The sequence below is a fragment of the Neolamprologus brichardi genome, chromosome 1 (assembly GCF_056152115.1).
Source record: "Neolamprologus brichardi isolate AB-2024 chromosome 1, ASM5615211v1, whole genome shotgun sequence".
Classification (NCBI taxonomy): Eukaryota; Metazoa; Chordata; class Actinopteri; order Cichliformes; family Cichlidae; genus Neolamprologus; species Neolamprologus brichardi.
The window spans coordinates 24,523,957-24,668,135 of NC_142104.1; the positions used below are offsets into that span (position 1 = coordinate 24,523,957).

Here is a 144,179-nt window from a genome sequence, read left to right on the forward strand (position 1 = left end):
AGGTTTATAAAAGTGTAGAGAATATGTTCCTTCTTTTCAGTCTAAAGAGTTTCGGATGTATGCACGTGTCACCAAAAATTGTTGGTGTACAAGGTCTCTTTTCAAACATTTACACTTTTAAACTGAGAAGCAAATAATGGATCATTCGCTTTGTGGAATTTATAAACATAACGTTTGTGTGCTGTCTGCTCTTGGGTTTTTCAACAATACAAACATACAAACATATAAAACCAACAATTTCACATTATTTGGTCTGGTTCTTAACTATCCAACATTTTGTTTAGTTTTCTTAAATTATATTATTATGATTATATTGGACAGCACCTTGTAGAGTCTGTAGGTTCTCCCCGTGTCTATGTGGGTTCTATGGTTACTCCGCCTTCCTCCCACAGTCCAAAGACATGCAATTAGTGGGGTTAAGCCAATTAATGATTCTAAATTGCCCACAGGTGTGAACCATCTGTCCAGGGTGTCTCGCCCTATGGCATCCTGGATTGGCTCCAGCCCTCCCACAACTCTTGAATTGGGTCAGTAGAAGAGGATGGATGAATAGTATTCCAGGAACTCGTCTTTATCAAAGCGTTGAGAGTAGGGACACACTGCTGGCGCCAGTAGCAGTTTTTGATACGGGCGACATGGGCAGTTGCCCGGGGCGGCATCGTGGTGGGGGGCGGCATAACGGGCATCAGCAAAAAAATATATATAAATTGTTCGTACTCGTGCTGCCCCGACATCATGCCAACGCATATTGGGAATGGCATAGGCACCAATCGGTTTTCTAACGCCCATTTGCTGGGAGTAAGGGCGCCCTCCGTTTGCGAGGTGCGCCTGTTGCTTGCAGCACAGGGAGGAGAGGGCGGGGCGGCGGGGGATTCACTGGCTGGCTGGAGCAGCATCTAATAACCAACTCGCAAAATAAAACAAAATAAAAACAAACCAACAAACACGAAAACACCAGACATCATTATACAGACTTATAATTTGCACCGATGTTTTTTCGAAATTCTATACGCGAAAGTGAGCGCGAGAGCCCTCGGTGCGCCTGCTTGCTGCTGAAGTCAAAGTAAACTTTATTGTTATCTCCGCTACATACAGTCCAGTATATAGAGAGACGAAATGGCGGGGCTGCAATTACAGCAGTGCAAGTAAACAAACAATATATATAAGAAGAGTAAGAAAATATACACTTTAGGACCAGGGGTAAAGGGATCAATAACAATTTAAAATTTATAATTTACAGTTTGATGATTCAAAGTCTCACACACAACCCGTCGAAAGGGGAGGGGGGCCGGCTGCTTCCAAATAGAGCACATTTCAATCATAATGTTGTAAATCCAAGCCCATTATGTATTCATGATTTGAATCCTGGGTTGTTCGAAATCCCAGAAATACACCTTAGACAAAGTGAATCTGTAAACTAAGGGTCTAGGTTCATTAGGTTATGTTGTGGTGATCCTCAGGTTGGGGGATTTGTGTTCATACTGGAGTGCAAAATTAAAACCAATGGAAGATGGACAAGAAAAGTTCAAAGCCATCAGGTGCTCAGTTTAGAATAAAATAGAAAAGAAGAGGAGGAGAAACGAGCAAAAGAGGAAGTGTTTGCCCAGGGCACCAAACAGGCTAGGACCGCCACCGGCTGGCGCTCTGACATGATGGAAAATATCTCAGATCCTCAAGACCCATTTGGACATTACAACTGAATGCACAGTGCATAAACGTTCATGCTGCTGTTTGAGGTCATGATGTAATGCATAAACAATGGAAACTCCAGAAGATAATCACTTAAGTTTGGTGTGTGTTGAGGTTGCTATGCCTTCTGCTAAGTTACTAGCACACTGTTCCAATAATTTCTTCCCTTTTATTCAGTTGAATCTACAACAAAAAAGCCAACAATAAAACAGTTTGAAATAAAATAGTATTTTTGCACCAAAAAGGTGATCCGAAAAGATCTATTAGCAGAAAACCTGGCATTTTTCAGCATGATCCACAATATGTCCTTAAGAAATTGAGGAAAATAGACAAGAGGAGGACAAAAGAAGAAGTGGAAGAAAAAAAGAAAGAAAACATCTACAGGAGATGAACAGTATCTGAAAGAAATGAAAAGTCCTTAAAAAATTGGAAATCATCCAGCAAAAACCTGACACGGGACCTGAGAGATGCAATTGGCCCTTCACTTGATCCATCTACTATTCACTAAAGCCTCATCAGAAATGAGCTCAGTGGAAGAGTGGCTGTCATTCTTAAGGAAGGGAAACAGGAAGAAAAGGCTGAGCTATGCCAACAAAAAAAGAAGAGTGGCAACAGGTGATGAATCCAAATCTGAAATTCCTCACAGAGAACAGAGCCAACATCCAAAGAAGAGCTTTGAATGTCCTCCAAGAAGGAGAACTATTGCTGATATCTACTTAACAAAATTAGAAGAAAGCTTTAAAAACAGAGTTTAGGGTGCATTGAAAAACAAAGGTGGTCAGACCAAATACAGCTCCTTAGAGCTGTGTTTCTTTTTAGCCTTATATAATGTATTTCTATTCATACTTGCACGTGTTTCAATAAGTTGCCGCTCGTTGCTTTTCCTGGCAAATCTAAAGAAATGAGAGTTGGATGAAGATTTTATGAGCAGCCACTTACCTCAGATGAACTGCTTGGTAGTAAACATGTGAAAAGATGTTCATTTAGGGCAGCTCAGATAAAATTATTACACAATATAGTACAAGTGAAAAGGTGTTACTTTATTAAAAGCCCTTCTTTCAGATCAGGCCTGCTAACTATAGTGCCAGAATATTACAACATATTAACATTCTCATTTAAGCCGTGTCCAATTTAATTAGATCAGAGCAAAGAACCTGAGAAGTGAAGTCCATAAATTAGACTCAAAACTCAAAACCATTTAAAAGCATTTCTTTTCCACCAAAGCAAGAAAAAGGAGTTGGCGAGCTGATCCTGTGCCTTAAACCATTTTACAGCAGCCATGTCACAAAGCTCCCTTGGCACACGGTGATTTGTAATTTGTAATTACAAGAATTGATTAAAATGACCTCACTGGGTTACAATTTTTTTTTTTTTAAATCCAATTATTTAGACCGCTGAGGCCTTCAGTTGACAGATTGCAAATCTGCATTGCATATCTGGGAGAAGGGACACGCACACAGCCATCTCTTTGCAGGGGTCAAATGCTACAGAAATACTGTCTCCCTTGTAGAAAACTGTCTCATCTCCATGCATGTCTGAAACCTGCTTTGCCTTCCTCATATTCACTCATGATACCTGCCAAATAAGGTATCGCCGTCCCTCTCCAAAGCCTCTCTTTAATATTCTATTCCTATCAAACAAAAAAGAGACCGGATAAAAAATTGATTCAGGCTGAACACAAAAGCAGAGGTGAGGGAGCTGTATCCATCACTGGCAGCCATTACATTTGTCACCAATTACTAATAGCTCTCAAAATGTCACTCTCCTTTGGTTTTAATCACATCCTGGAGTAACACTACTCAATTTGTTTCTTAGTTTGTTGCCACAGACTCTCAGTTTGTCGACAGGCTGGCACGCTGTGAGTTATGTGACCCCATTTCAGAGCTGCGATAACTAATAGACTTGCATCAAAATTCATATCTCTTCTAAGGGCCTAAATTATTTGTGTAGCTTTTACCACGCAAATTAAATCTTACAAAGATGTGTGTTTTGCTGCGTGGCTCCATTTATCTTAGTCCGCGGCAGTAATTAGATTATCACTCAGTTGATGAGCTTCTATCACACGGCCACCCATTTAGTCAACTACAGTATACACACACACACACACACACACAGTTATAAACACAAACACAAACAAAAATCCCACTCAGGCCCGTGTTTAGATGATGAATAGTGAATCATATACATGTATGTGCCCAAGTTTTGTCTCCAAAAAGAAACAATTGAGATGTTGATTTGTTGCTATGTAGCTTATGTTCTTTAATTAATTTGATCATTACCCAAAACCTAACTCAGGAAAGCCCTGAGCTGTGCACACAGTGCGACATGCACGGTATAATATGCATGAATTGAACTGTGCCCAGCGGTCGAGAGGGAAAAGAGAAAAGCAGATTGCAAGGGCGAGAGAAAAGTAAATGACAGAAATGAAGAGGAGCTGGCATAGTTAGAGAAGTTATTGATGAATGTGGCTATTGATGAGTCACTCTGTTTCCAACCAGTCCGGCCATCCTTCAGACCGACTTTAATCACACTAAGCTTAATTGATAATCAAAACAGCAGCAAAGAGTAAGAGACCGTTTAAGTCCGGGCTGTGTCATATTTTCAGGAACGCGGAATAATTGGGTAAAATTAAAGTTTAGGCAGCTCATTATAACTATTGCAATTCTTCAGCACCATGAAAAAAAAAAGAAAATCCTACTTCTGTGAATTCAAAAGCCTGTTTGGAAGGGAAATTGTGTTCGCAAATGTCAGTTTCCCTTTTATTTGATTGTATCAGAAGATTATCTAAAGCTTCCATAAGCAAAAGGAATATTCAGCAAAGACTTCACATTTGTGCCACACTAATATCTGAAAACACTCTGAAGACACAGTGTAGGTCAACACCGGGGATAATGAATAACAGAAATGTAACAAGGAAAAGAAAAAAAGATCTGCAGTTGAAAGGTTAGCGCTTGCAGATAAAACTTTAAAGTAAGATTTTATTCAGAGCAAAAGAAAGTAAAGAGCACTCAATGCCCCCCACCCCCCAAAAAACCCTCCTCTAATCTAATCTACTTGGAAGCAAAAGAAGACGAAGACTTGGATCACATCTTTCATACAAGCACTGGGGTCTGATCTGAGTATGTAACTTATTCACGGCGTCATCCCTGTTTCACAGCTGGCTTACAAAACAATCTATCTTCAAACACTGGACAATCTGCCTCGCCTTTTCATGCTGTTCTCTACACACGAGCGAAGAGAAATGCAGGGATGGGGATGGAGGGGGTGGAGGGGGTGACACATTAGAGGAAGAGATTAGAATGATGTTATCTACATCTGTGCATAGCCCTATCCAAACTATTAATCAAAGATTCATTTTCCTCCTTCATCATGAGGACTGTTAAATCCTTTAGGAGATGAGAGAATTACTACATCTTTACCTCTGTAAGCTCTTCAATTCTGCAGATTTAAAACAGCATAGTGTCAAAGCTTGCAACCGACCAACAGCCTCACTTTGTTCTAAAAGCATTAGTCTCTTAATCTCTCCCTTCTTTTTGTGTGTGTGGCAACAGGAGTGTTGAAACTAAGCCACGACTACTCGCAAAGTTAAGATCGTGAATAAATCACATCCACTCAAGCAGCTTATAGCCACTGCAAGATTGCAGCGAGCGCCATATGCAAAAGAGTCCACTTCATCTTGTTTATCAAATGTATGAAAGGATCCGGTTTTATGGATATTTTGCATGATGTTGTGAATAGCCAAAACACCTGTCTATGTTTACTGATCGCCAGGTTGTTAGAGTGATGGTAAAGCTTCCTATACACAAGACAAACAAGTGCTGCTGCCTTCCTGATTCCTGTGAGGCTGTTTTTATAGCAATTGTTGAACCAGTCTTAGCTGGAATAAATCCATAAATGTAGCTGCGCTGTTTCTACAATGCAGCAGTTTGTTAATAATGTTTGCAACAGTCTGTGTAGCCGAACCAATAATTGCCAATTGGAATATGTTGGTTGGGAGCACCTTGAAAGTGATTGTTTTAGTCACAAACTGTGATATGACTCTGTTAACATGTCAGCGCTACACACAAGGACAATTATTTCTATTGGCCATGCACATATGGGGTAGTTAGTCAGCCAATTACGAGCGGGCGCCTCTGTCCTAGATCTTGAAGGATAATAGAGGCAGTAATTATGATGTGTTCATTTTAATGTGGTTTTATTGACAAGCATGGTAGCAGCGCTGCCTTCGCCCCCCAATTGCAGCTGCTTGTGAAAACAGCTTTGAGTCAAATACAATGTCATATCTAATTGAGTTGCAAACAGACACAGGTGTAAAAAAAAGTGCAGAGGTATGCCGAAATGCAATTCAGCTGTATCAAGAAAACTGTAATGGAGACGTTAAACAAATCAAATATCACACGCGTACATTAGAAAAACACTTTTTTTATGAACCTGGCAGACGCGAAAGAAAGAAGATGAAGGATCAAAGCTTCTTAGAGGAGAATTCACCCATTTGGGTTTTTTTTAAAAGCTGGTTTTCAAACGGTGTCCGTTATTTTGCTTTTTGATTTATTCACTTGTTTAAAATATTCAGTAGAAAGGGCCTTTAAGGTCAAATGGTCATATTCTGGTTATGTTCGTTTCAAAACAATGGAAGTAAACCAAAAAAGAAATGAAAGATGCGCTCTCAACTGTCTTTTCAGTCACCGTTTTCCCTCTCCTTCCTTATGCTTCCTATTAACATCTTTATAGACACTATGATCAGTCTGACACTCTCTTTATCACTGCACTTCACTCTGGACAGTACGCCTTTAACATCCTTTTATATCACACGTCTTCATTTCCGTCCTTTTCTTGTCCCTTAAATCTTTTTATATCCATTCCTCAAGCTTCCTGACCCCCCCTCTCCACTTCCTCCTTTTGTTTTTCCCCTCCCTTCCCCCCCGAGACATTAAGGTCACGGTCAACCATTTATAACCATGTGCTTTAAATGCTGCTAAGTCTTATCTCTGAATGCTTTATGGACGCTTCATGACTGACGGCATAAAGCCACAGTTCTCTACTACCAGAGCTACAGCTCTTTATATCTCTCCTTCTCTGTCGTCCTTTCTGTCTGTCTGTCTGTGCTACTGAGTCTTTCATTCTCTCTCTGGATGGTACTTGTGGTACGCAGTGCATCATGCATCAACCCCACTTCTCAGCACACAGGTAGGCGCGTTACAGCCGAGGCTCTGACAAATAGAGATAGGGATGGCTGATCACATGATTCGGCCAGCCCACATCCCGTGTGCTCCCTTTCGAAGGACACTGACGTCATGGGCAGAGTCAGAGCTGGTGCAATGGCTGTGTCAATGTCACCTTATGTTCTGCTTAGCTGTTAGCGTAGTGTGGTGGGAGCCGCCGTTGCTGTCGTTACTGGCCTGGCAGCCTTGAATGTAGCGCGGTGGAAGCAGCAGAGTGAGTGACAAGTCATCCTAAACTGCCACTTTAAAACCTGCTGTGGCTAATGATGTGTATCTACAAGTGACACGTGTGCGTGAGTCTGTGTGTGTGTGTGTTTGCACATGTTAAGTGCTTGTGCACCATTACGTCTATGGGTATCACTTTTAATGTGTTTTCATTTAGTTTAGCAATAAAGACATTGTCCATTAACCTCCTAATATAAATTTAATCTATTTTAACCCTTTGGTAAAGGTCAAACCACAAGAATAATCTAAATAATGACCACATAATGTTGTTTTGCCTGCAATTTTTCTTCCATTTCATGAGGATGCCATCCATTTATAATATATATTATAGTAGAGTACATGGTCATGCTGAACAAATATGTTTTTTAGCCTCAAGGAGTGAGTGTTTAGTTACCCATAAAAACTCGATCGTCTGATTGCGAACTGACGAAAGTAGTAAGAAAAAGAAATAAGTGATCTCCATCCTGTGTGTTTTGAATTACAGGTACTGTTTTTTCTTATAAAGTGTAACACTCTTTCTATATAGTATGTATTCATTCTTTTTTTTTTCTTGTATCTCTTGTATAGTAATGTGGAAGCATGTGTGTTTTAAAAACAAAAACAAAGGGTATCGTGTGAAGCCTAATTGCATCATTATCATTAGCAGTAGTACTAGTAGTAGCAGTATTATTACTATTATTAATAATGCTATTGTCAGGGACTCAACATCAAAAAGAAAGCAATCGATAGACGAGTACAGCATCTCTTTATGTTTCTCATTATGCATACGTGCACATGTGTTGGTAAGATGTGAAGATATATGGGCAGCACATGCACATTCATATACGCCTGTGCGTCTGTGTGGTGGGAATACTAAATAACTGTAGTGAAAAGCCCTCGAGCCACTGTCAAAATTATCTTCTGTAGCAAGTCCCTGTAGCGCTGCTTGGCTCTATCAAGGGCCTGTGGGTTGGACTCACAGTTGTGCCTCTGCTTGAAACTTGGACAATCTCACCCATAAACTTACCGCACCCATTGCAGGCAAAACAAATAAGTAGATCAACAGTCCTGAAGTCAAATTTAACAAATCAGTTATGGCAGCTTGTATGGGCCTGTTTCTCCCTGTCTCTTTCTATTTCTGCTTCGCCATACCCAGTTGCCAGGATACCACTGTGTAATGCACAGTCCTAATTGTTTTGACTGAATAACAAGCTGTTTAATAAAGGCACCTTGTACAATGTTGTGATTCACGTCATGCACAAGCTCAGTGGATTAATTTGAGGAAGGAGTGTAGGTGCTAGTTGGTGGAGTCTCTATATGTTCCTCTAAGTCAAAACAGCTATACGCAAGAGACCATCTTACGATAGGCTTACAGCAGCAGCAATGCCAATGAGCTGTCGGACCACGCTCATCATCATGCACACACTTGTAAAGTTGTGTGACTGTGTAACCCTTCCCACACACACACACACACACACACGTACACAATGCAACCTTGAACTTTTCACAATGCTACATGAGAATGCAAATGTCCAAATCAGGGGGGACATCTTATAGATTTTACCCTACGAGTTCCCTTAAACAAAGTCAGCACAATGTCAGATCATTCCCAGGTGAAAGTAGCACAGGTAACTGTCCCATGAATTCACAGTGAGCAGTGGGCATCATGTGGGCTGTCTCGTGTAAACTCTTCAAACACACACAGCTCTCTTGTCTAAAGTAAGCACACTATCCTCAGTAGTGAGAATATATCTAAGGTGGAGAATCCTCTGCTGTGTGCTACGTGTGGGAAAGGGCAAATGCTGACAATGTCCTGACTTGATTCTCCTGACATTGTCCCAAGATCGTGTTTGAAAGCAGTATTTTCTTTTTGCTGCTGTGTTGCTATTGTCTGTGTGTGTCCATGGACAGACAGACAGACCTATGACCACCTGCTAAAGTAATATTTCTGGGATATCTCCTTTGTGGTTCTTCTCACAGCAGACACACTGTTTTTTCACTCACAAGGTGAAAATAATGCCAGTCTCACTGCTGTGGCTGTTAATAAAAAGGCACGTCTGTTATGTTAGTCATCTCAAACCCAACATGAGTGCAGAACACTCCTAATGTGCACACATGCACTCTCTCATCTGTTCCACTTTTTGACTCGTCCTTTGTAAAGACATTGTCTCAAGCATTGTCTTATCTCATCTTATCCTATCTTATGCAAAAACAGTCACCTCGCGGCACTTTATGTTGTAAGGTAAAGACTCGGCGACAGTGGGGAGGAAAAATTCCCTTTTAACAGGAAGAAACCTCCAGGGAATCAGACTCAGGGAGGAGCAGCCATCTGCTCCTTAAAGCATTTTCCAATTAAAAAACAACATTACATTTCTAGGAAACAAAAGTCCATATGTTTAGTCCATATGTCGATATTTTACATAGGTTTACTACAAAATTTCTACATGAAATTGAAGTAAAAAAAATCAATTTTTAGACATTGGACTTCATAAGTTATACCTTGCTAGTACCAGGTTAGACCCCTTTTTTCAGATGGCAGTATTACCAGGCCCTAAACTAGGTAAACTAGCCTAAATATTAAAGTACCACAGGCTGGAAGTAAATAAGGCCAGCCCACTTATAGCCCAGGGAGGAAAGTGGCGAGCTGTCCTATGAAGGACAGGTCCCTTCTATCATTAAGATGTCATTAGCAGATGATAGCAGACCTTGGCTGCCAGTTGAAGTTCCCCAGAGAGACCACCATAACGTCACTGGGTCCAGATCATGTTCTAGTACATGGTCATCATTATGGCAGAGCTGACTGTTCATCTAATAAATATTTCATTCAAATAAAATATTATTTGTACCTTATATATTTAAAAATGCAAAGATGAGAAACTTTATTCTTGTTTATAATTAAAACCTGCTGTTACTGTTGTCCTAGAAGATAATGCGGTTCTATTGTTTCTATGCAGTAATAAAAATTCTTAGGATTAATTACAATTGCTTTCCTTTTTGTGGTGAATTGGGTCTCAGTGGGCTAAACATGCAAATACAACTTGTGTATCATATGAAATCAAAGGGCATGAGGAAAGGCACTACTAGCCTTTCTTATTTTGTTGATGAAGAGCCAGCTACCACAAGACAATGTGCATCCCGGTGTATTTATAAAACATTAACCGTTTTCACATAAAGGATTACACAGGTTAATTGTTAAGTTTCTCAATTTTACCAAATTATTGTGGCAGCAGGATAAAAGCATCTACAAAAAAGTTCCTTTTTTCTTCAATTTTTGTCAAAAATAAATAAATAAATCACAGATGCTGACATATTTTACTGAATCATTCATTTATTGTTACTCTTTCCAATTGCTAATGGAAATATTAGTCTTTGGTGTAATTTTTAATCACTGTCTTCTTAGAGAAAAAGTTTAATTTTTTTTAGAAGAGCAACATAAACAATGTGCATATTTATGTCTCTAATAAATAATGTAACCTTGTATTTAGAACACCATATGATTAAATTATAAAGTAAGTGTACTTGATTCACCCACTAGCAATTAACAGTGTGAAGTGACAAGAGCAGAAGCATTAACCGTTGTCACTGCACTCATAGTATGTCATCATTTTATAAAAAGCCTGATTAATTTGTCACATGAAAATTAAAACAAGGTTACATGGCAACACTGAAATGTGACATGTTTGTATAAGCACATGCTATGTCACAACATTATTACTCAATAATAAGTAATACTTTAACCCTTCTAACCCTGTAACATTGTTTGTGAAAACAAAAACAATAAACAAATATGCGAATTAACAGTAACCTAACAAATAAGTCACACTGAAATTTCAGCCTAAAGCTACTGAACATAGCACCGGCATTTTGAGCAGCAGCGAGCAGCAGTGTAATCCAGAGCAACAGGATCGAAATCTACAAACAGTTGATTACATCTACACAAAATGCACAACAATTAATAAGTTCAACAAATCTAAATGATATACCATTATAGACTCACACAGACAAAATTAAGGACATCTGCCCTACAGTGAGTCTTTATATTTCAAAGACCCTATTAAGAATTAAATGGGTGTACAGGATAACCTTACTCGTGAGAAAATACAGAACTGAGGCTGTTGAGAGAATCACCATCCATACATCCATCCAGCCATTCATTCATTCTTTGTCTTGTGGTTCTTTGAAGTTTATTAATAGTGGCAGCAGGTTAAACAGGGAATTCCAGATGTCCTTCTACCAAGCAGCATTACAAAGTCCTCTTGGAACTTTGTAATGCTGCTTTCTGATGTGTTCCAGTTCCAAATAAGATATAAAATCTCTCCCAAGGTCTCCCCCTTGTTGGGCGTGCCTGGAAAACCTCCAAGTGGGCCTGGAGGCTTTCTGAGATTCAAACCACCTCGCGGCTCTACTCCTAGCTCCCTCTGTATGTCTGGGCTCACCCTGTCTCTAAACTCAAATGAAAGGGAATCACCAACTGTGATGTGTAAGAACTTTTGTCATGTTCATTCATACATAAAGATGGAAAAGGGGATGGAGGGTAGAATTTATTACCAATACCAAGGATTATGATGTCACTATTTTATATGAATCATCCCTAAAAGCACATGTCTGAATAAGCAAGGATCCAAATTTCTGGTACCAGAAATGTCCTGGTTTCTTTTTTGCATTGTTATTACAATTGACCAATGAGAAGGAGTCATCTGACTGAAGAAAAATGGTGTATATGGAGTGCAAAAAAGGGAGCACATTTGATAAAATGATATTGTAAAATTATCCCACTTTACTTGAGTAGTTAACCCTTAATTATACTTCATAAATGTGTTTTTATGATGTGGGATTGAGGATACTGTATGAGGCATTACCTTGCTGGGCATTTACACCAATAAAAGTACAATGCTTTAAATATTTAATGTGCTACATAAAGTAGTGCATTAAACTGCACTTGCTAATGGTGCTCAGTGTAGTGTGCTACTTAAAGACAGAGCCACTGAAGAGATTGAAGTAAATCTGTATAGTGTTGCGCCAATGGAAAATTACTTCCTGTTTATATATGTCAGTAAGTTTGAGGCTGCAGATGCAAGTGTAAGTGCTGCATGCAAATGACCAGGGTGCCTCTGCTTGGGCTCCATGAGGGATGCTAATGTGAGCATCAAGCTTTCTTTAGAATGCAAGTCAGACTCAATTGACGTGCACGCAAACATGAACTTATACCTGAAGAGGGTAAAGCTGTTATTCAGATGAATCTGAACCAATCAGCATGTGACAGGATTGCAGACTTTGCCCTTGCAGAGTCAGGTGCTTCCTACGGCAGCTTTAGAAAAAACAGCAATTTTCTAACTTGTCACTTTAAAGTCAGCTTCTTTGTATTTATTATGTTGCACAAGAGCAGTTTTTGTTCATTAGAGCCGTGAGCAATATATTCTTAAACCCCCTTACACTGGCATCAATTTGAAAGTGTATATATATATATAGCGAGATAGATAGATAGATAGATAGATATGAAACTCGAGAAGAATTATCAATGTGATTCTCTTGTTAAACAGACTAGAGTCTTCTTTATATATAATGAAATAGTGGCAATGTAAAGTTCATGACAGATAGTTCTGCAGCCATAGTTAATGTAGCCTTGGTGCTTTGACAGAATGTGTTTCTATTAGATACTCCAGGGATTTTCAGTATCCTCTCTTTCTAATGAAATGTCTTGAAATGTTGAAGTCATAGTTTGTGAATCACTCCTCCACTCACAGTCGCACACTCACATTACATGGACTGTGGGACTCTACTGGAAGTAGCTACTGAGGCACTGCAGCACATTTTCTTCTTCTTTTTTTTTTGTCTGTGTGTTTTTTTGTTACGATGCCATAAGGAAAGTGACTGAAATTATTTCACGTTTTGCATTTTGTTGTTGCATTCACATTCACAGCAACAATTCTAGGATCTAAAAGCAAAAAAAAAAAAAAAAAAACACTTCTTGTGGAGATTTTATGATTTTTTTGCAAGAATGGGAAAAATAGATGCAAGCTTAAATAACTCTCCATCATTGTTTGGAATGCTAAAACGGACTTTCATTCTACCTCAGGTACACACAGACACAGAAACATGCACATCTGTGTAGCCACACCAGAACTAGAGCCACTGTTTCACTGCTCTACTAAAATAGTTAAAACTGTTTCTGTAACCTTACTGATGCAGAATTCTTTACATCTTTGGTTTATTAAATTGTAACTAATAAAGTTTTTGCTGAGTGTAATTTTCACACTGCTATATTTTTAAGATATATTTAAAAACTAGGAATATAAATTAATTATTAAATCAGGGATGCATCTGCTTTTACAATGTTAGAAATTTTGTTTTTACTAATAAAAACAATATTTATGATTTAAAGTCTGGGATCAAGGTGTGTTCTTTTGTGCTACAGTCACCAAAGGGAGAGCAGTGGTTGGGAACCAGGTCTGCATTCACTCATGATCAGGAGCTGTGTTTATAGCAACTTGGTGCATTGTGACAGGGATGGAATAGCAATAAGATGGGGTCTGTCTGCCATCAATCTGCTACATTCATTAACTATGTTTAACTGTAATAAAACTGTAAAAACTGTGAAACTGCTGCTTCACATTTAACAGAAATTCACATGAATTTAAGTCCAACTAGACTCTCATGGATTTGAAACAGAAATGTCTTCATAAAAAGCAAAAAGCTGCTATTATAAGTATTTCCAATTGGTCTGTTGGGGTCTGACAGCAGAAGGACTGGTGGCCACTGATATGACCAAAGAACCAATTCTGATGTACATGATACATTTTAAAATGTTTTTATGATCAAAAAGGTTTGGGGTAAGTTGTAGCCTTTTGGGTAAAGTATTGTTTTTTTTCCTAAACAGCTTTGGCACATTTATTTACCGAGAATAACTAAATATTATTACGTATCACAGTGAATAGTGTTTATCTCAGTTGCTTTGGCATATTTATTTGAACATTTTTGAAGTTCTGAAGATACATTTCCCAAAACAGCTCATTCATGCAGCGAAACACTAGACATAATCTGTAAAAGACTGTAAAACCTTAAACTTCAAATCCATTTGTCAAAAAGACATTTTTGCATCAGCAAATGCTTTTACTAACAAAATGACAAATTCCTTGAACGCTGTGTAAACTATAGTGGTCAAAATGTTTATGCATTCTGACAGAAAGAGTCGACTCCAGAAATGTCCTCATCTTATTAAAATTTTCCAAATATCTTGTCCTGCATATTTTCTCTAACACTTTTTCCTCCAGCAAAACTATAATTACTGATATTGCATATCAAAGTGATTACTTTGAAGGGTAGAAGGTTTTAAATTCTACTTTGATTCTTGCTCATTTCTTTTGTCTTTCTCTTGCTGCACTGCCACACATCCTTACTCCTCTTGCTCTTCGTGGGCAGACGTTTGGCCACATAAAATGTTCATGTCAGCAGGCTGCTCTATGTTCCAATTTGTTAGAACTCTGTTGCACTCAAGTTCAATAAATATGTTTTACTATTATGGCTTATACTTTTTACTTTACTTCATGATTTTAATGATTACATGGGCTATTGATATGTTGATATTGGCATATGATAACTGATTTGCACATGATAAATATAAATTAATGAACTGAAGGCATAGAAACTAACATTTGATCAATATGTAGACGGTTGTTCTTAGTCATTTGCCCAAATGGAACAACATAAAGAATAAACAGAGAAAACTTTTGGGGGTTTCTTTAATGCAAGTTTGAGCTGTTCGGGGGAATCTGTTTAGAACATTAAGCATGTTGCATCAAAGCAAGTGAAAGAAACTTTGTGCAAATGAGGCTTAATCTCTGACCTTTAAACATTTAACGGAGGAACCACTTCACATCTATGTGTGCATTACACAAGAATGATGATGATGCACTGTGCATTATGCATCGCTGTGTGTAACACAGCACTTTGAAAGCGAAAATAGTCTAAGCTGAAGCGCATTCCTCTAATGTGCATATAAAAATATCTCTGCAACACTGCAGGATGGATTTAGTGGCCCATTATAGTGCAGTGGATCCACAAAAGTCAAAATATCAAAACAGTGGGGGAAAAAACTCACAAAATACACATGAATCAAGTCTTAACTAAGATCAAACTCTTTTAGGGCTTCAATTCCATAACAGGAAAAAAAATATATAACAACTTATTTCCTAGAGATTCTTTTTCCTACATAACAATAGCCAAACGAGCTAATCTAAGAGCAGCAAAGCCAATATTGTCACAGTCATGGATAACCTATATTGAAGTTCTCAATAAGTCCTCTATTGATTTTTATTCTGTTCTCTGAAGATCTCAGAGTATCATGTGTCAGCCTGCACACTGAAAAGACAGCGAGACAATTTCTGTTCAGTTATTGCAGAGACGAAGGATAAAACCAAAGTTACCACAAGTACAAACAATGAATCACAACCCAACATGTACAAAATACCTGACAATGGCAGTAATTCTGTTTAAAAGCACAGGTAATCCAATAAGGGCCCAGGTGGGCTAAAAGGCATTTTTGCAGGAGTGTGCCTTTGCTTTGACAGAGAGACAAGGATTACAGCAGTCCAAACACCTGGCCTTTCAGTCCTAGAAGAGAAGCTATAAATCAAGTGAGGTCACCATTTACTCTGCTCCCTTGTTTTCATCCCTGTCATATATACCCATTCACTTTAGATTGGTGTACTGAGTTTGCACTTGTACTGAACCTGTTAAGTACGTTCTGGGACTAAGGAGGGTATGCTTTTGTGATCTATCTATCTATCTATCTATCTATCTATCTATCTATCTATCTATCTATCTATCTATCTATCTATATATATATATATCTGTTGCATGATAGATAGATAGAGGTGTGGCCTTCTGCTGCTGTAACGCATCAGCTTCAGGGTTTGAAATATTATGCATCCATAGATGCTCTTAAGTTTGTTGTAACAAATGTTTTTTTGAGTTATTGCTATCTTCCTATCAAGCAGTCTGTCCATTCTATGCTCTTTGTATCAACAAAGCATTTTCACCCAGAGAACTGCTACTCACAGGATATTTTCTCTTTTTTTGAATCATTCTCTGTAAACCCTAGTGGTGGTTGTGTGGGAAAACCACAGCAGATCAGCAGTTTCAGAAATATTGAGACTAGTGCATCTGGCACTGACCACCACATCATGTTCAAAGTCTCTTAAATCATCTTTCGAATTCTTGGTTTGAACAGCTGCTTGATGACATCTGAGATATTTGCATTAAGGAGAAATTGATCAGGTGTATCTAATTAAGTGGTTGGTGAGTGGGTTTGCTTAAATGTTTGTTTGTTTGTTTGTTTTTTCCTTTTTCTGTTGGTTGAATCTATTAAAATTTGATAAGTCTTAATTTAGTTTACAAAGGTGAACTATTTTTGTTTATCTCAGTCACTTTGCAAATGTACACACTATGATAACAATAATAGCTATCTGTGCAGAGTGCACCTGAATATGTGTTCAAAAGCATCTTTGGTGTCTCTCTTGTAACCAGCAGGAAACCTTTAAACAACAAATTGCATCTTATTTGCTTTTTAAAGTCATTTTTGAATAAATTATTGCTGGATTTGTATAAAGTAGATAAATTCTTCCACATAAATATTTTGTGCTTTACCTTACTGATTATAGAAGCTGCTTTTTTAATTTTCTATTTTGTTTGGACTTGTATGTTAGAAGTTAGAAATGTTAATTTTGAATAAAAGGATGATTGGAGAAGACTCATGAGTGTGGGAATAAAATTACACAAGCTTTGCAGACAGGGATTCTGAAAGACTGACTCACTCTAATGGAAGGCGGCCTTTAATGAGAAGTACTAGTATTGTAGGTGGTAATATAAGGAAAGACAAAGGAGGATTGAAAAGTCAAGGGTCACACGTGCACACCTCTTTGGCTTCTATTTTTTATTAATACGGTGGTGTGCTGTGCTCTGGGAGCTATTTGCATTATGCTCCTGCATCAGAGAAGAGACTCATTTTCTGCCTCTTTTACGCAAGACCTGGGGAAACAGATGCTGAAGGGCTGCATCATGCGCATGTATTTTTGAGGACCGGGTTGGGAGTGTAAAGGATGATGCTGTCGAGGGATAATGTGTGTTTTCGGTTGCTAAGGAACTGTCTGGCAGACCGTCAGAATAAGAGAGAAAGATCAATATTTTTAAAAACAAAACATTTTTAGGATTTAAAAAGAGAAAGAAAAAATTCAGTAAAATCGATGATGATGACTCATTAGACTCCTCACAAAAGAATCTCAAATGAAAGACGGAAGTGAGACTGCGTTCTCTGATTTTGAATTTTCTGGCTTAAATGCCTTTTCATCAGTGTTCTTGTAAAAACAATGCTGTTATTTCTAGTTTGAGTAGAGCTGGAGAACTGTACACATCATACATTAGTGATTACAAATTCTACCTGTTACAGACGTCCTGTATTCTCAGTTTCTTTCTTTACACTTATTTGTTTTCTTAAGTTTTTTGTTGTTTTGATGTTGAGGCTTAGTGCTCCAGTGTCCATTTAAAACACTGGACATAATGTATGCACACTGCAAAAGTAAGAAAGAGCTATATGAAGAAAGGGCTCTTCTACTTTAAATGTTTTGATGACATTTTAAAAAAGCTGTCTGTAATGTAACAGACAAAAGCACATAAACATTGCTCCTACAGATTGTGACAACTGAATGAATAAATGAATGAATGAGCTTTGTTATTATTATTATACATAGATTATACATAGTACAATGAAACTTGGTTTGGCTTCTCCCAGGATAAAAAACAGTAAATAAATAAAATGAATAAATAAAGAGAATAATTAAAAAAATAGGTAAGTAATTAGAGGTAAAAGTAAACTTAAACTTGGCAGCAAATCTAAAAGAAAGAAGAGACTTAAGCAGCAAACTTAACAAGCATCAACAACAGAGGAGAAAAACAGCGTCACTGTATATGATTTGGATGATGTAAAGTGGCACATCAAAAGAAAGAAAAGAAAGACAGCGGGAGAAGAAGGTGCAATTAAAAAATAACACAAAATAACACTGCATTGGGTAAGTATGTTTTTATTATTCTAATCCTTATTAAACAGCACTTAACTGCACAATGTAGGTGGCTGTAGAATTATCGCTTAGACGGTTTACCTACAAGAATACAACGCAAACACAAACAAAACAGGAAGAAGATGTGTTTGTTCTCCACATGTAGCTTAAACAGTGACAAGAAAAAGTCCCACTGTCAAAAGAGGGAAAGAAGGCAAAAAGAGAAAGTGACAGAAACCTTGAGTAAAACAAAAGAAAACTGTGGGGGGTATTCACCCAGTAGACAAGATTTGAGATAGCTCAAAGTTCAGCATTATTTCCATGTGATGGATAAATAACAAAACCTGCCCACTTATTAGTCTAATATACAAAAAAACAACAACCCTGAAATCAAGCCAATCTTTGCAGTTGCACGGGTAAGGGTGTGCAGGTGAAGCTGTGAGTTACCAAAATCAGCACACTAAACCATCAGTATTTAGGAGGGGAAGTCCTTTTACTTTCACTGTTGTGTATCAAAATGCATATCATGCACCTTTAAGGGTAAAAAAAACATCATTTCCTAACAGAATGACAAACCCGGTGCATCTCAATAAGAGAAAGGGAGTTTGACACCCACTGTTCGGTAATCACATGTAAATTATCTTTTAACAACACATCAGAAATATAACAAAACACTGCCAAAATGTCCTATAGGAGATCTGAATTGTCTCAGTGGTTCTGTTAATGAGTTTCTGTGCCATTCAACATTACTGATCATTTCCACCATCTTTTTAGCTAAATAACAAGGCTATAACTGGCTCAGTTAAGCAAATAAAATACATAAGGTTAAAGTAAATGTGCTAAAAAAAAAAAAAAAGTGGCTATGATCAAAAACAAAATCACATGGTCTCATATTTTTACACTAATTCTGCCCATTGAACTATTCTGACCACCTTTTTATGAGCATGTGGGAGGCTCTAATAAGGAGGTCACTGGTGTCTTTAGTTTAGTTTTTTTTTAACCAAGAGATGTGGTTTGTCACTAAAATGTAAAAGCAGGTAGTTTAAAATGTTTGATTCCTTAGTTTTTAAAAAAGAGAGAGAAAGTTAATAGCGTCATCCTGACATAGACGCAAGGACAAGACAGGAGGCTGAATACCTGAATCCTGGCAAACGGAAACCACAACAACTAACGAGGCTGTGCTGAAAACAGCAGAACTGAGAGGGGTAATTTCTGGCAGAGGGAGGCGTGAAAAGTGAACTAAAGACTCAGCAAACAGGAAACACTAACAGTCTGGCAACAAGTGAAGTCAGTGATTAGACATGATAAGTTATTGGCTGGAACCTCTAGCTGACGGCAGCCTTCACGCTGGCTTGGGCAAAGGAGAAAGAGAGAGAGCGCGCACAGCAAGAGTCGCCTGTGAGCAAGATCAGCACCATGGAGAGAGCTAGAGTGCAACGTGTTGACATGAGGTCTCTGTCTAAACTGGCTATGAAACTTCAAAGCGAAGACACACAGCAGCATATCACAGTAGCTCTTAAAGTTTGAAAAATAAAAACTGATAAAGACCTATACAGTTTGGTGTTTCATGTTTAGGTGTCATTCAATTTTATGGGAAGTCTCCTTATCAAAAGCATCTGTCCTGATTCATAATATACATATAGGAAAAATAAACTACTCTGGAGTATTCTGTGTCGGTGTTGGCTGAAAATGCAGCGTTTCAAACTGCAGAGATTAAAACAAAACCTTGTCTGTGAACAGAAACCAGAATGCCCATTAGGTTTGCCATACTTTCCTAAATTAATTTCTCGGAGTTACGGCTGTGTTTTTGACAAATAAGCTACCTAGGCCTCCAAAAATTTGCAAATTCATTTTTTTTTCAGTCTACATGTTTCCCTGCTTTCTCTCTTTGCCTTTTATCTCCTACTCTCTCCATGTGTGTGTCCATAATAAGACCCCAAAAAATATCACGCTGTGATTTCATGCCTCCTTCTTCCTTTTGTACTAGCAGAAGACTACAATTACATGCAGTGTCCTTAAATTGCTATGTTTACTCATGCTTCTAGCGTGGCCCTCATCAGAGGTCTTAGAGGACTAGAGATGAAAAAAAAAATGGCAGACTGAAAGAGAGAAATGAAAGAGGCACAGAAAAAGTAGTCAGTTCATCCAAATACATGTTGTGAATTAGAACCACTTATACTTGTTGCTTTCTTATTCATCTTCTATGTTTTACAACACAGACACTCTTTCATATAGGATCTTTTTTCCAGTTTTTGTAGCCATGTTTGCTTGTTAATAATTTTTTGTAGTAATTAATTAATTAAATAATTAGTAGTAGTAATATTATATTATATTTCTTATTAATTTAACCCAACAATATACATACTTTAAAAACTGACTGCACCAACATAGAGCAGTCAGATTCTTATATCAAGGAACTGTAATGCAAAAATCTGAAAAGTATTTGAATAAGAAGTAATTGCTGTTACTCAAATGTCAAATTGTTTTTACAGTGTTGAGTTTTTAACATTTGGCAGTGAAAATGGACTTAAACGTGACAACTACCGAAGAGAAACGGCAGTGAGGCGCTGGTTTTACAAGATCCAAGACAGATTCAATATTTAATCTGCTGAAGTTCAGTCTTGTGCTACCAATCCTGCGCTCAAAGAAACACAACCAGTCGGACCTTCCAAAGATGGAATTAGTTCTAAACAAACATCCCCATCTTCATGAGCAACACAAACCAGAACATTTCTGCTAATCATGGAAGGAGAGTGCCGTGGCATGTGCGCAGAAAAGCTGGTTATGTGTCTTTGATGGTCTGGAGATGGGTTCGTGACTTTTAGAAGAAAGGCTTATTAGCAGTCTCTAAATACCCCGGCAAATGGGTTCATCTATTATATAAACATGGAGTACTGGCAATTTCTAACAGGTAAAGGGGGATTTAAAAAGGACACATTTGAAGATAAATGCCTGAACACACTGGAAGTGAATTCATAATTTACTTGACATTCAGAATTCTTTATTATCTGGCTAATTAGCTCTAGTTTTTTCTTAATCACAGCACTTATCTGCAAGGCATGACGGTAGTGTACCAGAATAGACAATTTAATTCATTTTCTGAGATCCTGTTTTATCTCTGCTGATATACATTATGGTAGCACAGCTCATAATAACATACACTCACGTGAAACGTAAAGCAAAGTACAGCAACAGTCTTTTCGTGGCAGTTTTGCTTGATGGGTGATATTAAGTCTGGAGTGCTTTATGTTTTATTGAGGTCAAATTCTCTGCAGTGTTGGGTGAAACTGTTCCTAATATTTTGACCAAAGGCAAAATAGAGAATGTGGTTGTGTTATTAAAGGTCTTCTAAATAAAGTGGCTGTCAGTGAAGCAGCGCAACACTCATGTGTATTCATGCAGTGGGACACAAGAGGCTCAGAAAGGCTCTTCTAGGCTTACCACTAGATGGTGTTAATGTGTTTGCCTTTCCGCTCCTCTCGGCAGATGGATGTTCCATCTCTAATACTTGGGCCGTTAATGTTAAAGATGCAGATGAAACAGAATCGTTTAAAGTAGTGAATGTGATGAAGGACGGAGAGAAAAGACATGACGGGGCTGTGTGAGCTGTGTGCATCTTCTGCATCCACAAAAGGAGGTAAAAGGGTAATGTGCGGTTGCCATAGACAACCAGATATTAAAGTAAAGGTGCAAAGTATAGAGTGCTTTGTTTTGTTTTTTTCGGCTGATGAGGACTGTGTGGATGCTGAAAACACGGGAATGGATAATGCAAACAGCATAAATGTAATCATTGTAAATAAGCTATTATTACTCAGTCCATTCATCTTAGGCGAGTGCAAGCAGCTCTGGATCAGTAAATCACTAAGATGCTTGTGGGGAATGCACTGAATGTAAGCACCGCAGTTGATGCTAGTTTGTGTGTGAAACATCACATTTAAGTAGCACCTGTAGGCTCTTTATGAAGTCAAAAGGTTGTCTCCTGCTGTTGTTTACAGTTACTGATGATGAACACAACCCATATGCATACTTCAAGGCCTTGAGAGTGTACAAAGACTTGCAGCAGTTCAGAGGGAATCGGGTGGTGCACTTTAACTTGAGCGTGATGCACATCTAAGCGCGAGCGCCGCGCTGCTCCATCAGGGATGGGCAGCAATCTTTGTTTTGCTTTCAGGCCCTTTGATATCTCCTGGTGGGAAGGTGGAGGGGCAGGCGTTTGCAAGTAGAAGACAGAGGGGGAAAAAACACACACACACAAGTGAGAGATGGGAAGGGAGACAAGGCGGTGGGGGCTGGTATCACATCTTGCTTAACACGAAGCAAAAAAAAAAAAAAGCCTCCTGTTTTGCCTTTACTGTCCAGGATCATAGCACAGAGCCACAGTGGATTACTCAGTACAAGTGTTAGCTTGCTGTTATTTATATACTGTGGAGAGTGAGATGATGAATGTAAAAAAGATGGAGTCTTGTAAACTCGGGTACTGTACGTATAAAACATTTGACTCTGATACCAGTGAAGCCACGTTATGAGCCTTAATGCAACTTTGCTTATCCTCTGTTTATGGAACATTTCAACATATTTCAATCCTAAACTGCATAGAAAACACGGGTAACACCACCCATGGGTTTATGTGGTTCCATACTGAAGCCATCATTCTAGGATTATGACATTTTTTGGCCTGGTGCATGGATGACTAAGTTAGCAATCAGCGAGGAGCATCCATAACCTTTACGGTTGAAGCACACTTTGACTCACCGAAACTGGAAAACAGACTCCTAAAAAATGGCGTGAAAGCCACCGCTGTCACCAACACGGTCGAGAAGTCACAATCAGTGACTTGCTTTAGAAGACAGACGGCAGCTACACCTTCAATCACTACCTGTGCAGTTGTACCAGGCTGTCAACTGTTGTTCTGTAACATTGGACCTTTTAACATGGGACTCTATAGGGACTGACTCTCCACTGAAGCCTACCCCAAGTGGCCAGTTCAGGAACTGTCTTATCTCTCACTTTATTTACTTTTTCAGGATCATTTTTAACAACTATGACCCTTAAGACAAAATCAAAAAATATTTAAAAATTGAAATGAATGATAACACTGCTTTGGATTTGTGGGGTATCCTATTAAGCAGATGGTTGCTAAACCAGCTGGCCTTTTGTATTTGAAATGGGAGAAAACATAAGTCTTCCTCTTTTTACTGCTGTCCCACATCCCCTACAATGCTCCAGGTTATATTTGAAATCAGTAAAACTGCCTCAATGATGTATTAAAAAAAATCTAATCAAACCACAAAAACAAAACAAAAAATGCCAAAAAAAATTATTTTGTAGCTTCTATTTGATAAACATAAAGCTTTACCTATTTAAATTGTAAAAATGGTGAATACCTTTTCAGAGTGACTTGAGAATTCATTCTTTCAGCTGCTGTATATGCAATGAACCCCCTCCTGATTCCTCTTGAGAGCAAGGCAGCTTGATGTGTTGAAGGAACCAAGCTGAGTCACTCTGCATTAATCTCCATACAAGTTCACTGACAATAAAAAAAGAGGTTCCAGAAACATTTCAAAGGTCTGCAGAGCTTATCACTGACTCCACACTGCACTGTCACCCCCACCTTTAATGGTTGAGGGGGAGGTTACGCTATATGGGTGTTTGTCTGTGTGTCAAGCCACTGACATGCAAGCTGACCGAAGTGACTGCGGACCAGATGGACCCTGATGTGGATGGCTTGATCAAGTGGAGCATTATCAGACCACCCACTCCGGCTGACATAAGCTGTGAGGGATAAGCGTATTAGGAGGCAGGGGGTCCACGGGGACTATGGAGACACTTCAGAGTAATAAACTCATCAGGAGAGAGACAGATACACCTGTTCACTACAGGGTGACTGAGACAGAGGTCGCAGAGAGGGAAGCAGAGGTAGGAGTGGTCGCTGTAGTGCGCAGACAGGGGGGGGAAAAGGAAGAAGCAAGAAGTTGCAGTTGAGACAGCGATAAAAAGGAAGAGACAGACATTCTTAGCTACAGAGGGTGATACTGTGAACATCCCTAGAGTCAAAATCGCCTTAGACAAGACAAATTGAGCTGGCCCAGTTGAGTCCAAGTCAAGCCAAACACCAAAGAGGAAATCTCAAATCCTGCCTGCAAATCCCCAATGTGTTAAAATCAAAATGACAGCGCTACCCAGAAGTGGTGTTGAGTAAAATAGCACAATTAAGATATCTGGGCTTAATTCTAAGATCAGTCATTTGATATCCAGCATGATTAATAGTCACTGCACCTGAAACTGCTTGGTTGACACCAAAACCGTGAGCCATTAAAATGTGCTTCTTTTTCTTAAATGAAAAGTTACGGCAGTAATGCAGCAGTTCTGCTTTGACAGACATGGGCAGCTACACATACTGGCAGGCATGTAACAGCGAGAGAGAACAAAGATGATCAGGTCCAGATATGGTGAGATGAAACGTGAAATAGAGGGAGAGACAAATCCTCTCCCTCACGCCAATACAGTAAACCCTATTCACGACAAATATAGACGCTCTACTGGGTCACCTATATAAAATTGGTTGGTAATTTTCAACAATCCTACAACACTTGTTCTGTCTGAATTTCCAGAAATAATGCAGTGACCCACATGATTCTATCTCGGCAGTAGAAAATCACTTTGACCTATTTTGATGTAAAGTAGTCCATGTTCTTATTTCTGTCCTTTACAATATAAATTAGATTAAGCGGATGAAACGGAGGAACAAGTCTGGGTATATTCTTGAACAGTATAGACATTATTCAGTGTCACTGAGAAACACATCTGCCTGAGAGCAAGAATCTAAGGAAACAACACCATCTGAAATTAGTATTATCTTAGACTGAGATAAGATGGTAAGATTGAGCATTAAACATATAAAGCTGTACTGGCAAGTTTTTTTTTTAACACTGGCAGAAGTATCAGCATCAGTATATCAAATGATCTAGTTTATTGTTTCAGCACAGTGTATGAGTCAAGTGATAAAAAACAGTCCATTTGTGCTGTGTGTATATATATTCCTGAAATACTTATGGTTCTTGAATGCACTCAAAGTCAGACTGAGAAAGTATAGTAACAGTCATTTTTCAACAGTGCTTGACATGATATGTGATACTAAGCTTGACGTTTTTAAACTTTTTTTTGACTGATAGAGTCCTTTTAATGGCTCTATGGACTAAAATACAAAACTAAAACATGCATATTTTTGACTTTTTTAATGTGTTACATTTAAGAGCAAGAAAGATAATAGGTTGGAAAAATAGTCAGGAATTTCAGATCTGTATCCAACATCAATGTGTGCCTTTAAACAGCTTTAATTATAGACTACACACATTTTATGCATTATTTGCCAGAAGCATCATTAGTGCGAACATTCGAATTGCTATCATTTGAATATCACCATCTTTATTGTGATGTCCTTGCTGTTGTAAAACAAACATGTGGGAATGATGGTTTATTAGAGTGAGCAGTTTTAAATTGTCAGCATTCCAGAAAAGAAAAGGAAAAAAAACTCTAAACTCTAAACTCTAAACTCTGTCTAACTCACTAATAAGTGTTGATGAAACGCTTTTGCCTGTGACTTGTTTCTCATGGGGCTACTCTGTCACATCGGTAAGCCCTTTATGCCGTCTAATAAACACACGATTGTTGCTTTAATTAATCTCTGCTAATATTAATAAGCAAAACCACAGCTTCCCAAGGTTGGAAGCTGTAGGTGGTTGTATCGGTTGTTTTGTTATGTATTCCACAGATTTTCTTTTCACTTTGAAGTGAATAAAAGTCATTGTGTAGGCGTGTGTATATAGGATCAAAGGTATATAGATATGCTGCGAGTAAATAGCTACATGTAGCATATACAAGCAAAATAAACTGTAATTGGTTGAAAACATATTAATTTGGGTTAGTAGTCCAAATACTCTTTGTTTGAAACTGGTTAATATGACTGTAACAGGGTCATAAATCACATCTTGTTATAATTACACAAACCGTTCCTTTTATACCCGACTTTTAGGACCTCCAAGCCTGTAGTTATGTTCATTATCAATTAGAGCCCCTCCTCATTCTTTTCTTCTTCTTCTTTGGTGCAACCCTATAAATACAGTGTACCCCTTTGGCCTCTCCCCTTTTCTACAATTCCCCTGTGGGAGAGGTGGGTGTCATTTCTTCCCAACACTTTAAAACACACATATAATTCATATTTAGCCACCCTGATGTTTCTGATTGCGATTTTAGTTCAATTATTGTCATTATTAAGCCTGTTTTTGTTAGATGTTATAAGTGTGTAGTATGTGTGTATCATAAATGTGTTTTAGGTGCCATAAATGCTAGCATGAATATATACTCCATATATACTCCTTGCTAGCTTGGAAGCTGTGGTGGGTTGAGCTTACCCTCTTCCCCACTGTTTGTATTTGGTCGTAGGAGCTGGAGAGGGCAAATGATTTACTTGGAGGCTTTTTCTTTTACCTTTTTTATCAGGTATGTCGGATTCCATGTTGTTGTTTTTGTTTTATCTTATGTCAAACATGTTGCGTGTAAATGCATACTTTATGTTTAATGTAAAAATAAATGCCAGCCCTTTTCTACAATTCCCCTGTGGGAGAGGAGCTGAGTGGGCAAATGATTTACTTGGAGGCTTTTCTTTCTTTTACCTTTTTTATCAGACACAACGCAGAATCACACCGGTTACATGAGCATCCACCACTGTAACAATATACACTGTAACAGTCCATTTGAATGTCTGTGTTTGCAAATTTTGCCTTTGTGATCTTTAGCTTTTTTGTATGTTTGCCTCTACAGGCATGATATTTGAGCGAGAAAGGAGCTCGGCAAGAAAAACATGTTACGAGAATCATTTCTTCCACACATCTTGCTGCTAACCAGAAGCTTTCTCTGCGTCTACACAGGCCCATTCACTGCCGGAGATTGCATCTTTTGTTAAACTTGACTCGACTTTTCTCGGATAGTCAAATTTTTTTTCTTCTGTACAGGGCTCCTACATTACTGCCCGATTAAAGCCCGCCTGGCAAAACAGAAATGCTCAAAATTGAACTTGAGGAAAGGTCAACAGGAGGAGGACATTTTGACTTTCTTACCCACATCCAAACACTTGTTAGACAAAATTAGGAAAATGAATCAAATGTACCCAGTTATTTGATGAATTCATTGAAATAGTTGCAATGAAGATTACTCATTAGAGTAACCACGTTCAAATTCATAATAAGCACACCAAGGTCTAAAACTGTGGCCATTATTTTCATTAAGTCCTGTCCAAACAATGAGCGTTTATTTTTAGGAATCTATATTTTTAAAAAATCACATGTTCTGACAAACATTATTCCAGTAAAACAGTGGTTATAGCTAATGTAAAATTACAGAGCATCCGTGTTATTTTCCTATCAGAAAAAAACTAACAAAAAACCGCCTGAGAACTCGTTGTTTTTCAAGCTGCTTCACAAGTGAAAATCTCAAAACAAACAAAAAAGCTTCTTCACTGATAAGGCAGAATCATTTACGAGCATTGATCAGGAAATATTTCGTACACGTACAAACACTGAACATTTGGTCGACAAACACTTTGAACCAAAGAGAAAACAGGCACACAAACAGATTCAGATTGTGCTCAACCACAGTAAAAGAAGCGTTTGTTACACACGGCCCATCTACTGATGAATTAGAAATCAGTAATTAGAAATTCACTATTTTTGTCTATGATCTCGTTTGCATAAATCACTGCTTTGCTTCAGGTTTGATGATACTCCAGGTCAGGGAGCTGCTCTTGCAAGGTGAACACACAGAAACAGTGTTTCCTATGGCCCAAGCATTACAGAAGTGAGTTAAGCCCACATTGTCCATCTTGCTGAATGGATCAATGGTATCTGACACTGCCGTCCCGCTCTCCTCATGACACGGTTGTAGAACTTGGGTTCTACAGCTTTGATATCTAAAATGAACTTCTTACATCAGGGCTGAGCTTTAAATTACATTTATTAAGACTCAGTGACTCACTATGAATTTAAAAATGTTATCTCCTTTTCAAAATTCACGGTGTCCTTTTCTTTGACTTTTTCACCCTGTTTTTCAATACGGCCAGAATTTACCTTAAAAATAACAACGTGTTTCATTTGAAGCATACACACACTTTACCTTTAGATACCAATGTATTGAGAAAGAACTGCCTGTAGACAGAGAATAAACTGACAAAAACAAATGAAGCTGAAAGGGTATTATTTTATGTTGCACATTTTTTTAATAGTTTTTTTGCTGTTCAATTTGAGGATATGTTGTGCCGTTAAAGTGCAGAGAGCTACCACTTCAACAGCCTCTTTTAGACACTCAGGGATTAACTTGTAAAATATACAGTATTTGGGGTCAAATGCAGGTTGAACTAACTTTCAGTAAAGCGGATCTCATGCAAGCGACCTGTTGGAAAGAGATTAATATTTATAGAGCAGCAAGACTGGGTGGGTGCTGTAGCTAATGTACAGTGCCGAAGGCTTATCTCTTTGAAAAACAAAAGAGACATATTTCCTTAAAAAACATCATCAGTGTGAAGCTCTAAGCTTTCATACAGTCATGTGAGTAAAAACAAAGCCTTACTGATACATCATTCACCCAATATGGCCATACGGTGGGCTGATAGATACACAGGAAACCAGCTTTTCTCTCCTGCTGAACCCCAGCAAAGTCATGTAAACACCCCCTCTCCTTATATGTGGCGAACCAGATGAACAGCATAAAGAAGAAAAAGAAGAAGAGAGACATAGATACAGATGGCAACATGGCAAGAATTTATGTGGGAGACAAACAACAGCCGAGTAAAAAGTAGCGGTGACAGAGGTGACAGTTTGCTGCTGGAAAAAACTCTCCATGTGTAAAAGTCAGCTCTGATTTTTTTTTCTCCATTCTTCTTCTGACAGAGGTAGCAAAGAAAAAGAACAAACTCTGGCTTCATGCGCTCCATTTTCATGGTTTAAATTTCTTTCTAGTGGTAGGAGTGTTAAACTTGGGGGGTGGAGGGGGGGAAGATAGGTGAATCCGACTATAGGAAAAGGAGGAAAAGGGAATTTAAAAAATGGGTTAAACAGTGTGGCAGGAAGAGGCCTTCTTCCTCTTATTATCACCTGAAGAAAGGCTATTGCCATTAGATTGAAATTTAATTTACAAAATAGGGTTTTAATGCAGCTGTTCACCAGCAGCCCATTCCAAATACGGTTTCTGTCAGTGCATTTCCTGAGGGCCATTTAATTGGGCTAATGAAGAAAGCTGCTAATGGCTGGGTTTATCTCTGGCAGCACTGGCGACATTTCATCAAGGCAGGTGATTTTCCAGACATTGTTCGAGCTCACTACGTAGCATTTCATAGCTGAAAAGCAAAATAAAGCAATCATTTTATTTAGGAAAATTATGAAAAACCCAACGGTGAAGACAATGCGGTCTTGAGGAAAACAACTAATTCGACTTCAGTTCAAGAGCAGGCTGAATTATGTAGAAATTATTTCAGAGAATGCTGCTAATCAATCGACTTTAAAGAAGAAGAAGAAGAAGAAAACTGGCTTGGTACAAGTCCACCACATCAACTTTTAATTCTGTGAACACCCACACGAGAAAGTTTAAAGAAGGCCACAGTGAGGGAGTGAAAATATGCACCACAGATCCACACACACACAAACACACACAGTGCACAGATAGAGACAATGATGTGACATTTACCTTCATCAGTTATCAACATCTTGACATTAGTACATCAAACCTGCTGTTTAATAATGAGCTTTGGTCGCCATCTGACTGAACGTATCTGACACTTTTGTCATTCCCCCTGTCAGGGAGAAAGGTCAGCGGGAAAGTCAAAGAGGTTGAGACCCATGTATATACATGATTATATTGAGCAAAGCTGACGTGTTGAAATAGCAACACCAAATGAGAGGTTTAGTAAAGCCCTGGCGAAGCAGAAGCTCTGCTGGCGCTGAAGTGATGATGAAGCGATAGTTGAGCCAAAAGTACCACTGAAAATTCTTGACCTGTAATCTGCCGTTTTTGCAGATACACACCAGTTACTAACCGTGGGACGGATGATGACGAGCAACAGTGTGACACAGTGGGTTGATTGGAAAACTTTTTATTACTTTTTTCTAATCAGTTTTTCTGAATGCATGTCCTGACCCAGCTAAGGTGGAAGTGTCTCGGAGTTAGCCTGCAGTTAAAAACTAATTGTATTATTAATATTGTTGAATCTGAATATTGCCTGAGTTAGTTGTCTGGGATGCTGCTAGGGAGAAAGGCTTTAAAAAAAATAATAATGCACATCACATTTTCCTAAAGTCTGAAATGATTTATTTAAGTTCCTTATTTTGTCTAGCACACATTTAAAAGCACAGATAGTCAACATACTCTTACTTATGACTGAACAGCTTAGCCCTTGTTCCACTGCTTAGGGGACATTTACTGTTAATTGTTCTCGTTTGAAACAACCATGACAGTTCACTGTCACTATCGAATAGGCTGCCTGCTGCAGTCCTTAATTCAAAATGTATCATAAATTCCCATCATACAGTTGCCTAGACATTTAGCAGCTTTAATTACATAGGAAATGATTAACGCAATCTCTGCTGCTTCTCAGGTGGCACGGCAAATAAAGCCTCTAGCTAGAACTTTAAATAAAAACCGCGAAAGTAGACCGGTAATTGCAAAGTGTAATAAGTAGCTCCTAAAACGTGCACTTCCCAAACACTCACAATCCCTCTTAAGAAAACTAAGACAGTTGTGCACCAAAGAATTAAACTGGCGCTTTTACGTCGGGAGGGAGGTCTCTGCTCTCTGTACCAGAGAAATTTACTTCCACTGGATTCAAATCTGTCGTCTTGTTATTTTTTGATGCTCTAACGGACACTTCCAACCACTTCATCCTGGCCCCAGTGCATATGTCAGCGAGCCTGCCCGCCTCCCCCCAACTCACCGTTTCCTTTATTGTAAACAACAATGAAGTGCGGTTTGAAAAAAAACCCATCCGCCACCGGTGAACTGCAAGCCACCAATCATTTGTAGTCAGTACCCACAGCGGCTTTTGAATCCCCTCCTTCTCTTCCCACCTCTTCAAATTCATTGGCTGCCAGAGGAGTAGCGACAATGTTTAATGCACCATGCGGTGTCCGGAGTTCAGTCAGTGAGAGGAAGCGCTCCGTGGGCTTAGGGCTGTGCTGCGTGCGCGAAATAGTAAATAACGACTGTGCGTGCGTGGTGAAGGAAATCACACATTTTCTGACAGATATAGGGGAGACTTGTGCCGGAATGCGGCGTTGTTGCTGACCACCTCCTCAGCAGCTGTCTCTCTGTGTATCTGTGTGTATATATATATATGTGTGTGTGTGCATGTGTGTGTGCGTGGACTTTGACGGGGACGACGGGCAAGGACAAAAATGCCACTACGGGAATCAGTAACTCTGTGCTGTCTCGAACGGCGGAAAAAACACTGACTGCCTTTCAAATATTCACTTTGGATCTACCTTACCACACATCTGGATTTTTCCCCTCCTTTCTTTTTCTTCGTAGAGTATTTCTCAGTTTTCCTTCCTGAAGAACGGTGACTCACTGCAGGCAGAAGGCGAGCCGCTGCATCCTAATCAGACAGCGGAGAGGACTTCAGCTCATTGACATTACAGTCATACTTTTCTGGAGCACTTTTTTTTTTATTTCCACTGCGCTGCACTGTAGCCTGCGTGTGCATTGGAGGCTTGTGGCTTTCCCCCCCTCTCTCCCTCTTCACAAAGAGGAGAAGGAGGATACGGGTGGCACCTACCGAAGTGGGCTAAGGAGACGAAACTCTCCCTAAACCCTGCTGGAACTGACTGTTTTTAATTTTTGCCTTTCTCCTTTTGTTGTTATCATCTTTTTTTCTTTTTTTGTACAGTTCTATCCTTGGACTATTTGCGCAGTTTCTTTTGGTAAGTTATATATTTGACATCTCTTCTCTTATTTTTCCGCTGTCTGTTGCTCGTTTCCAAACCTTATCTCGCAACCATCCCCATGCATGCGGATGCAACAGCTTCTTCTTCGTCTTCTTCCAAAGAGCGATGAATCTCTCTCACAGAAAGAGGGAGAAAGAGAGGCAGAGAGCACGAGTGGAGAGAATTACACGGCTGTGCTGAGATGTTGGCAGCTCATTTCTGAATTTTTATAAGGCTCATTTTAAATATCCGGATTATGCGGATTTGTTAATGCGTGTAAGAGGCTCATTTTATACACACTTATTCAAATAGCCGCCACAATAGGCCGTGTTCAGTTGTACGCCTGCAGTGACACCACATTATTGAAGTTGCCCTATTGCAGTTTGAGTTCTCCTAATGTGTGAATGGGCCATTATCGCGCTCGGGTCAGGTAGTCCAATGTACATTAGAGATAGATTGAAAAAAATGCACTGAGGATGTGGTATTTATGGAGTAAATAAGCTACAAGGAGAATCATTATTTGCCCATGTATTTTATGCTGCGTGGAGTGTCTTCCCAAGGTTAACTAATTGACAAGCTTCCTCCGTAAATGTGGAGATGAATTACACATGAGCTTTGTTTCATTTTTGGCTCAGAGGTGGATCTGATTTCTTACTGGCAGAATGGCCAGTGCGGCTCAGTGTCTTTTCATTTGAGTGGCTAATTGATTCATGTATATTATAACATCTATATCTTGTTTCTGTTTTCCTTCTTAGGTGGTTTTGAACACTTTGCAGTCACTATTCTGTTTGGAGACTGGATCCCGATTATTGCTCAGATGAGTCTGGATGCTCAGCTGAATATAAATTAGGTGCTCAGCGCCACAGATTGCTCGCAGAGGAAGAGAGCGACAGAGCAAAAACAATCCACAAAGACAAATGTCAAGGCCTTGCATGATGAACAGAACTCTTTATTTTGTCCTGGATAACAGAAATACCACATTTGAGCAAAATATCAACAGTTAAAAGGAGGGGCTAATCTCAACACAGATCATAGCAGCTTTTAACTGAGTGGAGATGTATCTTTCTATTTTCTTTTTCCTGCTCTTGTGGGCTCAAGCCCTGACATTGAAAAACTTGAATTACTCTGTCCCAGAGGAGCAGGGTCCGGGTACAGTGATTGGGAACATTGCCAAAGATGCCAGAATTGGAATTGAACAGACTGGGCAGGGAGGACAGGGTAAGAAAGCCAACTTCAGAGTGCTGGAGAACTCAGCCCCGCATCTCATCGACGTGGACCCACAAAGCGGATTGCTGTATACAAAACAGCGCATCGACAGGGAAACATTGTGTAAGAGAAACCCCAAGTGCCAGCTCTCAATGGAAGTGTTTGCCAACGACAAGGAGATATGCATGATCAAGATAGATATTCAGGACATCAATGACAACTCACCTATGTTTCCTTCGGATCAGATTGATATTGACATTTCTGAAAATGCAGTCCCAGGGACACGCTTTCCCCTGACCAGCGCACATGACCCAGATGCAGGGGAAAACGGCCTGAAAACCTATCAAATAACACGCGATGACTACAATCTCTTTTCTTTGGAGGTAAAATCCCGTGGTGACGGGACTAAATTCCCAGAATTAGTTATTCAACGACCACTGGACCGAGAAGAAAGAAGCCATCACACCCTTATATTGTCAGCCACAGATGGGGGCGAATATCCTAGGTCAGGCACCATGCAGATAAATGTTAAAGTTATTGATTCCAATGATAACAGCCCTGTGTTTGATCAGCCCTCGTATGTTGTGGAAATTCCTGAAAATTCACCTCCTGGAAAAGTCTTGATTGATCTAAATGCCACCGATCCTGATGAGGGGAACAATGGACAAGTAGTCTATTCCTTTAGTGGCTATGCTCCCGAGAGAATCCGAGAGCTTTTCTCCATAGATTCAAGAACAGGAGTCATAAAGATTCAGGGTGAAATTGACTATGAAGAAAGCCCAGTTATTGAGATTGACGTCCAGGCAAAGGATCTAGGTCCCAATCCAATCCCAGGCCATTGTAAAGTGACCGTTAAAGTGCTTGACAGGAATGATAACTGGCCATCTATAGGCTTTGTGTCTGTGAGACAGGGGGCCATCAGTGAGGCAGCTCCTCCAGGCACTGTCATTGCTCTGGTCCGTGTCACAGACAAGGACTCGGGCAGGAATGGGCAGCTTCAATGCAGAGTCCTAGGTAATGTACCTTTTAAACTCGAAGAGAACTATGACAACTTTTACACAGTGGTGACAGACAGGCCCTTGGATAGAGAGATGCAGGACGAGTACAATGTCACCATTGTGGCCAAAGACAACGGCATACCTCCTCTGAACTCCACAAAATCCTTCACAGTAAAGATCCTGGATGAGAATGACAATACCCCTCGCTTTACCAAGTCAGTCTACCTTCTTCAGATTCCTGAGAACAACATACCTGGGGAATACCTGGGGTCAGTTCTGGCACATGACCCAGACCTTGGGCAAAATGGCACAGTGTACTACAGCATAATTAACTCCAATGTTAGTGGGGGTGATGTCAACACCTATGTTAATGTGAATGCTGCTAATGGAGCCATCTATGCTGTCCGATCTTTTAACTATGAGCAAATAAAATATTTTGACTTCAAGGTTCTGGCTAAGGATGCAGGATCTCCGCACTTGGAGAGCAATGCTACAGTGCGCATCAGTGTTCTGGACGTCAATGACAACATCCCTGTCATAGTTTTGCCGCTTCTTCAGAATGATACCGCTGAAATCCACGTGCCACGTAATGTTGGCGTTGGCTACATTGTCACCACAGTGAGGGCGGTAGACAATGACTACGGTGAAAGTGGGCGGCTTACCTATGAGATATCAGATGGCAATGAGGAGCATCTCTTTGAGATTGATCCAGTGACCGGCGAGGTACGAACGGCCCACCCATTCTGGGACGACGTGAGCCCCATTGTTGAGCTGATCATTCGAGTATCGGACCACGGCAAGCCGACTCTGACCGCTGCCGCCAGGCTCATCATCAAGGCCTCCAATGGACGACCTCCTGATGGACTGCCGCACATGAAGGACAATCAGAACTGGGACATGTCTTTGCCTCTTATTGTAACTCTTAGCATCATATCTATCATGCTTTTGGCTGCCATGGTGACCATAGCTATCAAGTGCAAGCGGGAAAACAAGGAGATTCGCACTTACAATTGTCGCATTGCAGAGTACTCGCACCCGCAGCTGGGGAAAGGGAAGAAGAAGAAGATTAACAAGAACGACATCATGCTGGTGCAGAGCGAGGTGGAGGAGCGGGATGCCATGAATGTGATGAATGTGGTAAGCAGCCCTTCCTTGGCCACCTCTCCCATGTACTTTGACTACCAGACACGTCTGCCACTCAGCTCACCAAGGTCAGAGGTCATGTACCTCAAACCCACTGCCAATAACCTCAGCGTGCCCCAAGGCCACGTGGGATGCCACACCAGCTTCACAGGCCCAGTCACCAGCACCACAGACACACCTACTAACCGCATGTCCATCATACAGGTAAGAGAAATTGCACTCCTTCACTGTTGTGCCACCATTTTTACGTCACAGGACTCACAAAGGTCCCACTTCCTGTATCAACCCCCCACCCCTTGTTTCATAAAATGAAAAAAAAAAAGACAAGGACAGGCAGAGAGGCCCAGAAGCACTGAGACAAAGACAAGAAAGGAAGAGGGGGGGGGTGAGCATTAGAAGGATTAAACAGTCATTCTGGTGCTCTCATAGAACAGAGCCAGTGACATCAACACAAATCGGTTGTGCTTGGAATATGTCACGGCAGGCTTTTGAAATCAGTTTTCAGTTGCTGTCATCTCATTGCTGTGGAGTCAAGAGCTTAGCGTGTGTTATAAGCAGGTATATATCCTATTTTGGACCATTGTCATAATTCGAAAGAAATGTTCTTGCTTTAATCCAAAAAATTACATCTAGATCAGTTTTGTTTAAATGATTTTTATCTGAATATTTTCTAAATTTAAACATATACAGAGTGACAGCAACAGATGTCTTAAAGTGATAGCAAAGCTCCTCCAAGCAGTGACTGATGCTTTTTCTTTTTTTCTTTTCTCCCTTTTCTTTTGGTGAGACATGACATTCTATAGCTATATGAGGTTTATTCTAGTGGGTTTTAATTCCTAGAGATTAGGAGATTGTACCTATTTTCACAGCTACTTTATAAGTCTTTGAGTGGAGTACTGGGTGTATAAGCCTCTAATGTGATAACTTCTCTGTGTCTTTGGCCTTAAGCCCATTAAAAGTCTGTCGTGTCAGACAAGGATTAGAGCCTGCTTAAGACATTGGTATGTAATGCTGGGGATAATGGGCAGTCGTGGCACAGTTTACCCTTATTACGATATTTACCCGTTATTCTGGCCAAAGCGGCCGCCCACCCTGATTCTGGTTCTGTAAGTTTCTTCGTGCTAAAAGAACCTCCATCTTCTTCCCCACTCTCTCCAAGTGCTTGTTGGTTTTTCAGCTGACAATGCTATGAGAGAACATATACCTTGAGAGAACATATTAGCTATGATTTGGCACTGAATTTTATATCGTGGTCTTGTACTGCTTGACACTGTTAGGGCATGACATTTTTGCCAGTTGCAATTGATTAATTTTTAGCTTTTTTCTTTCTTTTTTTTTCTGTTTTACATTTTTTGCTTCCCCACTGCTTTCAGTGGACGAGGACTTGATCGTGACGGTGATCAGATGTGACATATTCCCACCAGGGAGGAAGACCACTGTCTGTTGTTCTCACTCTCAGCCTCATCCCTGCTTCTATTATGAACCAGCTGCACAGGGCAAGGGTCAGCAAAAAGATCGTTAAGGCTTCCTAATCAGAGAGAGAGAATAATTGCTGGGCCTTTCTGCAGGCTGTTTCTCTGTTAATGTAGTGATGATGAATTGGACAACACGAGGCTGTCTCACACACAGCCACACACATACAGTTTGAGAGCTTCCTTTTCGCTCTTTATTCAGACTGTCAAAGGGGAAACTAGCAGGAAAGGCAACAACACATTCCTTGGTGTCTTGTTTACAGACGGTCCCCTTCGACGCATCAGGCGTTCAGTATTGCGTATTGTATTATTCAACAGAAACCTGTGTAGAGGGAGATGGCCTGAGGCATTAAGTTTCTTCAGAGGCTTTACAGAAGCGTATCTCATTCCTCCCTCCTCCCCACTCCATCCTCGCTTCTCCCTGCGCGTGGACAGTAAGTAACCTGAGTCGGCTAACGTGGCTATGGGAAAAATGTCAGGAAACAAAGACAGAATTCCCCTTCTATCGATCCCAAGGCCTCTCAGCCCATCTGTCACTACAGTTGTCACAAAGGAGAGGCTATATGGGAAAAAAATAAATAAGGAGATGGATAAACTTGGTGAGCACATCGCATGGTCAATCACTTTCACAAGGGCACCTCAGTGCCGCTGTCTTCATCTGTACATACAGGTTTACCAAACTTGTTCCAAGTAGAGCCGCTGTAGTTGTCTTCAACTTCCAGTCTTTCTCCATACTCCGGCCTCTAATGATGTTTTATAGCAGTGAGCTGGCAGGAAGGCTAGGGTTGGTTTTTAGCTGGGAGAAGGGAATAATATGAACACATCAGCAGAGCTCTGCTGCCCTTATCATTGTCACCACAGTGCCAGATTTATTTGTAGAGAGAATTCCTGGAATAAGAAGATGGATGATAAGTAATAATGCCTAATTTTGCTTAAGGCGTTGAAGGGAATTACTTAGCGTGGAATCAAGGTTAAGACCAGTCTGCAGCAAATTGTCTCAGTGTTCGGGAAGAAGGAATTACTTTTCATCACTTCACACTTAAGTCCAATCTGTCACGAGCATGCTTTAGGCAGCCATGTGCACCTAGTATGCACGTTCCTCTTTTTTTTCATTTCTTTTACTTTTGTGAACAGCTGACATCATCACTGTAACCAAACAGTTAGAGACACATTGTGTCATGGCATTCAAACAGCCCATATTTTATCATATTGATTCGTTTTGAGTGTTTCTAATTAGATTCACCACAAAACTCTAATTAAACAGATTCTCGTCTTAGTGGGAGACCGTACGCGTTAATAAGGTGCAAGTAATGCAAAGGCAAAAAAAAAAGAAAAGAAAAGAAAAGGGGGTGTCAGGAAGGCTATACGAGCTGCCTTTAGGTGGCGGCATTCTGCCTTGTGTGGGGTGACGGGGAGGAACGGGGCTCCAGTCTCTGCTGACTTGACACTGTCACTTGTCATTTGCAAAGAAGACTCCCTGCTGCTCTAATGAGAAATGCCAGACATTCATACACATGAAATATAGCATTTTTTTTTCTTGCGGATTTGCCAGGCGAGCAGCCGCACTTCTTTGAGTGACAATATCTGAATTTATGGAATTTTGGGATTGAGTTCACACACAATAAAAAGATCCAAAATCCTATTCGGTGAATTAAATATTCCTGGAATAAAAACAAACGTCAAGTGTGGTGACTGTGATCATTTGAAAAGCGTACTTACTAAGAAGAAGAAGCAAACAAAATAAAAAATCACTGTTTTCATCTGTTTAGACTGAGCACATACCTGCCAGCAATGTAGCCGGAGCAGATGTTGAAAATTGATGCTTCGAGGAATGGTCTTACTCTGCATAATTTAGGGAGATTGTGTGAGTGTGTGTGGATGTGTGTGGGTTTAACATCATTGTGTATTCCAGGCGTGTGATTTAAGCCTTTAGCTGGCAGGCTCCGTGACAGAGCCCCTACTCTTTTATGAGCGTGACAATCTTGTATTTGTCCGAACGTTGAAACGCCCTTCCTCCAAGAAACGCACGCGCTCGTGCACCCAAACACACAGATGCACGTGTGAGGACTGTTTTTGAGGATTCCGCTGAAAAGTCTTATCAAAGCCTCCGCTGTGCATTGTATTGAAATTGCTCCCACACCTCAGTGGCCACTGAGGCAGTGAATAGAAAAGCACTCTTTATTTCATTTCTCTCCCTTCATCTTTAGATAACTACTTTCCTCCGGAGCTTTCTGTTGGAACAAGTTTGGTAAACCTGTACGCACTGAAACCTTGATCGACAGCATAGCAACTGGATGCGCAGGCAGTCATTTCAGGAATGGGTTAAAAAAAAAAACTTTTTGCAATTTGTGTGCATTTGTCCCCCAGTTGAGCCTCTGAGTCACTGGGCAAGATTAGTTTTATTTGAGCTTGCCAGTCCTTAAAAAATATCAGCTTACCTCAGGGTATATCTTCATATTTCCTCAAATAAACCTGCTGCTACTGTACATAACGCTACACACTAAAAATCTGAATTATTAATTAGCGCTTTTATTTTTTTCTTCATCTCCCCAAAGCTCATATGATAGATACCAGTAGAGCGTTGCCTGAGGGAAGTGCTGTAAATTAGGACATCTCTCTTAAGCCAAAACACAGAGACGCTTTTGTTTATTAGTTGCCATTATTGGCATTTTCATCTGTGGTGCTCGCAAAGGTGCGCACTTCAACAGCGTTGCTGTAGCAGCTCTTGTAATGCACAGAACAGCAGCTATGTTTGCATCCTCTTTCATTAATAAATTATTTAACAAATCAGAGGAAAGCGGAAGATGTCACGATAAGCATCGACGGTCTCTGGCTACGTATTTGTGGAAATGGGCGGAAGACGGTGGGCAAGAACGCCGGCCAAGATGGAAACAGAAGACGCAGACTCTCTGACAGAAGCAGAATTTGAGCGTTCGTTCGCTTCGTTCCTGTCCTTACGGTGCGTTTCGTTTTCCCCTCTGCTTGTGGGGTTTTTAGATTTTTAGAAAAGTTACCTGAAAGACTTTAGAAAAGTTCAGTGTGGTAGCAACACACATCTGTTGTCTTTGTCTTCCTTGCTCACTGTTAATGTTTTCTTTAGACTCAGAAAACATCACACAGGCTCACAGGCATAAAACTTCCATTCGTGCAATTAACAGTTCATTGCAAATACAGATGCTACAAGTATCCGGTGAATTTGCTTGAGATTTCACTGCAGCTGTAGAAGTCAATGTTTTATTTATTGCAAGTTTTCAAAAATCCAAGTAACCCTGCTGAATAATTGAAATGTTGGCCCCTGACTATATGCTCACCGCTACACACACGCACTCCTTCTCTGTAACTTAAACTCAAGTCAAATCAAACTGAAATGGATATAGAAGAGACAAAGACAATGTGCTGTATGTAAAGAGTGCCATGTTGGTTAGTGTTATTTAGATGTCCTTTTAGCCAGCTGCCGTGCCTGTGCGCTGCGTAATTTCATTATTTTTAACAGACCCACCGGGGTGACAGTGCAAGGCAATGGAAGAATTGTATTCTCTTTTTTTGCGAGGGTAGAGAAAGAGACAGGATATGAAAACACAAGTTGAGCTCTGTGATAGCCAAATTGGCCGGACACATTAAACCAATTTGCTTGGTTCAGTAGGAAGCAGCCTATTGGAGATGACATGGGCATGATAATAAGACTGTGGCCTGTCAGTAGACATCCACTCCTGAGTTATTGTGTGTTTGTGTGTGCCTCTATGTGTGTTTGTGTGTAATAGAGGTGGAGTGGATGAGCAGCACTCTTCTGCCTAATTCCCTGACACCACAGCTTCATCTTATCATGTCATTCCATTGAGCAGCAAGTGCCGTTGATTAGCTTGGTTTACTTTTCATATGCGGGCTGGCGAGTCCTTTGCGACTTATTAATTACTCTGCTGTTCTGTAATTACAAGGCTGCTGAGACCACGAGCTGATGTTGGCTGCCGTTGTGTCTTATTTTCCTGACCACGCTGACACTGGCAGGTGCACGCCTACACCGTCGATGCTGTCACTTTACAACCATTCTACTGTAAGGTGTTCTTTTTTAAAGAGAATACCCTCCGATGTGTCATATTTCATAAAAGGAGGGGGAGAAAAAAAAAGGAAGACGGAAGATTGCGATAAATAAACATTTGTGCATGTCCCTAGTTACGTTGTTGCTGCTGGCATTGTGCTCAAACAAGTCAGGCACAAGGAGCCAACCAGGCATTAACAGAGCTCCTAAACAAACGAGAACACAACATAAAGCATAACCTTCACAGTGGAGGAATCTAGCATTCAGCTACCATGTGTCTACCTGTGTTTGTGGGGGGGTTTGTGTGCGTGCACACACATACCCTCAGAGCTACCACCAGCTGTGCTCTGAAGCACCGGTCTTGCTGGTTCCCTCAGATTGGAATGGGCTTCCCTGTAGTGGCCGCCTGCCCCCTGAAGACTCTTAGATCCCTCCTGGGGTCTTTAGACTTAACGTTTTAGGCAGCGGGGAGTCGCAGCTGCAGCAATAGATGGGTATAGATAAAAGTGACCACACAGTAATGCGCGCTAACATACACAAGCACACCGACGGCTGCGTGCTGCACACGGCATGGCAATGCATTCTTTGAGCTGCCGGCAGCTGGGTCTCCTTGCTGTAAATCAAACACTTTCAAAGTCAAACAAAGTAGAACTCGCTCGCTCCGCTGTGTCTTGGCGCCGGTCCAACCGGAGAGAGCTTTTATTTCTGCCACATCTTCCTTCACCGTGCCCCCTAGGCATGTGCTGCAGAAACAACACGCAGCCGAAAGAATGAGTTATGCGAATCTGTTCTCACCTTCTATCTCATTAGTATTAGAGGAGTGATTTATCCCGCCCGCCTCTCTCCTTCTCTCTCACTCTCTCCCCATGTCCTTGCCTTTTACAGTTCAGCACTTCCACAGCTACATTAGTAATGAGATTAATTGATTGGAGGGATACACAATGAGTACCGTTTTATTTCCTCTAAATTCACCTAACTGCGTGTCAAAAACAATCTGTTTCCAAACAACTTCTTTCCCTTTACGCAATCACTACTGATTGGGAGAGTACATTACACTCTTCCCAATCAGGAAATTACAATTTGCTGCAATATGAGGAGCATCTTTTTTGTTTTTTGTTTCCTCACTCTGCCAAGTCTCTGTTTTTTGCGTGCACGTGCTGTGAATGTCTCTGCGAACGTCTGACGCTCTAATAAGAGCGATCCAGAGATCCCACTGTCTCTTCTGTTCCAGCTTATCTGTAGCGCAGTTTGAAATCTGACTCCCATGTCTAAAGCCCTGCGCGCGTCTGAAGGGAATTGACAGCCGCTGTGTTTTGCAGTGGCTGTTATGTGTTTGTGGCAACAGAGGTGAATGAGTCGGCGCTCTCAGATGTTATTGTCTAAACAAAAGGCCCTTTAAGTGGTGGGCACACAAGATTTGTTGTCAGACGTCGCCTCTGGCTGCTCTTCGGGTAGCGACGGCGATGCAGAGTGCTAATGGTGTATTGAAAATGGGATATTTGGCCGGTCTCATCTTTTTCTATTGTACTACACAGATGTACTCAATTGGACCCCCTCTCTGGGTTTATGTCTTAGAGAGAAATCTTTTTGGGGCCTTTAGCATACAGATCAATTGCTGGTTTGCTCCATTTCTTATTGATTTTTGCTCTGTTTGGTACTGAAATACTGTTTTTCATTATCTATCGCTCTGAGCATTGTTTAGTAAAAGAAGAACTCGCGCTCGCTCGCTCTTCCCTGGCTTTCCCGTGCTTTCTTTCTCTCCCCATTTTAGGGTTCCCTTTCTTTCTGCTCTTGTCATCTCTGATAAGCGTCGCGATTGCTCATGTTACTGACGACCCAAGCCAAATTCATAATGATGAGATTATCTTGTCAACAGTACAGGGTGTATATGTCTGGCGTATTGATCTGCGCACTGTCCTAATAAATGAAGTACCACGATGGAAGCGTTGGCTCAGTGATGACTCTGAATGCGTCTTGCTTTTTATACACTCTCAACGCTGCTGAGATGATGAATGGAACTTTGTCTCCTTTTCTCCTGTTTCCTCTCTTCTCCTTCTCCCTCTCCCCTCGTCTCTACTCCCTGGATTGATGGGGTAAAACGTCTTTCTTCACACACACACACACACACATGCACAAACACACTGTCTAAAAATGCGTCCTCTTCTGAGGTCACGTTGACACGCTGAGTCTATGTACTCCCAGGTGGAGAGACATGGGTGCAGCCGTGGGAGAAACCAATCAGGTAGTCTGCAAGGGAGGGTGAGAGCGGGGAGGAAACAAATTACCAGCGCTGGTGCCAGGGCCTGTGAGAGTGTGTGTGCGTGTGTGTGTGTGCTTGCCTCTGCGTGTGTCTTTAAATGACTGTGGTTTGAAGGGGAGTTCATCTATGCATTTGAAGAGAAGGTCAGCGGGGTTTAGAGCGCGAGATTATGTGCGATTGTTTCTTCTGTGGGCTAGCTGATTAATACTAAAGCTGCTCTGACAGATTCTTAATGCACCATAGACACACTTAAAAGAGAGCGAGAGAAACCAGCGTCCGGAACTTTGACAACGGAGCATTATCCTAAAGCCTTTTCTGTCAGCCTTTACCCAGGTGCACGGACAGTATCCTTTCTGTCTTCCACTCCTTCCTTGGCTAAGCTGCCTCACCCCCGCTGACCCGATACATGTACAGTAGATAGGTGACCTTGAAGTGAAACATAGTCCATCTGCAGCAGACAGGGAGAACCCAGGTGTGTGTATGTGCACTTGTGCATGTATTGATATTAGACATATGCACGCGTTCTGTGTCTTTTTTTCTGTGTGTGTGTATTTATGTATCTGCGTCTGGCCTTGGTTTGGTGCTTTGGGGAAATATCTAAAATCCTTTCATCCACAGAATGGCTCTTCCTCCATCAATTCAAACGGAATAATTTGCTCTTTAATGATTTTGTTCACAAGCGCTCAGCTTCTGTCTTGTTAACCCACAAACAAGACCACAATTTGTGATGGCTTGTTTTAGCACTAAATTACAAAAAAAGCTTTTTCTTTCTTTCTTTTTTTTTCCTAAATAAAAATAGAATACATGTTGGATAAGTACAAGATGAGAGGGTTTAATAATTAGTTGGAAAATGTGAACATAAGCTGAAGTCAAACACTAGCTTATTACAAATGACTCCAAAAGCTGAAGGATACAGACTTGGTGAGTTTATTTTATGAATGTCTTTTATGTATTCTTGAGTGTTTGCCCTACTCTGCAGATATTTCTAGTTACTTGTGTAAATCCCCATTATTTAATTATATTAAAGATGTTAAAGAAGAATTATTTTCTTCCCCCTTTAGAATGAATTTTGCATAATAATTGCAGCAGTTCCTGACAATATTACCAAAATATTAGCTTGAGCCTCATTTTGACTGTGTGCCATATACACGTATTTTAACTAGGTCTAAGTGATATGCCTAAAAAAACTGCTTTTCTCATTGTCGTATGAAACATGTGGGTGAGGGTGGGGCTATTCTGGGGCAGTTTACAGTTTCAATGTAGTCACTTTAAACATAAACACATGGAGATGGTAACTTACATAGCCTTTGTCTCTGGCTGTTGCTATTTGCTAACTATTTCTTGCTATAGCAAATAGACTGTTTGCTTAACTTAGCTTAACAACTGTGCTTGGCTGGACTGGCTCTGTGCATCCCTCTCAATGTCATCACCCCTTTAATAGTTATTATCAGTAATCATACACTCACCAGCAAACCTTTTAGGCACACTTTGGTAGTACCGGGTTGGGGACAATTTTGCCTTCAGGCCTGCCTTAAATTCATTATGGCGCAGATTCAAAAAAGTGCTAGAAGCACACCTCAGAGAGATTTCTGTTCGTATTGACGTGCTGCAGATTTGTCAGCTGCACATCCATGATATCAATCTCCTGTTCCACCACATCCCAAAGGTGCTCTATTGGATTGGGATCTGATGACTATGGAGGCAATTTGAGTGCAGTGAACTCATTGTCATGTTCAGGAAACCAGTTTGAGATGATTTGAGCTTTGTGATATTTTGTGTTATGCTGTTTGAAGCATCCATCTGAAGACTGGTCCACTGTGGTTATGGTGGGATGGACTAAACCACCAACAATGCTCATTTGGTACTAAGGGACCCAAAGTGTAGCAAAAAAACAACAAAAACAAAACAATCCCTGCAAACATTGCACAACCAACACCAATCTGAACGACTGCAGGTTAGATCCATGCTTTCATGCTCTTTACACCAAATCCACCCGTCTGTTGTCTAATTTTGGTGAGCCGGTGTGGTCTTTTGCTGCCGATACTCATTTGCTTCAAGTTTCAACATGTTGTGTTTTCAGAGATGCTTTTCTGCACATCTTGGTTATATCAAGTGGATTTTGGAGTTAATGTTGCCTTCCTATCACCTCCAAGCAGCCTGGCTATTCTCCTCCAATCTCTGGCATCAACAAGGCGTTTTCAACCAGAGAAGAGTCGCTCACTGGATATTTTCTCTTTTCACAACCTTTTTCTTCAAACCCAAGAGATGGTGGTGTGGAGAAAGTCTCAGTAGATCAGCAGTTTCTGAGATACTCAGACCAGCCATATCCAGAATTGCTTAAATCACCTTTCTTCCCCATTCTGATGCTCAAGACCAGGCTGCAGGCCTAAATGCACTGAATTGCCGTGATTGGTTGATTCGATAGCTGAACATTCAAGTCATGTTGTCACCATAAAGTTCATATTTAGTAAACAGACATTAGGGGGCTGTCAGTCTTCTGAACCAAAACAAACAAGCATATTTATCAAGCTGTCAGACTTTTTACTTCAAATTGAAAAGTGCTTAGTGCTCAAATACTATATTCCTGCTCTTTCCTACACTTAGATATGAACAGTGTGTTAGCTCTGCTTTAGATTTTCGGGCTGACGTGGCGTTGGAATAATGAGTTAAGGAAGGTCGAAGCTGACTCATGACTTCAGTTAACTGCAGAGCTTTTGTAACTATTGATGAGCAAGTACTGAATGATTAGTATCTAGTGCATCAAGATCATCATACACTACACACCTTTTCTTTTTTTCATGCTTTCCCCTCAGTTTCAAAGGTGTATAAATAATGTAGCTTTAGCTAAAGTCCTCTATCTCCCAAGCCTCATTCACTTTTCTTTTACCCCAAGTTCACATATTTTCTTTTATCAATAATACTAAGACTGATCCCAGCTGTAAGCTTCCCAGACCAGCTGGTTAGTCTACATAAAATGTCTCAAGCATTAAGGGAAAACAACACTGCTATTTTAGAAAGCTGGCAAACTGCTGCGTTAAGGGTTTTTGTGTGTTGGAATAAATATGTATGCCAAAAGCCACATTTATCATTTACTCCTGAGGCTAAACTGCCACAGATGTGGATTGTGTTGATAGAAGAACAAACATGCCGTGTTGTGACGCCCCTCCTCTTCAGAAAAGTTTTCTGCGAGCTGGCTGCAGACATGGCAGCTGAGACTGACTTGCCTGCTGAATTGTTGCTATTGTTGTTGTATTTATAAACGGCAGTGCTGGTAGGAACTCCATCCATACAGTAATACTGCAGAAGATGACTGCAAATTTAACAAGGCCTTTAATTTTTGAGTAAGAGTAGAACAAGGCGTACTTTTTGGAAAATAGAGATATGGTCACAACATGTTCCAGTCTGCCTCTTTTTTTTTAAGGAGGCTGTAATTTAGGGCACTTTTATTTAATTTCCAGGTCCTATATAATTATTTTTGGCTTGGTATTTGAGTGCCAACTACCAAACGGGCTGCCTCATTATACTGCTCTGCACATAACTGCGACTGCACTTCATTATTCTGGCTCCAGAATAGTATATGAATACACACTCGTCTCAGTCACCACTACATTCACATACGGTCACTGCACACTTTATTAGGGGGACCTGTTGAGCTGCTCGTTAATGCAAATATCTAATCAGCCAATCACATTATAGCAACTGAGCATCAGAATGGGGAAGAAAGGTGATTTAAGAGACTCCGAACCTGCCTGGTATTAACAGATGTGCTGGTCTGAGTATTTCACAAACTGCTGATCTACTGGGATTTTCCTGCACAGCCATCTCTAGGTTTTACAGAGGATGGTCTAAAAAAATAAAACGATAAAATATTACAGAGCTGATACAAATGCAGCATTAACTCAAATAACCACTCAATACAACCATGGTGTGCAGAAGAGCATCTCGATACAGAAGACCGCACTTAGTGCCACTCGTGTCAGCTAAGGCCGGGAAAACTGAGGCTACAGGTCATAGTGGCTCGCCAAAAACGTCCTATTATTTTATCTTTTCCACAGCAAAATACAGTAAAGACTATAAAAACTGAGATGAGAAAACAATTTAATCTCAAACCTCCTCCAGCCTACCCTTAGAATACCAGATCAAGGATATAAACATACTTAGAAATGACTGATATATTTTCTCAGTAATATATAAAAATAAGCAGTCATTTTATCTAACACATCGAGTACACTAATAACTTTGGGGTTATGTGTTAATAAGCTGCCATACTTTTAACAAAGGATATAAATGGTTGCTAGGTAGCATAGCATAAAATTTCCCAACAGATCCTCTAATGGTGTATCTGATCTTTTGAAAGATCTTTTGAAATGACACATTATTTATCTGATCAGATGAATGAACTATTGTTGGTGCTGAGTCTCAGTTTCTGCAGTTTTCTACATTTGGATGGCACATTTTAGAATTTGGTGTGAGCTCAATCACTCTGTGTACCCATCTTCTTATGGGCTCACATCAGGCAATGACGACAATTAAATCAGGAGGAATCGTGGCAGTTCAGAAGAAAAAAATTGGGTATATCCCAGTATGAGCAAGATGTGCCTAATTCCTAAGTGTTTATGATATGATATGATAGTGCAATTAAATAAACATGTTGAAAATTGGTGAGTTTGGTTTTGGAATGACATCACTAAAGGCACACTTACTGGTTAATAAATATATTCCTTGACTGGATCCACACACACACACACACACAGACACATTTTCCCACGGTGGGACATTTATACTGACTTAGATTCATTTTTGGCAGACCTACCCTACTCGCCTAATCATAACTTCTGTGGCCCTTTGAGACACAGTGTGCCAGCAACACCACTGAGCTCTGAAACCAATAATTTTAAATGGCTTAAGCTACACCTCAACAGTTTGTTGCTGTGTTGACCAAAGCACACCTGCAGTAAGCGCTGTCATGAGTTTGTGGACTCACAGTGGTCAAAGCTCAAATTGCTTGAACTTTGACCTCTGTTCATGGTGTCCAATTCTTCAGGGCCATTTAAAACAATAGCATAAATGGAGTAAAGGCTGATATGAAATCCTTCAGTCATGAGTTTGTGTTTTTATCAAAACACTGGCAGGAAAATCCAAGTTTCAGTCCATGTGGGCATATCAAGCAAACACAATCTATTGGCTAGTAACAGCTTGGATTATTATATAGTTACAATGGTCTACCTATATAGGTCTGAGTTTCTCAACTTGAGTTAAATATATGCAGTTTTCATATGGACTATGTTATTGAATTTGTTACTTAGGTGCCCTAGAACTTTGTAAAGTATAGCCTTAAACTGAGTTTTGCCCTTTAAACATGAATTCATTTAAGTTAAGTTTATGCTAACCTGCTTTTGTCCCCAAAAGATCTGTAGGTACTCATAATGTGGCTGTGTAAACAGTCTTATGTCCTCACAACATGAATAATACAATGACACACAAATGTACAGATGGACACATACACTGATACCCTGACACATGTAGAGACCAATTCCCCAGTCTGGTACAAGAGGATTATGGCAGACTTCTCACTCAATTCCAAAACCCCACGGTCAGTCATAGGAATTCACTCAATTTGAATTTAGTTTGCAGCTTGTTAGGATGTGAATTGTGCCAATGCCACCCTTATGAAACTGGAATTAATTTTACTGCTTGAATATCCCACTTGCATGGCATTTCAGCAATCCCACATTTGGTTTGCCTAAAGACAAATGTACAGCAGCTGGTGAGCAGGCAGTGCAATTTTACAATATTGCATTCTTAGGGTTTCTTTTTTGTTTCTTATGTTTGAAAAATATGTCTAGAATGATTCTGTTTTGGGGGATGTTATAGGTAAACAAAAAAAAAAGATTTAAAAAATGACAAAACTGTCATACCTCTGATTGGCAGTATTCGCTAATGCCCAATAGAGTAACTACCCCACATGGTATTATAGTACTACTAGTATCGCACTACTGGCTTTTAAGGTATGCACCTGTATACACAAAACCTCCAGTGTCTGGATTTCAAGATTTCTAACATGTATAGGAAGAGGATGCTTTTATTAAACATTAAATATTTATTAAGAGTCATTTGCATTTCCCTCATTGATGATCTGATCAGATCAATCTTCTTTATGAATGGAGCATTTTCATAGCACACATGCATCATAAAATGGGTCACATTCATTTCGTTTACTTTCATTTAGGAAAGGAATGAAAAAAAGGAGACACTGACAGTTTGCCATAGTACAGAGCATCTGTCGTGTGTTGCCAGTGTGGCAGATAATTGTAATCTTTCCCCAAGGGGATGTTGGTCAGCATTATTGTTGTTTATGAGAAATGTTGTTCCTTTTAGTTAGATAAGGATGATTCGCTCAGTAAGGGCTTAATCAGCCAATTAATAAAACAATTACTTGCAAAGGAGTTAAAAACTGGTAATTATATTTATATATATGTATTAGAATTTTGCGGTAAACAGATTGTTCTCTATCACTGCGTATTAAGACACAAGCCGTCTGTAGCGTTTTGTTTATGCAGGATGTAGTTTACCCCATCGTTTGATTTTTCATGCATTATAAAACAGGCTAGGTTGTCAGATCTCCTGTACCTGTGAGAGTGTGTGTGTGAAGTTTGTGTGTAAGTGCGAGCCAGGGAAACAAGTTCAAGGATATGCACTCTCCCCAGAGGTTTGCATTTTCTTATTGTGCGTGAGTTGATTCTCAAGATGATAATGACAGGCTTAAGAATAAGATTTTAACAATGCTTTGTTGACCATCTCTTAGACTGGGGCTGCGTTTATCCCCGAGAGTGTTCTTTTCATGCTCTTCAAGTAATTTAGTCTGGAAAATTAAACGACAAACATTATTACAAATAGATGAATGTGCTTTACAAAAGCAGCTCTTAGAACTGATAGACTCTTTCATAGCTGTTACTCTTAAAGGCAGATGCAGCAATCCCAGTTGCACATAAAGATCCTACCTTAGAAATGCTACCAAAGTAGTCATTTGTAGACAGAAGAGAAAATTATATATATTATGCACTTGCTGAGGCTCTTCTTCAAATGGAATGATATATCATCAGTAATCACACAGGCTGGCTTTCTATTTTTCTTCTCACCTATCGTTGATTTTAGTCTTTTATACTATGGTGTGGTTTGAATAACAATTCATCTCTTTCTGTTCTGTTTTCTGATTTCTTTTCAGTGCAGCGTTTCTTAAATAAAGACTAAGAATAATAATTTTAAAAAAGCCCTTGTGCCAGTTGGGCGACTCCGTGCACTCTGCTGGGCCCCTAATAGTTTCTCTAATGCTGCTGTATGGTCAACCAAAAATAATAGACAATCAATCAGAGTGGTTGCATACAAATTATGAATATTGTGTGTTTGCTGGCGAGGAATGAATATGCAATGGAGAGGTCACGCTGTTTATGCGACTATACATAAAAGCCTCTAAAGTGCTACTTAGCCCTATTTAATGAAGAAAAGCCCCCACTCCCACTAAATGAATATAAAACATGTGAAACAACACAATAAATATAAAAATATATAAATGATAAGAATAAAAAGAAGTGCATTTGTTATGAATAATGAATTGCGGCAAACCATGATTAACAAGATGAGACTATTGAGTTGGATTAGAGCTGTCTGAGTCACCAGCTACATAATAAACCAGCAATTTTACAAAAAGCCCTGTAGTAGTTTTAATAAAACACAGTATTTCAAGGCAGTGGCACCTTTAACACGGTGGCCAAGTTTATTCAGCCCGAGTTTATTAGATTCATGGTACCGAAGTGGAGTTCAGTACAAGAGATTGGAAGGCTGTCGGTAAAGATGCTTTAAATGACAAATCACTACAAGTGGGACAAATAATCAATATATTCTGAGATAAGCCCCACTGATATGTTTTTGTTGTGCTGCCACTGATTTCACAAGATGTACTCTGCTTTCTTCTCTTCCTTTAGAATTTCTGAAAAAACAAATCAAATAAAATGAAACCTCTTTCATAATGCATGGCCAAAAAGGATGCAGCATCGTGAATGCAGGAAATACTTATGGTAATGTTCAAAATTCTTCAGTCAACCTTCATTTCTTTATGATTTGATAGAAAAATTGGAAATAGCTGCTGTGATTTATTGAAATACACGCAAATATAGATGTTAATACAGCATATAAGACAAAAACAGAGCTTAACAGTCAATATTTGGTATGACCACATTTATTCTTCAACACAGCCTGAACTCTCTTAGGTATGCTTTCTTGTAATTTCTATAAGTAGTCTTCAGGAATAGTTAGTAGTAGTAGTACTTTTCTGCATTCATATTTGTCAATCCAGCCATCCAGTGGTCCAACACCACTGGTTGAAATGCAGCCCCAAACCAGTCTCCACCATGTTTTACAGATACCCGTAGATGCTTACTGTTGATCTCTTCTGTGCATATTGTTTAAACCGAAAACTTTAAATTTGGATTCGGCCTCCATAAGACTTGTTGCCACTGATTCTCAGACCAGTTCTTGTGTAATTTGTGTACCTCAGCCTTCTATCAGTTGCTTCTTGACACTCCCCTCCCAATGAGACCATTTCTGATGAGGCTTTTTTGAAAGAGTAGATGGATAAACTGAAGGGCCAGATGCATTTCTCAGGTCCTTAGTCAGGTCTAGGGCTGTGCGATATGACTAAAATCTCATATCCCAATATAAGACGTTTCTAATCCCGATAACGATATTTCTCAAAATAGTGCATTTTTGTTCCTTCTCATCTGTAAACTCTCTCCATACGCTTTCATGCGATTCTTGTGTAGGTGGTTGAAGAGGTTTGTCGTGTTTGAACCTGTGGTGGGGATCAGTTTGTGGCATAATTTGCACAGTACAGTTTTCTGTCCGTGTCAGACTTTTCAAAACCAAACCATGTCCAGGGCGGCTGCTGTGTTCGCTTCGTATTACTCCTCACCCCCCACCCAATCCTGTGGCTTGTCGTGTCTTTCACAAAGTTGTGCTGTGGACAGTTATGTGCTTTTTGTGCAGAGGAGTTTTTTTGTTTCCTGTTCTCATGCTGTCCTACCATGGAAGCACAGCATGAGTAGAGGTCTATTTTTTTTTCCTCTTGTACTTTCCCACTGTAGTGTATATTTCAGTGTTTTTCTGTAACGCTACCAATCTCTGACTTGTATCCCCATGTAATGTCTGTGTTGTGTGTGTAAGGGGGGGGGGCTCATTTCACTGCAGGGCAACCTGCATGTGGCGGATAAAGCTTTGATTGGTTGATTGATTGATGTCCATGCTGCAGAGGTAGCCCCTCATTTAGGAATAAGGTCCTCGATTTGTTGTGACTGGTCCTTCTGTTTGGAGCTACCTGGTTCTGCCTCATCTTCACTGCCCATGCTGGTTTTCTCTGTGCCTGCATCCACATGGTGACCATCTAATCCAGCGGTCCCCAACCTTTTTTGCGCCACGGACCGGTTTGTGCCCGACAATATTTTTACGGACAGGCCTTTAAGGTGTCGCGGATAAATACAACAAAATAAAACTAGTACCGGTACCGAAAAAAAAAGATTTATTCATAACACACATGAAAAGACCCAGGAAAACCGAGTCAACGGAAAAAAAAAAACGATAACAAAATAACGCTAAAAACCGATAAAAACCCTGAAAACCATACATTTCACACCCGAGTCTCACTCTCGTGGCCCGGTACCAAATGACTCACGGACCAGTACCGGTCCGGGGGTTGGGGACCGCTGATCTAAACGATGAAAAAATATTGCAATACCATGAAACAAACAATAGTGTATAATACAAAACGATAGATATTTTAATTTTGTCATCCGATATATTTCGTCATATCGCACAGCCCTAGTCAGGTCTTTGTTGTTTATTCCCCCGTTTTTTTAAGGCTGCGGTTTTCAGATACTATTCATCTGCTGTGCGTAGTTTTCAGGGTCACTACTTTTGTCTTTCACTGCTCCACTTTTCTCAAATGCACACAATAATGAGACATGCCACGTTTTTAGCTAATAGCTCTTTGAGAATTACCTTGTTGGAGCAGAAATACTGTTTTATGTCTGTGACACTGTGTTATCTTTGGCTAAATAGATTTTTATCAAGTCAACTAAACAAATTGCCTTTTCACAACATTTCTACTGGTAACAAAATGGCTAAAGATACATTTAAAACTGTTTTTTTGCTAATGTATCTGCTTTGTGTAGACAAAACACTGATTCTTTTCTTCACTTAGGTGCCATTTTTTGTACTTGAATGATTTATAGGTCAGTGTTGTGGCTTAAACAAAACGGTCAGGTACAAGGACTGAGCTGAAGTTAGTGAAAAAGCAGCCAGTGTCAAAAGAAATAACTTTGAAAAGACCTTCAGAAAGTCTTTAAAATGTTGGCTTATTGGAAGCAAAATATCAAACCTGCTTCCCAATATATTCTTATAATCGATGTGTTTTTGTTTTCATAAGAAAAGACAACCACAGGGCTTCTTTTCATGTGTACACATAATCAGCATATCTGTAAAATTAAAGTAGCTAAATTTAAGGGTTGCTGTACTAGAGGTGTGGCAAAATAAACAACAACAGGCCAGGTGTGAATGCCCCTTCCTGATGATTCACAACACTGCATAAAGAAACCTTTTTTTAGCCTTTTCTCTGCTTTATACAGAGGGCTGCTGAGCACGCATGCTTGATTTTAGCTGTGCCTTGTGTCATTTATACAGCTGCACTCGCTCACACATGGGAGACACCAGTTTAACTACTGCTTTGAACTTCTGTCAACAGCACGGCTCACCCGGGCACCTTAGAATTATGCTAGAGGTTGTATTTAAGTGTTTGAGTGCCGCTGACATGGGGTAGAAATGCAACCAGCGGAGAAATTTACAGAGTTTTTTCCTTTTTGCTTGTCATTCTGAGTAGAGCGACTTCAAAATAATTGCAAAGGATTTTTCTTTTGTCCCCGCATACATGAGATGATTTGAGACCTCCATATAAGTGTGATTTCCCCCCCAAAAGAACTAAATCAATGGCACATATTTTTAATTTGATACAATTTAATTAATAATTACATTATTACAGTTATGTTTTTTAGGTCAGAAGGTTCAATAAAAACTCAGGTTTCCCCCCAAAATTTGAATTTTCTAGCTATTATTTCATGGTTGAGGCTTTACAGGGCTAAATCAAAGTCAAACTAAAAGCACTTACATTTAAAAAAAAGATGTAGAGTGGAGTCAGATAGGTCCGTGTGCAACATACCATAAAACATAAAACGCAAAAAGATGTTTTCCCTTAGAGAAAGCCTTCATAGTCATATCGAAAGGCATATTTTCAGCCGGCGTATCGTGCCTGCGCCACATATGTCTAAAGAATGCCATGTCACCTTGAAATCCAAAATTGTCTTAATGTGAAAAATTCTTTTTTCAAAGACTATTTTATGATGATGTTTATACATTAGAGCAGCCCATTACCAGGGGGGAGGGAGGGTATGACATTTTGCGTAGTAATGTGTAAAACTATAAGAAGCTTCTCTGTATAACTGAAGGAGCGCTATTAGTAAAGATTTAATCGTTCTGACTATATTAATGAGGGCGGTTTTGTAGATGACTGTATCTGCATACAAAATGCATCTCATTTCATCTGAAATTGTAATTTTTTACTGAAATTTTTTTTGAATGCAGTGCCTCATTTCTTCAGACATAATGCTGTAAATCACTTTAAAGCACCAAACTCTGGAGACAAAGCCCCTCTGTGCCTCTGGCTGAGGGACTGTCATTATTGCTTCCTTACTCAGGAGTGAAGCTATTTCCTCCTCCACTGCCAGTCTCTGTGGTGTCGAGGGAAGAGCGGCACGCAGAATGCTGTCGAAAAAGGTGGAAGCTTTGTGGCAGAGTTGTAATGCGTAGCACTCGCACAACGTGCTCGTGGTAGGGGGATGCTGCAGATACGCACCCCTCTCTGATGCTGCGTGCGCTGCTTCTTCTGTCTGTGGTGGAGAAACCTGCAACCTGAACTCTAGTGTAAAATAACCTGAGTCTGATATGGTGAAAGGCTCTGCCATCGTTGGTGTATTATGATTGTTTTTATTCTCTCTTGTTCCTTGTTCATTAGACTATGTACACACAGAGCCTGCATGTCACTCACCATTCCCTGTGTGCTTGGTAGTTAAAAAACAAATAGAAAAACTGTATCAAAAAACCTTTAAATTTGCAGTGTTATATCGGATGACCTTCTCTTTGAGATTAGTCACAGAAAGTAACAGTCCAGTGTTTTGGGTTTTTTTGTATCACATAGCAAAAAGAGGCCTTTCTCTACACTAAACATCCGTTTGCACAAATCACCAGTTTGTTGCTGAAACAATGTTAAAGTAGTATCTAGACTCACACGGGCTAACTGTGGTTGTTGAGTTGTGATTGCTTTACTTGTTTGGACTGGACAACTTATAGGTTATTTAGAAGTTAAGTAAGAGCCTTACTTAACTGACGACTGATTGATTGATTAGTTGATTGTCTCTAGGAAGAGATTTGGATGTTAAGTTGATCTGACCCCTTGTGCATCTGAGCCAGTTGATTATCATTGCAGTGTAATTATTGTCTCCACTCCTTTCTTAAGATGTTTTTCACTTTGCTTTCATGCCTTTCGTTTTCAGTTTTTAGCCAAAGGAGTGATGGGCGAGGTGTCCACCGTCTGCCTGTTCCTGTCACTTTACCTCCTGGGTAAAGTTAAGATGTTGCTGAAACTTGCACACAATGATCAACTAATTAGCCTTTATCACTCAAGGTTGCATTTGTTGCTTCACAGGAATTACTGCTCCCCTACAGGATTGGTCAGATTTTAGTGAAATGAGATAAGTTTGTTGTGGACATTGCTGTTTGCCAGCCTCCTTGACTTCTCGCTGGATTTTAGTTCTTATTGGTGGGCGCAATAGAGCCAAAAGACAACAAAACCAGTAACTCTGTGTTTGCACTTTACACATTACAATAACCTCTAAATTGTGATGAGTCATGAACCGAAACAGCTACTATGTTACTGACGTTCTGGGGTTTTTTTTGTGTGCGTTTTGTTTTCATGTATTTCCAGCTTCCACTGCACAAAAATGATCTGTTCCTTTAATTTTCTCTGTTTTACATGTTTTTTTTCTGTATAGCTTTAGCTAATCCGCTCTAAGTTTTCCAGTACGAATGATGTCACTCAGATACATAGCAACGCACAATAACAGAGGGTTTATCTTTTAGCTTACAGAGAAGGGGTTGAGTAGGAGCCACTCGCACTGCCTGATGTGAAGAAACGCATGTGCTCACAAGCATACACTGAATGAGAATAATGTGTGTTTGTGTGTGTGTTTTCCTGGCAGACAGTAAAGGACAAATGCATGTATCATACCTAACAGGGTAGGTGGAGGGAGGGGGTGTACTCTTGTTCCTGTGAATAAAAGAGAGCAATCCAGTGATGTGTGAAAGAGAATCTGCAATTTGTCCTCGTTCACCATTCCTACCTAAGATATCAAATACACACGCAAACACACACAAAGGCCGATATGCACAAATATAGCCCCATAGAAATGAAGAGTGCCCCAAAATGCACCAGCATGCCCTGAGAATAGCATAGCACTCCAATATGCTCGTCCCATTTGTCTCAATCGGTCGGCTGTCTGAGCGGTCAGTCTTGGGACCTCAATGGGAATACAGAATAGAGTGCAGCTTTTTACACTTACTCAGCCTCACTGTACTCAGTATCTTTCTGACCTCTGTGGCCTTGCTACATGGAGCAGATACAACGCATCATTCACTACAAATCGACAACATGCTTTTGCAATTTTCATCCACGCTACCAAACAACCTAACCTCTGATCATATCTGCACAAAGTAGATCGACCCAGAACTACTGAATTCATCTCGCGTTAAATGGGTTCAGTGCTTCCCTGAGCCTTTAAGCTCTAAAACTCATATTTTAGGCCAGTAAATGAGTCAGATTTTTAACCCTCACAGGCCAAATATACAGATACTGCAGTTTTGGTCAGTTTAGTTCCACTCAATTTACTTTGATTTTTTTTCCTTTTTATTCAGTTCACTCCAGATCACTTTCACTAGGTTTTACATTTGGGAAACACGCAGTATGAAACAGTCAGCTGCACTTGTAATGTTAAACTAATTAATTAACTCTTTGATACAGCGTTTAATAATACTATTAGAAATCATAACAGCAAGATAACAGACATGATCCACTTTTTATCACCTTCCCTCAGATTATCCTGTATTCATTGCGGGCACTGACCGGCTCAGTACAAAGCATCTCGTGCCGGCTATTATCGACCCATTAATTGGAAAGGGGCCCATTGTAGTGAAAGGGTTGGGCAGTACAGACAGACAGGAAGAGATGGAGCCTTAAGATCAGCCTGGAATAGTTGGCAGGAAACAGGGTCCTATGAAGTGGCTTAATGTGCTTTTTATTGGCTTGTGCGGGGTGGAGCATGTACTTTAGGTGTGAAATGTCTCTTTTCCCTTTTTGATAACAAGCTAAACAAAATACCACCGTATTTACCGTGCAATGGGGATGTGCATTTCCATTCTTCATGCTAATCAAAGCAAATTTAATGCTAATGTACAACAGACTGTTGACATTTCAAGGTTTTTTGGTCCATGTGGATGACAAAAAAGAACTTTTTGAGTCTGCTGTAATAATGAAAAAGTTCTGTTCACAAGGATATTATTTGTTTTGTGTGCACAGGTGTGGAAAGTAAATTAAACCATATAACCGGCAGGAAAACTATTTTCTGTTAATGTCCTTTCCTCCTGCTCAGTGCTAACAGAGCTGAGTTGATTGAAAAATATGCCCAAGGTTGATACCCTGGTCATAAAAGTACAGAAGGGGCACATCAATATAAAAACTCCCAACTCTCTTTTCCAAAAAAAAGAAAGAAAGAAAAAAGCAGGCTGTTATTATTTCAATGCCAAACGATTTCATTCATTCTTCTCCTTACTTCGTGGTCAGATTCCAGTCTTTGATATATTCTGTGGGTGTTTTCTTTTAGTATTGGTTGAAGGCTGAGGCGGAATAAAGTGTTTAGGTAGAGATAAAGGTGCTGGTGAAAGCATGGAAGGTCAAAGAACTGAGGTGGCCCGCCTGACCTTCACACACCCTTTTTCATACCGAGCCACCGCTGCGCGCGGATGACATTGAAATACTCTATCGACTGTGAGTCAAGCTGTGCATGTGAAAAACTCTGGCACAAGTAGACATTACTCACTAAACATGACATTTAACCGCCACGAATTCAAGACACACAGAGTTGTGCACAACACAGGGTAATTATTTGTGTTGCTGTGATGAATACTGCTACAACACTATGAAAGCTATATCTCTCAAAGACATTTGTTTCCGCCATTCTTCCCTACCTGAGCATGACTTTGTTTATATCCTCGTAATAATTTCGCCTAAATATAAGCACATAACTTTCCCTCTCCCTGTGTTTTTGCTGAGAAGTCTATATATCCTGCAAGTTTTTTTCATCTTTTGTAAGGTTAGCTATTTCCGGAAATTCCAGAAAGCGCATGAAGATTTTCCTTTAACATGATCAAAACCACGACACTGATCTACCCTGTAAAACTTCAAATCATACGGTGCTTTATCCTGTTTATGCAGTAGGGCTTCTACCAGTATTTCATTATACTGCTATGCTTTATCACAGACGTCATTCTGTTTCTTTGCATCCATGTGCGTAAAAGCATGTGCATGTGTTTTAGTTTCCTATCGATTCGTGTTAGTAGAAGGCCCCTGTGTACGATCGGGTTACCCATATGAAATAAAGCACCACAGGGTCCAGCACATGCAAGATGCGGTTCCTCACAAACAATTTATTTTTGTGCACAAAAATAGAAAGGACAAAAAATAGTGCAGGATATTCTTAGAGTGTCAGCAGATTCCCGTGGAGATGTTGTTAAAGGAACAAGGAGCAAATAGCATTTTAAATTCTGCACAAACAGTCCGACTAGGACTCCAGAACCGTATCGGCAATGTTCTCTATTTTCATCGAGACTGTTGTCCTAGCGCTCAATGATTATATGATGTCTGCCAGATTTGATGTTCAGCTCTGTGGTTTACTCTCAAATGGCTAATTAGCCTGCCTTATGTGGTTAATGAAATGCTCAAACCTTGGCCATGAAGGGCTCCCTTTTTTTAATTTTATAGCTTTTATCACCCCTAATCTGTCCTCTGCCTTATTTTTTTATGCATAATTAATCATATGTCACTAGAAATTTCTTGTTTCGCAGCAGGACTCATTTCTTTCGTGCTTACAACATACTTTTGTCTCTCTCTCTCTCTTCTCAACAGACGGACAATTTCCCCACGGAGCCTAATTATATGGGTAGCAGACAACAGTTTGTTCAAAGGTAAGGGTTGAGATCTGTGGCCTTGACTAGACATCAGACCCTTGTTTGTTTGTTTTTTTTTCAGCTTTATTTTATTCCCCACAAACTACTTTAACACTAACTGCGCTGACAATGAACTGTAGTGAGTAATAAAAGGAAGAAGCCGGTCGTGTACATTTAATTAGCTTGAAAGTCGGTCACTAAAAATATTCTGTGTTACTAGAACATTATCTCACGCAGGATTGGACTCACAGCAGACAGCAAAGCTAGTGCAGTATTTTTAGAAGTGTTTTATTACATCCTAAATCCTTAAATCATTATAATAATGTTCCTTGCTTGGCATTCAAGAATGGTGTCTCTAAACTTCCTTGGAGGGTTAAAAAACACCCACTAAGAAATCCTCCACCACACTCAGCACTCCTTTTTTTTATTTGTTTGTTTGTGTAGTAGTTCAACATTCAAAGACCCTGAGCGAGCAAGCCTCAGAGACAGCGGTCATGGTGACAGCGACCAGGCTGACAGTGACCAGGACACCAACAAAGGCTCCTGCTGTGATATGTCTGCAAAAGAAGCCCTCAAGCTGAAGGCTGCAGGCGTGAAACCACCACCTCTGGAGCAAGGTGAGCCCTTACCGGAAAAAAATGTGATTACACGAGAAATAAAGGAGCGTCGTGCAGGCCAACACACTTGAATGAGGAAAAAAAGAAAAAAGGACTCAATTCGTTTTCTGTGCTCAGCTGAAGTTATTTGTATTAATGGTTGAGCTTTTGACTTGCCTGAGCGCTCCCAATCTGAACTTATACTTGGCTACTTTATTTCCCCTACTTTGTTCTCTGCACTTTTCACATTTAAAGTGCATGGGGGTGTGCGGTTGTATCGGAGGGTGTGAGCGAGTGTGCATTCTATACACGTCCTCAGTTTATCAAAGCAGACAAGCCCATTATGTTTTTATAAGCCCAACTACTTCAGCTTCTCCATTTAGTCCCCCTTCCTCGAGCACCCGTCTCTGAAACTTTGATAATGTAACATGGAAAATGACTTAGTGAGCGGCAGGCGATGTAGCTTTGTAGTGCGGTGATTAAATATGAATAATTATTCTAAGCGCTGCGGGTCGGGCAGATTACACATGACATGTGTAGAACAATAACTCCCCAGATATGAGTTGTTGGGGTCCCTCGCACCCCAGCGACCTCACATGATTCGTGCAGGGTCAGGGGAAGGAAGCAGGAAGTCAAGATCACACACGGGTGTGGTGTAAGGTGATTGGGTGGGAAGGTGAAATTCTCCCTGCGGTTTCAGCCAGTCGTGTACATCGGCGTGCATCATTACCTGCTAGGAAAAACACAGATTCCCACAGAGATACAAATTTCCCAAGTCTGGCTGACAGGATCCAGAAGTACAGTCCTGTATCCTGAACATGGATTCTCAATAATGACGCTATTAATCCAGGGAACAGACGGGCTGCTTTTACTTCTTGCGGAAGGACAATGACAATTTGTGCAACACTCTGTGCTGCAATATGCATGTTTCACTAGATAGCGTTTTTTTTTTCCTTTTCACTGGTTTTTAGAATGGGAAAAAAAGCCCACACATGTTGGCAAGAGAAATTGGACAATTAAAAAGCTCCATATGTTTCTCATTTTGAAAATGTTCTCATTTAATTGTCCAAGAGGGACTAAATGGATCGCATTTCTACACACAAGACACATGACAAAGGGAGACGAGAGAGTTTGGGGCATTAGTCGGCGTGCAAAAGCTGTTGCTGGTGGTGTCGGCCTTTGCGCCAGCTGCGACCCGTCCTTCTGCCCTTCCTGCGTGTTGCTTCGATCAGGAATGTCTTGTTCTCGTACAAAAGATCGCATCAATACGCACATATGCGCGCGAAGGCCAGCGGTGCTGGAAGCTCAGTGAAGGGCTATAAACTGCCTGTTCTCGCTCACTTTATTCTCACCCTCTGCTCTGTTTTCAGCCCCGCTCCATGACTTTCGTTACACTTCTCTACCGCTCCTTGTTTGGGGAAATCGATTGATGTGAGATTAGACAGTTAACTGGCTGCAGCTGGCTGTGTTTTGCCAATAACATGCAGGCTTAGCTAGGCCTGTGGGGGAGGGCTGGAGCAGGAGGCCAAGCCCTGGTGCTGGAGTGGTAGTGAGAAGTGAGGTGTGGTAAACATCGCTCTGGCGGTGTTCCAGCTTGTCTTTATTAACTTGCAAAAATACCAGTTGAATGCTGAAAGGCCTCGCTGTGAGTTAAACCGCACCTAAATATTACACAATGCAGTCATGGTCAGTCACTCTCAGTACTACTGTTGTCTTTATTGGTACTGAATCATTTTATGCCTATTTGATGAGACTTTCTTTTAAAAAAATAACAAAAAATCAAAGAATAAAGGCAATAGAGGAAACTCAAACGTGAACTATTAAAAGGGAATATGATGTGGCTACAGTCAGGTACTGCCTAATATTTAAATAAAACTGTGTGTGTGTGTGTGTGTGTGTGCACTCTCGTGCTCCACATGGAAGGACACAGGTCTGTCTATTATCAGATGGGAGAAAAAAAGGAGAAAGAAAAGGGAGATTGTCATTGGTCACTGTCTCTGGGGTCGTATTCCTGCAGGCTTATTTTCTTCAGATCTCAGCACTTAGCATCTCCTTCATAGGTCTCTCTCTCTCTCCCTCTCTGCCCCCCTCCTCTCCTTCCCTCGTTCATCCCATCTTAAGTCCTCTGTTTCCCTCTAAGCGTAGCCCTCCCAATTACTCTCTGTAGCTCTCTCTGCTTTCCTGCCAGAACACTGCAGCCTCATTCACTGGCTCCGTATAAACAGAACTACAAGTGCACAAAGCATGTAGTTCAAGTCCCAATCAATTCCCAACCCTGTTTCAGTCATAGCCCCTATACTTGCTAGCTTGTAGCCTACAGCGTATCTACAACTGTGTCTTTGTTTTTTATTTAAATTTCTATTTTTAACATTCTTGTTGGCTTTTTTCCTCCTTTCTCTTCTTTTTCAGTAACAGCCACGAGCAACATACATTAACCTCGTACCGTCCGTGCAATCCGTCGCCTCCTCTGATGCTCAGTGTTCAGCAGTATCCTGCTAGACAACATAATCTGGACATCTTCGCACCACAGATCGCTCTCAAATTGATTAATTAGCTCCGCAAAAGTGGTAGCAATGTATTAATTAAGCTTATATTAAGCTTATAATTAAGCGTATATCAAATGCATTTTTTTGCCAGTTTTAAACGCCGATTAATTGATGCTCCAGCGTGCCTGCAGCAGACATTAATGTGGGCTTGTCTGGCTCTAGCGAGTGGCTGGCAGCACATCGCTCGCCTCTGTGGAGATGACTGCCACAGTCGCTATCACGAACAGACAGGCGGCAGTGGTGTTGGGAGATGTTACCCACTGATATAGCTGTCTGAGCAAATGGAGAAAGAGAGAGAGCTGATGATGGAGGAAGAGCAGAAAGAATAGAAGGGGCCGGATGCTGTTTAACTGTACCAGCTGACCTATCCTAATTAGCTGCGACTGGATTATGATAATCAAAACGCCTCCTGCCTTGTTTTAAAGAGAGAAACTCGAGTGTGACAGAAGAGGAGGGGGTGGGGGGCTGGGGGAGGATATGATACTACAAGGACAGTGTGGGTACAGTGAGGGAAGACAGCGAGAGATGTGTTTCTGTGACGGCATGGTAGAAAGCGATGAAATGTACTTTCCTCTGTTATTTGTTGAGGGGTGATAAAAAATCCCCACCCCCACAGCATCCCACAGCTCGTGAATGTCTCAGAATAAGGGGAAATGTCAGACTTTTGTCAATTTTTCGCACGCACACAAACTCCTGGCACAAATATGACTAAACAGTGATGTAAGTGCACGCACAGATCTGCTACATAAATAAATGATGATGCCGTATTTAGCTCTTCGTTTCCAAGATGGTTGTCTTCTCTGTAGGTGTTCAGCAATTTATGGTGATGAGAAGAGAGTGAGTCTTGGGAGCTGGGAGGCGAACAGTTTATATGTATAAATATATATATAATGGGTACATTTTGTGAAATTGGATTACCTCCCTCGTGGATTTGAAACATTTCCCTTGCCTAAAAAGTTGGTAAGGGATCAAGAACGTTACAATTAGAACCCAAGAAATTTGAAGTTGGTCAGCATTGGCTTCAGATTGACTTCCTCTTTATTGTCAGTACTCATACTATGTCTTGGTCAAGGTATTTGCTGCTACAGCGGCTTAGTAGGTGGCTAAATAGACAGTTGAATAGCTAAAAACATACTCTGTTATGTTATGTGAACATAATGTGCAGTATGTGGGGAATATGTGCAATATCAGTATAAAAGTATAAAATGAATTCCTTACTTTTATACATATAGAATATCATACTATATAACTATGCCTCCTTGGCTATAAAGCACATTATACATCACTTATTTTAATCATTAAAAAAATTGAGTCCTCACTATGGCCTTGCAACACTTTGGAGATAAAAAATAAAAGAGGGCATGACTTTACATTTTTACATCCAAAACAATCAGGAGAAAATTAAGTCTTTTAAAAGTTATGTTGTTGAATAATAAGCTTTCTCTTCCATTGCACACTGGGAACAAACTAACTATTCAGACTATTCAATCCATCATAAATATTCACCCATCTTCCCCCCGTGGCAGCCTTAATCTTAAGACTCCTGCATTACTGTATTTTTTCAAAGGGTCTTGATTCCCCACAATCTCGGCCTTTTTCCTTCTTTTTTTTTTTTTTTCCTTTTTATTCGGAGCAATTAATTTTGAATCGCGAGTGAGCCTTTTGATAAAAGAAAATGCAATTCCAAGATTAATTGACTGGTCAGAAGTCTGATCAGATGCCCTTTTCACACTTGTAGCCATGGCAACCTCTATCCTTCTCACTCTGGCCTTCAATAAACCTTTATCTGACTTGTGGAAAAGGCCGTTCCATTCAGCGTCATTCATATTTCATGGACAGATAAATGCAGACACGTTTTTCATAGGGTGGGTAGATGTGTATTACATCTCTAATTTCAATCCTTCTGAAATTGTATTCAGAATGCAGCTCAGTAAGAACACTGTCTGTTCACTCTGTACATTATTGATACAAATAATGTAAACAGTGCTTATTGTGCTTAATCATGATCACAGTGTTTATGTTATTTGAAGATATTCATATTTAGCCTTTTTTGTGGCCAACTAATTCTACAAGGAACAAAAACACTGCGCACACATATTACTGAGATGTCATTGTTTTCTTGGTTGTATTTGTTAGTGCAAAGCTTTATTATAAACAGAATTACGGTTTGTCACAGTCTGATGGATGAGTTCATGCCACTCTTTTTTTAAATAATAATTCTTTTGTGGGTTTCCTTTTAGGGATGAATTATTGCTTAGAATAAAAGTAAAGTTTTCAGTCAAAGTGAGTGAAAGACGGAGCAATCAGAAAAGAAAAAAAAGTTCAGACGCTGTGCAATGAAATAAAAAAAAGTCAAACTGCTGAAAGACAAGCTGCTTGAAGATGCATCCTTCTTCTTGAAACATTTCCGCCGGGCATTGAATCCAAATTGGAGTCTTGATGAAATTACGGCACAGCCAGAATGTGACTCCGATTCATCGGATGAAACTAAAAAGCAACAGCAACGAGGGAGCTGAAAAATGATGACTCAGTATCAGAAAACGTGGTTATTGGTTCACATTCCTATTACTAGATTGTCCATACCTGTGATAGCTCTACACAGTGTAGCCTGCACTTAACTTAACCCCTGCCCAGTACTCTGTTTGTCCTGCATTGCTGCTCATTAAAAGGTTTAACAGGCAAAGGGAAAAATGAATATTACAATTGGATATACTCACAAAGGGCAGCTGTAATCCTTCTGGCCTGTCAAATAGTGGGCTGCTTAGGTGTGAGGGGTTTGAGCTTTAGAACTTGCTGGTTTTCAAATCTGCTCTTAATATCACAGCTTAATGTGGATCAAATTTTTCTGCAGATTCATCTTCATACCTCTTATAAATCTTAACGTGCAGTTACAACATTTGTACATAATCAGCTACGACAAATGCAGCATAATAGTTTCAATATGCAGTACTGTGCAGAAGCATTGAGCTTTCTGCACAGTACTGCTACTACTGAGGCGTTCATGTATGTTTCATTTTTTCTGCCTTTTAACTCATTTTCAGTCCAGTTCTTGTATCTGACCTTTGTTTAAAGCAATTACCACCAAGCTATAAATCATTTTGAATAAAAAAAGCACCTAATTCAATGAATGAACTAGTGTTGTGTCTATATAAAATAGACAACTTAGATGGAACCAATTTTAAATTGTATCTTTAGGCACATTGTTACCAGCAGCCTGTAAACAAAAGCACATATTTTCCTCCCATGTCTTTAGCTGAATTAAAAATGCCAGTTTGACAGGCACAAAATAGCATTTGTGGACCAATAAGGTGATTCCCAAAGAGCTATTAGCTGGAAACTTGGCATATCTCAGCGTGGTGTCCAGTGTGTCACAAAAAATTGAGAAAACTGAACCAGTGGAGGATGAAAAAAAAGTAGTGGAAGGCCTAAAAAATATCTTCCACATTCGATCAGTAACTAAAAACCAGAAGAAACAGGGGAAAAAGTCGCCAAGGGCCTGACATAGGACCTCAGAGATGCAAATGGCCTTGCACTCGATCCATTTAGTACTGTTCAGTGAAGCCTCATCAGATTGTCTCAGTACAAGTTTGGTAGTCAACAAGCCATTCTTAGGAAAAAAGAGAGAAAAGGCTGAGGTGTGACAATTGGACAATTAGAAGCCTTTGATTCAAATCATCATATGTTTGTACGATGGAGGTCAGGAGAGATACAGCAGTGACTGTTGGGAGCTGCATTATAGCCAGTGGTGCTGAGAAATTGATGAAATTGCAGATGCAGAAAAGTACCATCAGATTTTGATCCACCATGCAGTACCATCTGGAAAGCATCTGATCAGCAACGGCTTCATTTTTAAGCATGGCAATGATCCCAAACACACTGCAAGTGCAGTAAAAAAACACATGTGACTAGAAAAATACACGATTGAGCACCATCAGTGATGGACTGGCCTCCCCACAACCAACATTATAGAAACAGTTTGGCTTTTGTAGGCTTTAAGAAGCATGAAGAATACTCCTGAAGACTGATTTTGCATCATATTCTGTATTTCAATGTATGTTTGCACATATATGTGTTTCAGTAAATGAAAATGTAAAAACGCACACATATATATATATATAAAGCAAAACTTTAGTGTGCACCCTGAGAGAAGGGGCATTGTTAATATGTTATTCTTCACACGATGTTAAAGTCTTTTTTTCCTGCAGGTTAATGGACAAACATCTGCTGAGAGAGAGGCTTCGTCTGAGACTGTTGTAATTAGTCAGTTTGCAAACATTACTCCAAACAGGTAGCATATGGAGGAGTCATAGTTTCGTGTGATGCCGTCACATCTGTCTTTTTAAACATGATTAATTGAGGCCATCAAGGTATGTTTACACCCAGTGCTTTGTGTCTACACCAGCAGAGACATGCGTGTGCATGGTTCTGATGAACTCTTGCAGCATGATAGCTCTTTTTTATGCCTTTTCGTGAGTAATCAGTAATTTAAAAAATAACAAAAAACAAGCAGAGTTTTAGTTTCTCCTTATTAAGTATCTGTCCTTTCTTAGTATCAAACCACTAGAGAATCCATTTATAAGTGTGTAGCATGGCCTTGGGTAGTAGATTAGAAAATCGACCGTCATCTGAAAACAGCAGATGCTCGTGTTTCTTCTTACTGTTTGTGCAAGCCATTGAGAAGCGAGGATTTGTCTTTCATCTTCTCGTGCTCCTCGTCTTCCGAGCTTTCTGTGTCCTGTCCCTGACTGGGCTGATAGTCTGATTCATGGCAGCATCACCAGCCACTTCCCTGGTGGGGAAAATGAGAACCATCAGCAATCTGGACTTCTCACTCAAAGTCAAATAAGATTTGTGAGTGTTTGTGTGCTCATACACATGTGCCAGATCCTGTGTTCACCCCGTTCTTAGAGGATGTGGCGGTATCGCACAGCAGTGAGGCGATTTGCAGCTAAGCTAGTGGAATCCTGTTGAAAGCCTAAAATCTTGTGGGGTGAAGGGAGGGGAAATATCACAGTCTTAGGATTTCTTCTCTCTCATTACGGGAGATTGAAAGGGATTATTCTATTTTCCTCAATACACAAAGTTTTATTAAATTCCACTGTTATGATTGCAGTTCACGAAGGGTAATGTCCGTTCTTGTGTCCTTCCTCTCGAGCTGCAGCTGATGAGCTTGGCTGCAGGAGTGCGAGTTCCACCTCTAAACCTGGGCCCGACTGCATGGCGCATCACCCCCTGATCCTCATTCAGCTAGTGAAGCCTCTCTCAAGCACTGTGGCACCACAGTGTTGGAGAGGATTGATGAATATCTCAGACTCTTACCACTCGGGCCGTAAATCTCTGACATTATCCCTTTCCCCTGGTAGCCGCAATGAATAATTACGGCATGTTTATGGAAGCAGTGAGTAAAAATATGTCTTATTTCATTCTAAGCACCATTATAACCTCTCGACATAGCATGATTGGACTTCTGATCTTAAAAACTCTGCAGGAAAAAAAGAAAAGAAAAGACAAACAACACAGGGAATCCGTTTCTCCCACTGAACCTGAATGCTTACAGGTGCCCCGGCACCTCTCTCCTCGCACTGCTGTGTAATGAGAACATGACAGGGCATTAATCCAAGTGTGTGTCCGCTCATAATACATCGAGAGGACACACAAAGCCGTTAAACGCTGTGAGAATGTTACTGGAAGCTTGATGAAAAAAATGTAGGTGCCCTAAGTATAGGGATTAGAGTCATGGAGATTTAAACATAATCACACTTCAACCATATTGTTAGGGCTTCATCCACTGTCAGGCCAACTGCAAAACCTCAGGGATGATACAGAGTATTAAAACACTCGGTTACATTCAACTGTTAACCCAGAACTGCTTCTGTCTTCTTTGTTTTGTATCAGACGCCACACCTGGCAGATGAATTTGTATGCGTTTGTTTTACTGCCTCATTTGAGCGTAATAGAGCTCAGAAAGCTGGGCTGGGCGGTTTGAATAGTTTGCATGTTTCATATTTACAGTTTATACACGCACACAGTCTTGCTTGCTGTAAACACACTAGTAGTTCATATCATCATCGTCGTGTTCATCATCCAGGGAGCGTAGGCTTTCATTCTGCAAACGTAACAAAAAAAAAATAACTGCCACACGTGTTTGCGCTCTACACACCATCACTCACCCTGTGTGCGTGCACGAGAGAGAGAGACACAATCCAGTTATTTATCAGTTCCATCATCGTGACAGACGTGTCTCCTCTCCTAGTTGTTCTCTTTGTAATCACATGAACAACAACCTTGTAGATGTAGTGTCTGTACTGTAAATTAAATTAACATTGTGTGCCTGAGCCCCATGGCTGTGCAGCTCTTTTCTTTTTTCTTTTTTTTTTTCCAGGCGATAACCTCTCCCTGGAAATTAAATTTGCGATTACAACAAACACAATTAGGGTATTATCTTTTCTAACTTTTGATTCAAAGATATTTTAAGATAGAGGATCTCGCACGCTAAATTCCCGGGGTTCTGGGGTTTTTTCAGCTCCTGGGTGGCACGTGGAGTATTCGTTTACCGAAAAACATCCGACAGGCTAAACGGTTATTCGGAAGTGGTGTGTGTCTGTTAGATGCACAGACTGAAGGGCAGCAATAACTCCTGTCACCCTGGTTTGCAAAAGGCTGATTTAGTGGGTTTTAGAGCGGGCAGTGTATTACAGTCAGACCGTCCTCGTGGCTTTCTTTTTCTGCATTAAAAACAAAATCATCGATCATTGTGTGACACTGAATTGTGGGCTGCGAAATGACCATTTTTTCCCTCCACACCCCCAACTATCCAAAAGTTAAACAAAAGAACAGTTACGAGGCAAGTTTGTTGTCACAGCGCCACTCTTGGAGTATGTGCTGCAGAGCAGCAGCAGAATTGTTCCAGTATCTGCTCTCAGTGGGTGAAACATGTTGTCCAGCACAGCAGTAGGGAGGATACTACGGAGCAGATTATAATGATACAGAACATCGTCACTCCCTGGACCAGAGCCACTCCGCGGCCATCTGTCCTCTTTCCATGGACAGCCGGGCATTTGTGCTTTTGTGTGTGTGTGTGTGTGTGTGTTAGAGAGTTTCCGATGTAATTCTAGACATTAACCAAGCTCTTTTACATATGCTTTGATAGCCTCTGCTTCCCCCCTATCATTTTTCAGCCGTATACATGACCATTCTCATCTCTCTCTCTCTCTCAGCGCTCTCTCGCGTACACCTCTGGGTTTCCAGTTTTGAGGCACGCTAGGGTTTTACAAAGTAAAAATATCTAACTTGTACTGTTAATGAGCAAGGCGCTGCTTGTTTTGCTGCTCTTCAAATCATTATACATTAGATTCAAATGGAAATTAATTAACTGACTAATTGACGGTTGTCATTCTTTGCAGTGCTTACAGGCAAAAGATGAGTTTGTTAGTGGGGGAAAACAGTCCTTGAAGGTTTACTGCTGTTGCAGATATCTGTTGCTATCTTGGCTCTCAGAGCAGTGCTGGCCTCGGGAGTTTTTGCCTTTTTGCTTTTGTGGTAATTTCTGACCTACTTCCACTTTGAAAACATTTTTTCAAAATATCCAGATTTGATTATATTTATTTTTATATTTTTTGAGACCAAAGTTTTAATCTTTTATATGCCATCTTACAATAGCTTCCTTTAACTCTTTCTAAGTCAGCAAGCACCTGCAAAGAAGAAAAAAAAACCCCAAACAGTTATTTATGAAAGTAAATCTGACCTTACCTGTCATTAAAGAAAGCTCCTAAACTTCAGGAACATCCTGTATAACTAGTATTAACCCTACATGCTGTTACCTGTTAGCCGTTATGCTCTTAAATGCACTGCACACGAACTTAATGATAGGGCTTGATATAATTTCTACTGTACTGTTCCTTTGCTATGGACAACACAAGGTGAAAGTAAAAACTCGCTCTCTGCAGCTGCGGCATGGCCAGACAGTGAGTCGCAAACACCAAATGAAAAGCAGTTGTTTGCACGGAGATAATGATAATGTCCAGAGCTGTTATAAAAAAATACAGTTGAAGGCCTCAGCGGAGTACAGTGGAACCACGACTTAAAAAAGTAATTTGTTCCCGAGGGTCTTTCGTAAGTTGAAAATTTTCATAAGTCGAAGCACCTATCGCGCCTTTTGAATGAACGATAGGCTATAGGCCAATTGCTGACTGCAACAACAGCGAAGTGCAAGTACGAAAGGGGTTGTCACATGATTCGAAAGGTATTGTGGGCATTCTGGGCTCAGCCAATCAGAGCCAGCGGATTTCGTTACGCGGGAATTTTGCCGTAACACGTAGGGCTGTGCAATATGACCAAAATCTCATATCCCGATATAAGAATTCTATCGTCCCGATAACGATATAAATCACAAAAATGTAACATTTTCTGTAAATTCTGTGAATCTCGGGCAGCTCGACTAGCGTAAAGTGTTTCCAGCTGCGCGTCCTTTACCCGGAGTCGAGTGTTTTAACTGATGCATGAAACTATACATTTTTAGACATAAGTTGTGAGTATTTATTACACGCCGTGCTGCGGGGAAAAGCCTGTTCTAACGTTTGAGTCTAAGGTTTATTTTTTAGCGCCTGGCGGCTCTTTTTTACTTCTCATCCGTAAATAATCTGCTCTTTCACGTGATTCAGTTTATTTTGAAAAGTCTCAACAGGATTTTGAGCTTCATTGTGAAAGGTTTATGTGGAACATAAACAAGCGGACATGCGTAGGCGTTACAGTTGCTGTTGCTAACGACAACGCATAAAAACAGGCGCTTGTCCATCAGTAGTGTGGTTATATTACATATAAGAGAAAGAGAGAACTTTAAGAAATTAATATAGCCACTACAGTGACCATCAGAACAATGAAAAAATATTGCCGTAAACAGTTTATTTTGCGACACCACGAAACAAACGATAGCGTAAAATGAAACGATAGACGTTTTTATATCGTCATCCGATATATATCGTTATATCGAACAGCCCTGGTAACACGGGCAGAAATATTGCCGTTAAGTGCCTTCGTAACTTTAATTTTTTGTTAAATGGGGTATTCGTAAGTCGGGGTTCCACTGTATATGTGAGTAGAATATGATAGTGACTGACACAGTGGATCTATCAGACTGCTTAAAAAGAATACTGATTTGATTAAACTTCCACCTCCAGCGAGCGTGATCGCTTTCAAATCACGAGAAGCTAAAGAGCCGAGAGGATAAAGGCTATAAAATTTGAGACACATTACAAAGGTCACAGGAAGTGACATATGACAGTTCATGTTTACAATCATATAATTGTATTTACATGCTGTGTTTTTGCACCCTTTTTTTTTGTCTTCAGTAAAATACTAGAAATTGGAAGTTGTGCCTTTGACAGCAAGAGTTGCCCGTTCTGGGTACAGTTCGTATTTTTAATGGGCTGAGGATTATTCTATGCTTTACTCTAGCCCAACGTTATGCTATGGCTTTAAATGAAGCACATATAACATCTACCTTCGTTACAGACTGACTGACGGAAAGACACAGCTTTTACCTTTAAGCGGGGCCGTGTTACATATGTCAGATTCACACCTCTAGACAGTTCACACAAGTAGAGATGCCCGTTCTCTTGTCAGCTTTAACAATATCGTGGGAGGTAAAGTTATGGGTTGCAGAGATCTTTCTTTTTTTCCACATGACTTTGTTTCTGATCTCACCATCCTGCTATCTCTTAATGAATTCTTGTCTCATTTAAGGCAGAAGCTCCGGTGCTGGATTCAGAGACTGCAGATATTGGTGCAGATTTTTTCTTCTGCAGTGATATCTGCTTTTACTGACAATAATAGTCTGAACACTGAATCCCTCGTTTCTAACAGGTGCATAGTTTATTTGAGGTTCCAGGTCTGAGTTGGTGTATGTTTTGCATGTTACATGTCCTCTGAAACGTAAACATTACACCGGATATCCTTTCTTCTGAAAGTATTTAACTTAAAAACACCGACCCGGCTTAAAGAGGGCATCTCAACATGATGTTATAATACCAGTGGTTTTGTGCATGTGCGATTTAATAAAGTGTTCACAATCAGTTGACTAAAATGTTTTGTGAGATCTGGATGCCACAGTGCTGTATAGTTGGACTTGTATTGTGCTCAGTTATACAATATTGAGTGGAGTACCAATATGAATTATAAAAACAACAAACGACAGATTGTTTGATCAATTCTGTGCAGTCGGCTACAAAGTGGGCGAATTACTCCGCTTTGATTATGTGAAAATTCCTGCAGTGAATTCTGCACATCTTCCTCTGAATCACTGAGATGCGAGTGCGAGTGCCCCTCTGTCTGGGCTATTTTCTTGGCTGATGTAAATGAATATCTGTGGTGCCCTGGGGCATTGTTTCCCCATGTTACACAGCATCAGGAACCAGGGAGATAAATGGGCTTGGCCTGTCCAAGGCATCGGGACTTCTTCTCTGCTCAACCATAACTAGTAATGTCCTTTCATCCTCTGCCTGCAGTGCTATAGATAATGGAGTATTTGAAGAAGAGGAAATGCTAAAACAAAGAGACGAGATGTGGTTTATGTGATGGCAGTGGATGGGATAATCAAAAATGTCAGAGGAGAAGCAAATGTGATATAATATAGAGAAATAGCAGTGGGGTTTGAATGCATGAAATATATATATAGACAAATATAAATGGATTAAAATATAGGAAATCTAAGAAACAGTTGCAGAAAAGGAAGGAAGAATATCTCAGGCAGTTGTAAATAATCAGAGGATGAGAAAATCTCATGGGTGGTTGGATGGAAAGATGGATGAAGAGGGGCGGGACAGCAGGCAGGCTCCATGGGAGATTGGCTTAAGTAGCATGGTGCCTGGCTCCCCTGCAGTCACTGAGCCTCAAGTTCAAATTCAAAAGAAAGAAAACCTGTCAAAGCAAACACATGCCCTTCTAACACACGCCTAAACCCAATCACATGCACACAAAATCAGGAAGTTCTTTGGTGTCACTGTAGCAGCATAAAAAGAAAGAGCCCTGATAAATGTGGGATGAACCATTTGTAACATAAATGTAACTTTGTGCTGTTTGCCCTGGTAGCCGCAAGAATTTCATCAAACATCTTTCTCACATGCTTGACGGAGCACTATAGCTTTCCCTTACCCAAGGAGATCGAGAGCATGTGTATATGTGTCTCTTTGCGAGCATGTGAGGATGGCGACTGGGAGTGTTTTTCTCCGATAACCTCAGTTTGTTACTTTTTGATCCTGCTAAATTAAGATAAGGGGCTTGGTTAATTAAACTGTCACATGGCAATACCTTGAGGAATTGCCAGGCCAACACAGATTTAATTGGGTGGCTGCAAATGTCCCCGCGTTGCCTCTCTTTTTCGCGAAGCAGCCCCACAGATGGGGAGAAACACCCTCATGGCTACTGGCAAAAGACTCACGAATGACAGACATGAACATTTTAATAAAGAGGGGTGGAGCCAACGAAAGGTTGATCTGATTGCTAATGTGCTACTGTAAATGCTGTTCCCATAGCTTCCTGCTTTACAGGGTTAACGCTAGGTTAGACTTAACGGGACGGATTTTAATTGCTACTTGAGTATGCGCGAGTGAGATTTGTGTAATTCTTCTGTACATTGCAGGCGTCTCCTCGGTGCATTAGCTGCAAGGGTCTCCAAAGCCCGGTGGACAATGTCAGCAAGCTTAAGATGCATCTGTAATCACCAGCAGCCAATTAACAAGCTGACCTCACCTTCCCACCTCAAACCACAACAAAGATCTATTATGGAGATTTGGAAGGCTTGCAGTGTAAACAACTAAGTGCGATGGATCTTCCTACAGTGCTTATGGGTGTTTGCATACACGTGCTTCATTGAAATTCAGAGCCACAGTGAGGTAGACGGATTGATGTTTTGCTGATGTGTAGGTTTTTCTGTAACAGGTTTAAAGAAAGCATTTGATCAAAGCACATATCCCCCAGATCCATTCAAGTTTTGCTTTTACTGTAGGAAGCTGAAAGTATTTACCAGAGTGTCCTATCACGCATAAACACACTGCGTGTTTTAACTCAATGTTACTCATTTTAAAGGGAATTTGCGGACACACAATGAATGACGTTAATTGAAATGTTTTAATCTGATGCAGTTTTTAGAAAATCAGCACCGCTGAGATTAGTGTAGGCTCTTTAGCGGCGTTGTGGGGTTAGTGTTGCTGGAGGACATTTCCTTGATAGCGTAGCGCCCATTCAGTGTCGATGTTTTGAAAACAGTTGTCCATCTGCCCCCGGAGGTGATCAAAATCTGCCTTGATTAACAAGTGGGAAATCTCGGTAATGGTCCCTTGTGCTGACTCTCATCCCCTCCCAAGTGGGGATCAAAGAGGATGAAGTTTTGAGCCCAGGGATAATCTAGTTCCCTAGATTGTGATAATGCTGCTCGGGATGATCGTGTGGATCAGAGCGGGTTGGGGCGTGCTCGTGCCTGTGGGTTTTATGCTTGCATGTACTTGTGCGCCAATGTGTTGGTGCTCAAAAGAGAAGAGGCAGACAATAGCAGAGTGAGCCACTGAAATAGTACACATAGCCTGATGGAAAATAGGATGTTGCTGTATCTAGGCAACCACATCAGAATTCAAGACATATCAAACAACAGGTGATCGCCACCATCTTCCTTTTTAATTTTAGGCGGATTAATTGTGATCAGATATTAATTGATGGTTTGCAACAATGCAGCTGTTTACAAACAAATTGCAGTTTGACATATTTAGACAGGCAGACATACATGGGTACTGCTCTTTGATACAGTACCTACAGATGAAGGTGATATGCTTGAAGGACAAGGACGGTTATCATTTATTCCACAAAATTTCAATAGATGATGTGTTACTGTGTGGATACAATTAATAGATCCTTTTTGAAGAAATGACTTCTTTAAAACATTTTTCACAAGTCTCTACAAGTCTCTGACATTGACTGTGCTTCACTTGTGAGATGTTAGCAGGTGCTGCCTCTTCAAAAGCATTTAATTAGAATTGATAACTTGGCCATTCATAGCCATCAATTCTTTTGTTCTTGAGCCATTACTTAGGATCATTACCCTGTCCAAAGTCAGCTTACGATTCAACAAAGGATGACCCCAGATTAAATTTAGCACTCATAACATAATTTCTAGTTGAATCAAATGACTGCAAGTTTTAAAAGTCTGTGACGCTGCCTGTGCGAAGATTCAGAGTTGGTCTAAAGCGGCTCAATTTTGACAAAAAACTGTTGTGATCAGTATCTTCATCTTGATTTTTTCACGTGATTATTCATTTACCTAACAAGCAATATGGGGTTACTAAACTTTAAAGTATGCATTTTCATGTGCTTCATTTCCTCCTAAATTTTAACTTAAATGAAGTGCACGAATGAAAAAAAAGGTTCGCGTTATATCGAGTTTAACACCTGCCAAGCACTCATTGCCCCCTGCAACTATCTATGATTCATCTGTCCAGAACACATTATTTTAAAAATGCCTGGTTTGCATTATTCCAATCTGTAATTTAGCTCTAATGTTTTTTTTGGCCAACAAAGGCCATTTTTGTGGCACATGTCCCAAATACATCAGATTTGCCAAATTTTGTTCTGACTTTAGACTTGTGTGCCTTGACATTGTCGACTAAAAGAGTTTGCAGCAGATCCAATCGTTTGAATTTTGAGGGATCCTTATGAGCTTCTTGGATCGTCACATGGTCCTGGAGTTTCAGTGTCTCTCCAGTAGAGCTGAATAACAAAGTCTTAGCTGTGCTTTGGCTGGTTGGTTGGTTTGTTGGTCTTGTTGAATTTGGAGAGGGGACCAATACCGGATCAGATTGGCAGATATTTGAAATCTGCCTCTTGCTGGTCTCAAGGATCACAAACTTTTGAAGATCTTAGTGATTATTTGAAGTGTTTGGGATTAGACTAGATGACTGGATGAATCGTCATCAGGTTCTCTGGCTATTCTAGTTACGACTGCAGCAAGTTCAGCATTTAAACCCATTTAGCAAAAAACATAGATTTTAATTTGAAATGATGGAAAGCTGCTAGTGCTAGCAAACACTCACTTTGCAAACCAATCTGTTGTTGTGTGAAGCTTTAAATTTTGCTCAATTTTATTTTGAGTTTTCGGAGTTTTTTTCTCAGTTTTACATTTGATTTTTTTTCTTTTTCTTTCTTAGGAAATAAGTTGCCAGGAAAATCACTAAAACAGAAAGCTCTTCTTCTTCTGCCACGATGGCACCACATGCTTTAAACCAAAAGAGATTTAAAGCAGCCAGGCTGTATCTGTCAGATCCTCAGGAGGTATTTATTTGTTGCCCTAATATGAAACACATAATTGTAATCTTTATGGCTTTAAAGGTATCCAAAATTTATATAAATTCAACAGTTTATGAGATGTTATGTTCATCCAGTGCACCTCTTTTGGTAGAAAAAAAAACATTTGCAGTGTGAAACAGCAACAAACTGGGACTTTGTTTATGAGTTTGTTTGGGGTTTTTTTTTTTGCTTTTCTTTGCAACTTACAGTTTGCAAAATGACAGTAAGCTTAAGCTCTGCTGAATCTCATTTAGGTCTTAACTTCCCTGTTGTTCTGCATGGTCTCCTCCCACCCTGATCTGTGTCTGGTGTTGGTGTCCAGCTGTTCCATCAGCACGACAAGTGGTTCAGGAAACTCCCTCATTGTTCACTGACCAATCGCAAACACACCAGAATGCTGTCAACGAGCATTTTCCACCCAGTGGTTTGCATTTGCCTGCACCTGTGGTTTTGGCCCAGAGGGCATGGGATGCATGAAGTGGGTGCGGGGCAAAATAGGAAGAGGCTGGGCACTGGCGTGGAAAGGAAGTCAGATTTCGGATTAGACTGTCTTTCTGTCTGTCGAGATTAAACGTAATAGATTCATTCTGAGTTTCCCTCTTTTTGTTGTGTTTTCCTCAAAATGGATCAGAGGCCAGCGAAGCCTTACTACCCACCCGTATTTGCATTTTCGCAATTTGCATGAACTCATTGGAGCTCGGAGGCAACTTACGGTTGTGTGTGCACATGTGCAGGCATGCGTGCGTTCCTGGCATGTGCTTTGTAATTTGACAAGCAAAATAAAGAACTAGTCCAAACAATCTAATAAACGTGGCCGAAAGAAGCTGCGCCGCATTCCCTGGGTTATTGGCCCCATATCACCTGGAAATACAAAGCGTTTATTTTCCAACATTTACTGGAATGTTAAGAAATTACATTCACCGCCCCTCGCTGACTTATCACATGTTGTAACACCGTATCGCACTGCAGCTGAGAGCCTACTGAGGAGAGTTACTAGGATAGATGCTCAGTCTGCACTGCAGTGCTTTGCTAGCCTGGGTTGTGAATCTTATCAGGCAGAGTTGTGGTAGTGGATTTTGTGTGTGTGTGTGTTTGTGAGTTTGTGTGCCTGCGTGTGTGTCCAGGCCCCTCTGGAGTCCATTAATCCCAAATCTAACAGACTTACTGCAGAGGCAGCCTTTGATGTGTGCTGAATCCCTCTCTGGAATATTGGATGCTGCTTCCATAATACCCACTTCCCTCTCTCTTGTCAGGAATACATTGTTTTGTTTTTCCCCCCACGACGCTGATATTGTCCAGCAGGACAGGTGGCTGCTGTGTTATGAGTTTGTTTACAATTCAGGTGTGTTTTTAGTGGTTCTGTGATCTGTAATTTTACATCTCTGAGCTCCTTTAATCCTATTCTTATCTTGTGTAAGCCTTCTAATCTTTGACCCTAATCTTAAAGCGTCACATAGAATGGGGCAGTGCAGATTGACAAGAGTTGTTTTTCTCACCTTCAAATTCAATGCATACATTTGTCAGTGAGAGCTGGGGTCCTCCAGCCTTGGGGTTTTCTGTCTTCTGAGTTGAGTCTGAAAGGTATTTATTGTTATATATTTCTATTTATTTGTGTTTTATTGCAGTGGCCTGGACTTGAACCCAGCCTATTTTAAAGCCTCGCGCTTATAACCCTCTAGTCTCAGGAGTGAAACAGATGGAGAGGCAAAGAAAGTATAAATTAGATATTGAGATGGAAAACACATTTCTATTTGAAATGATTATCCTCCCCGACGGCTATACTAATAGACTGTTATTGCATTTCCGTCAGTTTCTTTTAATCTAATCATGCTTATAAACAGATGAGTGAGAGTGTTAGTGTTTGCGTATATTCATCCATACAGAGACATAAGCAACCAGTGTCTAGACGGCAAACACCAATTTGGCTGGCGCATGGAGGAACATCAATGCTAAAGCAATGCTGCTGAAACACTAGGCATGTTCTTCTGCATGGAGAGGAGATTGCAGTGACAGACAGAGAGCGATAGGAGGTGGAGGAGGAGGTGGCGCAGCAGAAATAGAGAGGCTGGCAGAGCTCGCTGTTGCTAATACATCCAAAGTGTGTCAGTTAGCTCTCTAAATGTGTTAGGCCCCGGGGCTGAGAAAGCCAACACCATCGACTCAACCTACCGCACTTCACCTTTCCACTTAGCCTCTGTTCAACACCCGCCAATATCCTTGGAGGGGGTGGGTGGGGTGGGATGGTTGGCGATGTGGGGGTTTTTCCAGTGCTGCTCATTGGCACGACTGATCAGATGACTCGGTGCTAAAGTGTACAGTTTTCCTATTATACATATTAGTCTCATGAGTACACGTCCTGAAGTGCTGAATTTAGAGAAGGTAGGTGGTATGCAGCGTGGCAGGTAGCTTTACAGTTGGTGTGCTTTCACACTTACTTCCCTCCTTTGGCAGCTTCGCTCCAGTGTTCAGCAGGCAGTCGGGGTGTGGGTGATCCCATTTTATGACAGTAAGTCATCATACTATTTTTTATATGACAGATCATGCATACAGAAGAAGTCATTTTAACTTGAATATATGCCATTTATTGTGTAGCTAGTATTAACTTGTGCCATAATATTTAAAAATACATGTAAATGGTGTACATTCCTGAAAAAAATTATATATTTTATATATATATATATATATATATATATATATATAGAGAGTGCATGATCTGATATTCTCATGTTGCTGTTCTTCTTACGTCATCATAGTAATGTTAGTTAAGCATCAACATCGCAAGTGACCAATGATGTTGTTAGCCAGGAAGTTATCACAAGCAAACCCGGCATTTACTGCATTTTATTAATGAATAAAGGAAAAGCTTAAAGTGTTGATCATTTCTTCTAAAAGATGTTTTATATAAATGAGGGTCTTTTTCTCTATGACATCAGAACAACATGACTAATGTTGGTCCTGGACCAACATTATTATGATGATGCAGGAACAACAACAACAACACGGCGATATCAGATACTCCGTATGATGTAACAGCTGATCCATCCCTTGTTTATTTCATCAGTTACTCCAACATTTTTGCACTCTGGACCTTTGCGCATATAAATAGACAATAACAATATGTAGAGCATATATCACGCTGATATTGTCCGTATCCGGAGGCAAGTTCCCTGTATGTGTGCGCGTACTTTGCCAGTAAATCCGATTCTGATTAAAGGAATTGTGATTACACTCGATTAATGTAGACAGACTGACTTTCTGTGCTCCAGTGAGTCAAAGTGGAAGAAAAATGAAAATATTATGCACACTCTAACAAGCAGGCTTGGTCTGTCAGATTAGTCTGTTTGAAAACATCTGAGTGGTGTCATGTCAGGTACGTGATTAAATTCACTTTTTTTTTTTTTTTTTTTTGTGGAGGGTTTTTTTCACCCAGGGGATGCTTTTAGTTCAGCCGAAGTAATGTAAGAGAAACACACATTTTTAAAAGTGTCACTAAGAAATGCGAAATGCTCTGGTTGGTTGGTTTTTCAATTCTGTAGAATTTAGTCTGAGAAAAACGAATGTCATAGCAAATCACAAGGGTTTGTCCTCCATCGTCATCCAGTAATATTTAAGGCTTCTCGCAAAAATTACGATTAAAAAAATTGTGATTTGCAACACCGATACTGATACTTGGTAATTGAAAAATCTGTTAGATTGCACAAGATTTTCTTCTTTCACACACATTAAACAAATTTCCAAAATATTTATCAAGTATAATTATTTATGGGTTCTTGCTACGACAACATAACAATGCGGTTCAGCTAATATATAATATGTATCGCTGATATTGTTGATCAGGCTCTGCTGTTTTACTTGCTAAGGAAACAGTATTGCTAGTGGCAACAACCTGTCGAATATCCACAAGGCTTGCAGAATTTTCCATTTGCCCTTCTTTTGTATGATAATGCATTTTATCTCAGACTTCAGTTGCAAAGCAGAATAGTGCTATCATTTGATATGAGGGAGAACCATGTCCTAATGCAATAGTTAGGTTAGTACTATTCTGCTTTATGCTGTGTGTGTAAGTGTTGTATTACAGTGATGGTTCTGTGGAGACAGAGCGTCAGAAGCACTTTCCCTAATCCTGCTAAAGCAGCACACATGGGAATGATTACTTGCACAAAGCCATGACACTCTGAGTTGTTCAAATCCTTTTGTTCAAAAGAGAGCGGCAAACAGAGGGGCAGACAGAGAACGGGAGACAATAAAAGAAAGTGATTTAATTCAGTAAATGTGACATCATTTTATGTCTAGTTGATCTTCTTGTTGTATGGGTTGCCCGAATGAAGCCTCCACAGTTCTCCGTGTTGTTTTGGGTCGGTTATCAGGACAGGGCCGCGGCGCTTTATTTTTAGGCAACAAATCGAGTCAGTTTAAGAAAAGATCCCCCAATTCTAGAGCAATGGAAGTGGATCATTAACGCAGCATGGCTAAAATGTAAAAATTTGTCGGAGGGAAGCACTTCAAAAGACGACCCTATGTGAATTAGAAACAAAAGGTTTCCTTTCATTCTTTCTTTAATAGGGTGTTTTAAACCTGTTTTCTCCTTGGATAGAAACAGGATTTCTGTAATGAGCTGGTGAGTCACTGATTCTCTCGGCTTAATTTTTTTTTTAATTCCCTGCCTCCTCCCTCTTTTTTTTCTCTTTCTCTCTCTCACTTTATTTCTTGTGCTCACTGTCTCTCTAAATGGGCCAAGGCAACTTTCTTTGCCGTCTACTGGGGGAAGGAAGTAGATTAAGGCTGTTAACAGGCAGAAGGATGCTGATCAGCCTTTCTGGTCTCTGCTCTAATGCTCGGTCCATACTGTGCTCCTGAGGATCCTCCTGAGGATCCTGGGCTATAGGCTCCCTTTGAACACATTGCGTTTGTTTTGAACTGGCATGCGGTGGAAGAAGTGCTGTTTAACTGAAAAGCCCATTTGATTCGCACAAATATACCCCAAAACGATTTAAAAGTGTCATGCAGAGACGAAGACAAAAGAAGAGAAAAAATAGAGTGCACTGTCTTCACATCTGCAAACAGTAAGTAGTAGTGAGTAGAAATAAAGCATTGTGCAGGCCTGCTGTGTCTATTTATGTTGCTTATGAGTGAACATGCTGTGATGCGCACACTCTAAAGACAAGGCACACACAAGTACGCTATATTTAGATGACAAACTGCCATAAACCCAGGCTAAAGGGGGAAGAAATAAACAAAAGAGAGAGGGGGGGAGAGAAGCAAGGCGGTCCAGAAGCATCCCCTGTCACGGTGCAATCCCCCATGTCCTAATTACACAGGCTTAGAGGAAACGGAGGATTAGCCACTGATTCACCACGCTTCTCGCCTCATCTTCTAATAAGTTCCTTTCTTGTCTCCTTGCCACCCTTTGTGCCACCCTCCATGTCTTTCTCTCCAGGTAAAGGTAGCAAGATACTATTGACTTGCGGCTTTCTCTCTTTCTTTGTTACATCTTGTCGGCATGCCTGGCTCAGAGAGCATGAGCATGTTTTACTTTCAAACACGTCGCCATAAAGACTCTTAAAGAGGTGTTTGAAACTATTACTCACCTGTGGATCTGTTTTTGAACATTTATGTAGTTCTACATGCTTTCAATATAAGAAAAAAAACATTTAAAGATTATTGATAGTACAATTTCTATATTTCTTTTTACAGATATTTAAAAATATTTTTTGTAATCCTGTATTTATATGACTTTATATGGCTAATGCCAAATGCATATTGATAACCCATTGCAGGATGTTTGTGAGGAATTGTCTTTAAAGTCATCTGGACTCTGGCAACATTAAGATTTTGTTAAATTAACTTATGATAAACACATTGCATTGGAGCTGATTAGTGCAGAGTTGTTGTAGAGGTACCTCGTATAAACAATGGCTAATGTTCTTCAATGCTATAGATTTTTCAGATTTATTGTTTGCTAGGTATAAATAGCTTAATGACAGTAGGATAGATGTCTGAGGGCTGTTCCTCTCAGACATCTATATCTAATAGCTTCCCTGTGGCTACTCTCCTGAAATTGCTCCACCATTAAAACACTTACAGGGTGAAAGAAAGAGGAGCGATCTATTGCCAGAGGAAATGTGAATTATACAAGGTCTTAAGTCACAGGTTGGAAAGGAAGACTTTTTTTTTTCGATGGGGTTGGGAGGATTGTCCGTGGAAAGAATCTGTCTTGACTGACCATACAATTTTTAGTGAGTGTCTCTGACTGCCGTGAACACAGAATACTCAGAGCTGCTGCATGCTCGATAATATTTTTCTTTCTTTGTTTATTCTGCGGTTAGCCTTCTTTTCCTTTGTTTCTGTGTCTCCAGCATTGAAAATCTCTTATTGAAGAACACGCAGAACTTGGCTGAGCAGGTTTCTCAAACACAACAGTGGGAAACTTTGTCACATGTCGAAGATGTGGTTACAGATAAACAACAGTTTGTCTGTTCTCAGCTCTTTTTTGGCTTTGAATAGGTTCCCGTGGCCGTTTTTTTTTTTTTTTTTTTTTACTGTGGAACCTGTTCTTCTAGTCTGAGATTTGCCTGTCAACAAACAGAAATGCTGACATTCACCTCTTTTTTATCGCACTTGTGCGTAGGCTGACCTTTGCTAACAATTAAGCGGGTGGAAATCTTCAGTAATTGATATTTTTGTCAGGGAGCTCATTGATTGTGTGTGAATTGCAAGTCTAAAACATGTTCTCAAAATGCACTAAATTCAGGGAAGGCTATTCATATTCAAACTGGGTATATTAATCGAGGTTCATTAAAAACCAATCGATATGTCCTCAAGTTGCCTGCACACTGGCACGGGAAAACTCTAAGTGGTCACTCCGCAAGGACGTCAACAGGCACACACATGTGCGCTCACAAGCAGCAGCGGTTATAAAACCATGTAAATCATTTGCAAACAAATTTGTATTTATAAGGACTGCATCCCACGTTTTACTGCCCTCATTTCTGCTTTGTGTTAAAGGAAAAGTGCTGTTTGAGCACACCGTGTCATTTAAGCTAAGGAGCATCCGCCTGCCCTCATCTACACAACCCACAGACCCTTCTTGCCACCCACTGCACACAGCAGTGCTTGCTCATCATTGATTGGGCTTTGTGTGTTTGTTTTTGTTTGAATATGAGCTTATGCTCCTCTTCCTCTTCCTCTTGAGTTTTTATCCCTCTCTCTCCTATGCACAAAGACTCTTTCCCCAAGGTGTTCTTTGAACAACTTAGCCAGGCATTAGCTGACGGAGGGACTTGTAGCTCATGAGGGAACGCCTGAAGAGAGGACGTGTTTGATCCTAAGATATCTGCCCTTGATTCTGTCTCTTCTGTGCCAGCCACCCAGTGCTCCCCACCGCCGCTGCCAAGCATTTCTGCCTATAAGTCGGCATTCTTATGCCTCCAACTGAGATAAAATCTATCACGCTGGAGAGGACTACCCTTCTCATTGTGCAAAGTCACCCACTGCACATGAAAAATAAAATCTACTCGCTCAACATCTCTAAGGTATGCTTTACATCGACTCCTCAATTTAGCAGGAACATAAGTTAAAAAGGAGCAAAAAAGTCTATTTAAACATTCAGCTTGTTCCAAATTACCAATTTATATCACATCACAGGCAAAATGTAGTGTTGTTTTTGGTTTCAAGCAGAGCAGTAGACCGACGTAAAATGCTGGTCCCCTAGCAAACTGTGATGAGTACACCAAAGCAGCAGTTTCATGGAAATACTATTGTTTTCCAGCCTCTTGAAATTAAGTTGGCAAAATATACTGGCCAACTGTAGAGAACAGCCAACGTTCCCAGCACAGCTTTGTTTTAGATTCATAACAGTATCAGATGCAGTAATTCACTTGAGTAATGTCCTCATTTTCAACACAGCAAAACTGTGCAGCTAAAAAGAAATATAGACTGACTTTAATCTGGAAGAAACTAAAGCATAACAGGTCTGTCAACAACTTAAATGACAGAGGCAGCATAAAACCACTTCCACAGATTTTAAATGCTTTTACATTAAAATCTATTTCATTAATAATCATTAATTAATACTGCTTTCTTTTATATATAATTCCTTTTCTTGTGTGGCCCCTCCAGTCTACCTTGTCAACTGAATTCTTGACAAGATAATGTAGCACAGTCGGCTCACTAAGGCCCAAAGTCTGAAATACTCTATTTAAGTACTGTTTTTGGTCGACCGGCGACCTGAGAAGTCAGATATTTAGCAAACATTAGGCTCAGTCAGAGTGGAGACTCTCTCATCTGTGCAGTCCAAATATTTAGTTACCCTGATTGTCTGAGAATGTGGGAATGTGCGTGCGTGTGGGGTGGGTGGGTGTATACGGATGGATCAGCTGGGCTAGATAGCACTAGGTGAGGAGATTAAAAGGAAAATGACACACACACATGCACACCTAAACCCACACTGCGAGCTCCCCCAGGTGAACAGGTGCAGTCATGGTCTGTCACAGATGCTCTGCGCGATTCATCAGCTGCCATTCCTCCTGTCCACCTTGGGTGGTATGGGAGAAATTCACCACAACACAACCGCAAATATACACAAATGCACTGACATTATAACAGATTTTTTTTTTTAGCCTCATAGGCTACTTCTGTAGCTTATAGAGCTGTCTAAAGACTCCCCAGGTGTGACTGAGAGGAAAATGACTGATGAAATTTATGATTTGTAACTTTTTAACAAGTTCTTGAACTTAGGGAGCACTCTAACATGCTATGGATTTTCCCAGTGTTATGTTTTTGCTAGCCGCAGCCTTTGAGTACACCTCCCTCTTGGTTTACCCCTCCCTTCTCAGGAACCACACTGTGTGACAGGGGGACATTAATCACAGGGCTGGGTAATAAAGCGAGGAGGGATGGGCATGTAGGGCCAGGGGGGAAGGCGTCTGGAGGGAGAAAAGGCTGTTTAGGGAAATCACACCATGCTTTATGACACACACTGATACACAGGCACACTTTTACACTCACAGGTTTTGTTGCACACCCTGTGCACATCATATTGAAAGCATCCAGCCTAAAACTTTGAAAAATTAGTTGAAGAGGAGAGAAAAAAAAACAAGTCATTATTTAGAGAGATGTGACCATTACCTCTCTATTAGTCACTGCTTTGCCTGTTTGTGTCATGTCATGTGGCCCGGTCCTTGTTAATGAAGTGTTAATTTAGAAAGACTTTCTTTTTGTCAGCAAATGAGAGGGAGAGGGGTTTTTTTTTGTAATTTAGAAAGACGCAATAGGTGTTTGCGGCTCATTAAAGAATAACACCTTAACTGCTGCTGTGCTGCTCAGGTGAATGGAAATTTCTGTTAAGCTGAAAATGTGAAACAGTAAAAGAGTGTGAATGTATGTGATCACTTACTAAACGATAGCACGATTGGTAACATCATCTTCATTCTTTCTTGGCTTTTCACTCTGGAAACTCAATTGTTATTCATGTAGTAGGTTTATAAAAGGTTCCCGATTATAGATCCTACACTTCTGTGAAACACAGCTTCAGCCCGGTAGATCCTTAACATCGACCTATTGAACTGACTGAAAGCAGAAAAAAATGTAAACCAAACTTTTGGACTATGTAAAGACTCTAATTCAACCATTACTAATAAATCAGCTTTAAATCTTCCTCAAAAGACGCGTTTTTTGCGATAATTCTTAAATTCTTAAAACTTATTTACAGTACATAGATTTCCTTGGAAAACAAGGCCAAGGACAACATCACAGAGGAATTCAAATTGGTGTTAATAAGTATAAATCATATACAAAAAGTTCTGTTCTAAATTTGATCAAATGTAGCATAACAAAAAAGGGTAGTGGCTAGCTTTCAGTTTAGCTAGCTCTCAGAGAGATTTAATGATGTTGTGGGTTACATGGTGTTACTACTGATCATTAGGTCATTTTAAAGAAAATAAAGTTCCTTCATTCAGCTGTGTTTTTTTTCTTTTCACCAAACGTATTATCTTATTCTGGCTCATCTCACAAGACTGATGTTGACAAATAAAACAGTGAACATGAATTATGTACTTATTTGCTTTCTTTTGACACATTGTGTCCTTCTGGTATTGCCGAAATATTTCTTTCTGACTTTTATATCCATTTTAATGTGCTTTTAGCATTGAAGATAACTGGCAGCTACAGAGATGTCCTATCAAAGTCATTGTCGTGCATTCTTAAAATTTTGCCCGTAAGCAAGGCAATTAACCCTTCTAAACGTAGCAGCTCTGTTTCTCTTTAAGAAAGTATTCACAAGTTTAAAAAAAAAAAAGTGTGTGTGGAATTAAACCTTTTTGCTGGCAATAGAGGTATAAGAAATATCTGATTTCAATAAAGGATTCAGGTCAAGAGTCTACAATATGGCTACAAAGATACAAAAATCAACCCTGCCTGACTCTTGACTTGGAATTTTGATAAGTGTTACCGTCCCACTTTACCTTGAAGCTGCAGCTGAATCTTACCTCTTCTTTCTAATGATAAGATGTTCTAGTCATCCTACACACTGAGAAATCACACATTTTTTGCTAAATATGAGTGGATCACCCTCCTGCCCTTCATGGGTTCCCATTTATTTCACAGACACTGTGATTATAAGCTGTACTGGCCTTTTTGAGACTTGAATGTAAGATGAAGTCTAAAAATATATATCTCTTTATAATATCAGTGCCTGGTGTTTAGGCCAGTTTTGTAAATGAGTGAACAAAGAAAGATAAAAAAAAATCTCTGTGCATGGTGGAAATATGGATTAATATTTTCATTTTCATCTCAAGGTTTTAATTTTACAACAAATATCTAGAATACCGACTTCAAATTGAAGATGCCAAACGAGTCCAGGTATAAAGTGGTGGAGATATAATTCCGGTAATGTGCTTCCTCGATGTTTGGCTAATATAAATAGGAAATATTTATACTGCCGTATCAGTTCAGATGAGCAGATTTTCAGTCAATCAGTGTAGCTTATATTGGACCGCATAATCGCAAGAGAGAACCTGCTGAGCATGCCCCTGGTGGCCATATCAACACAGGCAAATGTGTCCTTGATCCGGACATCTACTGCCCATCCCAGAGAGCTGGTGAAGCCTAGGTGAAGAAAGTGAGAGAAGGAGAGAGAGAGGGAGTGCGAGATGAATGTCACCTCTGCTCTCATATGTCATATTGGTAGTCATAGATATGAGGAGAACGCCTCAAGGTTGAACGTGCAGCTGAGACATGAATAATCTATCAGAAGATTCCTCCAACTAAACAGAGGGAAATATGTCAAAATGGATTATTTATACTTTAATTTACACGTGTTGAATGGACAATCACGAGACATTGCTGAGGCCAGATGAATTGTTTGTGTCTGGAATTCACGCACTGGTTTGTTAACCAAGCGTGGTTACATGCATTCCCTGTACGCTGTAGCTTGGTGATGGATCACAATAACAGCGCGTTGTCATTAGAAAGTGCATTCAGGTTTGTTTTTTTGTTTTTCATGCACAAGCTTTGGACCGAATCGTTTTGACATGTTGCTTATACTTTCTTACCCAAATCACTTTTTGTACAAAACACAGGCACACACTCTCCCATTTCTCAGTGCGTGCAGACGCATGCACTCACCCCCACACTATTTAAATGTAGTCTGTCTCGTACTGGTCTGGCCTCTGCTTTCCGGCTCACCTTATTTCTTCTTCAGATGACTGCTTCGGCATGGGAAATGTCAAGCTCTCTTTGCAAGCACTGTTTGGCTTCTTCAAACATTTGTGAAGTGTTAAGCTCATCTCTACAGCTTAGGAGGGCAGTCTCTTAGGAATCTAGACTGCTGACCCGCAACACAGCAAAGACAGCCTAGCCAAGTGCACTCAAGCACATCCACTCTGCCCGCTCATTCGCATCAACCAAAGATTGTATTAGTCCCAAGTTTGTGGTCTCTAAAGCAGCACTCTCACCGTGCTGCAGAGGTTCATGCATTGCATAATGGAATTGATGGGGGTAGCGTCGCAGCTCTTAACAGCAATGTTGTCTTTTCACATTTAGTTGGAAATAATATTGGAATGCTGCTCTTAGTAGCCTCATTTTAACTGCAATTAATGTTGCCTTTAAAACAAAGCCAAAGCAAACACTCTCCTTGGTAACAAATTCATCTAAATTCCACCTACCGATTTGCGTTTCAAGAGCCGAAACCACAACAGGCTTGTTAGACGAAGATAAATTACGCTGATTTTTAAAATGTGCTTTGGTTCCAAACTTTGTGTGCAACAATGAAGAAATCAAGGTTTAAATCATTAACAGTCAGCCAGAGAGGTGAAAGAGGTGACAAGCTGTAATGAAAATGAGCAAGAGAGATGGCTATGTTCAATTATTTCTGTCTGCCACCTGTTCTGCTCTCACTTTTACTGGGCTACATAAACAGATATGAAAATCCTGTGACTAGAACTGCTTTGCTTCTCTCCCTGGAGACAGCTGCCTTAGTGTTGCATTTCTGCAAGAAATTGGAAATATGGTGTTTACCATATACGGTTCCACAAACAGAAAGAGGCGTGTGGCGTATCTCAAAAGTAATATGCAATTAGCTTGAGCTCTTTAGACGTCTGTGCAAATAACCTTTGTATTATACCGGAGATGGCTGTTAAATTTTCCTGTGTGTTATAACATTTGTGAGATTGCCCCAACCTGTCCCTTTTTAAGTTTATGCGTCTTTAACTAATGGCGTGATAATGTTTTTCAGTCACATTTACAGTATATTTCACGGTCGCATCTCATGATGATGGGAAACAAGGACCTATTTGTGTTCATTTTATTTGTGCTCTTGGAACTGTTCAGATATTGTCTTTCTGTGTGTCCTCTTGATTTCGTCCCACCCAGCCAATGGAGAAATTCCATTTATTATGGGACAACAGATGCTTTTTTTTGGTTGTTTGTTTTGTTTCATTTTTCACTTTTTTTTTTCACTTATGCCCAAAAGGAGGAAAAAAAGTGTTTCTTCTTTTATTATTATTCTTTTTAAAACCAAGTTCTGGATCCGTTTGACACAGGCATGAACACTCCCATAATCAGCCAGAGTGTGCATCCTTCTGAATAGAGATGAAAGCGGGGAACACACACACACACTTATACACACATGCGTGCACACGCCAGCAACAAGAGCACACAAATAAACAGGCACAAACACACAGGGAAGAAGCACAAGCCATTTGGCACAGCCTCTCTGTCTAGGGAGGGCTTCAAAGCCCACTGACATGAATTTATGATAACGGCACTATGCCTTTGCCAAACCTCAACTGTTGTTGTTTTTCCTCTTGCTCCCTCCCCATCCTTTCTGTATGCTTTGCCATCCCCTTGATCAGAGCTTTGGAAATTGCTAGCAGGTGTCCCCCAGTCCCCTTGAAAAGCTATGTGCACGTACTATATGTGCATAAGTGCATGTGTTTATGAATATAAGTGTGTGTGCATGTGTGTTTTGATAGGGGGAGCCTGATCGGGCACTTCCTTTTTTGCATCATTTCATTAGGACTGGCTCTAGTTCTAAGACTCAAGGCTCCAACTTCCTGTGCAGCTCAGTTCCATGATACTTCTATGAATCTGCTACCCTCTCCCTGTGTGGTTGTACTCAATTCTGTGCTCACTACTGACATAAAGATCACTTTCTTCTCCACTCCCTCCTTCTCCCTTTTTTTCTCTCTGCAGATGAGGATTGTCTGAACTGTACAGAGGAGTGCCGGGTACTCGGTCATTCTGACCGCTGCTGGATGCCCCAGTTCCCCACTGGAGGAAACCAGGCAGAGGGTATCGACTACCGCAACAATATGTTTGTGCCAGCAGGGATGGAGACTGTGCCAGAGACAGAGACCTACGAGACTGTCAACCCCAATGGCAAGAAAACGTTCTGTACTTTTGGCAAGGAGAGACGTGACCACACCGTCCTGGTTGCCAACGTCAAGCCCTACTTGAAGGCGAAACGTGCTCTCAGCCCACTGCTCCAAGAGGTACCCTCAGCCTCCAGCAGTCCTACCAAGGGCTGCTTCACCATGTCTCCTTGCTCCTCAGTCAAAAGCCCCGCCGACGGGGCCGAAGGCAAACCACCTCCGGCCACCTGCTCTGGTCACTATGGGCCTCCTGATGGTCAGTACCTGTCACCCACCAAACAAACCAGAGAACAGGGGGTCTACCCATCCTTGCCTCCTTCAGACCCAGTGGCCAAGGTGCTCGCAGAGGCTCGCTCTAGGATCAGCCAAGAGGCAGCAGGTGAAATGGAGTGTGTCCTGGAGCAGGTGGAGCCAGATGCAAGCCGTGACGGAATGGACGCTGACCAGGTGGTGAGAGACATCGACAAACTATTGCAGGACTGCAGGGGAAGTGAAGCCACTGGCACGCTCAGGAAGTGACACAAAGAACTGCAGCAAAAAGAAGTCAAGACGGTAGAGAGAGGAGTAGGGTGCTATTCCACAAACTCTCATACCAAAACTCTCACCAAAACAAACTGAAAAAAGCTTAAATGGCTCTTATGACAGGAGCTCTTTTCACTGTATTTGTTGTAAGAAAACACTGAACATTTAATATATCAGTCATTCAGCACCAGTTTCGGTGCTGAGATCCCTACCAACAGAAAAGAACTTGGTAACAAACATCTGAATTCTTCTGAATTTATAAACTCTTATGTTTTGGATTCCTAAGCAAATTGCAGAGGTTCTCGCCTCAGGCACCTCGCAAGCTTATTATCTAAGTGCCCACCAGCTCATAAGTGTGTTGTTCATGGTCTCGTGAAATCCTACATATTTAAGTGTGTAGGTGGATTTCTGTTATGTGTGATGGACATCAAAAACGATCGAAAAAGGACTATTTATGGTCAGATGCGACAATCGACGCGGACGCAGAAACAAATTCTAATCGTTTTGGGGCAGTCAAAAGACCGAAATCCACAAGCCGACCTTATCCTTTTTGAATTTAATCTAAGTGTTTGGATCCTGTGTCTGAAAAGATTGGTTAATCAGGGGTGTGTTTGCAGGGGTTTGTTATGAACTCGGGGGTCGGAGTGGCTTCAGTGTCCCGCTGAAGGTGAATTATTACCAGTGTAACCATGCTTCACCTGTCATCTGTAGCTACATGTGTAAGCTGTGTCTGTCTCACACCTCTATTTAAATGTTCACGTTGCTGACCGGTGTAGCTGCACGCACACAAGTTTACACACGTGCACTACACTTTGCGCAAACATACGCTGACATACGCACTGATGCCTCACCACACTCAAACAAACACACACACGCACACACATAGACACAAATGCTTAAACACAACTGTCCATCTGTGGAATTGTCCTATACATGTACGTCATCAGCTTTCAGTCCCTTGTGTATGGTGAATTATCATGTGTGTGGCTCTGCCTTAAGGCAAGTTGTAAAAAAAAAAAAAAAAAAAGGGACATTTTTCCTCAACTGTGAAAAGATGATATCTATATGATTATATAGATGACTGTATGTATGAATCCATGTATAGTGTCCAAATATTAACAAAAATATTTATACATTTTGTAAGAAAACGAAAGAAAAAAAAGGAGACGAAATGAGGAAACTAAACGAAATGTGTCCTGGCGTTAAGGTCGAGAGCGGCGTATTAACTGAAAGAACTACAGAGGACACTGCCATTGTTTCGAAGACAAATATCCAAAAATATAAGCGAAGAAGAAAATGTCCCTTCACATTCTCACTATACATAATATCATTATATGTGTAAATGTATCCAATTTAGATGTGTTTACATCAAAAAAATTGACATATTTTTTATTGATTTTACTGCAATTTCTGTGCATTTGAGCCAAATTGTTATGTGTACAAAAGCTATATTGTGTATTTTATTAAATTAATATATAGTTGTGTTGCAATATACTTGGGCTTATATTGTATTTGGCAAAAGTTGCCTTAGTAGCTGTCGAACTCTGTGAGTTTGCTTTAGTTTGGGTTTTATGTTGGTGTTTTCTCTTTTGTTTTGTTTTTTTTCCATCTCTATTCTGCATCTTTGCAGGCTGGCTTCAGTGCTTTTGAGATGTCGCCTCTTTTTACCCTGAGATCCAGCTGGATCAGATACAATAACTGTTGAAAGCTTCATGAGCCAGCTGATCTAGAATACGGTTCGAACCAACGACAAAAAGCAACAACCACAAGGAAAAAAAACAGTTCAAATATTTTTGCTGAGCAGATTTTTACAGGGCAGCTATTTTCTTTAACTAGTATACGTATTTTCTGTTCATTATGTTTTTACTTTATCTCCAAAAAAAGAAACCTGCCATAAGGAAAGTGGAGTGGTTTCCTTGGTGATCATAAAACTGCCTTACTGTCTCTGCAGAGAGCTTGTTGTATCTGTGGAGCTTGTGACTGCTTATAAAGCCCTGGTCCACCAGAATGTGCATTTTCTATAAAGGACCAAACGAGGTTCTTTTTTCAGCAGTCTGTGTTGTTTATGTATGTACTCAATACCTGTTAGAATTATCATACTTTGCAGAGAAACTTGACATCTAAAATTCTATCTGAAGTTCTCTTTTTTTTCCTTTTTTTTTTGATGTCTTTGCTGTTTAGGTACATGGTTTTATAGAGCCATGTGACTTCGCATTCAGGCTTTCTTAAGAGGAATAAAAAAGATACAGACATTTATTTTTGAAACAATTTTGGCACATTTCGGCCACTCTCTGAAATAATAGCGGGAGGTGCTTTTTCTAATATTCTCTGGTGGTAAAATACGCAGAACAGTAGGCTACTAGATTAGATGTGTTTTGGAAAAATGTGACCACAATCACCAAATGTATGTGGAGATGCAGCCATGAGAGGGAACAGTGACTTCAGATCCATGCGACTCCTGGTGCGTTTAACACCGGGAAGAGCTGAATGGCAATCTCAACAGCAGATATAACACCCTCAGTCCTGTGAACACATCACATCCGAGTTCTTTTGCTTCCTTTTTCTTAATTGAGATGCATGTTTGGACATTCTCTTGTCAGTCTGCCATTTTGTTGTACCTACTTGCCATGTTTTTTTACATTTTGTGCATTCTACCCTTCATTTGCTTACTTTTCTCCTCCTAAGCCACTAGCTTTTCTCGCCTCTGTGGAGCAAAGTATGCGTTGCCTTTTTCTCCTCTCTTTCATCTGTAGAGTATTTGGTTTCGTCTTACCCTTGCTCTTTTTCCTGGGAGATGGCAGAGGCTGTTTTTAGAGAGGGCTTGGAGGATTTTGACAGAGGAAGAAAATATTTATGGCTCTTTTTCAATGAGTTTTTTTCCTCTCTCCTTGTTGTTATCTCTCTCAAATATCTGGATAAATCAAGCAAACCTGACATTCACAACATACAAACAGTTAGAAATGTGCTGTTCTACGAGCACGCTACAACTGTCATCCATAAAAAAAGTCTTGTCACACACACATACACAAAAATAACACCAAGGCACTTCAGCTACACACTGCCTTTTATTTAAATGCTAGCCCCTTGGAGGTGAAGGCTCAAAGAGAGGGCAAAACACTACCCAGACAAATGTGACACTTCCACACTTTTCTTCATGCTTTATTTTTCTTTTTATCTCTTTGTGCTCAGTCTTCATGCTCGAACAAGCTTTCTGTGTGTGTGTGTGTGCGCGTGCAGAATTCACTTTCATGCCTTCATATTTTGACTAAACACTCCTTGATTTCTGTTCCTTCTTTTCGAGAGGTTTAATTCGCTCTTAAATTAAACCACTTTTGTTGCACTGCTCGTTTTTTTTCTTTTTTTTTTTACTTTGACATTCACTCAACAACAAAGGTCAGAGGTCATCCCAGGATTCTTGAGCCCTGCTGCTGAAAGTGCTGTCCCCTCTAATGGTGTTCCACAGGCCCAGCCACTGTCTGTACGCTCCCAAACGTGAGGGCAAATGGGGAAATGAGCTGGGTTCAGTGGACAGAAGGTATTCTTTAAAGCCATGGCCCCTCTCTCAGGCTTTTTGCTGTTTAATAAAGCAGAGGCTGCTGCTGAGGTCAACACATAGTGGGAGGTGGAGCACAATGTAAGGCCTTTCATTGTTGTCTAATTACACACTGTTGGCATCATACACTGTTAGCAGTGCATTACTGAACTCTAGAGTGGGTTATTTTTGCCCACTTGAGATTGTTGGTTTTATCAAGTGATTAGGACAGGGCCTTGTTGAATGTGGCTAACCACCTCTGGTCTCTGACTCACACCGACGCAGGTGCACATGGACTCAGACAGCCACTGCTTCACACACACAGACAACATGCCTTTTTTTTTGGTAGTTACAGCAAGCACCCAATGTTTGTCAGTGTTGTCCCCTCACCCTCCAGGCCCGCACTGATAGCATAGGACTCCACGCTACAATGGGCAGCTGGTGAAAAGACCAGAGACATTCATTTGTATGGATTATTTCAACTGCTATTGTCTAAAGGCTGTGTTCATTGTGATCTATCTGGAAAAAAAAAAGAAAAAAAAAAGATGAAAAGTTCAAATAAAAAAAGCAATTACTAATAACGTTTGCTCTTGTCCTTTTATGAGTCGGTTGAGGATTGGTTAGTCGCAGCTTTGTTTTGATTTCCCCTTCGTCTCCCGAGCGATAACCACGCACGTGCGTCCACGGAGCCAATCTTTTTCTTGTCAAATAGAAATGCATTGTTTACTCAGCGAGTGCCAGATTAGTTTGGAACAGATAAAAGACTTCAGAAATATTTCCAATTGTGTTCTTCAATGTTAAATTCACATGCGCTGAGGAAATCCTACCAAAGTACACACACATAGAAACTTGCTGTGGGCAAATGATCCTCGATTCATTACATTAGTTCACATTTTCACCACATAAAGATTACTGCTCATGCCTCTTTTTCTTTTTTTTTCTTGAATTGCTTAGAGGCAAATAAATTGGCGGTTGAAATTATGTCTACTACTGCTTCTCAAATAAGATTTTGTATTCTACCCTTAAGCTAGATTTTCATTCAGCGGCCAATTTGAAGCCTTTTCAATGCTGGTCTGGTTAGATATACCACATTGCTCCCAAATCTGGTTTGCTTAATTCCTAATTTGTTTGTGTGTTACGTTAGAGACGCTCCGAGTGGCAGGTTTGACCTTCTTTTTAGTGTTTAGTGTAGACAAACTTTTTTCTTTCTTTTGAACTGCTGACTGGCGCTTAAAGTATTATTGCTTTGAAATGGGTTTTTAATGTCTTATTTCAGTGTTTCCCAATACGAAATGACAGACCATGGGAGCTAATGATACACCATTACATTTATCTAAGGAAACTATTCCATCATTACTGTTTAATTGCAGAAGTACATATGGCTCTTTGTGTTTGCGACTCCACGGATCCATCAGCGTACTGCTGTCTAAGGATTCGAGTCAGTAATTTTCCAGACTGCAGTCCTTCTAAGCATTCACACGGAGATGTCCTCAACCTGAAAGTGGATCATTTCTCAATGCTGACGTGATAAAATATCATGATTTTCTTTCCCCACATACTTGCGTTTTTTTATTCTAAATACGCTAAAATGAATTGTATCAGTAATATCGATGTGTGCAACATTCCAATAAGAAAAACAACTAAAAAAAACTTTTTGAATTGGACTCAAACAAACTCTTTTTATTTTGGCCACAGAGAGAGTGTTTTACTCCAGCCTGGATTTACAGACCATTGGTATGCACCAAAGCTTTTTCTATGTTTTTCATCTAACTAGTTGCCTCGAGGCAGATATTAATTAAAAAGATAGTCTAGGCGCTCACACACAGCTTGTAGGACTGCAGTGGCTGTGCACGCATCGCATGGTTGTCTCATTTGGCCCAGTGATAAGAGTTTCCTTTCAACCTAAAGTGTACCTTTCTACCTATATTATATGTGCCAATTGTTTCTAATCAGAATTTCTCCAAACTCACACAAGTTGTTATTGAAACTGCAGTAAAGTGCGAAACAGTAACGGCGTGATGTAATACACGATAAGTAGAAGCCGCAAGTGCACAATGTGACCGTAACTGAGGTAAAAGACACCTCTCAGTGTCTGTTAGTACATTGTGTACACTGTGTTTCACAGCATGCATGAGTAAAAAAACAAACTGATGTCAAAGTGAGGACAGAATCATAAATTCTATTTATAGCTTCAGTAATAAGAACAGGAACATGGTGTTTCTATTTGTTTGATTGTTTGCTCGTTTAGTTATATATAGTGACCACAGTCACTAAAATGAGTATGTGATTTAAGCCTAACACAAGATAGCAAACTCATATTTCAGCATTTTAATCAAGGTCCTTGATCCAAATAACTGTGCTGATGGGATTTAATCAAGTGCTGTTCTGTATTGAGCTGGCTAAAAGGGCAAATGGAGAGAAGATCTTTTCAACATGAAGAAAAGAAAGTATTCATCATATTCTATTGTTAAAGGACAAGGATCCTCCTTTCATTTGTGGTCAGGAAGGTACTGCAAATTGAAAATATGTGCGTTATGTGTATGGCTGTAACTGTGTGTGTGTGGTTTCATAAAAGAGACGTGAGGGACACTGGTAATATAAATGTATGCCTCACAACACAACCCTGTCACCTAAAAATGATGTTCCTATACAGTTAAACCGCTTTCCTTTCTTGTGCTTTCCCAGCTTCAGCTTTACTGGAGTGAGCCAGAGAAGGTTTTGTTGGATGGCAGGTTTACAAAGTACAACACCTTTACCCCTTAAATAACAGTAATTGTGGATTTATTTATTTTTTAAAACCAGATGACCTTTTTCTAACTTTCCTTATTTCTATTATATAACCTAGCAAAAGCCAGCGCTACGGGCTGTTTCTGCCCGGCATGCATTAAACTCAGTTACAGCTGAGAAAAAGAAAATGTTTATTTACTAACAATTTGGAAACGTTAGAAATGCAGTAGGAATGTGTAACTCAGGAGAAAAGAAGGAATGACAATGGCCCCATTCTGTATGTGTATATCATCGTTAGCTATTTACGCTGATTGTTATACATTTCTTTTCTGTTATTCGGAAGCATCAATGTACCTATAAATCATTAGCCTTAATAGCTTCATTGCCACCAAATTACTACTAAACATGATTTAAACATGACTTCATTTGAATACTTTTGGAACTGCTCACAATTCTTTGACCATAGCATGCAAATGTCCGGAAAGATTCCCGTCTCTCTCCCATCTGTTGTGACCGTTTTTCACCCTCGGTTAATGTTAAAAGTGTGGCAGATGAGAAAAATTAAAACTTGCCAATTGCTAAAACTCAACTTTTAAATGAAGTGCAGACTTTCAGTTTTAATTCAAGGGGTTTAACAGAAGTATTGCATTTACATTTTAATTTATTTTGTCGCACTTTCAGAGGCTGAAAAATAATTGGACAAACTAACATAATTTTAAATATGAACGTTTGATTTTACCACTTGGATAAAAATCCAATGACTGCCTGACGTCTAGAATCCACAGGTTTCACCAAAATCTGCTTTTTCTCCAGTTGCTGCCTGCTTGTGTGTCTCGCTGCCTTCGTTTTTGTCTTCAGTAACTGAAAAGCATGCTCTATTGGGTTGAGATTAGTTGGCTGCCTGGGTCACTGAAGAATATCCCATGTCTTTGCCTTGAGAAATTTTTGGGTTGGTTTTGCAGTATAAAGTGCCATTCCACTTTTGTACACTTTAGGAGTCAACCTGTTACTTTTATTATCAATAAACATTAGTGAGCCGGTTTCCCTGGCAGCCATACATGCCTATACCATAACGCTGCCTCCACCATGTTTGACGGTAATGTGGTATGGTTCACATCATGAGCAGAATCTCTCCTTCTTATCAGTCCCAATCATTCTGGTACAAATTATATCAAGTTGATTATTTCCAAATGCTTTTCCAGAACTGTGCAGCCTCTTATTGATCCTTTCTGGCAAAGTCTAATCTGGCCTTCCTAATCTTGAGTATAACCAGTTGGTAAACCCTCTTTATCAGCATTCATGATGAAGTATTCTGATTGGAGAATGATGCACCTATACCTCCTTGAAAATGCTCTCAACTTGGCTAAATAAATAAAGGGGTTTCCTTAACCAAAGAAAGATTTCTGTGATCCTCTACTTTTATTGTTTTCCTTGGTCTTAAAGGCCTCTCAGGCTTGCTGAACTTGTGAATGCATTCCTTCTTTTTAAGATGTATTTGGTTGTTTGTTTGTTTGGGTTTTTTTTTTTTTTTTTTTTTTGGGGGGGGGGGGGGGGGTAGCCTTGTGATGGCCTCCTTAATTTGCTTCAACATCTCTTTGGACCTCATTCCAGTGAACAGCTCCCAAAATGCAAGTTCACCAACTGGAGTCTTTTACCTGCTTAATTTGTCATGAAATAATGAGGGAACAGGCCTCAACTGGCTATGAGACTGCTGTCAGTCAAATGAACAATTACTTTTGAGCCTCTAAAAATGGGAATATGCATGAAAATAACTGTAATCCGTTCACATTTTGCAAAACCCCTGCAATTAAAGGTAACAGTCTGCACTTCAATCAGATCTTGATTGTTTGATTTAAAATCCACCGCGTTGGCGACCACAGACAAAATTACAAAGACTGCATCACTGTGTAAATACTTATGGACCTGACTGTACTTATTACTGCACCCAGTACCTTAGACTGTCGGTTCTCTACACATGAAAACCCTCCTTTCAAGTGTGTAAGTGTCCAAGTGTTTCTTACCCGGAGCAGAATCGAAAGCAGCAAAATAATGGCTCTAGACAGCTTCTGTGAAGGGGCCAGCTCACATCAGTGAGGGAAAATGCTAGATGAAAAGGTCAATAAGCAACACGGGAAACTTAATATGAAGTAGACATATGAATTCCATCACATGGATTAGCGCCCCTGGCAAAGTGCAGGACTGACTGACACTGCTGAATCAATTCATAAATATCCAATGTCTCATGTGTAAGACACTCAAGTGTTAAGAGGACCTTTCACTAAATGCCACCTAGACTTTTAAAGCAATGCTGTTCACCTATTTTGTTTCCCATTATGGGTATTATGATTACTTCATTTTACCTCATTTATTTATTTATTTTACTTTTTGGTGTTTCAGCTCAAGTTTGAGAACTCTGAAGTTGTTGGAGTCTCTGAATTTCTTGCAGTTTCACCACCTACTACTGTACATATGGATGTTTCAACATGTGGTCTTTCATGTTTGTTCACATTTATAGCAGATAGAAAATGGTGCGTTCCACTAAACATCTGCAGTATACTGCTGCCTGTAATCTGTAAATCTGTGGACATGATGACAATTTCCTTTCACTTCCCTATTGCATTATGCTTGCACCGTTATTTTAACAGTGAACAAGCAAGCGATTTGGTTGTTAGGCTTTGCGGCTTTGTTGATAGCTTGCCACAGAGGCCATCACAGAAAGGATGCATTGGATGAAAGAGAAGACAGATACCTAAATGGCTGGACGATAACAACAGGATGTGATTTGGACAGAATGTCAGGAGGGAACAGGAAGGTCAATATTACAGTAACAGAATATGACCTTCGGGATATTCTTCTTACTACTGAAGCTTTTCTCCTTTGGCACAGCTGCACCATTGATCCTATGCTCTAATATCAATTAGCCATGCCATCATTAACTGAGCCTTACCACAATGTCATTTTGACAATGTTCCTTGGAATATATCCTGAGCTACCTACTCAGTGAACTCTATATTTAAACTTTCTTTGTCCAAGAGTCATCTTTGTGAAATAAGTTCCCGGGTAGGGCTATAGACAAGGTTAGAAAACTTTAAAAAGAACAAGCATCATCCAATCTGAGGTCAGCGCAACACAAAAAACAAACCGAGTTAAATTTCACTCAAATATGTATGCAGGCAGAAAAGCAAACACACACACGCATGCTGAAGTGATTCTGTACAAACTCCAATTATGTTTTGTTGCACAATAAATCTCATGATAAGGAAAATAAATTAGTGGGGCAGATAATTAATTTTAACTAGCTTGTGCTCTTTATCTACCATATTGACACTCTTTGTTAAAAGTAAGAACATGAATGACATTTCCAAGCAATTATACAAATCGGTGCTACGAGTTCTGTCTGGTCTGTGGGCTTTTTCCTCGCCGGCACTGCCGCTATCCTGAAGTGGCCTACGCAGGGTAGTTGGTAGAGGGTGTGGCAAAGAAATACACGGCAAACCATTAAACAGAGATCCACTGATCCAGTGAAAATATGCTTTGCAGTTTTAAATAAAATGTTACACATTTCCTGTCATCTATAGAGTGGAGAATTTATGGCAGCTCATTGAAGGTCTGCATGAACTGCATGATGAATGGTTTTACCAGGAAAATTCTTCACTGTGTTGGCTTAAGGCTTTGGCCTTGAAACCCAACTGTCCACTGAAAATCTGTGAGACATTTGTCTGTTGGCACATTTTCAATTGTTCTATTTCAGTCAAACCACTGGCTTTGGTATGCTATAGCGTATACAACAATGGCAACGGGCAACTTTTAGTCGGATGAAACCCCCATTCTTCTGCCTTGCACCATTGTTTTCAAAGTTTATGTATATCCAGTATGAGCACAGCAGTGGGTATCATGCAGGGATGTCGGCCCCTCTCTGAACTCAGAGGCATGGCTGACAAAGGCGATTAAAGCCTCTGACAGCATGCCTGCATATGATTAGACCATCCTTTAGAGCTTTGAACCCCCCCCCCCCAACTCCACCGTCAACTATTCCCCAAACTTATACAATGAAACACAATGAATACGCAGTCCACATCTAGGAGTGAGAAACTGAACGATCAAATAAGAATCAGCAAGGGAAAAACAAACAAAGAGTTGCTAAATAAGCAGCACGACAGACAGAGGCCTTTTCCTCGGCTAATGGCTATTGCAAATAGAATGGGCCTTGTGGGATTTAAAGGGCTGCGGCTGACAGTTAAAGCAGTCTAAAGCTGATCTACAACAAAGTGAGAATGTGATGAATCCGCACAGCACCAACCTCAACAGGATGAGAGGGTGTAAATAACAGGCACTCCCCAGAGATGTGTGCCACATAGCACAAAGGCTCCCTGGTTTGGGTGTTTGATTTGTTTGACTGCTATCTGACATTTACTTAACCAGTTGCACGGAAATTATCTTAAAAGATTCTCAGTTTGGCTCAACAATAGTAAAATCATTTTACCATTTGCCTGTCTGTGTTTGAGGTGCCACTGCACAAATATCTGCACTGCATATATTGGATTAAAATTTCAACTTTATATGAAAGTGCAATTTAACACTGAAGCACTGCTGCGAGCTGCGCATTAGGAGTCACAGTTAAGTCATGTTACCCTTAGGTTATCCGTGAAAAAAACATTGGTGCATCTCCATTTATGTCTCTTTCTCTGCTTATCTGGTCAAACATCCTTGCCATCACATCTCCGTTACCTTAATGGAAAACATTAGAGATGCCCTTCTAATGTTTCACCCTTCAGATATACTGCTCTTTTCCTGCCTCTCTTTGTCTCCCTCCTCCTCCAGACCACCCAGCGAACGAGTTACGTGAGTGTGTAACTGTGCGTGTGTTGTGTATCTGGGCTAGTGTTACAGCTCAGATCACAGCCCAGTGCACATCTGAACACCCTGTTTTCGAGTGTCAGTTGAGTGGCAGGGGGATAGTGACAGTGCTGTCTCAGATCCTCTGCCTGTGTGACACAATGTGCCTGACACCCGTTTACAATAAGGTGACACAATGTGCGTCAAAGCCTGCGAACGGGGATAAATTAATCAAGCCAAATGGCTCATTTTGAGTCTAGAACTCATGTGTAGTTCTAAGTTGATTAATGTATCAATTTATTGACCAGATGACTGCTCAACAGATGGCACTATTGATAAAACTATTGATTGCTTTCACACTAGATTCACATACCCAAGCTGCCTAGCCCATATTTGCTAATGAGACACATCAATATACCAGTGTTTTGCACATAAACATATTTCTACAGAAAAGGAAATAAAATCCTTCCAAAGGAGAAACTAGAAACAAAGAAGTATTGGAAAACATTATCATGACCTTGTTTTTCTGCCTCTACAGTTTGTATAGCAAGTTTTATATGCATATACTGTATTATGTAAATGCATATAACATGTGTTTCTTCTAACCATAGAGTGATCAATCTTGCTTGTCAGTAATTACCATAACGAAGTAGCTTTATATCTTAATCATAGAGGTGGCAGATTAGACCACACAAAAATGACCACTTCATTTGTATTCATACGACACCTAATCATAATCATAAGTCATTTCAGTGCAGTTTACCTACAAAGGTCAACAATACAGTACGAGACAATATTATAGGAGAAATACGATTATTCCCCTTTGAGCATGCACTTGGAAACAGTGGGGAGGAAAAAGGAAGCAATCCCCAGCAGAACCAGCCACAGGGAGGGTAACCATCTGCCTTCACCGGTTGGGGTGAGAGACCCAGAGTGAGAAAAGATGAAAACTTGAGAAACAACAAACAATGAACACTTGGCAGGGTGGTGGAGCCAGTAACCACATATCAGAAACATGCAGTTCTGGAGGCAGAGATACCTGCAGAAAGAAACAGGGAGAGGGCGAGCAGAGAAGCAAGAACTACTTCAGAGAGAGGAAACAAAGGTGCAATAGAGGATCGCTGGGCCATGGAACTGACAGCAAATCTTATTTGATTTATACACATGTGAACTGAAACTCAAATATGATGTTGTAGAGATGAAGGAAACAAAAAATTTGTAAAAATATGTTAAGATGAACTTGGAAAAGCAAATAGCCTTAAAAGGTGACAAGTTGGCTCTGTGTAACATGTCCAGTGACAGGGATTCAGATTTCGTGAAGCACAGAAGGACAGATATGACATATAATTATATTTAAAAATAAAAGTGTGGCATACATTTAAACGACAACACCCTTTTTAATTTTAGTGTGACAAACTGAACCATGTGATCAAGAAGCATAAATTATAAAATAAAAAAGGGGAATTTTGCGCTGATCATGTTGTCCATTCATCACCTCCAAGGTCATTTTGACATGCAAAAACTCTTTAGAGGGCCAGATGGTTCAGACCTGATGTACATGAACCGTTAAATTTTCAAAGGTTGAGATGGTGCCACGAGTGGCAAAGCTGCATCTGGCACGGTAGTGAGAGGCCTGTGTGGTATCTAGACCACATCCATTCCTGATGGCACCAACCACAGGGGTACAGACTGATGCCCAGTGATGACTAACAGGGTCATTTAAAGCATGTCCCAATGCCTGCATGCCTGTGATGTATGTATGTATGTACGTATGTATATATGGTTGTATATATGTCCAGTGCTTATCTGTCATAAAAACAAAGTACAAATATTTAAGAAATCTATCAAAAACTTCTTTGAAACTATAAATTGTAGATTTTTTGTTTTGTTTGCTTTTTAAAGAAAATAACTAATCAAATTCAAAACTTTACACCCAAATTTGCATTGGCATAATGGACTTCTTTAAAAAAAAAGTCATAAATTAATCAAGCACAACATTCAACCACTAAAAATATTTTTTTTGTTCTGAAATGCAAGTAAATAACCAATTTAGCATATTAATTAAAAGAATAATCATGTGTTTTACTATTCTGTCTGCTTTTCTTTGGGTGAAACAGTTAATATGAAAATTAATGGATAACAACAACAATAATTAGATTTTAGCATTATAAAAATCATTTTTATCAAAGAATTTGAACATGCTGGTAGATTAATGATTATAGAAACAATAAATATAACGTTGGTAATTACCAGCACTGTTTATTTAGGGCAGCTGTGACATAAGGTTTACAGAGGTGGTAGTTTGTAGCATTGTATGCATGTATTTGTAGGAATAATGTATGTAACACTACCAGTCTAAAGTTTAGACTACCTTCTTTAATGGCTTTTCTTTATTTTTAGCAAGATATATGGACTTATATAGCAAAGGAAAAAGTGATAAACAACTCTAAATATGTCTTATATTTTCCTCAAATTCCTCAAAGTAGCCGCCCTTTCCTTTGTTGACAGCACTGTAAACCTTTGACCTTCTCTTACTTCACAGATGTGCCTCGTTAGGGTTCATTTGTGGAATTTCTTGCCTTCTTGATTGGGTTGGGACCATCAGTTATGTTGTGCAGAAGCCAGGTTGGTACACACCTGACAGCCCTATTTGACAAATGTTAGAATTCATATTATGGCAAGAACCAGTCAGCTAAGTACATGATGACCAGCCCAGGAAAGGAAGACTGAGAGTCACCTCTGGTGCTGACGAGTCACCAGCCTCAGAAATGGCAAGTTAACAACACGTCAGATTAGAGCCCAAATAAATGCCACACAGAGTTCCAGTAGTAGACACAGTAGTTGTAGACACATCGCTACATGAACTGTTCAGAGGAGACTGCATGAATCAGGCCTTTATGGTCAAATAACTGCTACGAAACCACTACTAAGGAAAACCAGCAAGCACAAGAGATTTGTCTGGGCCAAAAAACACAAGGAATTGACATTAGACCAGTGGAAATCTGTGCTTTGGTCTAATGATTCCAAATCTGAGATCTTTGGTTCCAATCGCCGTATCTTTGTGCGATACAGAAAAGGTGAACGGATGGTCTCTACATGCGTCGTTCCACACCGTGAAGCAGGGAGGTGAAGGAGTGATGGTTTGGGGGTGTTTTGTTGGTGACACTGAACCACCATGGCTACCACAGCATCCTTCAGTGAAATGCCATCCCATTAGGTTTGCATTTAGTTGGACCATCATTTATTTTTTGACATGACAATGACCCCAAACACACCTCCAGGCTGTGTAAGGGCTATTTGACCAAGAAGAAGAGTGATGGAGTGGTGCACCAGATAATCTACAGTTTCCTAAATCCAGTCGACATGGTTTGGGATGAGACGGACCGCAGAGTGAAGGCAAAAGGGCCAACAAGTGCTCAGCATCTCTGGGAAATCCTTCAAGACTGTTGAAAAACCATTTCAGGTGACTACCTCATGAAGCTCATGGAGAGAATGTCAAGAGTGTGCAAAGCAGTAATCAAAGCAAAAAATGGCTATTTTGAAGAATCTAAAATATAAAAAATGTTTTGAGTTATTTCACACATTTTTGTTTACTACATAATTCATGTGTTTTCATTCATAGTTTTGATGCCTTCAGTGAGAATCTACAATGTAAATAGTCATGAAAATAAAGAAGAACCATCAAAATAAAGTGTGTCCAAACTTTTGACTTTTTTTGGCAAACTTTTTTGGTAGTGTATGTGTGTAGCTTTGTTTCATACTGGGATAATTATATTGATTAAAAACAAATAATTTCATAAGTAATAACCAGATACAATTAACTAAGGCAAGGTAAAAAGGTTATAATAGCCAATGGAAATATCTGGATAATAATAGAAAGCAAGGTAAAATCAATACCAATAGTATTACAAGATGTTAATAACATTGTGGGGATGTTTCTAATAATTAAAATGCTTTATTAGTACAAAATTTGGATTCCAAAATGGTATCATGATGACATATTACAGTGATTTTTTTTAAAAATTGAATTTCTTTTTTATTCTTTTATTTTTTTACATTATAAACTCTTAATCTGAATAATACTGCAACTTCGTACCTGGAAATACTTGTGGTAGCCTTTCGTAAATCAAGCCTGTAAATTGGTAAATATTAAATTACATTACCAAAAATCAAAAGTCCTAAGGCAAATTGCTTCTTTAATTAGAACAGCCCTTTTTGGTTATGCTGGCATAATTGGATTTTAAAAAAAAAAAAAAATCAATCAGCCTTTTAACACGATATACTTGCATTAACAACACACAATGGTGCTTGAAAATGGGTCTTTATTTTCTTTACCTTACAATATAAAGTGCCTTGAGGCCACTGCTTTTGTGATTTGGTGCGATGTGCATAAAACTGAATTGAATAACTACCAATTTCAGATTTCTGGTCATTCTAACTTTAAATGCACAATTACATTCCACTGACCTCAATTAAAAGTGACTCTTATCATCACACTTTCAAAACCTTGGCATTTTACACCCAAAATTATCTGTGTAGATCATCCTTGGAGAAGCTAAATATTATGATCGCTGTGAAGTGGCATTTCACTGTGTACCTATAGCTCAATGAATAGGTATTTTGCACATTAAATTGCATGAGCTGCCAGTGTGTATGGAACACAAAACTTTCCCTTGGAGAGCAGACAGCACTCAACAGACGACTGCTTGTTGTCACATATAGGTTATGTAGGCCAGGATATGTAGACTGGAGAGTACACAGAGTGAGAGAGCACTCAGTACCTCCCCCTAAAAACTGTTCATAAATACTGCAGCGTGAAGCTTTGTCTTGCTGCTGCACTAAACCTACCCTCACTTACAAGACAGCTGTGCTTTGGCAATGTTCTTCCCAGCCAAACACAGCATACAGCCTGACAGCCACCATATATTCAGTTGTATAGTTGTTAAACTTTAAACGCTTTTACTGTCACGCCAATACAAAAACACGGTAATGTACTTCCCCACAAGCATGAGATGTAGAAATGGAAAAAATAGGGTGTGTGAAGCCCTTGGAGATGAGAGTTTGAATATGACTGATGAGACTGCACAGACCCACAAATCTGACATCTTTACTTGTGGAATTGCAGCATTTCGCCGGCATTATTTATCTAGTTTGCACAGGTGACAGCATAAAGCTTTACATGCAGAGTACAGCTCCGTGGCGGAAGCGGAGATGTTGTGCTAAGCTCTTTAAGGTCACAGCAGTTTCAAATAGCAAAGAAGGTGAATCACACAGCAGACACACCTGATTAAAAACTTAAAGCTCTCTGACTGCAGGAGATGTTTCCTCGTTAGAAAAGGTGTAATTTAGAGAGGTGGGAGAAAAAAAAAGTCTGCTTTTGACAGGCGAATGTTGGCGAGGTTTGCTTTTCAGCACGAAGCCTGACACTTGTTTACGCAGTAAATTCAAAACTGTCCAGCTTACAACGTGATACAGCTGCTTATTTGGATGGAAAGTACCCCATAAAAACATTTATTTGCATAAAACCTTTGATTTAACACAGATGAATGCGTAGAAGAAAGCAACAGCCGCTTTGTTGAGATTAGAAGACTTTATTTGTCACATTAGTCAGAATTACCTGTGTTGGTGTCAGCTGTGTGGAGAAGGAGCAGCACAGGAGGTATGGGTAGAGGAAAGGTGAGAGAGAAGCACTGTAGGGGAAGGTACACGGGGGGGGGGGGGGGGGGGGGGTGAAAGGAAGAAAGAAAAAGAAAAGGAAGAAAAAGGTGCAATCATTCAGCACCTCATTGCCTTATAAGGTGCTCCTTCACCTTCTCCTACTGATAATAACTATCTTTGCACACTGTGAGCCACAGGAAAGAGGAAAAGCTCCCTTTGCTCTTGCTTCCTACTTCCTAGGAGGGCTTGATGTGTTGGAGAGCATCTCTGCTGGACTCAACCTCTTCTCTCCTCAGTGTGGTGGCTGGAAAGATGTCTACTACAGCAGCTGGAAGTCTGTTGTGATGAGGGAGGGCTGTGGAGTTAGATAAACTACCCACTGATGTCTGCTTTAGAAGGCAGCGGGCTCTGTGATACAGCCACTCACACTAACAGACCGAACTCGACTGAGAGATAGACAAAAAGATTAAAGAGGCGGCATGTGTGTGGAAAGGAGCGTGTTGACTATAATATCTGTTTGTCATCTGGTGCATCTTCTAACTTCACTTTTTGATTGAGGCGCTCGTGAGGTTCTGTGCCAGAATCGTAGAGGTCACTGTAAACGCTGCATGTAAACAAAATGGAGAAGAGAGGGCAGATCATCAAACAGTCTCCACTCACATGTCCTGATTCTTGTTTCTGTCTTGGCTGTTTTTTCCAAGAACAGATGCTAGAACAGATGAACACCATGCCACTGAAAAGGTCAAGCCATCTTAGTCCCGCTGTAAAATTTGCAGTAACATTTGGCTGACTAGGCTAACTTTGTTATTATTATTAATATTGTAATAATGATTATTATTATCATTACAACTGGATTTCTACCTTGACTAACTCAGGTTTACCTTTAAACCAAAAATGTTCTGCCTTTGGTACTTATTGCTATGCCAGTCATCACTTTTGATACCTTTCAAACAAATCCATTGCCTGCACCTGGATTTGGTTTAGCGAATAGAAATACCGATAGTATTGATACCTACACTGGTATTGGTATCAGATCAATAATAGCACAATAGGATTGATACTTTAAGTACTAAGTTCAGTACACAGTAGCCCACTGAAATGTGTTAAATAATTATGTATTCATTTTTGGAACCTCAAACAAATCAGTTTTATTTATATGCTGTAGCACATTTAAACAGAAGCTGACTCCAAGTGCTTTACAGACCGGAAGGTTTACATTTCAGGTTTCCACAAAAAAACCCATTTCAAAATGAATTAAAAGCTAAACGTCTTGTTTTGTTGTATTAACTAATTAATGTGGCAAGTAATCACAGTAATCATAGTAAATTACACTGATTTAGTAGTCATTAAAATATGTTCACATTTTGTAAATTAATGAGGATTCATTTCATAAATGATAACACACTGCTTTCCCCTGTATAAGCTTTATATTGTAAAAGTATCAGTATGAGTATTGGTATAATAATGACCCTGTGTTTACTTGGTATCAGATTAAAACCTAAATTTGCAGTATGGCACCACACTAGCTTCTTTCACCTCTTCTTTTATATCAGTTGCGTATCCAAACCCTGATGGGATAGTTTGATAGACTTCCATGAGCAGTTTCTGCCCTTGCCTATGTCTAGACCTCTGCTTATTATAGCACAAAATAAAGCAGGCTATACACTAGTTAGCTGGTGTTATGCATCACCCTGCTGATGCTGCAATCTCATTTGAGTTTCTTTCCTCCCTGTTATTTCATGATATTTGTTTTTGTTTCTGCTTCTCTTGGCTTTAAAGTTCTTTTGCCAACTTTTCACTCTCATCCCCCACCCACCCTGCCACCCTCCTCTCTTCCATTATATCTCTCCTTGTCATACAACTCTATAACGATGTCTTGCTATGCTTCATGAATTGAAGTGTTTCCCTGAAATTAGAGTCCCATGCTGCCTCTTATCCAAATATAAGTATGTGGCAGGCCTCCATATTTAGGTGTCAGTCAAAGCTACAAGCTTCCACTCATCACAGTGTCATAGGTGCTGATGAGAAAAAGACTGTAACCTGTATTCTCATACGAGCATTCGGCAACAGCTCAGCGGCCCCATCAATTCCGCCTCCATCAGCCTGACAGAGCCGTAATAACACAAATCGCTGCAACTTTCAAATGCAAAATGAAGGCATATCAGTAGTCTGCTCACATCTTCTGCCACTTTCACAATGATACAAAAAAGAAATTAGGCAAGGTGATGTTATGAATTATAAAATGTACTTTGATGGTTACAGTATAGTATCTTAAGACAGCTCTTAAAAAACAAAAAACAACCTGATTTTCTAATGTCGACTTAACAATACGAGCCAAAGTAAGAGTCACAGCAGGCAGCCAAAAGCTTGCGAGCCTGACACCCACTCAGGGTTTTGCTCTCACACTTGGCCTAACATTACACACTAACATTACAGGTTTTTCTATGTTGGCAACTATGTAATACCCCCAGAACAACTGATGCTTCAGTGCCTTGCTCAACTGCATTTTGATGGCTGCTATTGAGGGTAAAAGTGGTATTCACTCAGCTTTTGTAGTCAGCTCAGATCTGGCAAATTTTCAGTCAGACTGCTGTTTGTCTAACCTTCAAACCTCTAAAAAAAAAGTTAACTGTGTGCAGTGCTAGAAAGTCTGGTTGGAGAATGTTTATCTTTGTTTAGTCAGGAAGTCAGAAAGCTGAAAAAATAATAATAATATTATTTTAATAGGACAATTTTTTTAAAAACAAATAATTATGTAATACCTTGTAATAACCAAAGCAATGACCGATTAACTAAGGCAGACGTTTCCAAAGTGTGGGGCCCCCATTGCAGGGGGGGCGCGGCATGAAAAGGGGAAAAAAAAAAACCAACAACGCTTGGACACTGCTAGCACGGGCGCCCACACAAACGCAAAGCAGGAGATGAAGCATAGCTGAATATGTTTCCAAACCAACTTCTAAGCCAAAGACTAGAAAATATGGTGAAGCATGTCTTCCCTTTGGCTTCACCTGCACAAGTGCCGAGGTAGGTCTCCCTGCAGGATTGGTTTTCCCTTCGTTGGGAGCAGCGCTGGGCTGTTTAAATCACGGACAAAGAGTATCCCACATTCTTGATTTGTAGTTCACAAACATTTGTTGTAATGACTAACTACTCCTGACATTTTGGAGATGTTTGCTCTTTATACAGTAAAGTTACAGCTGGATACAAATAATATCAGGCTGATCCTGACACAATTTGTTCCTCCGGTTCAAATCACGGACAAACAGCATCCAACAGTTGTTTATGTTTTTGAAACCATTTTGCATAGGGATTTTTTTGAAAAATGTATTGATAGCAATGTTGAATATTATTACACAGGGAAAAAAAACAACTACATGTAAAATAATTACACCATGACGCCTCTGCCTTTCTAAATGGAGGGACAGTAACTGTGTGTATATGTAAGCCTGTAAAACCTGCAGATAGTCAGATTAACAGTATTTCGTCTCTATCTGCCATTCTGCAATTCATCTCATGTAAACAATAACGTGGTGCGCAGCGTGACGTGAAAAAAGGCACATACCTTTGACGTTGAGTGAGGAACTCTGTATTCCTCGTCCACACGTAAACGCAAAAAAGGAGTTTTAAAAAATCTCCGTTCTCGGTGATTCGAAACGCCGTTTACGTGTGGACGAAACAGCTGCGTTTTCAAAAATACCCGTGTAGGTGTGGACGTAGCGTAAAATACTTAGTAGTTTATTTTCTTACTACCTGTCATTTATTGCAGATTACTTGTATTTGCTTAATTGTTTACTAAATGTTTGAGGTGTGAAATAAACTGCAATGGAGCAAAATATGGGTGTGTGTGGTTGGAGGATGTGTTCGTGCGCGCGCGCGAGGGGGGGCGCGAACATTTTTCTTGTAAAACAAGGGGGGCCCAGCAAAAAAAGTTTGGGAACCACTGAACTAAGGTAAGGTAAGGTGAAACAAACTGTGAATGTTTTTTGTTTTTTTTAATTTTAGGTTGCTATCTGCCAAATATTAAAAAGTCTTAGAACTGAAAACTGATGATGATGTATTAAACTTTAACGACTATCTGTTTTATTGTTTTCTTTTCTGTTAATGATTAGTTTAGAGAATGGATGGATGGATGGATGGATGGATAGATGGAATACCTGTTTTGAAAATGTCTATCTTAATGCTGATTCAGGATACTGGAATAATAATGGCAGATTAGGTCACGAGTTACTGGTGTAGAAAACCTGTCTAATACACGGGTTTGTAAATTGTACTTTTTAATACCATACTGCAACTTACTTTACAATGATCCTATCCTGTTTAAATCACTGAACTTTAATCTAAACAAAAATCACCTATCAACAGGTTTAAGCATATACTAGAAAGGCAGTAGACTTCCATGCAGCCAGTAGTAGCAATCATGAATCCATTGCTATTGCTGTACTGCAGTGTCTCATCACCTTTTTGACCTGCTATCAAAAAACCAAGAGGGGATTCATACCAATTTAAATAAGGTGTAGTTTTTGATTTTTGTTGGGCAGTTGAAATAGTAAATCCATTTTTTAACACTTATCAACAGAGAGAGAAATGTCCAGAGAGTTATCTTTTACGATTTTCTTACAGTACTTTAAAATCTTGTCAATGTGCACAATGTGGTTTATCGCTTGTCTTCCATCCAAACATGTTCAAATCAATTTTCTCCTAAAAAAACAAACATACCCAGAGTAGATAACAGGAAATGGGGTCATCGTGCAAAACATCTTACAGTATTTGGCATTTTTTGTAATACACAGTGAAAAAAGGAATATGGAAAATTGTAATCAAGTTTTTGATTATACTTTAAGACTTTTTGATTTGATTATACTTTGTAATTTTACAGCTAAATTACTTAACTTTTATTTAATTCAAAATACATTTTACTGAAAAAAAAAAAAACTCATCTGATTTCCAATATTTTTATTTGTATGGGTTTTTTTTTTATAAAGGAAAAGCATGGAAATCTCCAAGTGATCCTATGTTTCCAAGCTAATGATGAGCCATGGCTCACCAAAATAACCGCACACAAACTACTGCAATCACTGCCATGCAGGTGCATCCTTTAACTGCAGTAATGAAGCCATCTCTCATTTTTATTGCATGATAATGTCACATACCACAAGGCTAAGTCTGGCCAGAAATGGGTGCACAAACATGACAAACTCAGCACACTGCTGCCTTCCCTGTCAGTAGATGCTATCGCATAAGCAGCAGGCTGATTTAAGTAGGGAGACCACCCTTCAGCTGGAGGGCCTGGTTTCAGTACCCTGTGACTGGAGGCCACACAAAGACTGTCTTTAAGCTTGTGCAGCGTCACAGACTGTATGGGCTCATCAGCAGAATAATTTCCCTTTTCCACTGTTGTTAGTGAAATGTGACCAAAAAAACTGGGTCAATATTAAATGAAGATTAAATACACTTCCCAGTCTTCACATCGTATTTAGTCAATTTAACACCACTGTAAGTATAGGAGTCACCATGAGGCTGTGTGTGTGTTTTCATACCATTCACCATCTGCACTGCAGTTAACTAAGGCCATTTTGAGGGCAAACCTCAGTGTAAAAAGATTATCTTCTATATTTGTATCTTTTGAATATATTACACATGTTGCATCATAAAACATCTGCCAGTAGTACTCAGATAATCACTGATGCTAAATATAGATAACCCTGTGCTGCCAGTTTCAACCAGCAGAGAGCTATCAGGGGAAAGAGGTGTTTAAGGGAAGCTTGCCAAAAGTGATTTCAGACAGAAATACACTAAGCCAACTATTTGGGTTTAAAGTGCACAAAGGGCTGCTGCAGATGAATCAAGCTGGAACGGTTAAGTGGAAGCACCGACCTGCCCTCCGCTTTGCAGTATTTTTCTTCATTTGACATCTTGTGTTTTTAAATCTATTATTAATGTACTGTAAATCATGTGTGCTACATTGCTTCTGTTTGGATGGTAACAGAATAATAGAATGAATGGATTGTCTCCCGTTCTCCATGCATGAAATAAGGAAAGCGAAACAAACAGACCATGTCATCCGTGGACAGCTGTATTGAAAAATTACTGAAGAGGATGCAGATTTTGAAAATGTCTGCATTGCAGTTAATGTACACCCAGCTTAGAGAGGCAAATCTGATGGCAAATCAGAGCTTTTTCAGCAATTTAATTCTTTATTAACAGAAATGGATGTGAAGCAATGACAAATTTCACCTCTAAATATTTGCCCTTTGTTGTTGAAGCTTATTCCCAATGTACTGTAAGTTACTGCACAGCACTGATAGTGACATTATGTTCAAATAGTAAGAGGAGGACAGTGCTCACATCTATTAAAGTAAAAACAAATTTAAAAAAATGTGCTTAAATAGAAGACAACTTCATTAAGTTTGCAGACACAGACAGTTGGAGACATCACAGATGAGGAGTCATTTCTGTTATACTGCTTTGACGTCAGCTTGAAGTCTGCCTGATGGGTGCATGCGCAGTTGGTGCATTGTAATGTGAAGTCTAAACGGATAATTCTGTACACTCACAGAAAATTGGGACGGCGACATCTGTTCAAGCGCTCTGTCTGAAGACAAAATCGACATCACCTGGGCCTAAGTGGAGCCTAACAATCTCATAGATGTGGACACTATAATATACTTCTCATGCTGGGAGGAAGAAATTTATGCATGATGTTACAAAACGTACTAAGATTATTTTATCTTATACGGATTCAACTTCCAGACCAGCAGTTACTACAAACAAAAACTCCTTCAAACTCAGTTGCCCAGTTTATGTCAGCTCAGGGGAATTTTTTTTTTGCTGTTAACAACAACAGATTTCCAACTCGGAAAGTTCCGATTTCATAATTCAAGATGGTAGCAGTTTTGGATGAAACAGAAGGAAAACAGACAGGAAATGCTAAGGAAACTACACACTTGAGAAGGAAAAATAAAGTCTGCACAGGAACACCCTCAATAAAATCGGAAATTCATAAAAATTAAATATAAAACCATTAAAGTGATCCAAAAAGGATCTCAAATGTCATAAAAAGCCCCATCAGAACTCAAATAATACCACAAAGCTCAGCATTGGTAAAGACAATGAAAAGAGAAATCCAGACCGAAATCCATATCCAATTTGGATATGCAATGATGATCACCTTGGAGTTCTCTCATATAAAGAGATCTCCCTTTATTGCCCGTGTCCTTACTATGATGCTCAAATTTGGAAAGTCATTCTTTGGCTTCGCTCTTCACTCTGGCTTTAGACAGTGTGTTGATGTTGACGGGATGGATTTGCCAAACTCCTGAGCAAGAACAGCTGTAAGCAGTTTCAAAGTAATAGGTTTTTGGCTTTAGATGCGTAAAGGGACATATGGTGAAGGTACATTTTCAAATGAATTCCTCTCATATTTATGGACAAATGCTACAGCGAGACAATGCCAAATTATGGCTGTCAAAATCCCAAAGCAGATTTATGCTTTGACTTACAAAGAGCGGATAACAAAACAGCAGATTGTCACAAAAGCAAAGTGTTTATTTTTATTCATTGTGCTATCACTTCAGATTGGATTTATTAAATAAGAAGCGATAGGAAGAATACTGTGTTTCACATGCACTTTACGTGTGCACTTAATTAATCCTGATCATCAGAAGCTGTTATGCATATTGGTTAACTTCATGCAATGTTCAATAAACAGAAAAACAAATAGGAAAACAAATTGATGGATTTCTAAATGTTTCTAATGTCCTTGATTTTATATGCACTTATTCACATGCCTGTAAACAAGATCTTTCAGTTAACCTAAGCAAGTAGTTTGTGGTGTGTACAATTAACCAAACCACATCTGCAGACAAAGTCATGGGAATAAATCATGTGTATAATGTATTATTCATTATTATTGAACTTCTGGACAGTTTTTTGGTTTTTGCCTCTTTGATTGCCTTGCGTCTGCTTTCCTTCATGTTCTAATCTGTGCATTGGGGCATTTGAAGCCTGCCTTGGGCATAGATTTAAGTGCTGCCACTGCTACACATTCCACCTCTTTCTAGCTTGTCTTTTGGTTGTTTTAATCACTTCATAATTTATTATCTTAACTGGTATTTTATCAATTTTCACAACCAGCTCAGTGAATTAAAGACGAAAATTTTGGAATTGACATTGTTTGCTAATCGTGTATTTTGTGCGCTGATTGGTTCAGGAGGTTTGGGAAGTTTTTCCTCTGCTCATGCATCAGACCAACAACATACCCATCAAATATACATTAGAGGGTTTCCTTTCTGGTGGGCAGGATATTCCAGTTCTCCTCCAGCCTAACCCAGATTGCCCTTTCCTGTCTTATCTGCCCTTCGGGTGTTACTATTGAAACATTTTGCTTCCAAAAGGTTTCAGAATGTTCCACAAGAGAGATGTTGGTTTTTTCCAACTCTTACTTTACAACCAATTGTTTAATATATCCAGTATTTCTGTGAGCTCAGATTGTTGTAATTAGTCATTGGAATCCAGTGTTATGTGATTGAACAAAAATGAAAGTCAGTATTTTTTATGACGACTTTTACTTTTCAATACATCCTGAGCTCTCTTAGCGAGCTTTCTTGTATTTTCTTTCAGTAGTCTTCAGGAGTAGTTCTCCAGTCTTTTTGAAATACTTTCAAAGCTCTTCTCTGGATGATGGCTGCACTTTGTTCTGTTCTCTGTCAAGATGATCCCACACTGCTTCAGTAATGTTGAGGTCCGGGCTCTGGGGAGGCCAATCCATACCTGAGGGTGTGTATCATTGGCATGCTGTAAAATGAAGCCTCTGCCAATCAAATGTTTTCCAGATGGTATTGCATCATGGCTTAAACTCTGATGGTAATTCTGTATGTTTATTTTTCTATGTTACTTCCATTAATATTGACAAGATCAGTGGTCAGTGTTAAGTGTCTTAACAAACAAAGACAAACACTCAAGACTGGACTGAAAATGAGTGAAAAAGCGACTATTATCCAAATAAAACCACCTTCAGAAACCCTAAAGAGCTATTGCTCAAGATCAGTGCAGACAATTACAAGAAAGTCTGGATCCTTGGGTGGGGAAATAAGGAAATGTGGAAATGCGTGGCTCAAGAGTTTTCCACAGTAATGTACCTGAAGCTTTTGTTGTCTGATCAAATACCACATGAGTGTAAATGCCATCACCTTCCTCAGCTGAATGCCTTCAGTAGCTCTTTATAGATTCCTGTGCACATAATGGGCTGTAAGAAAGCACTAGGATATCTTAACAATACTGCAAAAGTAATAGAAATCATTACTGAAATCATTAGCCTGGTTTTTCTCAGTTATCTAATATCTCAGTGTGTTACTATTTGGCGTTACTGAGCAACAGCCCAGTTCCCATGGCCATCTAAGCAGATCATTACTTTGGTTTAAATTATAAGTGTGAAATGTTTAGCACTAATCCTTGCATCTGTTTTCCAAAAAACAGTTTCAACATCGCTGCCCTCAACAGGCTTTCCCCAATATTAACCATTCTCTCACATGCCAACACCCTGCACTCACTGTACAGTCGAGAACTTAAAATCAACAGGCCATCTGTGAATAGATAGCAGGGAGGGCTGGGACGGGGCAGCAGTAATTCTCCATTCCAGATGTGACCCTGCGCCAAGCTTGGCAGGATTAGGGCATTGATTTGAGGGGAGGGTTGGAGGGAAGGTTATGGAGGTAGGATAGTGATGGGGCCTGTACTGAGTGGAGAAGGGCAAAATGGTTATGTGCACATGGCAGTCAAGAAGAGGGCACTGAAAAATATAACGACTAGCTTTGGGGGCGATGTGGCACCACAATAAGCACTCAGAGGCAGCCAATCAGTGGTTGGAAAAACAAACTATGGTAACTGAGGTGGGAAGGCAGATGGGGCAAGAGCCAGGGCCAGCCGAGGACAGCCATATGTGAGAGGCAGCTGATGTGTGAAGTATTATGCCCAGCAGTCGCTCTCTCTACACACTGCTGTGTATGAGGGCACCTTGGCCCCCTCAGAGTCACATAGATAAACACTATCCAAACCTCCTCATTTACAGCTTCTCATTAGTTAGAGTAGGGAGGAGGAGGGGGAGGAGTGTGTGTGTGTGTGTGTGTCTGCCCGTAACCCTGGCACTCCCACTGGAATGAATTAGTATGTTTCATATTGTGTTGTGTTTTAAGGTAATATTTTATTTCAGAGCTTGCTTGACCTCTAGATTTTCATGGACAGCTAACGAAGGTTTTTAGGCTGACTCTTTAAACGTCCATCAGTCCACCTCATTGTTATTCATACAGAACATTACTGAGGAACATTCATTTGCTGTCCTTTGGAAAATGTCCTTCTGACTTGTCTTTTCTTAAAACTGCAACTTTGAGGCCAGCTGGGCAAATGTTCAGCCGCTTGCTGTTCATTTTTCTTCTGCATTTATAAGCCTTTAAAAAAAACACTTTGGGAAATTGTTTAGCTGTATTTATCTGTAGGACCGCACAGGACAGGCACTCAACATTTAAAGACGGACATATTATGGCAAATACTCTCTTTATCACGATTTGTTAAAGACCTGCGCAAAAAAACCTGTAAAAAAAACCCAACTCTCAGTGGTTTTAGTCCAAGAGACCCACTCCAAATGAAAGAGAGTTTAAGGGTACTTTCTCAGAAGCTTCCTGTCAAGGAGATGTATAGTCTGCAAGAGTAATAAAATTTGCAAGCTATTGGGTTGTGTAACTATCAGTTTTACATTTTATTACATAGAAGAACTATAGACCATATATAAGCATGTAAGTTATGGCCGTTCCCTCAGAAAGTGATGATACTATTTAGAAGTTTAGGATAGGCCACTTGGAAGATTGGAAATTCTCATACTGGAGCAATTGTCAGTACTGGAGCACTGCTGCAGATGTAACTGTTTTCCTTAACTACACTGAGCACACAGCAATTAAGACAGTTTTTAAAAAGGGTAATCATCTTTAAGTGTGAATATGCAAAATTAAAAAAGAATGTACATTTGTTAATTTTCTTCTTGACTACTAATCAGATCCTTTTCACATTTTAGCCTGTGAGGCATATAATATTTAACAGCCAGTCGTGCAACATGAATTATTTATTTAATACTTACTCTGCAATCTAAATGAACAGGTGAACATGGCCCTAAAAAAGACTGGGAAATGCTGGAGCAGGAAGGAGCGGGAACCATCATGACCAATTAGAGGTGGAGTGTTAATTGCAGGCCATAGTCCATTCATAACATCATCATGAACTACTTCATTCAATTTATTTATTATTATATTACAAGAAATAGAATTAAGTGCATGTATGTTGCATAATGCACCACATTAGTCACAACATTAAAACCACTGACCAGTGAAGTAAATAACACTAGTACACGTTCCTGTGCCTTTGTTGCTTACAGTCCCTATTCTCATTCACTGTATGTTTGATGGGAGAAATGAGTGAGCTAGTGCCAATGACGATGACAATATCACTTCAAAGCAATCTATAGGGAACCAAACTTTTCACATGACCAAACTCATTATTTAGTTGCAGTATATTCACCCAAGGCATGTCTATATGTACTGAGAAAATATTTGTAATGGAACCACTCGGCTCAGCGTACTGCTTTTATTGTTAATGAAAACAGGTGAATTAACGGGTCAAGGCTGGTGTCAATCCCTGTCATGCCCACCTCTAATGTATTCCCACTAATCTCAGCCAGTGTCAAACTCCCTCTCTGGTTGTGGAACTGGTTGTGGAACAGTGCACATACTTGTTTTTACTTTTGCACATCCCACTCAGAGTAACAAAGCCCTGATGTTGAATTTTCAGTACAGCTGCCTTTTCAAACAAGCCAGTTCTTTATTTCACAAAGTCCCTTTTTGACCTTGTCTGAGTGCAGTTCTGAAATGTTTCTGATTCTTTGAAAGATGCACTGTTCCAAAGCACTTGCATCCTACACTAAAATTAATGAGACTACCTGTATCTTGATTTTTTTTTCAACCTAAAGCCTTGCATGTGTGGGTGTAGATGTCAGCTTTTGGTGTCCAGGCTTTCAGACCTTCAGATTTGAAAACTAGAAAGACTCTCTTGTTGTGAATAAAGACTCGACTAGTCTTGTTAAAGCATTTAGGATAATTTTGTGACTACAGACATATATATATATATATATATATATATATATATATATATATATATATATATATATATATATATATATATATTTGTATATCTCATTAAGATATCATTAAGAACTGCAGCTTTATCACCACTTTTATAAACAAATTGAAATGCTAAAAGATTCACAGACTGGTTGACATTGATGTGTTTTGTGTGGATGTGTGTGTGTGTGGATGTGTGGTTGTGTCATGTGTGTTGTGTTGTGCTTTTTATGTGATACTGTTATGATCTTCTGCACATGACCAGCCAAGGCACTACAGATAAAAACGAGCTTAAGCTAACTTTGGTACAATACATTGAATGGCAATTACTGATAATAATAATAATAGTAATTATACACACAATTACATGCAGGTCAAATATAATCAAAGAATTCATTCTTATGCTTTAGTATTATTCGTTTTATTAATTCCAAACTATTTCATTTATACTGACTTTGTCTGGACTTTGTTAGAGGTAGTCTCAACATAGTAATGCATGCAACCACAAGCCAATGTTTTTCTGAAATCCACGAGCTCTGAGAGCAAATTTTGTCAGCATACATGAATCTCACATGAAATTTTGTTATCCTTGTGTGCAGGTCTGCTTTTAAATTGAAATATCAGTAGATTTGAACAAGTCATTCAATTCAGTGTCATTGTTGGGAATAAAACATGAGGTGTAATATCATCCGTGATGGAAATTCATGTATCACTGTTATATTCACTTATCATCATCTCCAGCACTTCCAAAATACCAACATGTACAGTTACTGTTGCTGCACGCCTGTACAGTTGCACTGAATGCGGCCTGACTCACTTTGCCATTCATCAACACGCTCCGCAGTCAGATGTCACGTACCAACAGCTAGTGACATCTTATTGGTTCAACTTTATAATCTCGCTTTTTCAATCCATTATACTGTATGTCAGATGTATAAGACATAAACCACTCTGTGGGAGGTCACTTAATTGATTTGAGTTAGACTCCTGCTGTGTGCTTTTAGTCCAGTGAAAGGCCACTGGTAGAAAAATTTTCTGCTAGTGATTAAATGATTGCCTTATGAAAATGTCCCTGGTGAAAAATCATTAAGAAACAAGAATTAAATTGTTAAAACAGAATCTGCAAGACTTGTTGTTCCTATACATCTCATATTTGATGTAATCACATTTTGCTATATTTTTTTAAATAGCAGAATTTATTTTTTAAGGTTTTTGTGTTACAGAAAATTTAAAATAATGTCTTCTTCTACATATTAGTGTGCGTGTATGCATGTGTCAGGCTAAGTAAACAGTTGATTTGCAACTTTCCTTCTATCATTGCTGTTTATTTACAGATGGTTGTTTGTATTTCTATACTGAAATCCAGTAGCATGCATTATCAATTCTTATGACTAAATGACTAAATATAACACAAACTGAACCTGAGTGGGCAATGTATCTTTTTTGCTTTCCTTGCTGCAGACCACACAGAGCTGACTTGACTTCTGAGGACAGATTTAAGCCCAAGAGCCACTACTTTTCAAATGCAACCTCATTCTGAGTGTTCAAGCCCCAACTTGATTTCTGTCATAGACAGTGTACGCACACTCACACATATAGATATATGTGTATTAATGTACAGCTTGCAACATCAGAGTCTTTCCTTCTGGAGCTCTACCCACACTTTCTCCTTTTCCAACGGTATTCCCAGAACTAAGCCTCTGATTGCGCCACACAGACAGCTGGGGTAGATGTACGTGCAGACGCATTTTAAGCAGAGCAAATAAATCTATATCAGCTGCTTTCTGGAGCTCTCAAGTGTGTCTTAAAAACATGTATGTATGTCTTCTTGTCAGAGCCTTGGGTAATGTGCTTTGGTCCGGTCAGGCAACTGAGCACAACATGCTTGACATGCCCCTGAGAGAACAGTGTGTAAATATACCCAGTATGTGCGTGTGTACATCTCTGGCAAACCATCTTCAAGGTATTCTGTGAAAGCTCTGGATACACTAGATGAAAAAAAAAGAAATCAGTGAACTAAGATTTAAATATAAACCGTCACTGATTTGATTATCTGTGACATCACAGTGTTACACAGATTGGTTTTTGTTGCTTTCTGTGCAACTAATCAGACATTTTTCTATTGTGTCTCTGGGGAGAGTATCCCCCATTCAAAGTATCGCATCACTGACAGAATGCCCTGACCATTAAAACAAAGGAAAGCATAAGTATTGATTGTCACTTGAATCGCCACCTTATCGTGCTGGAGTAGACCACTCTATTTAGAATAGACACACAATGAAATGTGTAGTGTATTTGTCTATCTATTCTTAGACACCAAACACTGTTGGGATTACTGAAAAATTTATGTAAGGCACATTACTCGTCCCTTTTGTTAAAAGTAATACTGTACATCTTATAATGTGCTTAATTATTTCCCAAATAAAGTCATTTGTTACACTGCTTTTGCATTACTCAGTCACATAATCTGAAATAAGCTGTTTCACTAGCTGGGCCCACATCCTCATTTTACGTTTGACAGCATTTTAGTAGGTAAAGGTGAATGCTTGGACATGAACTGAGCTGCGGTTTGGGGAAGGCCTCGAAGGGGCCTGGCGACGGCTCCCAGGCCTGGCAGATCCCCATGTGCTAAATAGGAGTAAAGAAGTTAAAGAATTGAGAACAAGGAGGCAGGGTGGGGCACGTAAACGAGAATGAACAGCTTGCAGAACCTATATAGATGACAACCGGAAGGAGCTTGTTTGGAGGCATGGCGTTCCTGAAATTCCGATACATAATCGCCAATAAACCTGAGGCAACAGTTCCAGATGCAATCGCTATTTTATATGATCTTTCTTTTAGTCTTTACATATAACAACAAAAATGACGACACAAAACAAAACTGAAAACCGGTCCAAAGAGACAAGACTGCAGTGATCTTACTGTAGGAACATGCACAGGCTGCAAGAATGACATCTTTGTTACCTGTTAAAGTCTAGTTTCAAGCTTTGCGGCTGGGTTCTTTGGCAGCTATCTGCTAGCATGGTCTCTGAGCAGATGCTTGAAAAGAGCCAATGTTGTGTTCTTCCGCTTAAAAGGGAGTTTTTCCCTCCTACTGTCACCTAGTACTTTCTCATAGAGGGCCATATGATTGATGATTGGGGTTTTGTTCTAATACTGTGGTGTCTTTAGCTTACAGTTTTAGCAGTTGGAATCCATTGTTGCCATATATAAATAAAATAAATTTAATTGGATTGAATACACCTAACATTGATGAGGAGATCTGCAAAATACTTGACATTATTTCTGATAAATCTCAGGACATATTGTCAGTTTTATTTCACAGTGATAATGACAGACCTAAGTGCATAAAAATCAATGAGCATCCTGGAAAACACTGTGCAAAGTGGAGTGCAGCAATATTTACCCTTGCCTCATGTTGTTGTTTCATGTTTGTGAAGGTGGTGTAGAGCTCATGAACGTTTCCAGTTTGATCACTGCCATTTCTCATGTCCTGTCATTCAAGCTTTGCCCCTAAATGATTAATCTCAGATCATTCGCACCTGCAAATAATCATGGCCAACATCATTAACCTGGTTGACCCCCTGTTCCCTGTCCAGCTCATTTTTCTCGACTGCTGAGCCTGTTATTCTGTCATTCATCACTCCACTCTGACATCATCTCCAAACACCATGAGAGGAGAACAGCATGTCTTATTGATCTACCGTCATTGCCTAGAATTGACCAAGACGAAAGTGATATAATACTCACACTTTGGTATTAAGTGTATAAAAGAGGAAAAGAGAGACAGCACTTTGTTACTGCGTATAAAATCCTTGCCTAGAGAAATTATGGTGCTAATAAAAACGTATATGATGCTTTCTTAATCTTTTAGGAAACCGTTTCTACTTTTTGCATATTTGTCACACTTTTTTCAGATCATCAAACAAAGTTTAATGTTCGACAAAGATAACTTGAATAAATACAAAATATAGCTTTTGAATGGTTAAACCTACCTGGTCCTATGTGAAAAAGTATTGCGCCCTCATACATATTTCCATCAATTCATACAGTTCCTGAAGCAGCGACACAGCCCCCGATGTCACACTACCACCATCACATTTGACTGTTGGTATGATGTTCTTTTTATGAATCTTATGCCAGATGTAAGCAGAACCAAACATTTCTGACTTTGTTTCTCGGCTGTTTCTTCAAATTGTGGCAGGATGTGTTACTTTTTGAGATCTTTTAGCCTACTTTACTTTGTCAGACATGTTCTGTCTAACTGATTTCTTGATTTAACAGCTCAGGCAGTAATCAGGCCTGGCTGTGGCTAAAGACATTAAATTCAGTTTTCCCAAAAATGTGGTTCATCACAATTCTTAACCAATTAGTTTTTCACATCCGGCCAGGTAGATTTTGATAGATTTTTTTTCCCTTAATAAATGATCAAATAAATTGATTTTATTTATGGATTATCTTTGTCTAATATTAAAATTTGTTGGATGATCTGAAATATAAAAGTTTGTCAAATGCAAAGAACTCAGAGTTCTTAATTATATACAAATTATAGATGGTAAGAGTGTTCGCTTAAACGAGGACCTCAATAGAATTTTGGAGATATGTGTTTTAATGTCTTGTTCCATTTTTTTCCCACAAGAAACAGCTATGAACTATTTTTCTTGCCTGTTACATTTTTCCCCACTTTTAACATGAACAAACAAAGATGATGTGATACTGAGCTTCTTCAACTGACAATGTGCTGATAATGTATTCACAACTTCACAAAAAGCTTTATTTCTTCTGTTTCTGGTGTCCTAAAGCTCCATTCACACAGGAAGCAATTAGCAACAATGTGGTGACCAGAGACATAGAAAATGAGCGATACTCACCGACTTCAAGTGATGACAGGCAGTTCTTTTCCACAAGCGGCGGAAATACCTAATCCATAATGATGCCGTGCATTTTCACTGAAAAATACCAGGGTATATACAGGTTGGCACTGGCACATTACTGCAAAATGACTGGTCCGTAAGTTGGAACCTCTGCTTTATGATGGAAAAAAAAGTAAAAAAAAAAAGATAAGAGTGGAAACAGTAACATCGAGAAGTCATGGTAAAAGTCGAGCTGAACCTTCAATATTTAATATTCAATTATGAAAGCGATTTAAATGCAGAACAGATCTCAAAGGCAAAACAATTTATGAAAAACAGTCTGTAATGACCCTCTAGTCAACCTTCTCCCTGCTGGGGCCCAGTGAGCAGAGCTGTACTGTTAGGGAAAACCAAATCACAAATCTAAATCCACAATGTGTCTGAGGTGTCAGCCAGCTGTCTGTAACCCAGTGCTTACTTTGTCTTTAGGTTAATATTCCTTTTGGTTTTCTAAAATTCTTTGTAATAATCACCTCTAACATATTTGTCTAGCCTTGAAATTGTGAAAACACAATAGCACACTGGTATTGCTTTCTGTATTTTTGTTAAATACTCTGGCTATGGACTTTAAGTCTATTGCTTTCTAAATATTTATTCAGCTCACTGTATAATACACAAATGCTTTCCTCCTTGAAAAATAAACTTCAAACAGGACTTACTCATCTTCATGCTCTAAGGCAATGTTTTAATTTCCTCTGTCTGCACCAAAAACTGTGTGCACAAAATACTACTTTTAAAAGACATCTGTTGTAGAGAAGCACAGAAAATGAGCATTATAAAATTTTTTTTTTCATGGTTTGTATTGAAGGAAGGTGAAATTTCAGCTGTTGTGAGACTAAGGTCATGCCTTTGTAGAACAGTTCTTCAAGATATACAGTCCCTTCCCTTCAAAACTTTACTAAAAGAAATACTCGTCAAAACATTTTTCCCATTTGTTAGTCTCTTTTTTAAAAATTGAAGAGCATTGAGCAAGGCCAGGTGTGATGACAAAATACATCTTCGGATAGTCAGAGAACTGAGCTTTTGTTTCTCTGTCATATACCAGTCAGCAGGCATGTCATATTTGTCACAGTTTATATGGTACTTTCTCTTTCAGTCATGAAGCCTTGTCTCAAGTCTCCAGAGCTTGTGTGGGAGTAATTGTCCCAAACAGGGAACTGACGTTTCTGTCATCAAGACATCAGACCGGATAGCAGAGGGTGCTGCCAGACATCAGTATCTTGGGCTTAATCAAAATGGGTTTGATGGCAGAGCTATTGAGTTTCACAGTTATATCAGTTACCACATACTTGTCGAAACCATTTGGGCATTGCAAATACTGCACCCTACTGAATTCTATATGATCTTTGTTAGTTATACCTACTGCATGCATGCTGCACTTGCTCTGCTTGACACGAATGGCAAACTTGAGAGGCACAAGAGCTAATGTCATATTTTGCACGTTTTTCATCTCTCTGCCACATTTCATGGTATTTTCATGGTGTTTGTGATGGATGCTGTACATATCAAAAATCACATCTAGAAATGCACAACTGTGGCAAGGTTAACACGTAGGCAGACAAACATCATTACATGTCTTACCCCAACCTACACGTGAATGTTTTCCCCTTATGTGATCAGATAATTTGGTATTTTTGCTGATTTTTAAATAAATTGGTAAATCTAATGGAGTACGATTGTCATTGTTTCAAGGTGGAAAGATGATTTCTATGCATGTCAAAATATGACAGAAGCCACAACATTTTTATCTTAATGCCTAAGAATAACCTAAAGCGCTGACCATAAAACTGACCTCTGGAAACTGGCCTGATCAAAATAACTTATACTTACTTACCTGTAGTTTCCTATTAAACCAGCATATATTTGTGAAGATATTAAGATAGAAAGATGTTTAATCATTAAATTTAATCATTAATTACTTTAATTCTCAGATACAGGAGAATGACAAAAAGGTTTTCTCACTATTTTAGGTCACGTGTTATATGACTCTTTTTCCCCCACACAAAATGATCCATATGAGTTCCACCTACTCTAGTCAGATGATCTAGGAAGACCTATAAAGAACATAAAAAACTGTAACAGTAAAATGCAGCATTGCTAAAATAAGAATAATGAAGTATAAAAGAATAATAGAGAGGTGTGATCTGTGGCTCGGCTGTAGGTCAGGGTGGTGCAGTAGATTCAAGGGACCTTGACCGGCGAGGCCAGTAGCTATCATCTAATCATGCCTCCCCTATTTCTGTGGCACACCGGGACCTGGAGGAAAGAACTGCATCTGGGACTGTAAATAACCAAAAGGACTGTTAAGCACTGAATATATTTATTTTATATTTTCAATTTATATTGATATTTTTTTCCAATGTAATGGCGGCACTTTCAGAGTCTGACAATTGTGCGTAGCCTAATAAAGAGGATGTGGAAATTACATTAGTTTGAAATTAATTTTATTTATTCTTGGTGATAAACGGTTTGAATCTTCTAATCTGCGTGATAGTATCTGCAATTCCAGGAATGTAAAACAGATGTAACAGCAGATTAGATTGAACTACGAAAATATTTATTCATTTTTTTTGCATTACCAACTGAATGCATGCAAATTCCAGTGAAAAGGTAATGCACAGTTTGTGATGTTGTAACTTTACAGCTGGGGTTCATTTGGTTGTTTTAGTGAGGTGCAGTAAATAAAAGAATTAGTGAAAATGTGGCACTTGTAGCTGATTTTAAACCAAAACTCGAGCATAACCTGTTCCCATAGTGACATAAAAAAAAAGCCACTGTCATGACACTGAAACTCTGGCTTTAAGCTCAACATAGCTCTCTAACTCTTTAATCTCACATTGTAGTGTGCACCTCTTGGCTTCCTCAGCCCTCTTAGACTCTTCCTTTTTTTAGTGTGTAGCTTCTTCACCCTCGTAGCTCTTGACCTTTTACCTTTAATGCTCTTGCGTTTTTGCCTTGCTTTTTTCACTTGTCCCCATGTTGGTCTCTTTAATTTCATTTTTCTTATCTTTCAAAGATTTTCTTTTCAGTATTTGTTTTGCAGAAATTAATTTTGATGTGCGCTCTCCATGTGGACATTTTTCTTTATTTTTTAATAAGTTAAAGCCAAAAGCCATGCCACAGATTCTATTGCTCTATATAGATAAGGAATGTAAAAACACAGAGATTAAATCACAATCAAGGAATCAAGGACTAACAGCTTCTTCCTGCCAACCACTTTTTCCTTGACAAGTCAACATCAAGTGGCTGTGCCCTGGCTGAACCTGCTCCATCTACTCTGGCCAGACTGTCAGAGTGTCTGAAAGGCAACTGCAAATGAAGGCCTCCAGAGCTGAATTAGGAGAAGACGTTCGTGTCATTGTCGGTCATCTTCAGCACAGAACGATGTGTTTATCTCACAAGCCAGCTTGTGATTTCAGCAGTAGGCAAACCCGTTTAACTTCATCTGCTTTGTGGTAAAAGTAATGTCACTGGTACACTGAAAATAATAATCTGAAAATAATAAAAAAATATATATATATTGAAATTGCTTTAAATTACTCTGAATTATTTATTCAGTCTCAGAAAAATGTGATTAACTTCAATGGCTCTTTATTTTATTCATTTGTAACATGAGATTCAAATCTATATCTTTCTTTTTTTTTAATTGCCTCATGATTTTATTACGGTGGCCCCTAGAGACAAAGCACGTACAAACTCCAAAACACTTGCAAACTCCAAAACACATGCAAACTCCAAAACACTTGCAAACTCCAAAACACTTGCAAACTCCAAAACACATGCAAACCCCAAAGCACATGCAAATTCCAAAAGACAACGGAAGTGCTCCAGGACGCTAGGGGCAGTGTTGAGCTCAATTTGCAAAATAAACGGCAAGTTTGTCTGTATGGGATGGTCTAGTCTCCGTCGCGCTTCCCAGGTTGCCTAGCAACCATGATACTAACCGCTGGAAACGTGTTATACAACTTTGTTTGACAGAAATGAAGGAAAACATATTTTGTTCATTTGTTTGTTTGTTTCTACAAGAGCTTTGTGTGATTTGATAAGTATCTGAGGCTGAGACCACAGGACAGTAAAACATGATTTTTGGGCTTCATTTCTGTACTGAACAGTCATTTAAGATTAGTTAGTAAATAACAATTAGCTAATGTTGTTCATGAGACTAAAGTCATATCACTTTGGTAATGTAAATATAAAATGGCCAATATTATAGTTATTATATTAATCATTATTAGCTATTACAGCAGTGAACAACTGTGTCAAATACTGAGCCTCAGTACAGATTCAAGTTGCAGTTATTTATATGTCTTATCACCTTAAATCTTCACTCAAAGACAAGTATCTTTGACAGTGCATATATAGGTGTATCATATATAAGAGAGAAATGTTGTTCCTTCAGTATTTTGGCATTACTAAATTTGGCTCATTGCTTACATACATGTGTAAAAAGAAATTGTATGAGCTGTGATAACTGTTTCTGATAAAATGAAGAGTAGACTGATATAATGAATATTCCTTTATTGGGTGAGAAAATCAGACCATGTCATAACTGCTTTAAGTCATACAGAATAGATATCAGAGCCTTAAACAGGCTGACTTCTGCTAAATGGGTCAAACTGGGCAGAAAGTATACAAACACATAACATCCTTATAGAATATGATGTAACACTATAGATCAACTTAGCTCAGAATATATAAAGCATATAAACAATTACAGCAATATGATGCAACAAACACAGCAGTGCTACTAATCCAAAATACTCAAAGCTTCATACAACTGAAACAAACATTTATTTTTAGGTCCTTTCAGCTGCTGATACATACTTTAGGTTTCTGAATATTAACCTTGTTTCTGCCTTTCATAGTGTGTAACTTGAAGGCCCTGAGTACTTTCTCCCACACTGAAAACACTGGAATGATAACATTATTTGAACATTACCTAATAAGACTGATTCAGGACAGACAATTAGTTATGTTAAACTTTCCTAGCAGTCCTTCACAAACAGGGAACAGTCTGTCTATTCTCTCCATCTGTCAGCTGCTACTGGCTCTTCCTCCTCCTCTTCCTCACACACTGCTGAGTTTGTCCTGGTGGATCATCAGGGGTGTAAAGCCTCACAGATGATGTGCAGCAGTGGGTCCCTCAGTCTGTCCTCACTCTGGACACTTGCAGTTGTCACACATGGAAATCAAATGTGTGATAAGCTGCAGGATTCAAACACAAGTGTAACTTATAAATACATGTTCCTACTTTTATTCCACAATCAGAGAGAAAGAAACAGAGAGAGAGTGCAGGACAGACAGACAGGTGACAGTCTCAGGTGTATACACTGCTACAAAACAGCACAAAAGAAGGAGGATTGTGTTATTACAAAACGAGAAGAGTTCCCAGATGGTACAGTGGACACATGTGTGACTCCTGTGATTAAAGCATCTTTCTTTCAGCTTAACGAGTGAACCGTCAGCTCGTTCAAACACACGTTAAAGTCCGTTTGGCTCGACACCACCGAACAGAGGCAGCAATATAACATAGCTAACATTAACAGTGCAGTGAATCCTGCTTGTGCCGTGATATTCAGGACTGCAAACCGAGCAGCATCACTGACTTTCAGCTTGTTGTGTTTGTGGATATATGACTTACTTTAATTATCCATAAAATCATCACATTCTCTTAAGATTAAAGTCAACTATTGAACGGCGTATATTTTGAAGTAAAGGCTTTAAAACCAAGTTAGTACAAACATCGCTAATGTCACATAACTTTCCCGACATGTGGCCAACAGTAATGTTTTAATGTTCTTCATTATAAAAACATTTGCGCATAAATAAGTGACATAATATTCAGTACTTACTTCTGAAAGTTAACTCTTCAGTGGCTCCCGCCGTTATTTTCGGCAAAATTATCCACAACACTATGAAATCTGGGATATGTTGGGCCATGAAGGCTACACCGACCCATCCTTAAAATTCAGGGAAATTAAGGACGCATTTGAGGGCCGCATTTCGAGCAGCCTTTGAATTGGGACAGCCTTCGTCATGTCGCTGTGACGTAATCGGCCTTAAAATACAGCCTTTAAGGCTGCAGACCCCAAATCCGGTCATTGGTACTTCCTGGCTTGTGTAGTTACTAGGTAACAAAAGCTCAACACTGCCCCTAGTGTCCTGGAGCACTTCCGTTGTGTTTTGGAATTTGCATGTGCTTTGGGGTTTGCAAGTGTTTTGGAGTTTGCAAGCGTTTTGGACTTTGCAAGTGTTTTGGAGTTTGCATGGGTTTTGGAGTTTGCATGTGTTTTGGAGTTTGCAAGTGTTTTGGAGTTTGTACGTGCTTTGTCTCTAGGGGCCACCGTATTTTATGGCACTTTGCTCATGTTTCTTTCTAAGCTTGAGCATTCATCTGCTCATTGCTTCTCCTTGAAAATATCTGGTAACATCAATTATTGCATTCCTGTTCCTTTTGTAACTAGATCCTTGTAAATACATATACACATTTATTTGAAATTCTTGTGTTTTTTTTTTTTCCTTTATGCAGAGGTTTAGAAGAAATCTATGAACTGGCCAAAGATACCTTCTCTGGGAGATACAAGTGTGTGTACAGTATGACATGCACTAAATAAAATGGCTTGAAAAAATGTAAAAAAAAAACAAAGTTTCAACTTGTTGAGCAAGAATTAAGCAACAAAGTTGACATCAAACTAGCTTACATGACTTAAACATTCAGAATTTCAACCAAATAAAGATAATATACCAAGTTCTGACTGAAAGATTTCTAAAAAAAAAAAAAAAAAAAAAATATCATACATTTGGATGGAAATAGAAAAAGAAAACTAAGTAGTAGTAATGTCTGGAGAGGTAGTGGAGCTAAAGTAGTTGGCATATAATGATGTTGGTAACTAACTAAAGAGCTATGACTAGGATTATATATATATATATATATATATATATATATATATATATATTTTAGCACAGGTAAGATGTAAGATGAGGGTTAAATTATTTTCAATTAAAGTTCATGTTGAGGGTCCCCAAAGGACAAAGATCATGTGGCAGAAAGAAAACAATGAAAATGGACCAAACGTCAACTAATAAATTACTCACTATGATTAAAATTATTCACTATGAAAAAGTTCTGATCCTGAGCTTATTGTTCAAACTGAAATCTACACCTGAGAGTAATTATTTTCTGAAGTGTTTAAATATTTGGTGTCTGGGACACTGAGTTATTAAACATTTAGCTTTAAGACGTGCTGCACATGAACAGTGCTAAGCTAGAGAGGCCGTCAATGACCACATATTTTTTCTTTTTTAATTTAATGGCTTGTTTCTATTAAATAAAACACAAAGCAATACAGCATAAGGTAACAGTGCAGGAGATGCTCGGGTGTGGAAACACAGTCATCATTTCATCAGCACAACAAGTGGATAAAAACCTGTTTTTTCTTTAGCTTTTCTAAATGTGGGAACTAAAAACCTCTTAATCAGAGTGTGAACTGGAAGTTCAAATCTTAGAGATGAAAGCAGTGTTGTAACACTTTTGTTGCCTACTTTACCCTACCAGTAGAAGAAAAACAATGAAATGTAAGTCACATGGACACCTTCTTATAGGTCTTTGGCTGTCACTGGACTCCCCCCACTCAGTCAGACTGCTAGAAACTGTTTATCTTTATGTGAATTGTGACACCAAATACTTTAAATGAAATGTATTTAGAATTTTTTTAAAAAGTCATACTATCAATCTTTCAATCTTTCACATTCATAATCATTGTCAGCTGAGGACTAAAGAGGAGACTCCAAGAACAATCAATTATTATGTATGTTATGAAAAGGTCTTGTATCAAATGGCGTGCACGTTCTCATGTGGCAGACATGGTGATGTTAAAAATGACACTGTGGAAACAAGGACTTCTCTATAGGCAGTTTCAGGCCTTTTGTCCTTGTATTGCTTTCTTATTTTTAATGCGCTCCTGTGTGTATGACCTGCATGACAAAAATGTTATAGTCAAGCAAAAAATTAATTGTGATTTGGAAACTTAAAGCCTCTAGTACATTTGAACATTTATATAAATGTAGAGAGACATGTCTGAACCTGCATTTCACCTTTATGAATCAGTCCGTGCTTCATGGTAGTGTTAGCACACTCCACCATACAAACACTGTCATAGCTAAAAAAAGACCCTCAAGAACACAGAATGCCCACTTAATCAGTGATTTCTCCAGAGAAATGGACTTGCTGACCACATTTACAATATTGTTTGACCACAGGAATTAAAATTAATATCCTCTATTTGTTTCCTTTTAAAAAATAATTTTCAAGGATTTAAAGAAATTTTAAAAATGCTGTATCCATAGCTAAATGTAAATGAAATGTTTCTGTGCACAAAAAGACAAAATCAGACGTGCCATGCAGAAGAGACAAGCAGAAGAGTAAAAGTTCAGTCATCACTTTTAGCTTCCTTTCTGGTGTCATTTATCTAGTGAAATTAAACTTTTCTGGCCTTCAGGTTAAAAGCTTCAGTCTCTGCAAGGTTCCCATATGGATTACTATCAGTCTCCACGGAAACTGTTACAATAACCTTAAGTTTTATTACTAACCTCAGCCACCTCATATTGGACTGCCTCTTTGCACATTGTCCCCCTGGCACACTTACAGCAATTACATCAAGTTCGGTGGTAGAATTATATATATCCAGCCTACCCAGCAGATGTAACCCATCCCATGCCATTAAGGCCAAAAAACTTTTTTTTTCTTTTAATACTTGACGATAATCTATAGTATTTTTTGGCATGCGAGTAGCTCTAATAATGCAAATCAGTTCAAATAATTCAAACAGTGAATGAATTTGCATGAAAGTGATGGAAATGTTCTCGTGCCCTGCCTTTTCACATACCCCAATAATTAGGTAACACTTTTTCATTCACATTTCTACATACTAAAATGAAGTAATAACAGTGGCAAACACTGTAACAGTCTAAAGATTTATGTGTTAATGTTCTCACTGTGAGCATCTGGCATAAAGTACTGCTTTGAATAAACAGACACATTATCAGAGCTGTAGAGTTTTACCAGGTGATGACTGAATCTTTGCAGCTTGCGTGACTGAAAATATCAAGTGTCAAAAAGAACCCACCTTACACACGTTAAGTGCCCTCAAATGGATGTGGTTTTGCTCAAGCGCTTTGCTTAAAAGACTTTATTCAAACAAACATGTCTTTGGACTGTGGGACGAAATCAGAGAACCTGATGGAAAACCACACGTGGAGACATGCAGACTGTGCACAGGAAGGCTCAAGCCAACAAGAGAAAACTTTTAGCTGTCAGGCAACAGTAACCACTACATCATTGTTCGGTCCCATATGAGATTAATTAGTTTCCAGGGCCTCAAATGGGAATGTGTGTTGTGATGTTTCACTGTCGTTGTAACTGCACTGTGATTTTGCTTTACTTGCACGTCCCCAAAGTCTGAGGTTAGAAGGATTATGTCTTGGCAGGATTGCGTTGATCCTGTAATGCACAAAAGGTCCCACTATTTATTGAATCAAGGTTCAATTTTCCAATTCGAACAATGTATGAGACTTACAGAATTCAACATGCAAAATCAATCTGTCTCTGTGTGGGACTGGAATCATGCCTTTATCACAGCTGAAGGGCACAAAGTGTGTTCTAAGTGTTCATTCTATTTGTTCAGCTCTTTGCATAAATTTTCTGTTATTCCAAGAACAGCTCAGGTCTGTGACATGCTGGCAGAGGTTATTGTTGGTAGCAGCTGCAGAGTCCAGGAGTGACAGGCGCAAATACAGGGAACATAAAGAGGCCTTTAAGGTGCACAAATAGTTAATGTGGGCTAAGGGTCAGTGACCTCTGCTATTGAGCAACCATGCTGTCGCCAAAGTGCTTGCTCATAGGGGGTCATATGATTGTTGGGTTTTTCTCTGTATCTATGAAGCGCCTTGAGGCGACTTTTGTTGTGATTTGGCGCTATATAAATAAAATTGAATTGAATTGAATTGAATTGAATGCCTGGTGACTGCACAGCCTTTTGCATTGGACAGAAATGCTATTACATATTGTATATGCATGTTTTCTGCACTTTCGGCATCTGAATCTATTTCCCCTTTGTGGTGGGAATTGTCTGTTTTGTCAGCTTGTTAATTATTCTTTAGAAAATCTGTATTTATCTACATGTCACACTGACATCATTCATTTTGAGCTTGCAGTAAGGAGCATAGTTTCTAAAATGTTGAGCTCGTTTAGGAGATGTGTGAATTTTAGTGCTGAAATTTATAGGGGCAGATTTTCATATTGAGATTTTTATACATTATAAAAATGAAGGGGATCCCGTGGGAGTGCAGTCAGATTTCTTCATACCTAGTCAGCTTTAAAAGCCTACTGCTTTGACATATGCGCAGCTACAGCCTCAGAATTCACAGAACTTGGGCCCTTCGATGCCATGTGTTTGTGTAGAGGTGAAAAGTAAAAGAATTTTAGAGCTTTGTGGAGATTTCACTAGTGTGCCATTTATAGAAACCAGTTTACAGTTTGCTGTTGGAAACTGAAGAAAACCTCTCAGAATCCTGCAGCTATATGTCAATAAGCCCATAATATGTATTAAAATGTAGCCACAACACCCTTTTCTCACACAATCCCATCAATGAACACAACTGAAGTTTGACATTTTAGATACGAACTGAAAGATAATCCAGCTCTCATTGACTGCAATGGGAAATGCAGGCAGCATTTCATCTGTGGTGCATAATACTTCATTTTTTTCTCAAGGTCATTTTTTTCTCAAGGTTTGTAGTTAAACCAAGCTTTAACTACAAAGATAAGATATTTGTTATGCTTTATAGTACCACTGTGAGTAGCTCAGAGGATAAGTTCTAGAGGATCCATCATAGTTTTTGAGTTTTTCATGTATGCACCCATACACAGTAACAATGAGAGCTAGGCAGTTCACTGATTTCATGTAAACCACAACATTTTAAATAATTTCAGACAACTTTCATTAGTGAAACATCCGCACAAATAATTTCTTCAGTTTTCTTTTTTTTTTTGTCACCCTTGGAAAGTTTGATAAATGCCCTCTCACTCGTCAGTTCTCCAGATCAAAATGAATAAAACTAAGAGATTCAGATGGTGATGCTCAGTGATGTTAAACTAGCAAATTATACAGATAGCTCTGTGAAGATCTGCATGTAGAGGCAGCAGCCAAGGAGCAATTTCGCAGCATGATTAATCATGCCGATTCCATGGTGGGCTTCATTTTGAGGAAATAAAATATGTTCCTTCTGTTCGGTTTAAAATGATATTAGGGTTAATTTAGTGTTAACTAACATGAATATCAGGATACGGGGCTGTCCAACTTTCACTATACAAAAGTCTACGTATATGCAAAGCACACACAACAGATATTTAATAGGATCCCCATGTCTACTGTATGTGTGTGTACTAGCTCTAATTGGGATTTAGAGAAAGTACTTTTAAATCTATTACTAAAACTACTAATATTGAGTGCACGGGGGTCAGGCCAAAATGATAATTGGATGATAAAATTGATTCTCACTTCTGTTTTATTTGCTTCAGGCCAAGGTTGTCCTATTTCTATTTCTTTTTCTATCCATCCAATTTCCCTCCATCTGTAGTAGAAGCTGGCCACCATCGGAGTGTGGAGGAGGTTATTCAGCAATCGTGCACCCACTCAGACGTGAGGGAATAAGCGGGGCGGAACACAGAGCTATTTTAGTTTAGCTCCTCTGTATCTAGGTCTAAGTGATTAAAACAGAGGCTTCCGCCAATATTCTTCTCAATGAAGGTGTTTTTAAATTGTGACTTCTCTCAAAGTTTCCAACAAAACTTTGAAAACTAGTTTCTTTTATTGAGGATGGTTCCTTTTTGTTTGTTTGCTTTTTCCCCCTTGTACTGTCAGTAACACTGACAAATTATTATTTCCTCTACAGTATTTCTTGTCTTTTTTTTCAGCTGGTACCCAATGCATAGTGCAAATGCCACATTGACTCTCATGGGCCTCACATCTAACCCAGATCCTTCTTTTAACTTGAAAAATTGCTCCTTGCGCTACCCACAAGGGACTGCAAAGAGGAATGTCTGGTATGCCCACCCCTGCTCTATTAGGTTACTTATTGACTTTAGCATCTCTCTTCATCCTGCCTTACTTCATTTTCCATGTCTTACTCCCATAGTCCTTCCTTGTTCACCCCTTCAATTTCATCCCCCTCCCAACCACCATACAGGTTGGCCAGTTTCAGCTTCAGCTTTCCACAGTCAACACTGCAAAGACGTTTGTTATGGAGACCTAGTTAAAGCAGTGAGCACTGGGGCAAAGCCTTCTGGGGTTGGGCTGAATGGATGAGCTGTCAGGCAACCAGCTCTGTGATGAGAGACCCAGACTTCATGCAGGCTCAGATGGGGAAGATACTGGTTTCTGTCAAACCCAGCGCAAAAGAGGGGCCCCACGTCTGAACTGCCCTGAAAAAAATGGGTGTGAAACTAGGAGGGGCGGGAGCCTGGAGAAATGCTAAGGGGCTGTCTGGGGAATGTGGATATGGACTTTGTCTTCACTTTATCAAGTCCACCTGTGAAACACATGCATTCAAAGGCACACAAGTGTATATATGCACATTGTTCAATGGGTACTTCACTGTATTTTAATTAGATGGTGTTACATCCCAGTACATGTTACTGAAACATTTCATTGTCAGTGCAATATTCTTGATCCTCCAGTGTCTATATTCTTTTTAACTCTGTCCATATTTCATTTCCATCTCTGGATTGTTTGTTCCAAGATGTACCGCTGGGAACTTGGGAAGTGACAAGAGACTCCTGAGGAAGAAAGAGAAAGTAGGAGGGGAGAATTGGAGAGGAGTATGTAGAGGGAATAAGGAGACAAACAGGGTTCCCAAGAGAGTGTGAACAGATGAGAGAATGATGGTGTCTGAGAGCAGGACGTGGAGTGACAACATAGAGAAGAATTAGTAGAAAGAGCAGAATGGGAACGAGTACAGAACTTAGAAAAGAGAAAAAAAAATGACAGTAATGGGCAGAGATGATTAAAAAATATCATTCTGAGCACATGTGACTAATATAATGCTGTTTTTTTGTTGGTTTTTACTATTTTTAGCTTCACAATGACACTGATTATAACTTTCTCCTGATATGCAGCATAGTCAGTGATTACAAAACACCTCGTTTTATTTGAGAAACGATCTCATTTTATCTATCTTTGACGTTACAGTTTATTTGTTTGAAGCTAGAGACAGTTTGTAAGAATTCTACAAGTATAAGTTTATAGTCTAACTTTCGAGTCTGAAAACAAAACAACCCCAAAATAGATCCTGCTGAAATGAAAAGCCTTACTTCATTAGCTGTGAAGAACGTCAATGCAGCGTTTGAGATTTTTAACAAGCTGAATTAAATGCAGGACCATGAAAGCTGTGATGAGAATGTTTTGCATCATCTTTTGGAGTATATACACATATGCACAGTAATAACTGAAAAACTCTTTATTAAAAAAAATCTGTGGATCACAGTTTGGTGAAGTTAATGATAGTTGAAATAAATATAACAAATGTTTTGATATTCTGAATCTACTATCAAATGTGTCAATATAAAAAAAAACCCTGTTTAAACTGTAGAATTAAGATTGCTGAGTAGATAGATACAGTTTTAAAATTAAAAAGCGCGTGCTCTAAAAAGCGTAAAATCATACCCTACTTAAAATGAGATGTTATCCTCAACATGAAAAAGTTGGAAAAACCAAGGTAAAGTGCATTGCTGTATTGTATTATGACTTCACTAGAATAGTCAGTGACATCTTTGAATCTTGATATATTTATTTACTGCAAAATAGTAATGAAATGAGTGCAAATAACATGCACATGAATTCAGCAATAGGCTAGAATAAAGGGGCACAAAGTAGCAGGCGTATTGAGAAACTACACCACGCTTGAAGACAGGCAGGAAAGAAAAGTAGAACTGGCAGAGTTGAGAGGAGCAAAAGCAGGAAAACATCAGTGGAGAACTCATCACAATGCAGTGCAGCAGAGCAGCTCCCGGCCTGCACCACAGGAATCCCATCTTCAGGGCTCAGAGCAGGTAATAGGAATGCTCTAGCCATTAATGCTGGGAGAAGAAGAACAGGAAAAACCCTGTGTTCTCTGTTGAAGCCTTAGCCTTTCTATTGCCCACCTCTGATTCAGCAGCAAGCCACACCAGCACACCTAAAAGAAATGGATTAAAAGCAGTTCAGAACTCACATTGTGCCCAACTTACATACAGTGTCCTGCAAAACAGGAGAGTGAAAACATATAAATACCCCTTAAAAATGGGAGGTATTGCTCTTGCTTTGTTTCAGTTGTAAGACCAGACATGGAAGCCTTGCTTATGCAGTCTTCTGCATATCTATCAGTTTCTTGAAGCTCACAGATTAAGCTGGAACTACAAATAGAGGCATGTTTTACACTAGGTCTTACTATGCTCCAGTTATCTTCAGGTTGACATTGTTGAAGATTTCAAGCAACACAATACACAATCTCTTTATAGTGTGTGCTTTCATCTTTTATTCTAAAAAGAATTACCAGAAAACAATTTCATGAGGTTATATTTCGAGATCATTTACAAGGAAGCCTTGATAAGATAACCCCCTTTTCAGTTCTCTGTAGCTCCTTTGAAAGAAAAACAAAGAAAATGTAAGTGTTTTACATTTTAAAAAGTCACTCATGGGTGGGCTGTATCACGCTGTGCATTCTGGGATTAAAAACAAAAAAGGATTTAAAAGATTTGATAGTTATCTAAATCTACTGCAAATTTGTAATGTCAGTGTTGAGATGAGTATAGCTGGTAGGGTGCCTGAAAATATAATAATATGCAGACTCACCAAATCTGTTTAGTTTAGCTTAGCTTCCTCAATGCCATATTCGAAAACAAAAAAAACAAAAAACATAACTACCTCATCTACCTCATGTTTCACTGCAGATTCATGTCAGTCAAGATACTGATCTGTTTTAGGGAGATGATTTTTTTAGGGAGCCACAACCATCTATTTCCTCCAAATTATTAATCTAAGCAAAAATTTTCTATTAGAACAATGTAAAACAAACAATTAAACAAATAAAAAGACCAACTTGTCCAATTTTCTCAAAATTATTTAGACACTCAAGATATGTAAACGCTTTACCAAGGGTGATTTTTGTTGCTGTTTTGGTTTTTTTGGCCTCTTTTGGTGTCTGTGATACTTTAACTTACAAAGATCGAGAGGTTACAGGTACAGGACAGGGGCTGTGGCACCAAAGCTGTTATTTTTGCAGACATTTTTGTGTTTGCAGACAGTTATTCTATTCATTGCGCAAAGTCTATGTTTATTAAACTATCATACATTTCCATCAAACATGCCTTGTCTATGAGAAAGGGCTTTGTTTATTCATATTTTGGTGGGCTAACTAACTGGCTTAAGGCGTGCAGCTCTGATCATGACACCATCTGTTTGCCTGTGTTCAAAAATGTTAAAAGCAAGGAGTCAACATGCTCACATGTTTGGCAAAAATGGGCCAATGTCTTTCAACAATACCTTCTACACTGTCTTTTTCTAAGAGTGCAGTGTGTTTTTTTTCCTTAATTTGGGAGGTACTTAGGTGTCATTCATAATTAAAGTTTGCCCAAATTGCTAGGTCAGACACTGAGTCAGTTGTTCATTAAGAAGGCATCTTCATTTCTTCCTGAAATGAAGATGCTTGTCTCTCTTCCTGCTAACTAATCAGCAGCATAATCAGTCTGTTTCATGGTCCTTTGTGAACAGTGGAGTTGAAGCCATGTATGCCAGCTTTTCTAGGTGGCAATCGCCATCACTCTGTAAGTAGATCAATTGTTATTCAGCGAGTGTCTCTCGTTGCTTTTCCATATTTGTGAAATCCTGGCATGGATTTAGGTTTTCCCTTGGACCAGTTCATCTGGTCATAATCAGATTTTTTAAAATCAGTTTTCGTTCTTGAAGGTTAATATTACCTCCAAATCATTTCTGTTCTGTCGTTTGGGTTAACGTTGACTTAATGCGTGCAGCTCTGATCCTGACACCATCTGTTTGCCTTTTCTCTGCTCTGCCTTCCCCCCTCCCACAGCCAACAATATGCAACAGCTATTTTCCTGCAAGTACAGGACAGTCACAGCGTGACTAAACAAGATTTCACAGAGACAATAGTTATTTGGCCCAAACATCAGCTAAAAATCAGCAGCAACTGCCAGCTTCTTTTTTTTCTGTCAGGGAAATGCTGCATTCTGCTGCACTGTACATAATAGCTTTTAGGTCATGGAAAGATATTCATCTGGAGCTTCCAAAGATTAGGAAGCCAACTGCTTTGCTATGTCTTATGGTAATGAATGGTTGTTTTTAATAAGCTGCCTCTCTCTCAGGAAGTGAGACTAATATCTCAGCCTAAGTAGCAGGGTCACTCAGGTCAAATCCAGATGAAATTGCTGCTCACTTTTAATTCCAAAATCTTATCTAATGAAACATAAAAGGAAAAAAAATTAAATATTAAAACCTTTTCTGTGGTATTAGAGTGCCAAGGTAATGACTACATTATGAAACATACTGTTCTTTAAGTTAAACTTGTGTTGAGCTTAAATATTTGCTTTCATGGTTTGCAAAAAAATGTTTATTTTATGAAAATGATTAGGTCCAGTCAAACATGAAAGTCCCAGAGGTAACATTTCCACTGACTCTAGGTTAAATGTTAGTTGAATAATAGCATTAGATGAAGGATCAATCTCCTCTTCCCAAGAAAGCTCATCAAACACTACTTTAATTAGCAGATGTGACTTATCAAATACATCTTTGAGACTAATAAAACATTATTTGCATGTTTTAATAGATCAAAGTGCACGAAATTGAAGGTTATTCTTAAAATATTCATACCACAGCTTAATGAGCAGTTCATTTTCACCCAGGCTTCACCATCTCACTGGCAGCAGGTATAAAAATAACTAAAGTGAACATAGGTTCACTAGTGGGGCTGCTTTATACTTCAAGGGCTGCTCCAAAGCTCATATACTATTCACATTTTGAGTGTTGTACTCAGCATTGAGGAGGGAAGTCACATCTGCCCCAGTGTTTCCCTTCTCAACCTTCAGAGGTCCATCCCCTCCATTTCCAAAATTAAGCAAGTATGCAAGAGGGACCCCAGATCGATGAACACTCATCAGCCTCGCCATCTGGCCCCAGTTTGTTTTCTTAGCAAATGAAGCTGATTATTGAGCAGGGCGGCTAATGGCATTGAAATCTACTGGGCTGCTCCTGGTTTACTTGCCATCTGAATTTTCCAGAGAAATTTGTATAATAACAGGTATTGAAAGAGCCTCAGATGCAACCCATTTAGTACGCAGGCATAGCGACATAATGGCTGATAGCGCATGCAGGTGTTTTTAGTCAGCTTTTAATCGCTCACGCATAACTGATTTGGGTGTGGTTATAAGTGAAATATGCTTGAAAACCTCTACAGAGAGCTGTGCAGCTGCAGTTTTTTTCTGGCCTCGTGTGAGCTAAAGTTACAATCTCTTATCACCTGAGAGCAGGACAGCAATTTGGCCGTGCCTACCTCATCATGTAGTTCACCCATAATTGAAATACAATGAAAATAAATGAATTGTTCATGGGATCTATTTGTATGTCGGATTCTTTAAGTGTGCTGTCTCCTTCTGTTTGTCAGCTTTATGTTGTTGTTCATGCCACCTGTTTTTAAAAAAGTCTAAAAAAGCCAAGATGACTTCATATTCTGATTTAAATTTTACTCTACTTTACCAATAGTTAAAAATGTTTCAAGAAGGAGCATTGACTGTATAACAGTGTCCAGCACAGCTATCATTTCTATACATTATATACAGATATTGCAGCAGATGGTTTCTTCCTGTTGAGTCTTTCTTTCTCACTGTCGCTAAGTGCTTCATTGTAGGGGGCTATTTGATTGGTAGGGTTTTCTCTGTATTATTGCATGTTCTTTACTTTACAATGTAAAGTGTGTTGAGGTGACTCTTGGTTTGATTTGTCATTCTATAAATGATATTAAACTGAACTGAAATGAATAAAGTATGAATCGAGTAAATAGAACTGTCATGACCCTGTGCCTTCTCAGCTGACTCTGTATGGCTACAGTTGTTTTTGTTGTGCTGCATCTCTCTCTCCCCTCCCGCGCACTGCGCTCTACCGGGGCGGAGTCATGACGGCTCCAGCCCCTGGCTCGGACACCTGCAAACAATCGTCTCATCTCATCCACTTCTTAAGGCAGCTGTTGAGAGTGCTTCCTCGCTGGATTATTGTGTAACACTCGTCAGTGTCATTTCTAGTCCGAGCTTTTACCCGAGTTTCTTTCGTGCCGCTGCTTACCTGTTCTTCCTCCCTGTGCCAGATTCTCGCCAGCCTGAGGACCGCCGTTTGGTGAGCCAAAAGCCGGAGTCCGAGCTACCTGAGCTTCAGTGAAGGATTGTGTACATAGCCGTCCCCTTCCCGTGCCTGTGTTTCCCGGAGACCCTCTTCCTGTGCCCCCTCACTTGTATATATCCGCACCTGGTGTCTGTGTGTAATAAATTTGTGAACTTACGTGACGGTCTGCCTCCGAGTCTCTCCTGAGCCTGACAAGAACAGTGGGGGTTGTTTCCATAATTTAAGACATCCAGACATTTTAAGGTTATCTGTTAATTTCTTTTCAGTTCTTCTGTACTCCACCTGCTTTACACAGGGATGTAAATTATCAGATATGCACTGTGGTGCTAAATGCTGTATTCTCCCCAGCCAGAAAGAACCCTCACCCCACACAGATGTTCATCCAATTCCCTCAGTTCAGTGAAAGCACCCAGAGCAACCACTAAGT

The 144,179-nt window shown here is 39.6% G+C and overlaps 1 protein-coding gene across 2 annotated transcripts; it reads left to right on the plus strand.

Moving 5' to 3' along the window:
• The first annotated feature begins 31,360 nt into the window (after positions 1-31,360).
• Positions 31,361-95,584, plus strand: pcdh17 (protocadherin 17). 2 transcript variants are annotated; one of them, XM_006780354.2, is made up of 5 exons: positions 31,361-32,127; positions 32,886-35,681; positions 59,582-59,640; positions 60,067-60,239; positions 90,782-95,584. In XM_006780354.2, the coding sequence occupies exons 2-5, from the start codon at positions 33,186-33,188 to the stop codon at positions 91,477-91,479; spliced, it is 3,426 nt and encodes a 1,141-aa protein (XP_006780417.1). In that variant the 5' UTR covers positions 31,361-32,127; positions 32,886-33,185; the 3' UTR covers positions 91,480-95,584. The 2 variants fall into 2 exon arrangements, with proteins under 2 accessions (XP_006780417.1, XP_006780418.1); XM_006780355.2 differs by having other exon boundaries at positions 32,886-35,471.
• The last annotated feature ends 48,595 nt before the right edge of the window (positions 95,585-144,179 follow it).

What these genes read in the sequence shown, in the direction of transcription:
- pcdh17 (XM_006780354.2), top strand. Translation starts at nt 33,186, where the DNA reads ATGTATCTTTCTATTTTCTTTTTCCTGCTCTTGTGGGCTCAAGCCCTG. An exon ending in AGACAACAGTTTGTTCAAAG is followed by an intron (nt 59,641 to 60,066) that starts GTAAGGGTTGAG and finishes TTGTTTGTGTAG; the next exon opens with TAGTTCAACATTCAAAGACC. An exon ending in ACCACCACCTCTGGAGCAAG is followed by an intron (nt 60,240 to 90,781) that starts GTGAGCCCTTAC and finishes TTCTCTCTGCAG; the next exon opens with ATGAGGATTGTCTGAACTGT.